The following is a 144,179-nucleotide window of genomic DNA, read 5'->3' as shown; positions in this document are numbered from 1 at the left end:
GAATGTCTGAAAGTTCAAGGTTCACATATTGTTGAAGCCTGGCTTGGAGAATTTTGAGGATTACTTTGCTAGCATGTGAGATGAGTGTAATTGTGCAGTAGTTCAAACATTTTTTGGCATTGCCTTTCTTTGGAATTGGAATGAAAACTGACCTTTTCCAGTCCTGTGGCCACTGCTGAGTTTTCCAAATGTGCTGGCATATTGAGTGCAGCACTTTCACAGCGTCATCTTTCAAGATTTGAAATAGCTCAACTGGAATTCCATCACCTCCACTAGCTTTGTTCATAGTTATGCTTCCTAAGTCCCACTTGACTTTACATTCCAGGATGTCTGGCTCTAGGTGAGTGATCATACCATCGTGATTATCTGGGTCATGAAGATCTTTTTTGTATAGTTCTCCTGTGTGTTCTTGCTACCTTTTCTTAATATCTTCTGCTTCTGTTAGGTCTGTACCATTTCCGTCCTTTATTGTGCCCATCTTTGCATGAAATGTTCCCTTGGTATCACTAATTTTCTTGAAGAGATCTCTAGCGTTTCCCATTCTATTGTTTTCCTCTATTTCTTTACATTGATCAGTGAGGAAGGCTTTCTTATCTCTCTTTGCTATTCTTTGGAACACTGCATTCAAATGGGTGTATCTTTCCTTTTCTCTTTTTGCCCTCATTTCTCTTCTTAACTGTTTGCAAGGCCTCCTTAGACATCCCTTTTGCCTTTTTGCATTTCTTTCTCTTGGGGGTGATCTTGATCACTGCCTCCTGTACAATGTCATTAACCTCTGTCCATAGTTCTTCAGGCACTCTGTCTATCAAATCTAATCCCTTGAATCTATTTGTCACTTCCACTGTATAATTGTAAGGGATTTGATTTAGGTCATACCTGAATGGTCTAGTGCTTTTCCCTACTTTCTTTAATTTAAATCTGAACTTTGTAATAAGGGGTTCATGATCTGAGCTACAGTCAGCTCCCAGTCTTGTTTTTGCTGACTGTATAGAGCTTCTCCATCTTAGGCTGCAAAGAATATAATCAATCTGATTTTGATGTTGACCATCTGGTGATGTCCATGTGTAGAGTCTTCTCTTGTGTTGTTGGAAGAGGGTGTTTACTATGATCAGTGCATTCTGTTGGCAAAACTGTTAGCCTTTGCCTTGCTTCATTTTGTACTCCAAGGCCAAATTTGCCTGTTACTCCAGGTATCTCTTGATTCCTTACTTTTGTATTCCAGTCCCCTATAATGAAAAGGACATCTTTTTTGGGTGTTAGTTCTAGAAGGTCTTGTGGGTCCTCGTAGAACTGTTCAACTTCAGCCTTTTCAGCATTACTGGTTGGGACATATTCCCAATTACTGGTTGGGATTACTGTGATATTAAATGGTTTGCCTTGGAAATGAACAGAGATCATTCTGTCATTTTTGAGATTGCATCCAAGTACTTCATTTCGGACTCTTTTGTTGATTATGATTGCTACTCCATTTCTTCTCAGGGATTCTTGCCCACAGCAGTAGATATAATGGTCATCTGAGTTAAATTCACCCATTCCAGTCCATTTTAGTTCACTGATTCCTAAAATATCGATGTTCACTCTTGCCATCTTCTGTTTGTCCACTTGCCATCTTCTGTTTGATCACTTCCGATTTACCTTGATTCATGAACCTAACATTCCAAGTTCCTATGCAATATTGTTCTTTACAGTATCAAACTTTACTTCCATCACAGTCATGTCTGCAACTGGGTGTTGTTTTTGCTTTGGCTCCATCTCTTCATTCTTTCTGGTGTTATTTCTCCACTTTTCTCCAGTAGCATTTTGGGCACCTACCAACCTGGGGAGTTCATCTTTCAGTGTCATGTTTTTTTGCCTTTTCATGCTGTTCTTGGGGTTCTCAAGGCAAGAATACTGAAGTGGTTTGCCATTGCCTTTTCCAGTGGAGCATGTTTTGTCAGAACTCTCCACCATGACCCGTCTGTCTTGGATGGCCCTACATGGCATGGTTCATAGTTTCATGAGTAATGTAAAGTAATGTCTCTGCTCTTTAATATACTGTCTAGGTTTGTCATAGCTTTTCTTCTAAGGAGCAAATATCTTTTAATTTCATTGCTGCAGTCACCATCTGCAGTGATTTTGGAGCCCCCTAAAATAAAGTTTCTCACTATTTCCATCATTTCTCCATCTCTTTGCCATGAAGTGATGGGGCCAGATGCCACAATCTTAGTTTTTTGAACGTTGAATTTTAAGCCAGCTTTTTCACTCTCTTCTTTCACTTTCATCAAGAGGCTCTTTAGTTCCTCTTCACTTTCTGCCATAAGGGTGGTGTCACTTACATATATGAGGTTATTGATATTTCTCCCAGCAAACTTGATTCCAGCTGCATTCCTAACAAGCCCCCAATTGTTGCCAGGGCTTCCAGGCCTTGAACTTCACTTTGAGTAGCAAAGGAATGTGAACAATTCTAAGGCTGTTGTTTTATGGTTACAAACAATCTGGTGAGAACAGCCACCTAACTGCCTTATGCTGACGATCAGCCCTACAAAGTTAGAGGTGGCTTTTTAGTTAAACTCCATATGTAACAGTTGCAAAGCAAAAGTGTTTATATATATATATATATATATATATATATATATATATATATATATACACACACACACACACACACACACACGTGTGTGTGTGTGTATGTGTGTGTGTTTTCTTTTTTAAGAAATTTATTTTTAATTGAAGGATAATTTACAATATTGTGTTGGTTTCCACCATATATCAACATGTATTAGCCATAGGTATATACGTCCCATCCATCCTCATCCCACCCCTCTAGGTTGTCACAGAGTCTGATTTGAATTCCCTGAGTCACACGGCAAGTTCCCACTGACTGCCTCTATTACATATGGTAGTGTATATGTTTATATATTTTTGAAGTCTAGTCTTCCTCTCCATTCTTTCTTGGTGTTCCAACCTCCTTAACCCTAATCTCACTTTTTTAAAAAAAAATATCATTTCACAACATCTGTGGCAAACAGAAAAAAAGACAATGTTTCCAGAATCAAAGTTGAATGCACGAGAAAACCACAATAAAAACATTTTGAGGAGGGTAAAAATATGTTTTTTGATAAACTTTAAATGATGCTTTTGGAGACTGGGGGTGGGACACTGATGAGTATTTTAGAGAAAACTGGGTAGTTGATGAAACATCTTAATAACACATGACATTAAACACTGAGAACGCGTATCCTGTTATCCAATTCAGAAAGTATGTTCTGACCCAAATATTTGAAATAGTGATTGTCTCAGAAAACCCATGGCAAAAGGTCCCTGCAAGGTTAGTTTTATAGAAGCTGTCACTCCATTTCCCCAGGGATAAGGGGTGGAAATGCACTGTTCTGTATACAGGCTCACAGACACATATATTTACACACATGCACACATACACACTCTACACTACACACATACAGCACACTTATACAAGACACCATATAGTCGCACATTTTAAACTGGCAGAAAACTAAAATACTGACCAAGGAATGTCTTCTAATAGAAGCTTCATTTGCTTCCTCACAAAAGTGTTAAATCTCTCTTTAGCCATTTCTCCTGACACCCCAAGTGACCCGTGTGCTGCCAAGTACCCCAGGCTTCCTTCTGAAAACCTAGCCTTGGCTGATGATCCCTGGCAGACTGAGCGACCAGGGCCAGGTCGCATGCCCACCATCCCCCTGGCCACCCTCCGCAGCAGCACCGCAGTAAAAAGGCCAACAATGCAGCCACACCTCTCCCCCTGCTTTGGGTTTTGTGGGTCGCTGGGCCAGGATTTGGTATGCAAGCTAGTAGGCCCAGGGCATCTTGTGGGGACAAAACCATCCCTAAGATCTAAGCTGCCTCCGGTCACCACCAAGAGAGATCAAAATGTAAGTCATTTGCTCTTTGGCAGTTTTTGTTTAAGTTGCTAAGTCACGTCCAACTCTTTGCAACCACTTGGACTATAGCTCACGAGGCTCCTCTGTCCATGGGGATTCTCCAGGCAAGGACACAGAAGTGGGTTGTGTCATTTCCTTCTCCAGGGGACCTTCCCCGCCCAGGGGTTAAACTTTCGTCTCCTGCACTGGCAGGCAAATTCTTTACCACTCAGCCACTAGGAAAGCCATTATGTAATGATTACTGACACATCCCACTGGTTTTATCAGCTTCTCAATAATAACGTTGGATCTGACCCACAGGGTGAAATGACCTGGGCCCACATTGCTGAAGGTAGTGGCTCTTAGTCTTTTGATGTGATTCTTGACTGGCTTTCTTTGATTCCAGCCCACATGTTGGGGGGAAAAACTCTCCTGGCTTCAGAGACCCTCTTGTCCCCCAAAGGTGACAACTGTACCACAGCAACATGTCAAGAGATATTAGTATCCCAAATCTCCATTTTTGGGAGTGATGTGCAGAGTGTTTGCTGCAGGGGTGAGGTGGGGAGAGGGTGAATAAGTCTCAACTGGAGACTGTTCACCCTGGGGTTCAGACATGCCTAGACATATCCAGGGAACTTAAACAAAATTGCAAGGAATATCTGGCACATTTTCTTCCCTCCTTCCTTTGCATGAGAGACAAGAACAATTAGGGGGGATTCACGTTATTTGGCTTAACTACAATATATCAGGGTCAAGGGTAGGAAAAGAACTATTTTGAACACAGAAGTGTTGCTTTCACTCAGATTGTACCATGAGACTAAAGTCCCTGTGAATTCTGACCCGTGTGCTGTGGGGAAGAGCCCTGGGGCCGAGATGCTTGTAGACTTGTTTTGGAGTCTAGAGCAGCAGTGTTCACAGTGTGGGTAGGAGGCTGGGAGCCTTGTGCTGGCGTTTATTAAATGTGTGATATGGAATATATGTACCTAGATCCTGACACATGGGAAGTGCCCAATTAAATACTGTTTTTCATTATCATTTTTCCCCCTATCTTCACAATCACCCCATGAGATGGATATATTATTCTCATTCTACAGATGGTAGCAAAGTTAGGACTTCCCTGGCTCAGCAGTAAAGAATCCACCTGCAATGCAGGAGAGGTGGGTTTGATTCCTGGGTGGGGAAGATCCTCTAGAGAAGGGAATGGCAACCTACTCCAATATTCTTGCCTGGGAAATCCCATGAACAGAGGAGCCTGGTGGCTACAGTCCATGGGGTTGCAAAAGAATTAGACAAGACCTAGCAACTAAACAACAATAACAGCAAGAGGTTAGGCGATGCTCCCACATGATACACCTGAGTGTGTACAGAAAAAGATGCTAATTTCTGTGCTCCTATCCATCAAGGCAAATTCTGTGGAATTCATAGCAACCTGAATAGTGAACTTTGTTCATCAACGGATTCAAATACCTCAAACGGGCTGAAACTTAGGTTCATGGTCAAGCCTAGCTCCAACCAAGGCTGGGAAATACTATCTTTATTCTGGGTGGTTGTAGTCCAGTGATAAATCCAGGGGAAATGGGAAAGAAGAGAAAGTGGATGATGGGGGAAATAGGCACGTGCCATACAGCGTGAAATAGGATCCTGCCCTCTCTAAGTGCAAAACTAAAGTAACTTTTGGCTTCTCTGTCAGAAGCAAAAGTTGAACAGCTAGAGACAAAAAGTGACCATAAAGAATTCTGTTGGCCTCAAGAAATGTATTTGTATTGTTTAAATATTCCTCTTATTTTCAGTTTTTTCTTTGCAAAAAGTTTAAAATTGATTCTAGAGATAAAACACCAAATGAAATGGCAAATTGTATTTTACAGTAAATCAAGTGGAAACTAAACTCATATCCTAGATCTTTTGTTCTTTTCTTCTCATTTTTCAAGCAAACTATGAGAAATGGATTGTGTAATTTTGCAGGACTCATTTATTGTTAAACCAGGAAATTCTTGCAAAACTACAGTATTTAAAGGAAGAACATATTACACAAATGCTAAAAAATGAGTATGAAAACATTTCTATTGGGAAGGTAAAATTATGGGAAAGAATTTTTGAGATTTGTAGAGATTTAGGTCAACATTTAAATAAACATGTTTGTCATGATATCTTTCCTCTCCAAGTGGAAATCTTTCATCTCTTACCCTAATTTCCCAGTGTCCTAAAATGTTTTACCCAAAATATTAGTAAGTGTGCCATCTATTTTCTGCTATGAGTCAAACTATACAGGAGGTTGTTTATTCTCCCATAAATCTTCCTTGGGGCCTAGAGGCATTGACATTCATAAATGGGAATAACTGACCTTGAGTTACTCCTTTGAGATGTGTGCCACATAGCTGTCCCTTCTATTGCTATCATCTATTAACCTCCTGGTTCACTCCCAGGTTTCACTGACATCTTCAGTACCCAGCGCATTGTCCTTCCAGTACCTGTCTGGTGCTAGTGACTCCATCCTTGTTGATTTCAAGTGACCACATGGGCAACTCATCCTTCACCTTGCCTTCCATTTCCTGGATCTCCTCAAATACAGTGGCTGACACATTTGTTCCACTTAGCCCACCTAATCCCACCACATACTGTGGCTCTTGTCATCTCTTATAATTACTCTAACCCTGTTAACCTACTATCTCACCCTCAGACAGAACTTCTTATATTTTCAGCTATCTCTTCTCTTCACTCCCTGATCACCTGAACTTCAGCCTCGTGCAGATCACTAGTCCCTGGATCTCTTTCATCTTCTTCCAGTCTACTAGCACCTTCCTGGCCTCATACTGTTTAGCCCAAATTCATCCAACACCCTTTTACCCACACTCCAGAGTCCTCAAGCCCTGTCCTTCCACTGCCTTGTGTAGAAAAATCTGAACAGGGTCACAATCCTCCCATGTGAGTGAGATGGGAAGGGAGTAGAAGAAGTACAAATGTGTAAAAGAAACACATCAGGGGGACCAATTCGGAAATGATTGAACTTATTCCTCTGAAGTAGTGTTTGCTACCTCTATTGGATGTTAGCACAGGAAAGGCATGAACACAAGAGACAGTACCCAGGAAGACTATATGGGCCTTGCTTGGGCAATTCAAAAAGTGTGACAAGGGGACTGTTTACAAAGTGTGAGCAGAATACAGGGAAACCACAAGTGATAGTGACGTGCTCTCAGCTAGCTACAAAGGGAACTTACCATCCTTAGGCCTGAATGGGCTAAGGGAGGGTGTCCTATGTAGAGCCCCAGAGAAAAAGCTATGTCATAGCAGGGTCATAGCGAGGATTGCAGCCAGAAGGCCCACAGGAACCCCACAGGGAAGAAGCAGGGAATGAATGCCCTGACCTCACTCTCCTCCCACCCTCCTCCCTTTTTTTTTTTTTTTTTTCCTCCTCCCTCTTTGCTCAGGCTCTGCATCAGCTGAGCTAACCAGAAGTTGGAGGGTGAGGGAACCTCTTGATGTAGCCCATATATCTCAGCCTCCCTGGGAACAGAGCAGGGGGGGAGAGTCTATATGGAGGGACAAAATGGAAATTTCCCACAGTCACCAAAATCCTAATTGTCCACTTCTTCTCCCTCCTCATTCAGGCAATATTCATGGGAACTCAATATTATATTGTTAATTACCACTACGCAGTATAACATAATGAATCCAAATAGCTAACCCTCTTTGAGGACTTTCCATGGGTTGTATACGTAAGTATATTCCTAGATTGACTTATTTAACCTTTGCAACAACTCTGAGGTAAGTAAAATTAATTTCCAGAGGTTTATTCTTAATAAAGAATAAAATCTGAAAGGATAAAGGATAATTTGCCTGAGTTGCTTGTGAGATAAGTCAGTATTAAAAAAAAAAAAGTACTCAGAAAAATGCCTTAGCATATAGTAAGTGCTAGTGGACTTCTCCGATGGTTCAGTGAGTAAAGAATCCACCTGCAGTGTAAGAGACACAGGAGACAGAGGTTCGATCCCTGGGTCAGGAAGATCCTCTGTAGGAGGGCATGGCAACCCAGTCCAGTATTCTTCCCTGGAGAATCCCATGAACAGAGGAGCCTGGTGGGCTACTGTCCAAGGGGTTGCAAAGAGTCACACATGATTGCGCATACACACAGAAAAATTTTAGCTATTATTATTAACAGAAAACTATTCTCCTAATAGGGCTTCTCAGGTGGTGCCAGAGTTAAAGAACCCACCTGCCAATGCAGGAGACATAAGAGACTCGATCCCTGAGTCTGGAAGATTCCCTGGAGGAAGGCATGGAAACTCACTCCAGTATTCCTGTCTGGAGAATCCCACGGACAGAGGAGCCTGGCAGGTTACAGTCCACAGGATCACACAGAATCAGACACTACTGCAGCGACTTAGCATGCCCAAATGCCTTCTCCTAATAACCCTCATCACAGCAGTTCTGTGAGGGGAGTATTGTTACGATCATTTTCATATGAAGAAAACCAAGCTCGAGCAGGCACATCACCTGCCCCATCGAGTCTTCTGACAGCAGTTGAGCTTGTTGTGCTGCATCACAGCTTTTGTTCATTGTTCACACTGCCCATCTGTGAGGCGAAGCTCAATGTCTCTTTTCCAGGCTAGTCTTTACCCCAGTCAGATACTGACAGACGAGCATCCTAGTTACATGTCATTTGTTCTCTCTGGAGTTATTCCCAAACTCTAAATGATGTTTTCAGAAAAAGTAAGATGGGTTTTTAGCCACAGAATGCTGTTGATATTTCCTTAATTTTGATTCTAATAGACCCTTAAATCTGCAACACTTGGAAGATTGTTGGTGGGGGGCAAACTTTGCTCTTTATATTACTGGGGAAATGGTAAATATGCCCGCTTAGCTCTGATCATAGTAGAACTGAAAGAATTTCAACCATGGCCAACCCTCCATAACCTAGCCTCTACTTTCTAAGGTGAAATAAGATATTACAGGCTGTTCACTCAGATTTGGCCCTTCCAACCACAAGAAACTTTCCAGCTGTTGGGATCCAAGACCTCTTGATTTAAAATGCATAGAATTCCTGCTTCTAGAGCCAATTAAATACAGCTGGGATTTTTTTTTAACCCTTAGCTAGCCAAGAGAAAACCAGTGCCAAGTCTGGTTCACAACAAGAGCATTCTTGTTCTTTGTTGGTACCGACAGAAGGCCTGCTGGACTGTATGGAAATAAGTCTGATACATTTTGAACTCTGTCATCTTGGACAAGGTGCTTAACCTTTGCTGGGTCTCAATTCCATTCATTCATCCACTTGTTCAAAGAACTTTTGACATCTAGTTAGATGATAATTATAGAAAGCCAATTTAGAACCAAATGGAGCCTTTGAGCAGGTTGCGACGGACTGCACAGAGGCGCGGCTGAGAGGAGCTACCCTACTCCCGGGGTCAGGGGCGGCAGCTGAGAGGAGCAACCGGATGTCCAAGGAGCAGTGGCTGCGCGGGCGCAGGAGGGCCGAGAGTAGCTCCTCCATGCTCAAGGTCAGGAGGGGCGGCCGTGAGGAGATACCCCTCGTGCAAGGTAAAGAGCAGCGGCTGCACTTTGCTGGAGCAGCCGTGAAGAGATACCCCACGTCCGAGGTAAGAGAAACCCAACTAAGACTGTAGGTGTTGCGAGAGGGCATTAGAGGGCAGACACACTAAAACCATAATCACAGAAAACTAGCCAATCTGATCACAGGACCACAGTCTTGTCTAACTCAGTGAAACTAAGCCATGCCGTGTGGGGCCTCCCAAGATGGTCGGGTCATGGTGGAGAGGTCTGACAGAATGTGGTCCACTGGAGAAGGGAATAGCAAACCACTTCAGTATTCTTGCCTTGAGAACCCCATGAACAGCATGAAAAGGCAAAAGGATAGGATACTGAAAGAGGAACTCCCCAGGTTGGTAGGTGCCCAATATGCTACTGGAGATCAGTGGAGAAATAACTCCAGAAAGAATGAAGGGATGGAACCAAAGCGAAAACAATACCCAGTTGTGGATGTGACTGGTGATAGAAGCAAGTTCTGATACTGTAAAGAGCAATATTGCATAGGAACCTGGAATGTTAGGTCCATGAATCAAGGCAAAACGGAAGTGGTCAAACAGGAGATGGCAAGAGTGAACTAAAATGGACTGGAATGGGTGAATTTAACTCAGATGACCATTATATCTACTACTGTGGGCAGGAATCCCTTAGAAGAAATGGAATAGCCATTATGGTCAACAAAAGAGTCCAAAAAGCAGTACTTGGATGCAATGTCAAAAATGACGGAATGATCTCTGTTCTTTTCCAAGGCAAACCATTCAATATCATGGTAATCCAAGCGTATGCCCCAACGAAAATGCTGAACAAGCTGAAGTTGAATGGTTCTATGAAGATCTACAAGACCTTTTAGAACTAACACCCAAAAAAGATGCCCTTTTCATTATAGGCGACTGGAATGCAAAAGTAGGAAGTCAAGAAACACCTGGAGTAACAGGCAAATTTGGCTTTGGAGTACGGAATGAAGCAGAGCCAAGGCTAATAGAGTTTTGCCAAGAGAATGCACTGGTCATAGCAAACATCCTCTTCCAACAATGCAAGAGAAGACTGTATACATGGACATCACCAGATGGTCAACACCAAAATCAGATTGGTGTTGCAATATTCTTTGCAGCCAAAGATGGAGAAGCTCTATACAGTCAGCAAAAACAAGACCAGGAGGTGACTGTGGCTCAGATCATGAACTCCTTATTGCCAAATTCAGACTTAAATTGAAGAAAGTAGGGAAAACCACTAGACCATTCAGGTATGACCTAAATCAAATCCCTTATGATTATACAGTGGAAGTGAGAAATCAATTTAAGAGACTAGATCTGATAGACAGAGTGCCTGATGAACTATGGAGGTTCGTGACATTGTACAGGAGATAGGGATTAAGACCATCCCCAGGGAAAAGAAATGCAAAAAAGCAAAATGGTTGTCTGAGGAGGCCTTACAAATAGCTGTGAAAAGAAGAGAAGTGAAAGGCAAAGGAGAAAAGGAAAGATATTCCCATTTGAATGCAGAGTTCCGAAGAATAGCAAGGAGAGATAAGAAAGCCTTCCTCAGTGATCAATGCAAAGAAATAGAGGAAAACAACAGAATGGGAAAGACTAGAGATCTTTTCAAGAAAATTAGAGATACCAAGGGAACATTCCATGCAAAGATGGGCTCGATAAAGGACAGAAATGGTATGGATCTAACAGATGCAGAATATTAAGAAGAGGTGGCAAGAATACACATAAGAACTGTACAAAAAAGATCTTAATGACCCAGATAATCACGATGGTGTGATCACTCACCTAAAGTCAGACATCCTAGAAAGTGAAGTCAAGTGGGCCTTAGAAAGCATCACTATGAACAAAGCTAGTGGAGGTGATGGAATTCCAGTTGAGCTATTTCAAATTCTGAAAGATGATGCTGTGAAAGTGCTGCACTCAATATGCCAGCACATTTGGAAAACTCAACAGTGGCCACAGAACTGGAAAAGTTCAGTTTTCCCACCCCCATGGTCTCCTTGGGCTTTGAAACTTAGCCCAACTCTGACCACCCTCCTTGGAAGAAAAGCTATGGCCAACCTAGATAGCATATTAAAAAGCAGAGACATTACTTTGCAACAAAGTTCTGTCTAGTCAAAGCTATGGTTTTTCCACGTATGGATGTGAAAGTCAAAGCTATGGTTTTTTCATTAGTCGTGTATGAATGTGAGAGTTGGACTATAAAGAAAGCTGAGTGTCAAGAATTGATGCTTTTGAACTGTGGTGTTGGAGAAGACTCTTGAGAGTCTCTTGGAATGCAAGGAGTTCCAATCAGTCAATCCTAAAGGAGATCAGTCCTGAATATTCATTGGAGGGACTGATGCTGAAGCTGAAACGCCAATACTTTGGTCACTTTATATGAAGAACTGACTCACTGGAAAAGACCCTGACACTAGGAAAGATTGATGGCGGGAGAAGGGAACGACAGAGGATGAGATGGTTGGATGGCATCACCGACTCTATGGACATGAGTTTGAGTAAGCTCCAGGAGTTGGTGATGGACAGGGAAGCCTGGTGTGCTGCTGTCCATGGGGCCGCAAAGAGTCGGACAAGACTGAGTGACTGAACTGAACTGAACTGAACTGACCACCCTCTGTCCTCTCTTCTACTTGCTTGCTAAACATCTCCACAGCAAAATCCCTCTTCTCAGCAAGGCAAAGGTCAAATGGCAGCTTAGCCAAAGCAGTTTGAAGGAACAAGCAAAACACCATCTCCTTGTTCTTTGAATGGCTCATCCCTCTAAACTAAGATACTTCATAACAGATGGGTTTTCATTAAAGTGTTAACATATTTCTCAAGGGATGTAGAATGTCAGTAGGACATCTGAAATGGGGTTCAGAATTAAGAGCTCTGCATGCAACTGAATCTGCTTCAAATTATGCTCTGCAAAAGACAAAAATATAGCCCTATGTGTCTAAAAATACTCCTTAGTAGTTGGCCAAAAATGCATTTATTCTTGGATTCATAAAAATGCAGGCCATGTGAAATATGTGGGGGGCATGCACTCTCAAAAAAACTGACCAAAGAAAGAGAACAAAAAGTTAAAATAAACTTTGAAAATCCTTTAGTGAAGGGAAAGAGAGAAGGTGGAAATGGTAAGGCATTGGGGTATGACTGGAAAGAGGAATGGTGAAGATTTGCCTTTGGGGAAGATGACACATCCGAGGACCCGACTCCCCCTACTCCTCAACTCTCCTCCACACACTCCAGGAAGGTCCTGAGCAGCTGTGGGCCAGGGTCCCCACTCTCATCACTTAGGGGAGGCTAGAAAAGCCAGAGTGGAGGGCCCATAACAACCCCAAATATCAGCATTGTGATCAGCATAGTACTTTTCAAAGCATCTGGGATTTGGAACCAGCCTTTTTTTTTTTGCCTCCAATCCAGAGTAAGTCTGACTCTAGGTGAGTGATCACACCATCGTGGTTATCTGGGTCATTAAGACCCTTTTTGTACAGTTTTTCAGTGTATTGTTGCCACCTCTTCTGCTTCTGTTAGGTCCTTGCCATTTCTGCTCTTTATTGTGCCCATCTTTGCATGAAATGTTCTGTTGGTATCTCTCATTTTCTTGAAGAGATCTCTAGTCTTTCCCATCCTATTGTTTTCCTCTGTTTCTTTGCATTGTTCACTTAAGGCTTTCTTATCTCTCCTTGCTATTCTCTGGAACATTGCATTCAGTTGGGTATATCTTTCCCTTTCTCCTCTGCCTTTTGCCTCTCTTCTTTTCTCAGTTATTTTTAAGGCCTCCTCATACTGGGGATGATTTTAGGTGTGGTCACTCACCTAGAGCCAGACATCCTGAGCGTGAAATCAAATGGGCCTTAGGAAGCATTACTACAAATAAAGCTAATGGAGGTGATGGAATTCCAGCTGAGCTATTTCAAATCCTAAAAGATGATGCTGTTAAGGTGCTGCACTCAATATACCAGCAAACTTGGAAAACTAAGCAGTGGCCACAGGAGTCAAAAGGGTCAGTTTTCGTTCCAATCTTATAGAAAGGCAATGCCAAATAATGTTCAAATTACCCTACAATTGCACTCATTTCACATGCTAGCAAGATTATACCCAAAATTCTTCAAGCTAGGCTTCAGCAATATGTGAACTGAGAACTTCCAGATGTACAAGCTGGATTTAGAAAAGGCAGAGGAACCAGAAATCAAATTGCCAACATCTGTTGGATTATAGAAAAAGCAGCTGCTGCTGCTGCTAAGTCGCTTCAGTCGTGTCCGACTCTGTGCGACCCCATAGACGGCAGCCTACCAGGCTCCCCAGTCCCTGGGATTTTCCAGGCAAGAGTATTGGAGTGGGTTGCCACTGCCTTCTCCACAGAAAAAGCAAGGGAATTTAAAAAGAGATCTACTTCTGCTTCATTGACTACACTAAAGCCTTTGACTGTGTGGATCACAACAAACTGTGGAATATTCTTAAAGAGATTGCAAATACCAGACCACCTACCTGGCTCCTGAGAAACCTGTATGCAGAACAAGAAGCAACAATTAGAACTGGACGTGGAATAATGGACTGGTTCCAAATTGGTAACCCATTCCAGTATTCTTGCCTAGAAAATCCCATGGAGAGAGGAACCTGTTGGGCTACAGTCCATAGGGTCGCAAAGAGTCAGACACGACTGAGCAAATGAGCAGGCAGGAGTCATCCTAGCAGCATCCTACAACAATTTCCAGGGCCTTCTCTAGTTTATTTTGGGTGTATCCTGGAAGAGTGCTCCCAAATCAATAAACTTTCTCTCATCCACCTTTTTGCAGAAGTAATGGTCCTCATATTTCCATGTAATGCACCAGTCTTCCCCCTGCAGAAACTAGACAGACACTGAAGCAGGCAGTGGACTAGTGCAAACTCAGCTAAGTAGTAGCCCCAGCTGCAGCTACTGTGACAGAGCAGGTGAGCGTGTTTTCAGGCTCATGGGATGCAGTCAGACATTCTTTTTGATCAGAAAAGAAGGTTAGATGCTTCACATTTATTTGGAATATGCAATAATATGTGTCCACTGTCTTTCCCTAGGACTATGTGAACTTTCTCACTCTCTCATAAAATACAGTCTGGAAAGACCTGGATGTCCCCCTGAACTCCATTTGATCTACTCTGTTGATGGCATCATATTAATCAGACTAGAGGGGCACAGTGGCTCCTTTAGGTCATTGGAGGCCTTGGTGAGACACACACACTCTAGGCAATGTGAGATAAATCCTTTGAAGATTCTGGGGAGGGCCACATCAGTAAAACTTCTAGGTTCCCAGTAAAAATGGCAAACCATTCCAACCCATTCCAGTATTCTTGCCTGGGAAATTCCATGGACAGAGGAGCTTGTTGGGCTACAGGCCATGGGGTCACAAGGAGACACGACTGAGCACAGTGCCACCACCAACACCTTTTATAAGTGTGTGATACAAGCAATATGTATCACCTGCTATTGCAAAGAAGAGAGAGAGAGAGAGAAGGGAGGGGGAAAGGAAGAAAGGAAGGGAGGGAGGAAGGGACAAAGGAAAAGTGAGGTAAGGAGTAAACAGATATCATTATGGCAGAGAAGGAAATTACCCTCCATCCTTCTAGGTTCTTCTGACTGGCCTAAGAATTAAATTGACACAACCAGATTAAAAGGAAAACATCAAGTAAAAATTTAATAACACATAGACACAGCAGAAACCCAGAAAAACTGAGTCATTTGCCAAAATGGCTGAAGCCCTCACCTTGAATACAATCTTCAGCTAAGGGCAAAAGAGCATGCTGAGGGTAGGCATTTGGGACTTCAAAGGGGAGCAAGACAATTTATGTGGAGATGAAAAAGCAGATGTTTATAAAACAAATATTTGTCAAGCCAGGCAGAGACAATGGGACACAGAAAGGAGCTTTTACAAACAGACTTTGCTAGGTCCCTCCCTGTCTACACACCTAGTTCATACTATACTTATTTATGGTGATAGTTCCCTCCCAGGAACAGGTCTTCTATCTAAATTTTTTAGGCAGTTAGGGAAAGTCAAAGGTTTTCCCTGAGGCTTTTGAGTCCAAAAAATAATCAGGCTAAATTAATCCTCAAGGAAATGAGACATATTTGAGGACAGCAAATTTTGTTTCCCTACACCAGATATGATGATAAAACATAGAAGAAAAGAAATCATGTTTAAACTAATGTTTAATGTTGAAAAGATGATACAGACCAGAAAGGCTATCCTGAAGATTATCAGTAGAGAAGATAATCCCCCCTCTTTAAAAAAGTCACCAAATGTGGTTTATACATCCTATGGATATTATTCAGCCTTTAAAAAGAAGGAAATTCTGACATATGCTTTAACTTGGATATGTGAAGTGAAATAAGCCTGTCAAAAGGACAAATATTGTATTCCACTTATACGGGATGCCTGAAATAGTCAAATTCAGAGAGACAGAAAGTGGACTGCTAATTACCAGGGCCTGGGGGGTAGGGGGTGGGCAATTTTTGTTTAATGAGTATAGAATTTCCATTTGAAAAGGTGAGAAATTTCTGGAGATGGATGGCAGAGATGGTTACACAATAGTGCAAATGTTCAGCATTAATGTCATTAAAATGTATACTTAAAATGGTTAAAATGGTAGATTTTTTTGTTATGTAAATGTTACCATAATTTTTTTTAAATCTAGAATTTAAACAAAATCTTCTCCAATATTCACATAATTCAACACTCATTATAAGCTCAGAAAGCAGACCCAGTCCTGCTGAATTCTGAAATGGACTGAGTCTCTTCAGTTACCATGTGGATTTAGATGAGAAAATTTTACTTCAGGGAGGAACAGGGCAAAATGTGTCCTCTTTCACTGGCAGCCGCTCTCTGAAAGGAAGTAGAACCTGAGGATGCATTTGGTTCTGTGAACCCCATTCAGCTAGAGAGCTGGGGGCCAACGAACTTCACCTTTTTCCTCTTCCCCAAAGCCTGCCTTTCTCAGACATAACATCTCAATGTCTGTTGTTTTTGTTTTTTCTTTATAGATGAGCCTTGATGCAGGTGTTTTAATGCCCTATCTTAGTCCCTAATCCTGAACCCAGTCTCCTGGCCTCTGTGGCTCTCCTTTAAACTCACTACAGAGAAAAATTTTTTCTCTTTCTGTGAGAAAGAGCGTATCTTAGATATTGCTTTATTTATGATTTCCCCTCTGTGTTTTGAGTTTTCAAAACTGGAGTTGTTGTTTTTTTCATCAGAAGTCTATATAATTTCTAATTTGAAAAAAATAGATAAACAACAAAGGTTTACTGAACAGCCCAGAGAACAGTCAATATCTTGTAATAACCTATTATGGAACATAATCTGAAAAATAATGTATGTGTATATGGAGAACTGAATCACCTTGTTGTGCACCTGAAACATTATAAGTCAACTATTCTCCTTGTGACCCCACGGACTATAGCCTGCCAGGCTCCTCTGTCCATGGAATTCTCCAGGCAAGAATATTGGAGTGGGTTGCTATGCCCTCCTCCAGGGAATCTTCCTGACCCAGGAATCGAACTGGGGTCTCCTCTGTTGTAGGTGGATTCTTTACCAGCTGAGCTACCAGGGAAGACCATTTATATAACAGAATCACCTTGCTGTGTACCTGGAACATTGTAAGTTAACTATACTTCAATAAAATATATATATTAAAGGAAAAAAGTTGTTTTTTTAAATCAGAAGTCTATAAAAATAATTACACACAATAAACCTTGAGAATATTTCTTTCTGTAAAAGAAAAAAAAAAAAAGTAAAACTGAAAAAACCAATCTTCTAGCTTCCAGAGAGTATACTTTCTTTTGCTAATGAGGAATTAGGGTTCTGTTTTCACTTATGCAAATTAACCATGACCTTGAGAAGACAAATGGACAAACTCCTGAACTGCTCAGAGCAAAGCAGGCAGAGGGAAGCTGTGCTGGAAAAGACGTGTTCTTTCTTGAAAGTGATCCCCCATCCCACCCAGAGTGTGGCCTCTTCTTAAACACCACTGTAGAACCTGTTTCTTAAACCAGCTTTCAAACTCAGTCTCCCAAGTTACATAGCAGAACTTTAACTTGTACCCAAAACCTTCTTTGTAACACTTCTGAAATTTTGGTTTTTAAGCTTTACTGAGTTGAGAATCATTGCCTAAGTAATAAATCAGAGAAAGCAGACGTATGTTACCTGGATAGTACTAGACTGCTCATGATGTAGCAAATAGAATTAGTAAAATTAGGATCCTTTTCCATTTGCTGTTTATAATAATGACTCTGGCTTCAACTGGTTATATACATGTATATTTATACACTCATGGGAAATTAACTTATCCTAGGATGATCATACTGAGTGGTGGTATCTATTCATCTTGTCTACCCAGCAACCTTTCACATCTCTTCTTCTTTAGTAACACATCTGCTCCCCTAATCATAATGCCCCAATTGCCAGGCAACAGAGATCAGCTCAATGGACAACTATTTACTTATCAGTCGTATGGTGGTAGTGATTTAGTCACTAAATCATGTCCGACTTTTGCGGCCCCGTGGACCAAAGCCCACCAGGTTCCTCTGTCCATGGAATTCTCCAGGTGAGAATACTGGAGTGAATAGTCATTTCCTTCTCCAGGGGATCTTCCTGATCCCAGGATGAAACCCAGGTCTCCTACATTGCAGGCAGATTCTTTACCAGCTGAACTACCAGGGAAGCCACTATTTACCTTTTGCTGCACAACAATTTTTTAAAACTTTGTGACTTAAAACATAAGTAATGATCTATTATAGCTCATGGGTGATGTGGGTCAGGAATTTGGACAGGGCAGAGCGGGATGGCTCATCTCTGTTACACAGTGTTTGGGGTCACAGCTGGAAGAACTGAAGGCTAGGGCTGAAATCAGGTGCAGACTCACAAACATGTCTGCATGTTGATGCTGATGTTGCATCTCCATGTGGCCTGGGCTTCTTCACAACATGGAGGCTGGGATCAAAAAGTGAGTATCCAAAGAGAGACAGTGTGGATGCCAGCCATAAAGTGTTTATGACATCCTTTTGATATCCTTTTGATGTCCTATCCTGAAGAGTTCCATGTTACCATTTCTAAAGTACTCTGTTGGTTGGAACCATGAAGTCCCCACCCAAATAGAAGAAAGGGAAATATAGGAACCCCCACCAATCCCTGTCCCCTTCTCTCACTTGGTAGAAGGAGTATCAAATACTTTGTAAGATGCTTATCTAGAATGAAGAATGAATGTATTGATGTGATCATCATCTCACCAATGAAAACATCATCTGCCATGGTTGGGCATGTGACACAAGCAGAGCCATTACAAATATTTCCCTCAGAGTGACAGATGCTGAAAGAAAGAAGTTCCCTTTTCTTGGAGCTTCTAAGCTGAAGGGTGTAATTCAAGGGCAGAGGAAGTCAGCTTCTTTACCATGTAGAAAAAGTCTAAATGAAAAGCTAAGATCAAGTAACAATAAGGCAAGAAGAGAAAGGATCAGAGAAAATGAGTTCTGATGGCATTGTCACTGCCCTCCAGAATCTAGCATTGAGTGAGTGACTGGCATATAGCTGTGGTCAATAATATTTAGTGAAAGAATAAAATGAAAGTCTTAATAATGAACTATTAGCCATGAAAAAGAACAAAATAATGCCATTTGCAGCAACATGGATGGACTTAGAGCTTATCATACTAAGTGAAGTAAGTCGGACAAACGCCATATGATATTTCCATTCATTTGCAGAATCTCATTTTAAAATGGATGCCTCTTGAGAAACCTATATGCAGGTCAGGAAGCAACAGTTAGAACTGGACATGGAGCAACAGACTGGTTCCAAACAGGAAAAGTGGTACGTCAAGGCTGTATATTGTCACCCTGCTTATTTAACTTATATGCAGAGTACATCATGAGAAATGCTGGGCTGGAGGAAGCACAAGCTGGAATCAAGGTTGACGGGAGAAATATCAATAATCTCAGATATGCAGATGACACCACCTTATGGCAGAAAGGGAAGACCTAAAGAGCCTCTTGATGAAAGTGAAAGAAGAGAATGAAAAAGTTGGCTTAAAGCTCAACATTCAGAAAACGAAGATCATGGCATCTGGTCCCATCACTTCATGGCAAATAGATGGGGAAACAGTGGATGAGTTTATTTTTCTGGGCTCCAAAATCACTACAGATGGTGACTACAGCCATGAAATTAAAAGACTCTTACTTCTTGGAAGAAAGTATGACCAAACTAGACAGCATATTGAAAAGCACAGACATTACTTTGTCAACAAAGTTCCGTCTAGTCAAGGCTATGGTTTTTCCAGTGGTCATGTATGGATGTGAGAGTTGGACTAAAAGATAGCTGAGCACTGAAGAACTGATGCTTTTGAAGTGTGGTGTTGGAGAAGACTCTTGAGAGTCCCTTGGACTGCAAGGAGTTCCAACCAGTCCATCCTAAAGGAGATCAGTCCTGGGTATTCATTGGAAGGACTGATATTGAAGCTGAAACTCCAATACTTTGGCCACTTGATGTGAAGAGTTGACTCATTTGAAAAGACCCTGATGCCGGGAAAGATTGAGGGCAGGAGGAGAAGGAGATGACAGAGGATGAGATGGTTGGATGGCATCACTGACTCAATGGACATGGGTTTGGGTGGACTCCGGGAGTTGGTGATGGACAGGGATGTCTGATGTGCTGCAGTTCATGGGGTCGCAAAGAGTTGGACACGACTGAGCAACTGAACTGAACTGATACTCATAAATGAACTTATTTACAAAACAGAAACAGACTTACAGATTTTGAAAACAAGCTCATGGTTACCAAAGGGGAAATGTGGAGTGAGGGATAGATTAGGAATTGGGGATTAACATACACACATTACTATTATATAATAGGTAATCAATAAGGACTTACTGTACAGTATAGGGAACTCTACTCACTATTGTGTAAAAACCTATATGAGAAAAGAATCTGAAAAAGAATGAATATATGTATATGTATACCTGAATCACTTTACTGTACATTTGAAACTAACAACATTGTAAATCAATTTAAAAAAAAAAAGCCTTAGCATTACTTGTTAAAAAAAAATGAAAGTCTTGACAAACAAAACATATTCAAGGTATCTAAAACCACTAGAAATGAGAGCTCAAAATTTTGAAGATAACTGACCTATGTTTTTTCCTTGAGGCATGTGGTGATTATCCACATGTATCCCTTCTCCTTGAGGATGGATGGGTCTAATATTACCCAACCTCTGGAGCTTCTCTGGTGGTTCAGTGATATAGAATCCACCTGCCAATGCAGGAGATGTAGTTTCGATCCCTGGGTTGGGAAGATCCGTTGGAAAAAGAAATGTCAACCCACTCCAGTATTCTTGCCTGGGAAATCCCATGGACAGAAGAGCTGAGTGGGCTATAGTCCATGGGCTCTCAGAGTCAGACATGACTTTGTGATTAAACAACTACAAACAAGCCAACCTCCAAGGATGAGACTTTTTATTCTTTCCACCCTTGGCTAGGTACTGCCTCTGCAGCTAGAGCACAATTAATTTTAGTGACTGCTGCTGGCCAAGGTAGTCTTCCTAGAAAAAAGAGCCTTACTCCCTTTGTCTACAAATGCGACATTTATTCCTGTATCCTGTAAATCTTCCTGCTTTTATATCCTCTAGTTGTTTTAAACTGGCTGTCTCCTTACCCATGAGCTACAGATTTCCACTTAGAAGAATTTTTTCCCAGCGACTTTAGAATTCCACCCTTAGGGTGGTTTTGATACACATTTCAGATGAGAAAACTGGCAAATACATGAAACCATCTGCAGGAGAATCATTGTAAAACCTTATAAACTACACAAGGGCTAAGACCCTGCAGTGCCCTTGCTACTGAATTAGAATATTTGGGCTCATTACATGATAATTATATTTCTAGAAAGCTCCAGAGATGACTCCAATACATACCCAAGAACCACTGGGATATGCATTGCACTTGGGATAGAGGTAACAAGACAGCGCCATGTTCCCATTGTCCCCAAACCTCTAAAACAACTTTTTAAAAATTTGACCATCTATTTATTTATTTACTCATTTATCTTCATTTAGTAGTATTTTATTTTCACTTTTTTCTTCTGGTTTTAAGATATAACTGACCTATACCACTGTATAAGTTTGAGGTGTATAGCATAATGATTTGACTTACATGCTTCATAAAATGATGACCACAATAAGATCAGCAAACATCCATTATCTTATACAGATATAAAATTAAAGAAACAGAAAAAAACTTTTTTTCTTGTGATGAGAATTCTTATGATTTACTCTCATAATAACTTTCAATATATATTATGCAGCCGTGTTAATTGTATTTATCACATTGTACATTACATAAATAAAAGCTTATTTATCTTATATCTGGAATTTTGTACATTTCGACCACCTTCATGCAATTATCCAACCCCCACCTCCCTCTAGTAATATAAATTTTCTGTCTTTCTCCATGAGTTTATTGAAGTATATTATGTAAGTTTCAGGTGTACAACATAGTGATTCATAATTTTTAAAGGTTACACTCCATTTATGCTGTGCTGTGCTTAGTCGTTCAGTTGTGTCCAACTCTTTGCGATCCCATGGACTATAGTCCTCCAGGCACCTCTGTCCATGGGGATTCTCCAGGCAAGAATACTGGAGTGGGTTGCCATTCCCTCCTCCAGGGGATCTTCCCAACCTGGGGATCGAATGCAGGTCTCCCACATTGCAGGCAGATTCTTTACCCTCTGAGCCACCAGGAAAGCCCACAGTCCTTTTATAGTTATTATAAAATATTAACTATAATCCCTGTGCTGTATAACATATGCTTATAGCTTATTCATATTTACATAGTTGTTTGTACCTCTTAATTCTAACACCACTTTTGAGGTCAAACTCTTAGAAGTACAGTTTACAGGGATTTGGAAGAGATGTTTTACCCCTTCCCATCTGAGCTTCCATTGAAAGGGACAGATCCCACCATTTATTCCCACAAAGGAAAGTGACCTTCTTCTTCCCCACAGATTGAGGTAGGAGATGGAGCTGGGAAGACTGTGCATTGCAGGACCAGTGGGGACAATGGGCTCTCATAAGACCTGGGGCAAATCAGTAATTTTGTCCCCTCCCCTTCCCTCTACAGGGCCAGCCTTTAGAATCCAATCCTAACGTCCCACATTTTACCAGGGAAGGTAGAATGAAGCCTGAAGCAGATGCATAGTAGACAGAAATGCAGCCCTATAGCCAACTTTCCAGAATGTTCCTTAGGAGACACTGGAAGAAAAGCCCTCAGCTGGCCAGCTTGCCCTAATCAGGCAGAGGAGGAAGAAGCATGGAAACTCCAGAGCATAAACTGGAAGAGCATTTCATTTAAAACACTTCGGGCTTCATTTTAATTTCATCTGATGGAAAAAGGGCCAACTGGTAAATAGACAGGTTTTTTTAATTTCCCTCTGAATACGGCCAATGAAACTGTGGATTTGGAATGGCTGTAGGGGGCAGTGGGCGCGTTGCAGTTCAACAGGAACAGTTTGCACAGCTGTAAAAGGGAGTTTTCTGTGTGTTTGCTCCAGTCTGAGCAGGAGGGAGGTGAGGGTTTGACGTCAGAGGTGCCTCTGAGCATAGTAACCAGGTCCCACACCCTCTCCCAGTATTCACGGAGTCCCCCAGCCCACTCTGGCTTCTCCCCTCTAAATGCGGAGCTTCTGAAAGGTGCCAGAGTTCTGTCTGTGAAATGGTGGGTCCCAGCCTTTGGGCAGGGACGAGAGGCATGTTCTGACACATTGCCAAGCTGACTCTGAGAGAACTGAACAGATTTTGTGGTGGCTGGAGTTTTGGCATAAGACTTTTATTCCCATCTTGTACTGCTATGAGCTGATTTAGAAAGTTTCTCTTTCTTAAATAGGAATGTATTTTAGATGTGCAAAGTCTGGTTACCATATTCCATGGGCCTATTTGCCTCCAACCAACTTTGAAAACCTACTTTGTCCTAATTGTGCCAACTCTTAAGCCATCCACAATGTTGAGTGTTCCACAAATCCACATTTTGAAAAGCAAAGATGATTAGTCTAAAGCATTTTCTTTTGTGTGGAGATTTTCACTTTGACTAGATTGTCAATGATGTTCATGACATCATGGAGATGATTTAGGTCTAACTTGGCAGTGGGCATGGTGGCAAGAAGGGAGCTGTTCCCACTAAATCATGTTAACAACATGAGCATACACTTGTCACACTGGTCTCTTAGCTCCCAGTTCATCACTTTTCTGTTATGGTTCTGCCACTAATATTAGTTGTTATATGTGATCTTACCAAGTTATTTAACCTGCCAGGCACTCAGTTTCCTCATTTGTAAAATGAAGATCATTTCTTCCATTACTTAGTTGTTATGAAATGAAATTGTGGATGTGGAATGTTTTAGTGAGCTCAGAATGCTACATGAATGTTTAAACAAAAAACAGGGATAGAGAAATGGAGATTGTGAGGGAAATTCCAAGAGAAGCCAGGAGTTCAAAACACCATCTGCCAATTTAAGTGCTTACTGAAGGTGATTTCAGATTTCCCAATCCTGTGGAGAAATGGAAGACCCACTTAGACATTTCACAGGAGGGGCAAAGGAAAGATGCTTGGGTAGATATTGCTTTTTTATGGCTTTTAATTTACGGAGCTAACAGACCAGAGAATGGAACATGATGTCCGTGCCTGTGGTCCTGCCTGCTCCAGTTCACTCCATCCCCTGCTGCCAGACCAGAAACAACTCTGATCATAGAAGTCAGGAATGCTAGATGGGAAAGGAACTGTGAAGTCATTTTATGTATAAGTTGGTTGAAACTTGTGTAAGTCTCTTATTCTAGACCTAAGTGGCTAGACACCTAGAATACCTCAGACAGTTACTATTTCTATGATCTGTACCCAGTTTTCTTACTGTTTTCCTTCAGAAGTCCCATGCTCCAGTCAAACTAGAATACAGTTTATTGCCTTAAAATTCTACACTTTTTCAGGGCCAAAAAAGGTGGGGAGAGAAGTTGACATAGCAGGAACAAAATGGGCAAGAACACAAAGGAGGATGATACAAATATATTCAGATGAGGTCAGAGATGTAGACTGGGCTTTGAGTATGATTTAAATAGGGGGAGAAGAAAGGTAAGGAGAGTTATGGACACACAGAATTTCAGAGCAAGGGCTCAGAGCCTATTTATTAGTCCAATGATTTTTAAACTATGTTCTCCAGATTGTTGGGAGCTGTCAGGAGTAGTTCCCTCTTCCAACTCCAGGCATCACAGTGAAAGGGAGTGTGGAGTTGAGGTAAGAACAGTATGTGAGAATCTGAACTCTATATTGTTTGTCAATTAAAGTGACATATATTTCTTAATCTGCTCTACTTCTAAGCTTTTATATGAAAAAAAATGGTTTTGCATCAAAGGCAGACATAGATTATAGAATAAAAGTAATTGAGCTGAAAATGACCTTTGTCATGACTGGAGACATTTTAGTAAACTAGGAAAACTTCATTTGTATCTCAGTTCTTCTTACCCAATGGCTCTTCTTTGAAGCCTCCTTTGCACAAATTTCTGCCTTTCTTCCATTCCTGATTTAATGTTCAAATATAGTGTTTTTAAAAAAGGTTGAAAACGTAGATGTGAAAACAAAATTGGTAAAGTAGGGAAATGAGAGAAGAAAAAGTAGCTTCCAGATAAAATAAAAAAAGATAAAATAGGGTACATTCCACAGCGCAAGAATAATTCAGAGATGCTTCTCAGAATGTAGACAAAGTGGGAAAAGTCCTGAATTATTGGACTAATAACTGAATAGGATGGATGGAGGAATAAAGTATATGACCAAAGAATTTGAAGTAGGTAAAGTTTCTCTGTACCATTGAAAATAAATGAATGAAAACTTAGTTTAAAAACTATCTTTTATGTCAGTTCAGGCAAACAAGCTAATACAGGGGTCTATATAGACACAGACTTAGAGAGGTTATTTGTAAGTAGAACGTATCTATATCTGTAACTATCGATCTATATATATGGAAAATGTGAAGAAGGAGAACCACAATTCTGCAGTGGCTAGAACCAAAACCACATCACAGAAAGTTTATCAGGATGAAAAAGCAGAGGGTTTTGTCCCAGATGAAGGGACAAGATAAAACCCCAGAAAAACAACCAAAATGAAGTAGAGATAAGCAACATTCTAGAAAAAGAATTCAGAATAATGATAGTGAAGATAATCTAGGATCTCAGAAAAAGAATGGAGGCAAAGATTGAAAATATGCAAGAAATGTTTACCAAAGACCTAGAAGAACTAAAGAAGAAACAAACAGAGATGAACAATACACTAGAAGGAATCAATAGCAGAATAATTGATGCAGAAGGATGGAAAAGTGACCTGGAGGACAGAATGGTAGAAATCACTGCCACAAAACAGAATACAGGGGGAAAAAATGAAAAAAAAAAAATGAAGATAGACTAAAAGACATCTGGGACAACATTAAATGCACCAGCATTCACATTTCAGAGGTCTCAGAAGAAGAGAGAGAGAAAGGACCCAAGAAAATATTTGAAGAAATAATAGCTGAAAACTTCCCTAACATGGGAAAGGAAATAGTCAACCAAGTCCAGGAAGCACAGAAAGTCCCAGATAGGATAAACCCAAGGAGGAACACACCAAGACACACAGTAATCAAAATGATGAAGATTAAAGACAAAGATAAAATATTAAAATCAACAAGAGAAAAAATGACAAAACACAAGAGAACTCCCATAAGGTTTTCAGCTGATTTTTCTTCTTCTTTTTTTTTTTTTTAATAGAAACGTTATTTTAATGTATGAAAGTGAAAGTGGAAGAAAGTGAAGTCGCTCAATCGTGTCCGACTCTTTGCGACCCTGTGGACTGTGGTCCACCAGGCTCCTCCGTCCATGGGATTTCCCAGGCAAGAATACTGGAGTGGGTTGCCACTTCCTTCTCCAGTCAGCTGATTTTTCAACAGAAACTCTACAAGCCAGAAGATAATGGCATGATATATTTAAAGTGATGAAAGCGAAGAACCCACAACCAAGAATGCTCTACCCATCAAGACTTTTCTTCAGATTTGATGGGGAAATCAAAAAAGCTTTCTAGACAAGCAAAAGAGAATACAGCACCACCAAACCAGCTTTACAACAAATCTGAAGGAAATTCCCTAGGCAGGAAACATAAGAGAAGGAAAAGACTTACACAAAATATACCCACAACAATTAAGAAAATGGTAATAGGATCATACATATCAATAATAACCTTAACTATAAAAGGATTAAATGCACCAACCAAAAAGCATCAACTGGCTGGGCAGATGAGAACATGTGCATGTATGCACTTCCACTTAACGCATCACTCTACTTAACCCCCAAAATTGTATGTAACTATTTTATACTGTTAAGTTGATCATGTTTCCATATGACTTGAAAGTGCAATTATCTTTTATTTTTTGCCTGACTACTGATTTTGAAAACTGATAAACATCTTTTACTATTGAAAAAATAAAATAAACAATGTTTTTCTAATACTGTGATATTTTCAGTGGAGAGAGGAAAGAAGATGGGACTAAATGCCAAGTTCAACTAAAATAGCATGACACTTTCCCCTCACCCTGAAGAAATTTCCTCCCAACCACACACACACACACACACACACACACACACTAGTGATATAGCAGTTGGCTTCTCCAGTGATCCAAGAGAGAGAGAAGTAACAATGCCTTTTATGACTTAGCCTCAGAAGTCATGCCATTAGAGTAAATGCTTCTTTTCTTTTTGTGTTCTGAATGAGGATGTACACAAGGCAATATTTCCAAAATGGACAAGTTTTATATATAACTAACCTTAGCTGTCCCACCCATGAAGAAGTACCCAGTTTTATATTTAACTCTTTATTCTTTTTAAAGCAAAATGTGGTAGTAGAGAAGAATCTGGGGGAAATTCTTAACAGACACATCACCCTTTCCAAACAATATTTTAAAGTAACTTCTGGACAGAAGGTGGGGGTCATTAAAAAGTACCAGAATTGTCATATTCACAACCAGCAATCCATATTCTTCAAGTAGAAATTTGTCTCTAGTCACCAGGGTTGAACACATGAATGTTGTTGCTGTTATTCAGTAGCTAAGAACAAAGCTAGTGGAGGTGATGGAATTCCAGTTGAGCTATTTCAAATCCTGAAAGATGATGCTGTGAAAGTGCTGCACTCAATATGTCAGCACATTTGGAAAACTCAGCAGTGGCCACAGGACTGGAAAAGGTCAGTTTTCATTCCAATCCCAAAGAAAGGCAATGCCAAAGAATGCTCAAACTACTCATCTCACATGCTAGTAAAGTAATGCTCAAAATTCTCAAAGCCAGGCTTCAGTAATACGTGGACCATGAGCTTCCAGATGTTCAAACTGGTTTTAGAAAAGGCAGAGGAACCAGAGATCAAATTGCCAACATCCAATGGATCACAGAAAAAGCAAGAGAGTTCCAGAAAAACATCTATTTCTGCTTTATTGACTATGCCAAAGCCTTTGACTGTGTGGATCACAATAAACTGCGGAAAATTCTGAAAGAGATGGGAATACCAGACCACCTGACCTGCCTCTTGAGAAACCTATATGCAGGTCAGGAAGCAACAGTTAGAACTGGACATGGAACAACAGACTGGTTCCAAATAGGAAAAGGAGTATGTTAAGGCTGTATATTGTCACCCTGCTTATTTAACTTATATGCAGAGTACATCACGAGAAACGCTGGGTGGATGAAGCACAAACTGGAATCAAGATTGCTGGAAGAAATATCAATAACTCAGATATGCAGATGACACCACCCTTATGGTAGAAAGTGAGGAAGAACTAAAGAGTCTCTTGATGAAAGTGGAAGAGGAGAGTGAAAAAGTTGGCTTAAAGCTCAACATTCAGAAAACTAAGATCATGGCATCCAGTCCCATCACTTCATGGCAAATAGATGGGGAAACAGTGGAAACAGTGGCTGACTTTATTTTCTTGGCCTCCAAAATCACTGCAGATGGTGATTGCAGCCATGAAATTAAAAGACGCTTACTCCTTGGAAGGAAAGTTATGACCAACTTAGACAGCATATTAAAAAGCAGAGACGTTACTTTGCCAACAAAGGTCCATCTAGTCAGGGCTATGGTTTTTCCAGTAGCCATGTATGGATGTGAGAGTTGGACTAAAATAAAGCTGAGTACTGAAGAATTGATGCTTTTGAACTGTGGTGTTGGGGAAGGCTCTTGAGGGTCTCTTGGACTACAAGGAGATCCAACCAGTCCATCCTAAAGGAGATCAATCCTGGGTGTTCATTGGAAGGACTGATGTTAAAGCTGAAACTCCAATACTTTGGCCACCTGATGTGAAGAGCTGACTCATTTGAAAAGACCCTGATGCTAGGAAAGATTGAGGGAGGGAGGAGAAGGGGATGACAGAGGATGAGATGGTTGGATGGCATCACTGACTCAATGGACATGGGTTTGGGTGGACTCCGGCAGTTGGTGATGGACAGGGAGGCCTGGCGTGCTGTGGTTCATGGGGTCAAAAAGAGTCAGACACAACTGAGCAACTGAACTGAACTGAATTGAAGTTGTGTTTGACTCTTTGCAACCCCGTGGACTGCAGTATACCAGGCCTTCCTGTCCCTCACTATCTCCCAGATTTTGCCCAAGTTCACATCCATTAAATCGGTGATGCTATCCAACCATCTTATCCTCTGCCACCCTCTTCTCCTTTTGCCTTCAATCTTTCCCAGCATCAAGGTGTATTAGAATGAGTCAGCTCTTCACATCAGGTGGCCAAAGTATTGGAGCTTCAGCATCAGTCCTTCCAATAAATATTCAGGGTTGATTTCCTTTTGGATTGACTGGTTTGATTTCCTTGCTGTCCAAGAGACTCTCAAAGGTCTTCTACAGCACCACAGTTCGACATCAGTTCTTTGGTGCTCAGCCTTCTTTATGGTCCTACTCTCACATCTGTACACGATTACTGGAAAGACCATAGCTTTCACTATATGGACATTTGTTGGCAAAGTTATTTCTCTGCTTTTTAATATGCTATCCAGGCCTGTCGTAACTTTTCGTCTGAGGAGCAAGCGTCTTCTAATTTCATGGCTGCAGTCACCATCTGCAGTGATTTTGGAGCCCAAAAAGAGACAATCTGTCACTGCTTCCATTTTTCCCCCTATTTGCCTTGAAGTGATGGGACTGGATGCCATGATCTTAGTTTTTTTAACATTGAGCTTTAAGCTAGCTTTTTCACTCTCATTTTTCACCCTCATGAAGAGGCTCTTTAGTTGCTCTTTGCTTTCCATTAGAGTGGTATCATAATTACCCCAGTTACTAAAGATGAAGTCTGATATTACTTACAAAGTTTTAGTTACAATTAGTATCCACAGTGGTACAATTTTGACACCACTGGGTATCAAACAAGATGACCAAAACATACAGACAAGAGATGGAGTATGGTATCTAGACTCCAAAATAGTCTCCAATGAGCCCTGTTTTTAATAATAACATCCTTGTGTAGTCACCTCCCACACTGTATCAGGATTTGTGACCAGTGGATATGTCAGAAGTGATAGCGTATAATTTATGAAGATAGGTCATAAAAGACATTGCTTCTGTCTCTCTTAGATCACTTACTCCAGGAAAAGCCAACTGCCACATCATAAGAATACTCAAGTGGCTTCTAGGGAGAAGCTCAAGGCAAGGAACTGAAGCTCCAGCTAACAGTCATACTCTCCAGCTCCAGTCAAGTCAGTATCTTAATTATAATGTCATGAGGGATCATGATCCAGAACCATCTAGCTAAGACACTCCTGAATTCCTGACTCATAACAGTTGTGAGGGAATAAATGTTTGTTGTCTTAAGCCACTAAAGTTTGGGGGTAATATGTTATATGCATGTTATATGCATGCTAAGTCACTTCAGTCGTGTCTGACTCTTTGCCACCCTATGGACTACAGCTTGCTGGGCTCCACTGTTCATGGGATTCTCCAGGCAAGAATACTGGAATGGGTTGCCGTGCCCTTCTCCAGGGGATCTTCCTGACCCAGAGATCAAACCGAGTCTTATGTCTCCTGCATTGGCAGGCAGGTTCTTTACCACTAGTGCCACCCGGGAAGCCCTAATTTGTTAATATAGAGGGGCTACATGCTCAATAAGAAGTATTCTCACTTTGTTTGTGGGATGTGACCCAGAGTAATATTTAAAATTCATTTTAAAAGGAAAAAGTCATTTGCAAAGCCATCTATGAAGCCAGAATCACATGTATTCTAAACCTGACAAAAATGGCACCTGATAAAGAAAAGTATAGATTAAGTCTCACTTAAAAATATACAGGCAAATATTCTAAATATTCTATGAGAAAATGGAATACAGTAATATATTTTTAAAATATTTCATAATCAATTAACTCATTCCAGGAATTTAAGGATGATTTGATTCATTCATCTATTCATTTAATTCATACTATTCATTTTGGAAAATCAATTAATAGAATTCATTGTATTTTACATTGAATGAAAAAACTATATAATTATCTGGATAAATGTCAAAAGACAGTCAGTGAAATTAAACATCTATTCTTGATAAAATATACATGTGTGGGCTGTGGACTTAGGTCATAGTTAGCTGCTAAGTCATGTCCAACTCTTGTGACCCCACAGACTGCTCCTCTGTCCATGGGATTCTCCAGACAAGAATACTGGCATGGTTGCCATTTCCTTCTCCAGGGGATCTTCCTGACTGAGGAATCAAACCCGGATCTCCTGCATTGCAGGCAGACTCTTTACTGACTGAGCAGTTGCATATACATAAATATACACAAATTTTTAAAACCAGATATAGAAAGAAGTTTCCTTATTTGACAATATTTTGTCAACAGATAACACAAACTTAAATTGAACTACTTCTAGTGTTGTACATTCCATCAGAAATAAGGTAAATATGATCATTTATAATATTATACATTTTTGTGAAGGTTCTAACAAATTCAATAAGACAGGTTGAAATATCAGGAAGGAAGAGACCGATGGTCATTATTTGTAATACAATTATACCTCAAAAACAATTAGAACTAATAACAGAGAGTTTAGGAAGACAATCATATAGCAGGACAATATCTAAATATCAAACAAATCAAAAATTTATTAATATAATCAAAATCAATTAATCAAAAATTATTATAATTAATATAATCAAAAAATTATTAATATAGCAGAAATAATTTAGGAATTACTAAATATTTTTAAAAGTTCCAACAATAGTTTTATGCTATTATAAATGGAATAATTTTAGATTATATTTTCCTAAGACTTCCATAAAAAAAAAAACTTTGCTGAAAAACAGGAACAATTTAAATAAATGGATTTCTATATTGTTTCTGTTTAGGAAGATTCAATCTCATATAAATTTCAATTCCTTTCAAATTAATTTATAAATTTACACAATTCTAATAAAGTTCTAATAGCAGTTTGAAAGAATCAAAATATTGACTCTAACTTTCATTTGAAAGAATAAATGCACAAAAAAATTAATGAGTGGAAATCTGCCCTTCTAAATATCAAGACATACTTTAAAGCCACAGCAATGAAAACACTATGGGTTTGAATTAACTATGGAAAAAGAGATCAGTGAAACAGAATATAGGGTCTAAGTTAAAATCCAAACATGTATAATTTGTTTTTATGTTTAAAACCTACAGATGAATTTTAAAATAACTGGAGTATTTTAATGTTTCACATTTCATTATGTAGCATTGAAAGAATGGTTATATGCTGGGTAAAGAAATATGTTAACTCCATTTTGGAGAAATATTTTTTTATATGATGAGAGAATATTCATAAGTTCTTTTGTTTTTATACTTAGAAGTACTTGAAGGAAATGTAGAAAACTTTTATTCTTTTGAGGTAGAAAGGGCTTTTCTAAGCATGTCACAAAGCCAGAAACATTAAAGCAGAAAATTACCTTTGTGACTTTTGCTTTTACAGAAGTACATAAAACTTTAAATCAAATCTTTCAAAATGAGAAACTAATAAAATGTATTATAAAATATTTTCAATGTATATCACAAAGGTTTAAGATCTATAAAATATATAGAACTTTTATCTATCAGTTATAAAACATAAGCAAAAGAAAAATGGGCAAAAATTAAGCACTCAATTAGGTAAAATACAAATGATTAACACTATCTGAAAAGAAACTGCTTAAATTCAATAGTAAACAGAGAAATGCAAATTTTTTTAAAGCAAGATTGAAGATTTATTTAAACCTTTCAGAGTAATTGGAGTGGTAATAGTGATCCAAAGGTATGGCAAAAATGGGTACTGTCATTCTAGTTTCTAGGAGTATAAACTGTTGCAACATTTCTAGAAAATAATCTGTTAACAATTTGAAAGATTTTCTGCACATGCCTTTGAGCTAATATTTCTAATTCTAGTGGTTTATCCTAAAGAAATTATAGGACAGATGTACAAAGATATACTGTATAAAGATGCTTATTGTAGTATTGGTCATAATAATAAATGAATGGCTATAACCTAGTGTCTATCAATGGAAAGTTAAGTAAATATGTCATGGTCCACCCACATAGTTATACACTGCAGATTTTTTTTTTTTTAATGAGGTAGATCCTACTGACCCAATAACTTAAAATGAAATAAAAATTAAAGTTACAGAGCAATATATATGTGTAGTATGATCCCACTTGGGCTTCCCAGATGGCACTAGTTGTAAAGAACCCTCCTGCCAGTGTAGGAGACATAAGAGACAAAGGTTTGACCCCTGGGTCAGGAAGATTCCCTAGAGTAGGGCATGGCAATCCACTCCAGTATTCTTGCTGGAATTCCATGGACAGAGGAGCCCTGCAGGTGGGCTACAGTCCATAGGGTTGCAAAGAATCAGACACAACTGAAGCAACTTAGCATGTGTGCATGCATGATCCCATTTATATTTTTAAAATATGTGGATTTGTGTGCGTGCATGCATGCTAAGTCACTTCAGTCCTGTATCCGATTCTCTGTGATCATATGAACTATAGCCTGCCAGGCCCTTCAATCCATGGGATTCTCCAGGCAAGAATATTGGAGTGGATTGCCATGCCCTGTGGATATTTTAGCATAAAAACATGGAAGATTATATGTCAAATTGTTCACTTACCTGTTAGAGATTTAGGACTAGAAAATGACCATTTCTTTCTGTTGTATTACTTTAATCTTTACAATTGAAATGGATTTTTCAAAAAGATAAATGTCAGGAAAATAAAGTATTTGTGACAATAACTCCTTGGTTTTTTGCATAAAATGTTGGGCATTTGCTGGATATTCTAATTCTTTATTTGCTAATTATTATATCTACCAGAACCTAGTGAAGACTCTGTCACTATTAATGAAAATGGAAGAGGTCAACCCAGTTACAGGGATTTCTTATATAATCTATATGACCAACAACCAGAGAATCACCATCCAGCTGTATCACATCCTGTTCTCTGAGAAGAGTCTGCATGCAATGAAACCACTATGACTTTAAATAGTAAGTCTTATCAAAAGCTACATGAGGTGAGGATATGAAAATCTGGCCTTGCACCTGCTGACACTGGAATATGTGACTGTGATCATCTATGGGGGAGTCAGTCTGAAACAAAATGCCATCTGTGGAGGGAGAAGGCACAGGCAACCCAGTTCTCCATCAGTGAACTTCACCATGGAGGGTGTGCCAGGCTCAGTGGTAGGACACCCAAAACCACCAAGGCCAGTTGGCCAGAATTCCACACTGGGGCCGGCAATCCATGTTTCAGTTTGAGGTCCTAGAGCCAATGGCCACTCAGTTATCGCTACAGAACCAACTGCCTGGCAGAGAGGGGTTTGTTTGGAAACACAGTTGTGCCCACCAAGGAAAAGGGGTGTGAATTCTCAGTTCAGAGCCAGGTCCTGAGAGGCCCACTGCAGGTGGGGCATGAACTGGGGGTCTGAAGAAGAGGTTTCATAGAGAAGTTTCATTGGCTCAGTTCCTCCTACCAGTTCTGAGGTCACTTGTGAGAGGGGATGCACCTGGGCTTAGGCTTGAAAAGGCAATGTGGCCACAAGCTCACCCTGGTTGTTAAAAGAGAATTGAGGGATAACACCCCAGAGCTGCCTAACAGCCTTGTCTATATCCGTGGAAATTTGATTTCCTAGAGTAGGAAGGTACACTCAAGTAGCAACTGGTCTTCTTTCCTCAACTTTGAAATTCCTGCCTTCTCTCAGGCCTCTGTCTCTGAGTTGAGAAAGAGGTGTCCAAGTGATGGGTACCACATTCCTATTGACTTCTCCCACATGGAGTCCTGCTATTGCCAAATCTTGCTCCTTATATCTTGTTCCAGTAAGCTGGCCCAGAAATAGAAACCTGTTGAGTTGGTAGTGGATACTTGCATCTCAAAGGCAAACTTTTGAAATCTCAGTGGCTTCAGAGAGCTGTGGCTTATTTCATGCTCAGACGAAGTCTCACGTAAGTTGGGAGGCCATCCTCTGCCTTGCAGCTTTGATCTCTGAGTTCTCCTTTGCAGAGCACGTGAAGAATGGAGAAGGGACACTGACCCAAACTCACTAGCCTGGATGAGGCTCCTCCTCCAGTTCTACTCACGGTTCAAGCCGATGGTCTCGTGATTCCAACCTAATTACAGAGGAAGCTGGGAAGTGTTAAAGGGACACATGGAATACGCACTGTACATCAACTGTCTCTGGCACGTTCATCATATTGGAAACACTTTATGAAATCTCAAAATGGAAGAGCAGAGCAGTAGAAAGAGCCCTTGAGTGACAGTCCAGGTGCAGTGTTCCAGAGCCATTTCTGCCACTGGTTAGCTGAGGGAACCCTCTGCTCTTCTATACTTCAGCATCCTCATCTATAGAAGATGAAGTGGGATTACATGTCCAGAGCTATTCCCACATTGAAAGACACAATTCCATAAAGCTTGTGAGGATGGTACATGGATGATCACTAAGCTTTTCACCAAGGATTCCACACAGAGAAAGCCCTGATGGAGAAAGCTGTGGTGGTTTCTAACTTTCTTCCAGGGACTGCCTCCCTTGCTGTCATTTACAAGGCTCAGTTCTCAAGGGCCCAAGAGTCATTGAACTCAAACTTTTAGAAGCTCTTTGAAAAACAGTAGAGGACCTTATTTCTACCAAGGTAGGCAACAGATCTCTATTCATATCATTAAAACATGTGCAGGGCTGGGGGAATGCGTTGGCTAAGAACGTGGCCTGTGGAGCCAGATGGCCCAAGTTCAAACTGTGGCTCTCACACTGTCGTGGTGTGGGTTCTCCAGGAGGCAGACTCTGAGTCAAGGGTTTTAGAATGCTGGAGAGTTATTAGGGAGTGTTCCTGGGATCAACTACTATGGAAGGAAAAGGAAATAAGTAGGACTGGGTTAAGGGAGAAGTTAAGCTGCAGTGTAATCTCAGTGAAGGCCTGAGTCAACTTTTCAGGATTCTGAAACTGAGATGGACCTTCAGCATTTTCCTGAGATGAACCGGGGGTGGGGGTTACCTTTGCATTCCTCTGTTAATCAATCACTGGATACGGGCTGCCCTAAGAAGCAAGTATGGCCCTAGGCTTGATAGTTCTCTTCAGCAAAGGCCTTTCCCAAAAAGGGCTGACAGCTAAGGGCTGTCTGCAGCCACACTCTCAGCAGCTGGAGGTGGAAGTCCTTCACCTCTGAAGAGGGAGACATCTCAACATCTTTATAAGTACTCATTAGTTACATGACCTTGAGCAAGTTAGACTCTTTATGCTTTACAAAGGAGAAAAACAAGATACTATTGGAATATGTGGTTCACCGTGCCAGTGCTCAGTCATGTCTGACTCTTCGTGACTCTATGGACTGTAGCCTGCCAGGCTCCTCTGTCTATGGGATTTTCCAGGCAAGAATACTACCTTGGGTTGCCAATTCCTTCTCCAGGGGACCTTCCTGATCTGGGGATCGAACCCATGCCTCCTGAGTCTCCTGCATTGGCAGGCAGATTCTTTACCACTGAGCCTCCTGGGAAGCACACACGTCATAGAGTATGATAATTAAATAAGTTAAGACATGTAAGACTTTCATTAAGTACTTGCTATATGCCTGGCACTGTTGCAAGGGTTAGTTATCACATGCCTCTCATAAAACTGCACAGTAACAAGAATGTTAACATTTGGGGATTAATTGGAACTGTGGAATCTTATGGGAGACCAGAAAAAGGGGAGATGTCCCCACAAAAATCTCTCTGGACCCAGCCCATTGATTCCTCAGAGGTCCAGGCTCTCAGCCAAAATGGTTAGCATGAAAGACTTCAGACCAGTTCGCATTCATTCCTCAGCTTACAACCGTAAAAGCTCAAGGAAGTAACTTCACCTCAAAGGTCCTTTTTAATGCTTCTGAATGTGATCAACTCTAATCTCAGTACCACAGGGAAAATGTTTTCTTTCTCATAAGGAATGCATGTAAGAGCTCTGCCTCTTGAGCTTAGCCCCCAGATTCTCTGGATTCTTCAAGTAATGGAAGAATGTGTCAGATCTCCTGAAGGAATCCCAGCCTCCACTCTTTCAGGGCTGGAAGAGACACTGCTCAGGGAGGAATTGTTCCATGTGGGCACCTAGCCGGCAAAGACTCCACCCTCATCTGCATTTGGTATGGGCCATTTGCTTAGGAAAAAAATTCTGACTTATGAAAAAAAAAAAAAAAAAGGCTAAGGCCAGAGAATATGGAGTCTGCAGGGAACGAAAGGCAAATGGCATGATGGGATGAATGTTCAACCTTCCTCGTGTCAGACAGATACCTGGAAGGGTAATGGGAATTTTCCTTCTAAGGCTGAGAGGGTGTCCCCTTATCTTCTATAAACTATTAATATCCCCATGGCTGTGTGAACTAGCCTCCCCTTCTCCTTTTTTAAAATGTGGATGGCAATAAAGAAAGGAAGGTTTCTGTGCTGGACTCGCCTTCTTACTGCCTGCCTCTGAGACTGTTACTCTAAAAAGTTCAACCAGCTTCTCTCATCCATAGCCTAGTTTGCCATCAGGGCGGGTCAGACGGAAATTTGTTCTACGTGGAAACCTCCAATTATTTTCCTTTCTTGTCACCAATAAATTTTTTTTTTTTTTTCCTGCCTCAAGCCAGCCACTATCTTCCCCTCCCCTCCTCCAAACCATTCTTCCCCTACCCACTCCTGGACTAGCTGCCAGTGTCGGTTCCAACTCCCTACACATTTCAGTAGAAACGGAACAGTTGTTTTCAATTACATTCCAAAGCACAGGCGAAGGTTTCTGCAAGCAGCTTCCTAGTTCTCAATTGACCGTGGCAATAACAGCCTCAGAGAAGAAAACTCTTTCCAGGAAGAATGCAGACCTCACTTACTCAGAAACAATTTGAGGCTTCTTTTTCCATTGCGCGCGCGCGCGCGCACACACACACACACACACACACACAATTATTGGGGGCTTTCCGGTGCTGTCGTAAGGAAGGGTTTCTCAGCAAAGCATTCCACCTAGAAGTACGTCCATCAGAGAACAGGACGGAAGGGCCATAAGATCGTTTTCTGGCCTCTGGTACTGGGAGGAAATGCAAGAAAAGCAGGCGTGAAGGCCAAGGTCCTTCATGACTGGACTGTGTAAAATGCAGGCCAAAGTGGGGCCCTCACAGTCTGCAAAGCTAAGCTGCTCCTTCATCTGTAACATGAAACAAACCTTGGAGCAGCAGAAAATGAGAAGTCAGAGTGTTTTAAAGAGCTTGATGATGCAAGTCTGGAAACTGGAGTTCTAGGCCCGGTTGGGCCACATACCATCTATCTTGTACCTTCCTTGTGTTTCTGTAGAGCCGTTTCCCTCCCCTCCCCACCCTGCTGTCTGTCCGGTAAGGCTGCTCTCTATGGACTAAATCAAGGGCAACCTGGCCCTCTGGCTTCCCATTGGGTTCAGTGGATGGCAGGAGGTCAGAAGGGAGGAGGAAGGGATAAGTGTGTATCCCCCCCAGCTTTCTCCCTTCCATTCTCTGAGGTTGGTTGCTTCTCACAGCCAGGGAACCTCTCTCTCCAACTCTAGGAACCACTCCTTCCTTTGTCCTTCTGGCCTGAGGGGTTGCGATAGCTCCCTGTGGTGGCAAGTCCTGGGCGTACTGAGCCATACTTCTTTTTTCAGAACCCTGTCCACATCTATGTAGCGTCCATTGTAAACTGCTTCTCGGTGACCCAGTTTGGGTGTGCCTTCTGGGACCTTGAGGGTTTTATTACTAAATTCATTGTTATGATGTTTTTAGAGGCAGGAACTCTGAATTTCCCAGGCCCCCTCAGTATAGTTTCATAGAGGAGAATGATATATGAAAGCAGTGACTTTTCATTCTTCAACATGAAAACTGAGGCCCAGAGAAGTAAGTCATTTATCTGGTCTACATCCCTTAAACCATATTCTGAAGGGGATCTTGGCAGTTACTGGGGAGAGGATGGAGAGGCTGAGAAGGCGACATGAAAGCCCCCACCAAGGCTTCCAGAGCAGCTATATTTTATCTGCTTAAGAAAATTTTAGGTAGATACTCCAAAATATTTGAGAATAAACATGATCACTGAAGAGCACTGTGTGGTAAGCAGAAGAGCCCACATGTAGATTTTGAAACGAATGCAACTCTGGATGTTATTTTAGGTGTTGTTGTTCAGTCGCTAAGTCGTGCCTGACTCTTTGCTACACCATGAACTGCAGCACGCCAGGCCTCCCTGTCCTTTACCATCTCCTGGGGTTTGCTCAAAACTCATGTCCATTGAGTTGATGATGCCATTCAACCATCTCTTCCTCTGTCACCCCCTCCTCCTATTGTCTTCAATCTTTCCCAGCATCAGGGTCTTTCCCATTGAGTCAGCTCTTCACACCATGTGGCCAAAGTATTGGAACTTCAGCTTCAGCATCAGTCCTTCCAATGAATATTCAGGGTTGAATTCTGTTAGGATTGATTGGTGTGATCTCCTTGCTGTCCAAGAGACTCGCAAGAGTCTTCTTCAGCACCACAGTTTGAAAGCATCAATTCTTCAGCGCTCAGCCTTCTTTATGATCCAACTCTCACTTCCATACATGACTATTGGAAAAACCATAGCTTTGCCTATATGGACCTTTGTTGGCAAAGTGATGTCTCTGCTTTTTAATACATTATTTTAGTAGTAGAACCCTTACTCCAAGAAGAGCCAAAGAAAGTGCAGTAGGAGTATTTTGCAATGCTAGCCCGTCATACTGGCATTTTTTGGCCAAGTAATTCTACCCCACTGCTAGTCACAGCTAACTGAATTCAAGTGGATACCTGACTCGGGAAGAATGACTCTATAAGTTAGGCTGAGAAAATTCCTTTCTCTTGAGAATTTGAGCCAGGTGGCCCTGGATTGTAGTCAGATGATATTATGACCTGATGCGGCAGTCATGTAGCCTGGGGATAAAGGAGAGGCTCAGGCTATATGGAGGCTCTGGCTAGTTGAAGCCATGAGGAAATTAAAACTAAGAACCTTGTAGCCCGCACCAGTCCATTGCCAAGGAAATAGAGCAGGTTCATAGAGATCATCTCTCTTGTTTCCTCCATGTGGTCTCTTGTCTCAGTTTATAATATTTCTCTAGACCTTATCATGCTGATTTTTTTCCTGCCATTGGGTTCTAAACTTTCTCTCTGAATTTTTACTAACAAATGCCCTTTTCTTGTGCTAGAATGAGAATTGGATAGATAGATAAATGTCTATAGACATATATACATACATACATAGAGGAGAAAGGACAAACCTTTGAACACAAGCCTTCTTTAGCAGATGGAACTCAACTTCCCCATCTCTAAGTGTGAGCTGGACTTAGGGACTCCCTTCTAACAAAAGTATGAAAAGGGAAAAATAGTAGCTTCACAGTGGAGAAATCTGTCAGCACTTTAGCTGATCAAAGTTAATATACCAGTGATAAGTCATGTGGATATCATGTATGCCCTGATATTCAACACTTGAAGGGAAAAGACACTTTACCTCTGTGCAGTTCTTCCCCTAAATCCATAATTATAGTCAAATAGTGAGAAAACATCAGATAAATTCAACTTGAGAAACATTTTACAAAACAACTGACAACTTCTCTTAGAAAACAAGGGAAGACTATTAAGAAACTGTCACAGATGAAAGGAGACCCAGGAGACATGATAACCAAAAGGAAAGTGGTCTCCTGAACTGGATCCTGTAAGAAAAAAGGAACCTTAGTGGGAAAGTTGGTGAAATAAATGATGTCATTTGGATAATAGTGTTATACCAATGGTCATTCCTTAGTTTTGACAAAAGTATTATAGTTATATAAGATATTAACCTTAGGAGAAGCTGGGTGAGAGTACCTGAGGACACTCTCCACTATGTCTGTAGCTTTTTGTAAATCTATAATTACTTCCAAAAAAATAGAAAAGAAAAAAGATGACTTGAGAAGCTCAGTGAATGTCCAGGAGCACCAGAGAACCAGGCATAGCTACGGAGCCAGGATCTGCTGCCAAGCCCAGATGGCAGAACTGGGCCAACAGACTCCGTGGCCCCCTCGGGGCATCGGCTCTGCAGGCTCTACCACCCACACTATAACACCAGGCCCTTTCCTCGCTCTCTGCTGCCTCTAGAAACAGATGTGGCTTCCGCTACCACCATCTGTCACCACAATGAAGTCCAGACACCCCAACTCCCCCCATTGCTGGGCTACACTTGCACGACCGCCACAGGGAGGGTGGGACTTCAGTACCTGACATTTTGGCTTCTATCCCTCGGTGTGCTTCTACTCCCTAAGATCAGAGATTTCCCAGACATAGGAAGGAGGTTCCAGTGCTCAGTGGCCAGGAAGAAGGACATAGGTCCATTGTGGTGACTGAGTCCATATAAATATCAGACAAGGTCAGACAAGGCCTCTGGAAAGAAATAGTATATAGATAAGGCATTATTAGAGTGAAACCAAATTTGAAATAAAACTCAGCAGCCTCTGGCTCAGCCCTGTGGTCGAGGTGTGATTCTAACAAATAAAAATGCATCCTTCTCATGCAAACACTGTATTGAACAAGCAGTACACAGACTGTCAGCAAAAAAAAAACAGTACACAGACTGTTTCATTTTTGTCTTTCACTGTCCCCTTCAATCAGCTCTGTGAGGCCATGTCTGCTGAGTTTTATGCCAGGAGCAAGGAAAGTCCTCAAGAATTCTCTGGTCACTCTTGAGTAATACATACAATTCTAGGGTCACTTCAAGTCATAACTCATAATTTCATATTTGCTTTAAAATGTGTCTAGTCTTACATAATAGTCAAAATTTCAAATTTGCCTTTAAATTGTGGTTTCTCCCCCTCTGATGGTGTGGGTCTGATGTCAAGGAAGTAAAGGGCCTGTCTGCTCTCTTATCTGTGCTTCCTCTGGCTTTTATGGTTTCAATCCCTGCAGAGCTGAAGCACACTCAGGGTGAATAGGTCAGGGGAAAAGAAAAGTTTCTACTTACCTGGTACTGTCAAATTTATCTACAGATTCAATGAGACATGTATCTAAATCTTTGCTGCCTTCTTTGAAGAAATTAAAAAACTGATTTTAAAGTTCATATGAAAATTAAGGAGCTCAAAATAGGCAAACCAATCTTGAAAAAGAAGTATTAAGTTCGAGAACTCACTTCCTAATTTCAAAACTTACTATAAAGCTATAGTAATCAAGACAGGGTGGAACTGGCATAACGGTAGATATAAAAATCAATAGAATAGTATTAAGAAGACAGAAATAATCTTCTCACAGTCAACTAATTTTTGAAAATGGAGTATAGACTATTCAATGGGGAGCTAATAGTCTCTTCAACACATGGTGCTAAGATAAGTATACATTCAATGTAGAATGAAGTTGGACCTACACTTCACACCATATATACTATGTGTAAAAATGAACTCAAAATGAGTCAAAGATCTAATTTTAAGGCCTAAAACTCTTACAAGAAAGCACAAGCATAAATCCTCATGACTTTGAATTAGGAAATGTTTACTTAGATTCTGCACCATAAGTACAAGCAACAGAAAAAATAATACATTTTTTAGATATCATCAAAATTAAAACATTTTGTGTTTCATAGGACACCATCAAAAAAGTGAAAAGACAGTCCACAGAAAGGGAGAAAAATTCTGTATATCACATATGTGATAAGGATTACTACCATAATACATAAATATCTCTTACAACACAAGAATAAAAAGAAAATGCCATTAACAAAGGATCTGAGTAGATATTTCTCTAAAGAAGAAAGACAAATGGCCAATGAGTAAATGAAAAAATGTTCAGTATCATTAGTCATTAGGGAAATGCAAATCAAAACCACAATGAGATAACCACTTCACACCCAGTGTGATGGCTAAAATCATAAAGGCAAATAATAAGTATTGGGGAGGATGTAGAAAAATTTGAACTCTCACACATTGCTAGCAGGAATGTAAAATGTAGTAGCCACTTTGGAAAAGTATAGCAGTTTCTCAGAAGATTAAACATAGAATTAGCATGTTACCTAGCAGTTCTACTTTCATTTCAAGAGAAATGAAAACATATCAACACAAACAGGTTCATAAATATTCAAAGCATTATTTTTTACAATAGCCAAAAAAGAGGTGGGAACAACCCAAATGTCCATTAACTGATGCATGGATAAATAGCTCAAATGGTAAAGAATCTGCCTGCAATGCAGGAGACCAGGGTGTGATCCCCAGGTGGGGAAGATCCTCTGGAGAAGAGAAACAGCAAACCACTCCAGTATTCTTGCTGGAGAATCCCATGAACAAAGAAGCCTGGCAGGCTACAGTCAATGGGGTCGCAAAGAGTCGGACACAACTGAGTGGCTAACACGCACACATGTTCATATACTGAAACATAGACAGCCACAGAAAGGAACTGGTACATGCTACAACATGATGCACCTTGAAAATATTATGCTAAGTGAAAGAAGCCAACCTCAAAGGCTCAAACACTGTATGATTCTATTTAAATGAAGTGTTTAGAATAGGCAAATCAATATAGACAGAAAATATATTAGGACTGGGGGATTTGGGGATAAATGAAAAGTGATTGCTAATGGGCACAGGGTTTCTTTTTCAAGTGATGAAAACATTCTAAAATTGATTGTATTAATGGCTGCACAGCTCTGTGAATATACTAGGAACTATTGAATTGTATAATTTGAGTGAATTGTATGGTATGCAAATATCTCAATAAAGCTGTAATTTTTGGAAAAGTGCCAGTGTAGTCTTTGCTATGTGAAGACCTGCAATGCTAAAATGAAATGCAGAGTTTTTTTTTCAAATATTACAAAATGCAGCAAATTTTGGTCCTGCTACAAGTTGTGGTGCATAATTTATTGTTTCTGGGATCTAACACAACCAGCAGAGAAACTGTAGTCTAGAGTGAGGGGATTTTCAACTAGAAGGTGGTTTGGGAAAAGCCTGGCTTCTCAGCATGAGGCCAAAACAGCCAAGTCTCCCACCAGCACAAGGCCTCCTGGCCCCCACTTGCAGGCAAACAGCAGTGTCCCAGCAGACCTAGGTCCTCTGGGGAACAGATCCTGGAGGCAAGTAACCCAGAGCATAACTGTGTACCTAAGGGTTGTGCAAGAGTTGAGACCCTGAGAGTCCATGGTCCTGGGGCACACAATACAAGGACAAAGTGAACTATCATCTTAGCCTAGGTTTCCTCCAAAGCAAAGGGTCCTCTGTGAGACAGACAGGGCTAATAAACAGTACTGGAAGTATCCATGCCAGTGTATTTGTGCTCAAACTTTAGGACATTCTGAGAAGCTTCACAATGCATTTTATAGCTGTTTACCCCTGAGATGAATGGAGGAAGTGCTTTTTTGTCAGCTCCACTTAGCCAATGGCCAAGGGCCATTCTGTGGAGAAGTAACTCTCCCTCCTTCTGGGTTGTGCAAGCATCAGTTCCCACAGGCATGCTGTGGAGACCGAGGGACCCAAGGTAGAAGGTACCAGGCGCACCATACACCCATTTTTAGCTGTAAACAAGTTGAGAACAATGCTTACGAGGTGTCTGATGCAACCATCAACTAAGTTCTGTGAGGTCTCAGAATCAGCTACAGAATTTTTAAGGTTCAGCAAAACTTGAAAATGTGGAGTATTTGTTCAAAAATTATTAGAATTTCCAGATGGTGACAGCAGAGCATTAAGCCAAACCCAGGGTTCTTCTGAGAGGGGACCTTGTGTGACTGCACTGGTTGCACATGGCCATGAAGCTGGCCTTGTCCAGACTCTAAAGTAGCAAACTACCCTCACCCCAACTCCCATTCTGGCAATACACACACACACACTCACCTGCTACTCCTGACTAACATCTCCATAAGAAACACCGACATCCAAGAGCTGAATTCCCCTGTCCCTGCCTCTCCCTCAGCTCTGACCACACACCCATAAGCAAGGTCTCTGCAAGGGGTCTCCTGACCCTGGTGTGTGCTAAGATTTTTCCAGGCCCAGGTCAAGTCTGGACAAAGGAGAGAATTTTTCATGAAGCTGCTTATTTTTTCCCATAAGATTCTTTAATATAAGATTTCTTCCTTACTTTAGAAATGAAATTATGGTGATAGTAAGCAGTGTTGGGTTTTTTTTTTTTTTTTGGTCTTTTTTTTGTTTTTGGCTATAAAAGGATATTAGTTTTTTTGAGTGTCAGTCCTTTGCAGTTTTGTACTTCAGAAAATTACTGGCTCATGAATACCTGGAAATACTGGGTTGGAGGAAGAAGAGAAGATAGGTGTTCAAAATCAAGAGGTTGGCTGATGTAAGGATTTGATGCTACTTGGATAGACAGAGAACAGTGCAGGGTATTTTATCAGCAACCCAGCATCCCTTACAAGATAGAGAACCATCAATACCTCCAAACTCGTCTGCCTCTTGTGAGTGTTCCTGATGTGCTTTCTCCTTCATCCATTTTTCTTGCCAAGGTTCTGTAAGGATGAAGGAAAAAGCCCTGTCTCTCAGTCCCTTGGACTGCAAGGAGATCCAACCAGTCCATCCTAAAGGAAATCAGTCCTGAGTATTCATTGGAAGGACTGATGCTGAAACTGAAAGTCCAATACTTTGGCCACCTGATGCAAAGAACTGACTCATTTGAAAAGACCCTGATGCTGGGAAAGATTGAAGGTGAGAGGAGAAGGGGACGTCAGAGGAGGAGATGGTTGGATGGCATCACCGACTCAATGGACATGAGTTTGAGTAAACTCCAGGAGTTGGTGATGGACAAGGAGGCCTGGCGTGCTGCAGTCTATGGAGTCGCAAAGAGTTGGACACAACTGAGCCACTGAACTGAACTGAAATGTCAGGTAAGAGTACGAGCATTCGGGAAGCTCTTCTTAAAAACACCTCATCTATCCTTAGATCACCCATGTGGAATTCCACTGCCAGTACTGCACTACTTTGGGTAGAATATGAGCCTCTGGTTTACTCAAGTGGCTTAATGTGTAAATTCTTTAAATATGCATTAAAACCCTAGGCAAGAAGATTCAGCAGCACTTAGTATAGTGCCTGATGCATGGAAGATACTGCTCACATATGATGATGATGATATTAACATCAGGTGATTATATCACTAAATCCTAAGAAAACCCAGAGAAATAGGTTCTAATATCATCCCCATTTTTTGGCTGAGGAAACTGAAGTTCAGAGAGACTGAACAAGTTACTCAAACCCACACTGCTTGGAAGCAGAGGGCCAGGATCCAAAACAGATCCAAAGTCTATTGTTTAACCCCCCTGCTATGTCACTAGTCCTGTGAGAACATGAGTGGGGCACCCTGAGGGGCAGTGATGCAAGGTTGGAGGTTGATGCCAACCACATTGAGAAGTGTGGAGGTTGGTGCCAGCGAGTTCCATAATTCTTGCTGCATCACTGGGTGTGCAGCACTTACCTAAGAGGGCTTCAGATGAAAGCACAAGGTCCTTTCCTCACCTCTGTCTCTCTTTGTCCTTCTTTTTTCTACCCTTTTTCCTCCTAGCATTCCTTGTGTGATTTTGGCAGAGCCAATAGAGAAAACAGACCAAAAATTTCCTTTTAGGACAAAATCTTTGCATCTTAAATATCTAGAAGCAGTATTTAGCATTTAGCATCTCACATACAGTAGGAGCCTAATAAATGCTTGCAGATCACTCTGAGAAGGCAGCCTCTTCCAGGTCCCCATGAAATATCCAGTGGTGTTCTTGAGCATCCTGGCAAAGTCTCTGTCATCCAGCATGCCACACATTGGGCTCCATGCCTACTTTTATTCCCACATCTCTCCCTACATAGGGTCAAAATGAAAGGTGGTTGCTGAACCACAAAAGACACCAGGATTCTTGACCTCTGGAGGAAAACAATTCAATCTGGGCCAGTGACAAGTCTTGATCGCTCAGAGTTTTTGTGTAATAAAGTTTTATTAAAGTATTAAAGAGATAGAGAAAGCTTCTGACATAGACATCAGAAGAGGGCAGAAAGAGTGCCCCCTGCTAGTTTTTAGCCAGATGTTAAATAGCTACTAGCAGTCTGCAAATTAGAGAAAGGAAATGTCTCAAAACTCAGAGAATGGCACTAGGCCCTTTACCCACAACATGCATTTTGAGATAACATTGGCACCAGGTGAGTCATCCGGGCCATAAAACGATTGACATGAATCTTGAAGAAAGGCAGACTTCCAAGCAAATATATAGTTTCGTTAACATAGATTCGGAGAACAATGTATGAGTTAAACATACTGGTTTGTCAAGTCGGTTCTGAGTCTTAGGCAGAACTGATTTGAAGACCAAGTCTAGGGTAAATACATAGTATATTAACATAGCTTAAGACAAATATTTCCATAAGAAAAATGCCTTGGTTAGCTCAAGGTTTGAGAAAAGTTAAGTTCAGGTGGAGCCAGGTGTCGTCATAGCAACACAGAATTTTAAGAGAAACCTCTTTTTAAATTTGTATAGAGAATGGAAAAAAAATCTAACACTTGTTTGTTTCCTCCTGCTGCTTAAGAGAGAGATAAAAAAATGTCTGACACTTGCAGCCTATTTCCTCTGCTTGGAGACCCCTGGCCTTCCTGCCTGTTACCCTCTCAAAAACAAACCTCATTATTAATTACAATGCCTCTGAAAGTTGCAGGAGGTGTGTAGTGCAGCCCCCATTCCCAAATTCAGGGAATGTTATCTGATATGGTCCATTGCCTCCCATTACCTATCATCCACCCTCCAAATGTGTCTACTTCAGCTTCAGAAATCTAAAGAAACAGCTTCTGTGTCATCTCCACTTAATTAATGCACGACTCTAAGGAAGTACTCCCAAGTGTTTGAACAGGACCTCTTGATGCTGTTTGAGCACGACTGGCTCCCCTGATGACTCAGATGGTAAAGAATCTGCCTACTATGTGGGAGATGTGGCTTCAATCCCTGCGTCAGTAAGATTCCCTGGAGGAAAAATACGGAGCCCATTTCAGTATTCTTGCCTGGAAGGTTCCATGGACAGAGGAGCCTGGTGGGCTACAGACCATGGGGTTGCAAAAAGCTGGACACGATTGAGTGACTAACACTTTCACTTTTCTGAAAGGTTAGAATCTGCCAGAGCCTCCAGATAAGGAACAATATTAGATCCTCCACTCCCAGTCCACCTCAGACAAAATATACCTTCTCTTAAGCACAATTAGCCTATTATCTTCTGATACTAACCCTTAGTATCCACTTATTAAATCACCAGTCACTTGTTAAAATGAAAGTGAAAGTTGCTCAGTCGCTTCTGACTCTTTGCAACCCCAAGGACTGTAGCCTGCCAGGCTCCTCTGTCCGTGGAATTCTCCAGGCCAGAACACTGGAGTGGGTAGCCATTCCTTTCTCCAGGGGATCCTCCCAACCCAGGGATCAGACTTAGGTCTCCTGCATTGCAGGCGGATTATTTACTGTCTGAGCCACCACGGAAGCCCAGTGGCTTGTTAAGAAGCATTGAATTCATCATGACAGAATTGAGACTATGCAGTTACAGTTCTGCATACGGGAGAAACCTTTTCGGACTGATTTAACACTAAACAAAGCTTTGCCAAAATGTTTTATTTCATGTTTTATTTGAGCCAGCACCAAATGATAGGCATTGTTTCCTTTTAATTGAACCCATACGCAAATCGGTAGAATATTCCAGATCCTCTGGAAGAAATCTTTCCAAGCTCTATTTGAATTACTTGATTTATGACTGAGTCTTGACATCTGGATCTCACACTGCTGTTCTTATTCTAGCAGGCACACTCACAAATAATATGAATTATCATTTTAAAGTAGTTGTGTGTGTCTCATTCCAAAATGGACACCAAGTTTGTTTGGAGTTGCAGAGTTAACAGGAAAAAGAGGAGGGAAATCAGGCCTTTTTGTTTGGTTGGGCTGGTAGTCCTAGCTTCAGAGACTTTATGGCTGAAGCAAGGAAGAGGCCAACATAGTCATTGAGCCAAGTATGTCCCGCTCTTCCACAAAGAACAGGCATTCTCCTTCCCAGTCGAAGGAGAGCAAAGGCTCACTTACTGTATGCAAAGATGCTCCTTGGCCTTCTCTTTCTATGTATAAACTCAAGCACACAATGCCATTCTGCTTCTTCTGAGTATCTGACTACTTAGAACAGACCTAAGAACAATCCTGTGTTGTACAGTGATCAAACCAACCTTGGATTGCGACTTTCATTCCTCCTTTTTTCTAAAGGGATCAAGTACAACACTTGGGAGGTCTATATAAAATTCGGGAATCCAGAAACTGCAGGAGAGAATCACTTTTGGGAGAAGAGCAGAGAAGTCTACTTCTACTAGAGGATGAGATGATTAGATAGCATCTCTGACTCAGTGGACATGAATATGAGCAAGCTCTGGGAGACAGTGGAGGAAAGAGGAGCCTGGTGTGCTGCAGTACATGGGGTCGCAAAGAGGTGGATATGACTTGTGACTGAACAACAACAACAAAGAGAAGTCTAGTTCAGCAGCAGTTGTCCATGGCCAGGGATGGTGGCAATAGCTGTCTGTGGCATACATCTAAGGATCTAAGACAGGGTAGTTGTCTCTAGGCCTACATATGCTATGGTGATGGTGGTTTAGTTGCTAAGTCGTGTCCGACTCTTGCGACCCCACGGACCGTAGCCTGCGAGGGTCCTCTGTCCATGGGATTCTCCAGGCAAGAATACTGGAGTGGGTTGCCATTTCCTTCTCCAGGGAATCTTCCCAACCCAGGAATCGAATCCAGTCTCCTGCATTGCAGGCAGATTCTTTACCGACAGGCACAAGGGAAGCCCCTACATATGCTATACTTCCATTTATTTTGTAGATTGTGAAATCTGCTTCCACAAAGAGACAGTAAAATTGGGTTGGGAGAGAAAAGCAACCTAGAAGAGCAGAAAAGGGAGAAGGTGAGGAAAAAGCCTTTTCTATATGGAACAAATTAGGGGCATCAGACTTCTGGGGACGGGGACACTTTGACCTCATCTTTACCTTTGTAAATATCCTCCCCACTCCCCACTTTGCTCTCTTTTTCTCCTGATGTATTCCACCTGTTAGTACAAGGAAACTTTTTTCCTTAGACAAAAGATTATAAAGAAATGAGTCTGGTCAAGTTTTGTTTGGCTTTTAATATTCTCTTTAAAAATGTTCATGTTTGTCATTAGCCAATCACAATTTCAAACACACTATGGAATTTTTACCCTTCCATTCCATTTTTAGAATACAGTTTTTGCCTAGACTTGGTAATGGACCTATTAATCCTTCACTGGATAGAAAGGAAAACTCCACATTTATGACTTTAACCAGGGTTCTCAACTTGGCATTACTGACTTTTGAGGCCAGGAAATTCTTGTACAGTGTTGGATATTTAGCAGCATCCTTGGCCTATGCTTACTAGATGCCATCAGCACCAGCTGTAAAATCCAAAAATGTCTCCTGATATTGCCAAACGTCTCTTAGGAAGAAATTCCTCCCCTCACCCTAGAAACACTGGCTTTAAGAAAATCATTAACATATGAAATGGAGATATTAGATACCAATTTTAAAACTCAAAATCTTCATTTCCCAAGTATTTCAATATTTCATACTTGAAAACTTTTTTAGTAGATCTTATTCATTGCCTATCTAATGGCCATTTCCCAGCCCTCTGTAATTACATGGTGGGCTGATTCATTGATCTCTTTTCTTAAAATTTTTTTGGCCATGCTGAACGGCTTGTGGAATCTCAGTTACCCCAACCAGGGACTGAACCAAAGCCATTGCAGTGAAAGCACTGAATCCTCACCACTAGACTACCAGAGAACTCCTTGATTCATTATCTCTGAGCTGATGGAATCCTGTCCCAGCCCCGGAAGAGATGCCAATCATGCAAATCCCCTTTCCCTTTGCCAGTGGTTGGTCAAGGGATGGGAAGCATGTAGCTCGGTTCTAGACAATGAGAGATAAAAGTGGGGGAATGCTTGGGAAGCCCTCAAGATTTTAAAAAATATCAATAAATAACAATAAATAAGATCCTCTCTAAGAAAAAGTCTTTCAGCCATCTCTCCTTTTCACCCACTAGGATTTTTGCCTTTGAGTGGGGCTATGTTGCTTGGAGCTTCAGCAGCTATCTCACAGTCACAAGGAACTAAACAGAAGGCTAAAATGCCAATAGCTTGAGGAAGGTAAAGTAGAAAGAACAAAAGAGCTTCAGTCCTTGATGATGTCTTTGAACTGTTGACCTGGCCTTGGAATATCCACCTTGGGCTGCTTGTTAGTTGAAATAATTCAACACTTTCATTGCTTAGCTAAACCAACAACTGGTACACTATGGTCTGTGTGTCACATCCAGGAACTAAGAATTGTTCTTACAGTTTTAAAAGGTTGTTAAAAAATAAAAATAAACACCCATATGTGATCCACAAAACCAAAATATTTTTACAATACAGCCCCGCACAGAACAAGTTCACCAGTCCCCAACCTAAATCCCACTCATAGCAGATGTCTGATGATTTGCTACCCAAAGCATTGCTAACTAATAGAAGTACTAATGTATCCATTTTATAGCTATGGAAACTGAAGCTGGGTTGGCCAATTGTAGGCTTGACTAGGCAAGTCAAATACAAATTTGCCATTATTTCAATTCAATGTAAAGTTAAGCCAAATTGAGGCATCACAAAAGCATTAAACCTATTCCTTAGGGCTTTAAATAATGTTTGTACAACAGGTTTGATGTTACAAATCAGAATAGACAAGGCCTCTTGATTAAACACAATGTGTTCAATGAATACCTTCAAAGGGGGCCAGACTGTGCCACTATCTAGAGCACCAAGGCATTTCCTGCATTAGGAAATCAAAGCTGGAGACTCCAAAGAGGAAAAGTCATTACAGAAAAACATCAGAAACAAACTCACAGATATGATCAATTCCCCCTTCTACTTGCTGACACAGTTCCTTCACTTCCTCACTGACTCACTCAGAGAGTGAATCTTTAGGGAAAAGCATTCAAAGCCTTCCTCCACTAACTATAGCCCCTGTGTAAATCTGCAGTCAAGTCAGCACGTTCTGTCATGTAAACAGTGACAAAATCTTAAGTACACTCAGAGCACTGGGTCTAGAAGAAGGCACACAAGACTGTGGACAGCCCCTAAGGTGCGTGTTGTACAGAAGTTACAGTAAACACCTGCCAGCATCTAACCATGGAGCTGAAACTGAGCACCGAGCGGTGGCAGAGCCAGGCTTCTCTCAGTTGATCCAACCAGCATTTCTCTGCCTTGGTATCCCAGGACCTGGCACACAGCAGGTGGTCCGTGAGGAACAAGCGCCCTGAGTCTACACCCAGTACTGGTCGTGCTTCAGTGCTGGGTTGGTTTGTCGGCAGAGCGTGACCATGTCAGGATCCAAATTCACCCATGTCTCCCAAGGAGCACATCTTCCTGCTGGCTCGGAAGCTGGAGACTTCTCCATGCGTTCACACTGTGGGGCCCTGAAAAGACTGACTGGAGGACTGCCAGAGCTTCTTAGGAGAGGCGTCACTGTGACAGCAGGAACCGTTGCACTCCTTTCTGGCCTAGGACCCGCGGTTGGGGGTTCTAGGTTGATCTGGGGCTTAATAAGAGGTTTTGCCCTCTCTGCCTTCTGGCCCAGCAGCCAGACACATGAGGCCACCACGGTTACTATTAGCAGGAAGAGCACCACTGTCAGTGGTATGATGACCATCAGAGGGTGACTGCTCTCCCTGGGGTGGGTGGGGACCCAAGGGCTGGCTCTGGTGGCATCTGGTGACCAAATGACTCTGGTGGGAGAAGCCATGACATCCAGAGTGGGCTCTTCACCACTATGTCGTCCCCAGGGAGCTGCTTCCGGCCATCTGGTCTGGGTCAGCTTCCCCAGAGTTCCTGTCTGTGTTGTGGGTCCCGAGGAAACCACAGGCTTTTCCTGAGAAAGACCTATAGTCACAAGGTTATCAGTGACTAAGAAGGAAACATCGGGGGTGAAAGCCTGCAAAAGAAAGGGGTCAGGTGGCACTATGGTGAAGGGGAGACACGCTGTTGCTGGCTGGACGTGGTCTGCCCTGAACAGAAACGTGAAGGAGTCATTGAGGCTGTTGGGGCCTGTTAGATTGGCATGCGGCTCGAGCATCAGCAGTCCTTGGTCAATATCCCTCTGAGTGAACAGATAGCACCTTCCAAGGCGGTGTCCCGGCCTACTCTCCGTACAAGTCTGCTGTGGACAGGGGGTTCTGTCACTCCAAATTTGGGATCACTGTTAGTCCTGTTAGCAAGCTCAGTAGCATCAAGGTCCTTTCTTGTCAGCTGATGGGCCGCTCTGTTGGCAATTGTCAGGTTTGACACAACCCGCAGTAAAGGCTGCACTCGGATGCACAGTGTTTGTCCTGTCAGCTTGCTTTCTGAGGTAAACAGTGAGAACTGTAGCTGGTCCTCTGAGGCAGTGAGGTTGGTCATGTGCTAAGACAGCTTTCCTAAATTCAGGTCTTTCTGTCCAAAACTGACGACCGCCTGGTCTTCAGTGAGCAGATGGCCATGTCGGAGGGGCCACATTATCTTGTAAGTGATATGGGGGCTCCTCCCGTTGGTCACTGCTGACAGGTGAGCACTGGTGATGGTGACACTTGTCTGGCCTTGTGGAAGAAGAAGGTCAGTGAGGTTCACAAGGGTGATGGAGACGGGGATGGCATCCAGGTGGAAGAGCTTGTAGAGTGGGCGGTGCTGGCCATCGGTGACACTGAAGTAAAACGCTCCGGAGGATGGGCTTCCATCTTGTATGAACCACACCTGAGAGTTATCAATGTCGGCTTGTGTGAAGCGGTGAACAGGTATATGTGGATGGTGAGCCATTGCCAAAACGCCATTATTAGGATCACGGATGATCACATACCTGATCTCTTCTGGAGGACTGTCTAGATCTTCCACTTTTAGGTTTTCAGATCCTAAAACCAACCTACTGCCCTGCAGAACTTGCAGTCAAAGCCCTTTTGTCTTTAATTCTGGTGCTTGGTCGTTTATAGGAGTGATGGTGATGTTAAACATCTCTTCAAGAAAGTCAGCCTCTGGCTTCATGGTGGACTTGCCCTTTTCATTGGGCCAAATGGCAAAGCTAAAGTTATCAGCCAGTGATTCAGAGTCATCGTGAAGGTATGTGACTCCAAATTTATTGATTATATATTGAGAGAAATTGGGTTTTCTTTTGGTAATATTTCTCTCTCCAACCATAAGAGTTCCATGGTGAGGAAGAGATATAACTTGGAACCAGATTTCACATGAAGAACGCTGAGATTTGGGCAATTTAAGGAAGAGATTGGACGCATCTAACTTAGATTGATCAATGAGAACTTTGTCTCCCTCCTTGACAACAGCTCCTGTTAAAAACACACGTAAAGAACAAAGTGGCATTTCATTAGAACTTTCAAATGATCTCACATTTGCCCGTCCCAGTGGATGATTCAAAACACCTTAGTTCCTGAATTAGCATTGCTATCCAAAGCGTACTAAAAAAAAATAAATTTTAAATACACACGCCCACACTATTAAGTCAATATTTCAAGTAAGAGAATTTTGAACCTTGAGATTCACTTATAACAAGTTCATCTCCTAACTTTCCTACTACTGGACTTTCTCTTACCATAGAAACAGGTGTAGCTTTCAATATCTCTTTCTTTTTAAGAATTTACCCTTTCTGTTATGTTCATTTTCCATCAACGGTTTTCAGTCATGGGCATGGTGAAGTCCCCATTTGGAAGTACAAATAGGAATTCTTGAAATTTAATTTTCCATCCTTTTCCCACTGAAACTATTAAGGCTCAGGAGAGGAAAAAGCAGAGGCCCAGAGAAAAAGCACACATAAAGAAGTAACACATTTCATAGCCATATAAGTTTTATTTCAAAGATTGATATCGTGGCATTGATAATTAAAAAGGGAAAGATTTAGTCCCCAAATGTCCCTGTTTTAGTAAGTGGAGATAAGATACTGACCTTATCAGTAGAATAAGGTGGAATTACCTGTATTTGCAAGCAGACGACTCTGCCGACCAGGTTCGTTAATTTCATATGAAATAGTTATATGAAACTCCTCAGGGCCTAGAGCTGCTGGCGGGGAGGACACTGTGAACGTGAAAGAGTCTTCCGCAGTCCAGCCTGTGTTTTCCCAGTCCATATGCTGGTATAATATCAGCTGTTCACTCACCTGGCCAGATAGTAAGAAAAATCAACCCCTGGTTTCAGGGATCATATGAGAATTAACATATATCCCAATTGGAAGAGATACATGTTTTTTCAAGGTTTATTCATCCTCAGAATATTGCACATTTCCATGCAAATTCAGGAACATTAAAAGTGTGGTAACTTATTTGTCAAACCTAGGTGATTCTCTTACCAAAAAAGAAAGAAAAGCACATTGATTTTGAGATGACTGATGCCTATGGTATCTATATTACAGCAAATTTATACTGAACCTTTACTTCCACGTCAGCATAATAACTACCAACTCCCAACCAATCTTGCTTCATATGTATTTCTACTTTTCTGCCCAACAGATTATTTTGAAGCAAAACACAGACATCAAGTCATTTCATCTGTAAATGCTCTAGCAAGTATTAGTAAAAGATGATTTTTTTCAAATATTCAGTTACCACCCATATGGCATCATTTAACGTGGTCTTCTGGCACCTATAGTTTTTATGTATTTGCAGTTACATCTAGAGGTTTAATAAAAATCAGGTTCAATTTTTCAGTAAGAATGTTTTACATGTATATTTCCTCTTGCATTGCATCACAAGGCAAAATAATGTTGGGCTTCTTCTCTTTTGGATATGTTAAGATTGATAGGTGACTTCAAGTGTTGCCAGACTGATCCAACTATCTTTTTTTTTTTTTTTTGAAGGTTTCAAGTATACTTTATTTTTTCAAACATGCCATATTTTAATGGGTACATAGTACTTTTACTTGGCATCAATTATTAGTTGATTTTGAAACAATTCATATTAAACCAGCTGGGATGATTACTGTTCTCTCCATTCCTTTGGGGTGACTCTGCCAACAGGCGATGGGTTCCACTCTATTCCAATTTGTGTTGCTGTATATACCCATACAGCAACACAGAAAGTGGCTCCACTAGCTAATACGGCATTACCATATTTGTCATGGAAATCAGGTGCCCGCTTCTGGTGGATCTGCCTTGCCACTGCTTGCTGAATGGTTTGAACTCTCAGACGACTTAGTGCGTTTTTGGCCAAGGGAAACATCCTGAGGTTGAACACAAAACGGCTGCAACTACAGCTGCTGGCCTCTAGCAATTCGTCGTCTACTACCCTTGCAGACTCCTGATCCAACTATCTTTAAGCTCCCCATTAAGTCTATCAACTAATAGTTTTACGTGCTCATTGATACAATTGCCTCAACTCATTATTTTCATGGGTTTCCCCAGTGGCTCAGACAGTAAAGAATCCGCCTGCAATGCAGGAGACTTGGGTTCGATCCCTAGGTCAGGAAGGACCCCTGGAGAAGGGAATGGCTACCCACTCCAGTATTCTTGTATGGGAAATCTCATGGACAGAGGAACCTGGTAGACTACAATCCATGGGGTCAAAAGAGTCAGACACGATGGAGAAACTAAGCACGGTATTTTCACAGTGACAAAACACTGATATTATTCATCATTCCTTCTTCATTCTTATTTGGAATTCTTCTATATAGAACTTTCTCTTATTAGCAAGTTGGCTGCACTGATATACAGTACATGTAGGACAGACAGGATAAGTATTTTATTCTTTTCCTTATCATATCATTCTTCAGAAGCAGTCCCTTGGCTCCACTCCCCAAACACTGACCATTGGTTTTGTTTTGTTTGCTTGAGAATCATCATTAATTCATGAATTTTAATATAAGGTGTATGTCATTCTCTTGCAAGTATTACTCCTACTGATTGTCAAATTTTCCCATCTTGCTTAAGATATTTTTCAAGATTTACTCAAAGTCCTTAATGTCTGTGGTCTATCAACGTCCTTTTTTTGAAAACCTTTTTATTTTATATTGGAGTATAGCCAATTATCAATGCTGTGATAGTTTCAGGTGGACAGCAAACTCAATCATACACATACATGTATCCGTTCTCTTCCAAACTCCCCTCCTATCCAGGCTGTCATATAACACTATCAAGGTCCTTTTTATATCAATTGATGGAGGTGGTCCCACCCAGCGTTTTGTTGTCCAGATACCATGTGAGCAGCCCTTCCTCCAATAACAGTGATTGAATGCTCTAAAACTATAACCACAGAAGGGAAGGCTAAAGATAAAACATTCAACCCTTAATTGCAATAAGTCACATCTTTTTCTGACCTGCTATCTATCATAATATCTGAACTTACAGGTAGGTTCTGCCAAATTACTTGACTGTCTACGTCAAAAGTGCTGAGGATAAACCGTCATATAATTTAGAGAAATTTTCATCAGTAGGTATTTGGAAATACTGCCTTCCATATCCATGGGTTCCACACCCAAAGATTCAACCAACCATGGATCAAAAACATTTGGAAAAAAAATCCCATAAAGTTCCAAAAGTCAAAATTGTTATGTATAACATACTGGCAATGATTTATATAGCATTTATATTGTATTAGGTATTGTAAGTAATCTGGAAATGATTTAAAGTATACAGAAGAATGTGTGCAGGTTATATGCAAATACTATTCCATTTTATATATGGGACTTGAGCATCCTCAGATTTTAGTATCTGCAGTGGTGGGGGGGATGGTCCTGGAACTAAAATCTTACAGATATGTAAGGATGACTGAAATGTATTAATTAACAGAGGTTTGGCAATGCGTTGCTCTGACTCTCTGCTCATGACAGTGGATGTATCTAGAACCAGAAAGGCTTTTGGCTAGTGAGTTTCATGGAATAAAAGATCTGTGTTCCCAGAGTAGCCACAACTGCTGATGAGGAGTTTTTTGTTTCTTATCCTATTCAAGGATAAAGCAAGGAAGTGCTGTCACTTGGGGATTTTAAGTGGGGAGAAGAAAATATCATCTCTCAACATTTCCTAATTAAAAAAACAAGGTTACTCATGAGAAACTGGACTTTCTCCAAAGATAGTAATTTCTGCTACTAACTAGTAACTGAATACCCCAGAAGTTCCTGGAGAATAAGTCAGTTTTATTTAGTAGATCTACCATTTCTATTCCAAGTTTAAGATTTATGACAAAAGGTTAGTTATAAATATATTCCTCCTCCTAGAAGTAGGTGACTGTGCCATGGATATTAGACCAGAGGATGGTTCCCAAAATGTTTCCATTCTGCTTAAGAAATATAATATTATAAGGCAAACAAGATCCAGTCTCTTAATATGAACAGTAACAGACTATTAACCAGGAGGAAGGTTTTTGTGGATACAGGTCATTCGTGCCCACTGCTTCTTTGGTATGAGTGAAAGTCAGCTTCCCCAAAAAATATATAACAAATTATTATAATAATCTAAGATCTTTTGATGTCTATTGTAAGGAAAATGATTTTCCTATGGAAAGAATGGTTTTCATAGACGGGAAGAGCCGACATGAAGGTCAGAAATCTTCTGAAAGAAGTAACTGCAGAAGAGTCTTAAACATAGTTTTGCATTTCAGGCGCCTAATGTAGGAGAGGTCTGTCCTGAGTTCTGTTTTTGAAAGGCATTTTAAGACTAAGAAATTGTGGATAACAAAGTGACATTTTACATTGGCGAGTGGGAGAGAGAATAGAATTAGATTCATCTTGAGTGTGTGAGCTTTAAGACCAGAGAACAGGTAACTGAAAGGGCTGAGCTAGAAGTCAAAGGAAGTGAGGGTGCCTGTGGAATGTCAACTTGCCAGTCACGCCTTGAAAGAGGATAATAGGGTTGAGGTGATGTTTAGAAAACAACTTTGACTTCACCAGCTTTAAGAGTCAGGTTCTAAGGGGAGTGTGTGTGTGTGTGAGCGTGTGTATTTGTGAGAGTGCATGTGTGTGTGTGTGCATGCTGACAGAGGGCCAGAAAAAGGAGAATAAGATCAAGACCTCATGAGAAAAAGTGTAGGGTCAACCTGAGGAGAGAAGGTTCTCAGAGAAGATTAGGAATTACATGTTACCTCAAATAGAAAGCAGCCTTAGGAGCAACTTCCAACAGCTCTGCATATTTCCACTGTGTTAAATATAGACAGATAAACCACTTAGCAGAATACCTGGGCTCTGGGATTAAGGGGAGGGGAGAGGGGTGTTTTTGTTTCCTATGGATTTAGATTAGCCCAGATATTTTCTCTTTTACAATCTTTCTGTTATGTCATTAGAAACTGAATGGTGTATAATTCCAATATAGAAAGAAAAATAGAAAATCAGAAAAGTCAGGGTTTCCCTGGTAGCTCAGTGGTAAAGAATCTGCTTGCCAGTGCAGGAGACACAGGTTCCATCCCTGATCCCAGAAAATTCCACATGCTACAGAACAACTAAGCCTGTGTGCCACAACTATTGAGCCTGTGCTCTAGAGCCCTTGAATCACAACTACTAAGCCCATGTCCCAGCTACTGAAGCCCGTGAACCTTAGAGCCCATGTGCTGCAACGAGAAGCTACCGCAGTGAAAAGCCCATGCACCACAACTAGAGAATAGCCCCCACTTGCCGCAACTAGAAAGTCCACATGGCAGTGAAGACCCAACACAGCCAAAAATAAATAACAGATACAATTATTTTAAAAAAGGAAAGAAAACTCACCATTTGGCAAACAACTAGTAATAAACGCTTCAGGTAAGAATCCTAAAATGACTGCTAAAACTAGTGAGCTAAATTATGATGAGAAACAGGATACTTAGATAGTTCCAAAGTGTCTCCTCATAGATACTTACTAATTTTCAAAGGGGAAAATAGTACCTTCACAGTTGAGAAACCTGAAAAACAGCACCTGACCAAGTGATGAAAGAAAATATCATCAGGGAGAGGGCAAAGCGAGCGCCAGGCAGGAAGCTCTGGGAAGAATCCAGCCTCTCTTGTGGCTCTCTTGCCCCAAACAAGAGGAAACATCAGAGAAAACCAAACTGAGGGACTTCCTACAAATAACTGGTCTGTTGGCCACAGAAAACGGCAAGGTCACAAAAGTCAACATGACTGTGGAATGGATCCAGATTAAAGGCAGCTAAAGGCTCCTGACACCTATTTGTCATGTTTTGTGCTGTGGGTTTTCCCCTCTGCCATAGAGGACATTCACTGAAACAACTTGTCATATGTGACTAAGGTCTATAGATTATAAAACAGTATTAGTGTTAATTTCATGCTGTTGAAAATTAAACTGTGGTTATATAAGAGAATGGTCTCTTGTTTTTAGGAACTGTACAGAACTAAACATAAATGTACTAAATATAGAGGTAAATAGATACAAATATGTTACTAAATATAGTGGTAAGGGGGCCATCGTGTCTGTAACTGGCTCTCAAAACTCTCAAAATATCAAAAGTGTGTGTGTGTGTGTGTGTGTGTGTGTGTAGGGAGAATGATACAGGCAGTTAAATGCTAACATTTAGTGAATATGGATGAACAATATAAGAATTTTGTATTCTATTGTTATTTTTTTCTGAGTCTGAAATTATTTCAAAATAAAAAGCTAATCTAACAATTTAAAAAAGTGAATCCTGGGGTGTTTTACTATATCAACTTCAAGAAGGGGTCAATAGTCACTTTTCTCTGATGACTCAGTGTATGTAGAATGGGAGAAGTGCCTTGGGCACTGTGAAATCAACAAGAGGCTGTAGACTATCCCAACATGCACCCCACCTCCAAATTGGTCCATTTCTCTAGGACTTTACTGAGGTTGAATTCCTCTCCAAATGGGTGAATATGTAGTTCCAAATCCTAGACCTTCTCAGAGTAGTGCTTTTACAAGTAGGGACACTAGGATAACACCCTTTGGATCTCTGAGATCTAAACATTCTGGATCTCATATCCTTTATTCCTACCAAACCACAAAGAAAAACATTTATCAGAGACTAAAGAGACAGATTTGGCTCTAAGAAGGCTAGGGATTCTATTGGTTTTTGTGTGATGGGTTAAAGTTTACAGCTGAGAGGCTCCTGAGATGCTCAAAGAAGTTGGAATTTCAGTAACTCCTCTCCCTCCTCGCAGTGACAGGGCTAGCTGGAAGCAGAGCAGGGGCCTGAAGCCAGATGTCCAGGCTTATAGATAAGAGCTCTTTCTTTAGAGCCACATTACTGGCAACTTTTTGACCCCAACTACTTGAACCATTAACCTTCTTCCTCCAAGAAGGAAAAGGATGTTCATTAATATAAAAATGGAAGCATAGGAATGTAGTAAAATTTGAACCCTGGATTGATCAGCCGCTGCATGGTGCTTAGTTACTCAGTTGTGTCTGACTCTGCAACCCCATGGACTACAGCCCACCAGGCTCCTCTGTCCATGGGATTTCCCAGGTAAGAATATTGGAGTGAGTTGCCATTCCCTTCCCCAGGGGATCTTCCTGACCCAGGGATCTCCTGTGTCTCCTGCATTGGCAGGCAGATTCTTTACACTGAGCCACCCAGGAAGCCAGATTGATCAGGCCCAAAGTCAAATATAAATATGACCAACTGCCAGCTCTGTGGCTTTCATGCAAGTCATTTAATCACACTGAGCCTCCATTTATGCATTAAAATACAGAATCGTATCTGACTTGCAGATATGCATTTGACCTAATTGGTCTTTTGCCATATCAATGTTCAAAATGGCAGGCTTTGGGCATTTCTAGGGCTTTCAAGAAAGGATCTAAGCCTTAACTAAACAATTCCTTACAGATGGAAGGCTATATTCGTTTTTTATAGTGAATCATGGCATGAGAATATTAAGCAATCAGAAAGTTCTAAAATATGCCTAATAAAATAAATATTTTCCCAAAAAACAAAGGAAATTGTAGGCTGGAATTTTGACACACATTTTGGAAGCTTACTTTCAATTACTTTGTAAATAAGTATTAGCTCACCATTCTATGGGCTGCCCAGGTGGTGTTAGCGGTAAAGACTGAAACAGCTGATGCAGAAAACATAAGGGACACGGGTTCAGTCCTTGAGTCAGGAAGATCCCCTGGAGTAGGAAATGGCAAGCCATTCCAGTATTCTTGCCTGGAGAATCCCATGGACAGAGGATCCTGGTGGACTACAGTCCACAGAGTTGCTAAGAGTTGGACACAATTGAAGAAACTTAGCATGCAAGCATGCACCATTCTACACTTGGTGATTCAGTAAATATTTAACAAACAGATACACTACTTACAAAGTGTTTTACAAAATTTAAATATAAAGTGTACATTTATATCATGAAGCAGTAGAAATAAGGCAATCCAAGACATCTTACCCATTTATTTAATAAAAACACATTGACAGTACCTAACTTTAATTGTGCCCTAAATATATGCCAGGCATTCTGTTTGGCACATACGTAACTCACTTTATTTTTGTTTTAGGAAGGATTGTTATATTCATTTGACAGATTAAAAAAAAACAACTGAGGCTCAGAAAATTTAAATAATTCACTAGCCAACAGGTGTAAGAACTCAGTTTTTAATTTAGTCCTGTGTAACTCCAGAGTTCATTGTACCTGTGTGTGGAAAGCTCAGTGTGTGCTAAGTCACTTCGGTCATGTCCGACTCTTTGCAACCCCATGGACAGAAGCCCGGCGGGCTTCTCTGTATATGGATGTCTCCAGGCAAGAATACTGGAGTGGGTTGCCTTTTCCTCCTCCAGGGGATCTTCCCGACTCAGGGATCACACCTGAACTCTTACCTCCCCTGCATTGGCAGGCGGGTTCTTTACCACTAGTACCACCTGGGAAGCCCAGAAAGCCCAGTGACACTATAGTAAACCAGAAATTCACAACATAGCCTCTCTAACCCTAAGGAATTCAGGAATGTGGAAAGTGAATGGGTAGGTATGATTAGGGCAGACAAGTGCCATTTTGGTCTGGCCTGTCTAGGACACAGTCACTAATCTCACCAAAAAATCTCTATCTTGGGCAGATATTTGTAAGGAAAGGAGACTGCAGGAATCCAAACAGTTAAAAAAGATAAAATCTCCAAGGTTCCACATAGGTTAATAAAAAGTCCTAAAGGCTAAGACTGGGAAAACAACAAGCTCCTGTGCTCCTGAAGGATGATCTCAGAGAAATGACTCCTTTCTATGTGCCCTTTCTTGTTTCCACCAGGACTGCAGGGTCTGCATGGGACCACCATGTCTACAGTCACTACTGGCCAGAGCTTGTAAGGATTCAAAGAAATATCTTTCCCATACTGTATCTATTACAATAGCAAGCTAAGGGAAGGTTGTATTCCTTTTCTTTACTGCTGCCATTGCAGATAAGGTAGATTTTCTCACAGGACACTGAGGGAAAGAGGATGGGGCCGAAAGGAAAGGAGTTCCCACCTGGCTCCAGACTGAGGGCAATTTTTGTCCAAAAGTACATGTGGTCAGGACTGTGTTGGAGAATAAAATTGTCAAACTTGGCCAAAGGGCAGGGCTAGAAAGTTTTGGATTAGGTCTTCATTCTGGGGGTCTTTCTAAATATAGCTCCCCATGACCCTAATAAGAAAATCAGAACAGGAATTCTTTACACCAATCTTTCCCTCTGACTGTGCTTAGTCGTTCAGTCATGTCTGACTCTTTTCAACCCCATGGACTGTAGTCCACCAGGTCCCTCTGTCCATGGGGATTCTCCGGGCGAAAATATTGGAACGGGTTGCCACACCCTCCTCCAGGGGATCCTCTCAGCCCAGGAATCGAACCCAGCTCTCATGCATTGCTGAAGGATTCCTTACCATCTGAGCCATCAGGGAAGCCTGATCTTTCCCACAGTGGGTACTAAAAGTCGACTGTAGCTTTGATATTCCCACTGGAGGAGAGAATAACCAAATTATCTCAGGGTCAGCTGGGTGAAGAGGAAGGGAGAAGGAGGGACATGCAGGCCACTCACTTGATTCTCCATAACATGATGGCTTTGCCAAATGGCATGTTTCTAGATAGGACGATGATTGGCCAGAAGGAGCAAGGGAAAAAGAACTGGCCAAAAAATCTCTATCTTGGACAGATATTTGTAAGGAAAGGAGACTGTAGGAATCCAAACACTTCAAAAAGATAGAATCTCCGAGGTTTCACATGGGTTAATAAAAAGTCCTAAAGGCTAAGAGTGGGAAAACAACAAGATCCTGTGCTCCTGAAGGATGATCTCAGAGAAATGACTCCTTTTTGTGAGCCCTTTCTTGTTTCCACCAGGACTGGGTCCACCATGCCTGCAGAGAACAGCTTGGCATAGAGGGCTCAAAGGTTCCCAGAAGAGGTCAGAAGTCTGGAGCAGCTCAGGATGAATCAGCTTAGAGGGTGCCCAGGTATCAGGCATGCGTAAGTCCCAGGCATGACTCTCCTTAGTGGAAATAGATAGAAGAGGCATTTTAGGAAACTTAAGTTCTTAAATGGTGATATCTGGAAATCTCCAGCTAGAAATGGGCAACTGAAAACCAGGCCCAAACAATTATCCATGCTCCTCCATACTCTACATAAAAATATTACAACAAAAAGCTCTGCATGGGAGCCTAGCAATATATCCATCTACAGCCCTACCTGACAGAGAGGTCCAAATCCACATTTATATGGAAGCAGACTTGCTGCCAGACCAGAGTTCTTTTTTTCTGGAGAAGGGAATGGCTACCCACTCCAGTATTCTTGCCTGGGGAATTCTTTGGACAGAGGAGCCTGATGGGCTACAGTCCATGGGGTCGCAAAGAGTTGGACACAATTGAGTGACTAACTTTCAGACACAGATTTGGGCTTCCCAGATGGCACTAGTGGTAAAGAACCCACTTACCAATGCAGGAGTTGTAAGAGACTCGAGTTCGATCCCTGGGTTGGGAAGATCCCCTGGAGAAGGGAATGGCAACCCACTCCAGTATTCTTGCCTGGGAGATCCCATGGAAAAAGGAGCCTGGTGGGCTACAGTCCATGGGGTTGCAAAGAGTCAGACTCGGCTGAAGTGACTTAGCATGCACACACAAACATAGATTCTCATGGGCCTTACACCATTACAAGCATGGAGCCCTTTAATAAAACTACCAAGTGAGATCATAAGGGACACCTTGCTTTTATTCCATATGAACATACTAGGCTAAAAACACCCACCAAAAATATCAGGTCCAAATCTCTTGAACCTGTAAATGTTACCTTCTATGGCAAAGACTTGGCAGATGTGACTAAGTCAATCTTCCTAAGATGGGAAGAGTATCCTGGATTATTCAGCTGGGCTCTAACTGCAATCACATGAATAAGAGCGATGCAGAGGGCTATAAGATACAGACAGAAGAGGAGAAGGCAATGTGACCACGAAGACAGAAATTAGAGTGATGCAGCCACATGCCAGGAAAGGCTGGCAGCCACTGGAAGCAGCAAGACAAGTGAGGAATAAGTTCTCCCCTAGTGCTTCCAGAGACAGCATAGCCCTGCCAACGCCTTGATTTCAGCCCAGTGGAAAGGAGTTCCAACTTCTGGCCTCCAGAACTATGAGATAGTAAATTTCTGCTGTTTTAAGCAACCAAGTTTGTGGTCATTTATTGCAGCAACTTTAGGAAATTAATAAAAGGAGAAAGGCTCAACCATGCTCACTGAAATGGGAATTAGTTCTCTCTGCTTTTTTGGTTATTCAAAGCCAGCTTCAAGTTTGAACAATGAATAGGTGACTAGATGACAATGCAATACAATAATTTCCATGCATGCAAAAATATGCTAGCACATAATTCAGTGAACTGCAAGGGCCAAATCAAAATTGCTAAAACAAGAAACCGGAAAATGTTCTAAATGTCTACTGAATCTAGTTCCCATTAAGCTTGTCACTGAAGAGACGCCAAGAAAGCAGGGGTCAGGGTGGGGCAAGAGTGATCACTAACACAAAGAAGCTTATCCTACCCTGCTCAGAAAATAAGAGCCAAAGTTTAACCATCCCATTGCACTCTCCATTAAGTTGTAATAAATTAGCTTCTCTCTTATGGGAAATGCATTCACAATTTCTTAAAATGTACATGCTGATTTCAGAGTCTAGAAGGGGTTATTAGATAAAACTCATAACCCAGAATCGATTGTATCACTTTCTAAATGTGGTCCTGAAATCCTGTATCTGTGCTGAAGCAGCAGGCAGAGACGAAGATGGATGATCTACACATAACAGCATAATAGCTAAAACGCAATTACTGGCCTTTAAGGAAAAGAAAAAAGGCCAGGCGTCATAAACCTCAAAACCAGAACACTTTGCTTTTTAATGATTCCAAATTATCTAAACAAGCACTGGAATGAAAATCACTCAATTAGCCTTGTGCTCTACTAGTAAGAGAATTCTTTGGAGAATTCAATTCTTACTTTGCACATTTTTTGAAATGAACAATAATTTCTCTACATTTGTAAAAAGGTTTTATTTCATTTTAAAATTTGATGATTCACCTTTTCTGTGTATTTGGGTGTTTAATTCTACAGGATATAAGATTTTCAGCACAAATTTTTTGTGGTTTAGCTATTGCCTCTTGGGCAGTTGTAAAATTAGGCAGGTGAAAAACAAGAATGTTACCTGTTTATCTTGGTAGGTTGATATGGTATGGTTTGAAAATCATTAATTTATTCCAGGATAGGAAAGTATTTCGAGCTATTATCTAACAAATATTTCCCCCACAATTACTCTTCCAAAGGATGATATTAAGCAAGAAATGTCTTGATTTCTTTCATAAGCTGTAACCATCCAGAGCCATTGATTTAAATGGTCATTTTTGTTTATCCATCAAAAGCAAGACAGAGTATAGGTTTTACATGCAAATGATACAGTGTTTTTGCCTCCCTCAGCTGAGTGGTAGAGAGCTGGAAAGAATTTAGTCCTTTAAGGTAATGGTGGAAAGAAGACTCAACCAGCACCTGTCTGAAGCCCTCTCCCCATTGGACCCTTAGCAGGTTATGGGCTGGAACCAACTCTTAAAATTAGAAAAAACTGATCTAAAAAGTCAAAAGGCAACTGAAGCCATTATATTACATGAACATAGCTGAACAGCTCTGAGCTCCTTTTCAAATGAAAATTGTTGCCTCTGTAATATCTCTTCTCACCAACCAGATTGAAGAGGACTAATCAAAGCACACAATAAGTGTTCAATAAAGGTCCTTGTTCAGTAATTTCAGAGAAAAGGTTTTAACCATTGTCACTACCTCCAAAACCTACCCCACCCTCTTTTTCACTTGTCCTGGAGCTGCTGGGGAGGAAACTGAACCATCATAAAATGGCTGAGAATTTGACCAAGTTTTATGACAGAGGCCATAAAACTGCAGATTTTATGAAAGGATTCATAATCTATTTGCATGTGAAGAAAAAGACCAGATCTGAAAAGAGGAAAGTCAGGGAGGTAAAGAAAAAGTTTCTTTCTCTTCCCAAGGCACAAATTAAAAGGTTCATTTCTGAATACACAAGCTAAACAGAACGCCTTCAGCTAAACACCAATTGCACTGAATTTTTTGATGATGTTCTACTCTTTTTCGGTATTAATTTTCTTTGTTTTGATGTCGGGACCTTTTTTATTTTTATATTTTTTTTTAGCTTTTTATTTCATATTGGAGTATAACTGATTAACAGTGTTGTGATAGCTTCAGGGGGACAGCAAAGGGACTATGCCATACATATCTCAATATTAATGTTCTGCTTTAATGTTTCCTAATTTTATTTTTACAATCAGCATGTGTTATATAAAAACTCAAAAAAACCCACACACACTGAAAGAGCCAGAGTTAGCATTTGGGTTTCTATTCTTGCAGAGTTTCCTCTGCACATTCTCCTCTCCCCCATAGTACTGATGCTCTTTGTGACTAAAGAAGTAAAAGGGGAGTCAGGGTATTTTGATGAAATTTATTCACAGAAGTTTAGAAACTTAGCCAAACACATCCTGCAAAAAAACACCAGCTTTGTTCAGCCGCGCCCAGCTGCTCTGGTGAGGAGCCCTTCCACCGGGTCCTCCTTGCCCTGACCCTCTGGGGTGGGATCCTTGGCGCTGCCCCAGCCTCAGACCTCAGTCTGCCTCCAGCCTGTGCTCTGCCCAAGGACGCAGTGCTGCTGGATCCAGACATGAAGCCCCTGACATGGTCTCTAGCCTCCTCCTCTAGTCATTGCTCAGGGAAATGTGTTCCAGAATACCAGGGACTCTTCCACAAAGGGAAACAGTGAGTGGGTGACAGGATGAAGCAAATGCCACTTTCTTCTAATGGCCTCATTTCCATTCATGGAATCACCACAGCCCATTAGGGGGGATATAGCAGCCAATTCCAGTGTCCCAGAAAATGGTCTGCCCCGTGAAATTAGTCCTTTGGCTATGAGAGAAAAGGAACCTCTCACATTTTCAAGGACAAAAAGATAATCACAACAGCCTTAGCTACTATTTATTTAGCCATCTGCTACATGCGGGGCAGTGTGCTAAACATTTTGTATTTACTTTCTCGTGTTAATTCATTACAAACTCTAAGAGGAAAATATGGACTAGCAAATAGGAGCATGACCTATAGTTAAGACCCTGAGTTCCAATCCGGACTCTGACACTTGTGAACTGTGTTAGCTGTAGGCAAGTGGCTTAATTTCCCTGTGCTTTGGGATCCAAGCCTGCAAAGCGATATAATGAGTAATATAAAAGAAATCTGTTAAAGTGCTGCACTCAGTATGTCAGCAAATCTGGAAAACTCAGCAGTGGCCACAGGATTAGAAAAGTTCAGTTTTCATTCCAATCCCAGAGAAGGGAATGCCAAAGAATGTTCAAACTACCACACAATTGTGCTCATTTCACATGCTAGGAAGTAATGCTCAAAATCCTTCAAGCTAGGCTTCAGCAGTATGTGAACCAAGAATTTCCAGATATACAAGCTGGGTTTAGAAAAGGCACAAGAACCAGAGAGCAAACTGCCAACATCTGTGGGATCATGGAGAAAGAAAGGGAATTCCAGAAAAACATCTACTTCTTCATTGACTATGCTAAAGCCTTTAACTGTGTGGATCACAACAGACTATGGAAAATTCTTAAAGAGATGAGTACCAGACCACCTTACCTGCCTCCTGAGAAACCTGCATGTGGGTCAAGAAGCAACAATTACAAATGGACATGAAACAACTGATTGGTTCAAAATTGGAAACGGAATATGCTAAGGCTGTATGTTGTCACCCTGCTTACTTAACTTTTATGCAAAGCACATCATACAAAATGCCAGGCTGGATAAAACCACAAACTGGAATCAAGATTGCCAGAAGAAATATCAACAACCTCAGATATGCAGGTGATACCACTCTTATGGCAGAAAATGAAGAGGATCTAAAAAGCTTGTTGATGAGGGTGAAAGAAGAAAGTGAAAAACCTGGCTTGAAACGCAACATTCAAAAAACCTAAGTCAAGGCAAACAGTCCCATCACTTCATGGCAAATAGATGGGAGAAAAGGGGAAGCAGTGACAGATTTATTTTCTTGAGCTCCAAAATCACTGCGGACAGTGGCTGCAGTCTCAAAAGATGCTTGTTCCTTGGAAGAATAGCTATGACAAACCAAGATAGCATATTAAAAAGCAGAGACATCACTTTGCAGACAAACATCCATCTACTCAAAGCTATGGTTTTTCCAGTAGTCACATACGGATGTAAGAGCTGGACCATAAAGAAAGCTGAGTGCCAAAGAATTGGTGCTTTCAAATTGTGATGCTGGAGAAGACTCTTGAGAGTCCCTTGGATCACAAGGAGACCAAACCAGACAATCCTAAAGGAAATCGACCCTGAATATTCATTGGAAGGATTGTTGGTGAAGCTGAAGCTCCAATACTTTGTTTGGCCATCTGATGCAAAGAGCTGACTCACTGGAAAACACTCTGATGCTGGGAAAGATTAAAGGCAAAAGAAGGGAGTAGCCAGAGAATGAGATGGTTAGATAGCATCACTGACTCAATGGACACGAATTTAAGCACACTCTGGGAGATAGTGAAGGTCAGAGAGGCCTGTGCTGTAGTCGCAAAGAGGGGTCACAAAGAGTCAGACGAGACTCAGCAACTGAACAACACAACTCAGCAGAAAGCTTAGAATGGCACCTGGGACACAGGGAATGTTCAAAATGGTTTCAACTGTCATTACTACTATTTCCCCCCATCTTACACATGAGGAAACTAAGGATTAAAAGATACATTACAACCACAGAGTTAATCTTCCCACTTCAGAGGCCAAGGCACCGTCCTCAGTCATAAGTGGTCAGTAGTGGCTCAAGGAGCAGCAAGGGGGCACCCGATTCCTATAGGATATGCTCTGTCCACACTCACACACCTAAGACGGGGAGTGTGGGCTGCCGTGCTAAATTCCCACAGACTCTCAATGTATCTTAGATGCTGTTCTGGGGAGACAGGAATCATCCCATCCAGGAATTACCTGCATAAAGGCCTGATGCCTTGTACACAACACAGGGGCTCTCCTTTGTCCTCTGATTCAAAGCACTGGGCCAGGCCACTGGCATGCTGGGCGCGTGCTCTGGAGAGGAAAGGGCTGTGTGGAGAAGAGGGATGTTCTCCTGGTCCATTCAAGAAGAACACACCTTTCTCTCTTACCACATCTGACCTGTGACGTTGCCCAGGTTGTGCTTCCACACTGAAGCCTGCCCCTGCCTCCACGAGGACCAACAGCCGGGTCTCACACGCCTCATCCCTGACACCACACAATGCAGGCGCTTTCCAGCCCTGAGCCCCACGGTACCACATCACCCACAGACGAATACCTGCCATTGATGATACAAACAGCTGCCACTGATGATACGTTTTCCTGATACGCACCTCCTGATTCATAAAGTAGAAGAAATAAAACCTTAAATAATTGATTTTTAATCAATCAAGACTTTTTCTGCCTTACTAGCTGGCCTTCTGGGCTTCCCTGGTGGCTCAGATGGTAAAGAATCTGCCTGCAATGCAGGAGATCCGGGTTTGATCCCTGGGAAGATCCCCAGGAAAAGGGAATGGCAACCCACTCCAGTATTCTTGCCTGGAAAATTCCATGGACAGAGGAGCCTGGTGGGCTACAGTCCATGGGGTCACAAAAATGTTGGCCATGACTGAGCATGCATGCACTCCAATCTAAATGATCATATATTTGCAATGAAAAGTAGTGGAAATTAAAGCTTGAAATGATCACCATAAAAAAATAATTTTTTAAAGAACTAGGGCTAGAGTCAAGACATCTTAATATGACTGTCATCATTCTTGCTAGTATTCAAAATACTAGCAAAAAGAAAAAGAAACTGGGCAAGTTTTGATGCCTTTGGGCACATTAAGCTCGCCCTCACAATGTAGTTTTCATCCTTAATTCCATTTTCCCTTCCTCCAAGTGCATCTGTGAACTAGAGAATTTATACTTCCTCTTTTCAGTGTCCCTTTCAGAACTTCTGCTAACCTTATGATCTGTTCCCTTCAATGCATCCCAGACAAAGCAATCGCAAAGCAAAAGCTAAATTCAATTCTACTACATCACACTGGAGAAAATGGCTCAATGGTTAAAGGCAGACTTGTGGTTCACTCTGGCTATTTCCTCTAAACTTGAAAAGACTTTTTTATTCCTTAGTCATGTAAAGCTATAGCCAGATCAGCCACCATATCCCTGTATCCAATGTTTAAGAATGGAAAAAGAAAGTTGAATGACGAGCAATAGTTATATTCAAGAAGACAATCTGGAAACAAAGATTTTTAGAAAATGAAATCACATATAAGCAGTCAGATTCCTAGGGTACAAAAGTTAAAAAAAAAAAATCAAATGACTTGAAGGCTTATACATTTAAATAAAAAGGTACGTACATAGATGCCAGTGGTGATGAAGTACCAGTGAAGTTGGAAACAGATGGCTCTGGGTGCAGATTAAACACACACACACAGACTTTATACACATACATATTTACATGCATACATACAACTGTAATATATGAAATTATGTATATCACTTCATATATTAAGCATAAATGTACACAGACATATCCTGCAGGATTTACTCTTGCACCTCTGCTTTGGGTAAAAAAATTCATTTTTAGTGATAAAAGGATCCCCTCTTATTTATTAGACACAAGGTTTGAATTTGCTTGGTGTTTTCTGCCAGTGTGTTTTATCCTGTGTTCACCATGAAGTGTCCAGTTTTAAGACCAGCACAGCTGGAATGAGTAACTGCCTGGGCAAAGGGGCACCTCTGCTTGACTTTAACAGGATGAGGATGAGGAGCGAGGGGCCCGCTCTGCACAGACACCGAGCCCTGTCCAGCTGCACAGAAGGACACCAGGACTCACCAGATTCTGCGTAAACACGGAAACGTCCTCTGTGCTGTTGTCAGAACTGACACATAACAGCCTCCCGAGTCTAGGGGAACATATGACAGTAAAGGTTATAGTTCTGTTTCCTGTACTGTCCACGTCATTGGTCACAGCTCGCAGATCATGAGATGAAAGGGGCTTCACGGAACCTATGTGAAGATTAAAACATGCATGTAAAGCATATGAAAGCTATGGTTAATGACCTTTAAAGATCCCTGGGAACTGGAGAACATGTAGTTATGTACAGGAGACTGGCTAACTCTAACTTGAAATTGGGGTGAGGAGCTAATGATCCATGAGGGATCTGTTTGTGGATGTGCTTTGCTACTGGGGCTGGAGATGAAGGAGGAAAATCCCACAAAAAGACCTCCTCAACCCCCACAATCCTGTGTGTCTAACTGAGCCCAAGAGAAAGAAGGCATTGCCAGGTGAGTGGCACCCAGCTCAGTTCCGGGCACAGGAAGGGGGAGTGGACGCTGTGCATGGAGAGAATAGGAGACAGCCCCCTCCCTGGGAGGACAGGCACATCCTGGCCTGATGACGGCTGCAGGTGCTCCATGGAGTGTCCATCTGTGGACACCTGAGGGACAGGCTGGCTCTAGAACAAATATGAGAGGTCTCCAGAGGACCCCCAGAGGTACACGCTGCATGGATAACATGGGGAGGGAAGAGCCTGTGTGGATATCATGGGGAAAAGAGCCAGTGTGAGTGGTCAGTGTGCTAATGTGACCTCACTGATAATCAGTGGCCAGAGAGACGGGGACACGCAGGTTAGAGCAGTGCTTGTCACATACTCTGTACTGAAGGATCAGTGTTTCCCCCCAAATCCACTGTGAGCCAATAATTTTATAAAATACAATAAAACTTTGCAACAATGTCGAATTGCTATAAAAATTTCTAAACACCTCCTTTCACTTTCCATTCTTATCACTTCACAGACCAGAAGGTTCATGGACCACAGTTTGAGGAATATAGGGCTGAAGTAATTATCCCTTCACTTTGCATGGGATTAGGGAATAATTCCAATCTGATAGGATGGCAGATCTGAGAGAGATTTATGCAGTCCACCTGGCCCAGAATTTCACCTTCTCTTTTCTGTTTCAGCCCTTGCTAAAGGGCTTTACCGGAGAAGGCAATGGCACCCCACTCCAGTACTCTTGCCTGGAAAATCCCATGGACGGAGGAGCCTGGTAGGCTGCAGTCCATGGGGTCACGAAGAGTCAGACATCACTGAGGGACTTCACTTTCACTTTTCACTTTTATGCATTGGAGAAGGAAATGGCAACCCACTCCAGTGTTCTTGCCTGGAGAATCCCAGGGATGGGGTCGCACAGAGTTGGACACTACTGAAGTGACTTAGCAGTAGCAAAGGGCTTTATGGAGAAGGCAATGGCAACCCACTCCAGTGCTCTTGCTTGGAGAATCCCAGGGACGGGGGAGCCTGGTGGGCTGCCGTCTGTGGGGTCGCACAGAGTCGGACACAACTGAAGTGATTTAGCAGCAGCAGTAGCAAAGGGCTTTAACATCAGGTCTTGCACAGGGGCCTTGCACTAGCTCTTGGAGTAGGCACTTGAGATAAATTGTTTATAAAGTTGAGTTAATCACCCAATAATAACTAAGACTTCTAAGTGACATCCATTTTGCTTTCATTACTCTACCATTAGAGCCCTGGAGAGTGAGGGCCACCAACTGCAGTATTTAAACCATGTTAGGTGCTTAAAGGCAGGACCTTGACTATAGCTAATACACGGGGAAAACCAGCTTTCAGTAAGGTTTTCAAACATGCAAGGACTGTTCTGAACCTTTAATTAATTAAGGTTCCCTTTAAAATAGCTGACAATAAAACCAAAAATAAACAAAATTTCCTCTGCTCAGCAAAGGAAACCATCACAAGATGAAAAGGCAACCTGTGGAATGGGAGAAAATACTTGCAAACCACATATCTGATAAAGGGCTAATATCCAAAATATACAAGGGTCTCATACAACTTAGTAGCAAAATCCCCAAATAACCCAATTTTAAAATGGGCAAATGACTTAAATAGACATTTTTTCCCAAGAAGACTTACAAATAAGCAACAGGTACATGGAAACGTGTTCATCAATGCTAACCATCAGGGAAATACAAGTCAAAACCACAGTCACCTCACACCTGTCAGGATGCCCATTAACAAAACGACATGAAGTGACAAATGCTAGTGAGGGATGTGGAGAAAAGAGAACAGAACCCTTGTGCACTGTTGGTGAGAATGTAAATTGGTGCAGTCACCATGGAAAACAGTACAGAGTTTCCTCAAGAAATTAAAAGTAGAACTACCATATGATCCAGAAATCCCACCTCTGGGTATATATTCAAAGGAAACAAATTCATTATCTCAAAGGAAAATCTGTACTCCCGTGTTTATTGCAGCATCATTCAAAATAGTCAAGGTATAGAGACATCTTAAATGTCAATCAGTGGATGAATAGATCAAAAAAAATGTTGTAAAATGTGATATATATATATATATATATATATATACACACACACACACATATACATATTAACATATATAATCTAAAATAAAATATTGTAAAATGTGCTACACACACACACACACACACATACACATACATATAGACACACACATACACTGTGCGGTGCTTAGTCGCTCAGTCGTGTCCGACTCTTTGCTACCTTATGGACTGTAGCCCACCAGGCTCCTCTGTCCATGGAGATTCTCCAGGCAAGAATACTGGAGTAGGTTGCCACACTTTCCTCCAGGGGATCTTCCCAACCCAAGGATTAAACCCAGGTCTCCCACATTGCAAGTGGATTCTTTATCATCTGAGTCACCAGGAAGCCCAAGAACACTGGAGTGGGTAGCCTATCCCTTCTGCAGGGGATCTTCCTGACCCAGGAATGAAACCTGGGTCTTTCGCATTGCAGGAGGATTCTTTACCAGCTGAGCTACAGTGAACATACACACACACACACACACACACACACACACACACACACACACACACACTGGAATAGTATTTAGCCTCAAAAAAGGAGGAGATCCTGTCATTTGCAACAACATGGATGAAGCTAGAGGGCATTAGGCTAAGTGAAACAAGCCAGACAAAGACAAATACTGAATGGTATCACTTAAACGTGGAATTTTTTTTTAAGTCAAATTCATAGAAACAGAGATTGCCAGGGTCTGGGGATGAAAGAAATGGGGAGAGTTTTGGTAAAAGAGTACAAACTTTCAGTTATAAGATAAATAAGGTCTGAAGATCTAATGTACAGCATGTACGATTATAGTAAATAACACTTCATTGTATAATTCAAATTTGCTAAGCGAGTAAAAGTGAAAAGAAAAAAGTAAACATAGGAAGAGATGAATGTATTCATTAGTTTGATTTGGGGGAAGATCTTTTCAAAGTGTACACATATATCAAATCATCACATTATATATTTCAGATATCTCGCAATTTTTGTCAATTATACCTTTATAAAGCTACCAAACAAAAGACTAAAATAAGACAAAATAAACAGAATAAAGTAAAATAAAATACCTGCGCTCTGGGGATAGGCACTAGGCCCTGGGGCTCCTGAGAGAAGGCAGAAGTACCTGGAAATATCAGCCTCAGGAACACAATTCTGCCCCAGAGTCAGGTCAGGTCTGCCTTGGTACACACACACAAAAGTATGCTTTAATTGCCTCCTGTATTTCTATAGTTCTTGCTGCTGAAAGTCACTGCCACCTTTTAGCTTCTGGATCTGGGGACCCAGGCAACGAGGTCATCCTGGGGAGGCCAAGAGGAACTATTCTGTACATTCAGTCAATGTTACATGAAGTCATAACTGAGGCCCATTCTCTATTACCTGTCAAGCGAGGGTCCCCCCTCCTGTCAGGATTATATCTGATTATATTATATATATAATTATATCTGATTATATCTCTTTTGTGTGCAGTCTCCGGGCACCCCAACATCCAGCTTCTTCTCATCTTCAGTTTTTCTTTGGAATTTTTAACACTGTGCTTTCTTAATTATTTCCTTAATGAAATCAGACTCTTTATCTTTTCATTTATTCCTTCACTCAAGGATTATCTTTGGCAGGTGAGGGGGGGTTTGGTGGGAGGGCTCTTTAAAAAATCATTTTATTTATCTTTAGTTGAAGCATGTGGCATCTAGTTCCCTGACCAGGGATTGAACCTGAGCCTCCTGCACTGGAAGGGCAGAGTCTTAGCCTCTGGACCATCACAGAGGTCAATTTCAAAAAGTCTTTTTGGGTAGAGGGCCCACCACAGATGTCCCAGGTCATGAGTACTTCTCGCTCAGCCAACGTATATTAATCCCTCATTCCCTTGTCCAGCTTCCTAACCCAGGAGGGTGTCCAGTTCCTAGTCAGCAGTCACCCAGAGCATGCTCAGTCAACAAGACTAGCTGGCTCCTTGCTGCAAATGCCTGATGAGCATCTCTGACCATGCAGCCCAATTCACTAAGAGCCAAACATCACTTCCCCCTAACCCCACCTTCTTCCATCCAAACATTGATATTTTCATCAGTGAGCTTCAAGCACTTAATTTGGGAAAGATTTCACTAAAGTCCCACCTAAATTTATATTCTACAGAAGAACTGCCCTACCAGGAATGTGGTAATAAAAGGGCCCTGTAGCCATATCTGTTTGGCAAACTCCCACTCTACATGTACCTCATGGCAATTTCAAAAGCAAGTTGACATGTTAAAGACTCTAAGTCTTGGAGTAAAGATATCTTTTAACCCTTCTTTTAAGTATAGCAATTCTCAAACATACTCATATCCTATTTGCTTCATGAAAAACAACCACCACCATAACAGCAAGAGTCTTGTGGCCACTGGGCTGGGAGGTCTTGTGCACCCCTTCAACAGACATTATCAGGTGCCTTGTATGCGACAAGCCCTCTAATACAAGGAATGGAGATATACCAGAAAACAGCACAGACCCAGTCCTGCCTTTTCATTTAGATGTCATGATAACTCCTAAGATGTATGTATTTTTTTCCTCATCGCTAAGAAGGGATGATAAGGCTCAGAGAGGTTAAGCAACTTGCCTAATGGTCAAACGTAAATCTCATTGACTCTGAAGTCAGTATTATTAAAAAGTTGGCACTATATTGCCTATATCATACTATTGAGTTGGCCAAAATGTTCATTTCGGTTTTTCCATAAGATGTTACAACCGAAATGAACATTTTGGCCAATCCAATACTTTGAGCTCAGTTAAAATGACCCCTGAGTTAGGAAATGTGATGAATGATTCAGGAAGTCTGATAGATGCAGCTCTCCAACTTCCAGACAGAGCCTGTATCCTCCCTGAGCTTTGCCTCTGCATCATGCTGTCCTCACTGGTACCCTCTTCCCTCTCTGTTCCCACCATCACAATGCTGCTCGCTCTGCAGGGGCAGCTTAAGGCCCATCTGGCCAACAAGATCTCCCTCCCCAGTGTTGCCTATGGGAAATTTTCCTCCCCTAAACTCAAGGAGCTCACCCAGGCTGCACCCTCACTGGACACTTAGGATAATATACTTTGCATGATTACTATATGCCTGTGTATAAGTCTCTTATTTCCCCAGCGAGTAAGTCTTTAATTTTTTCCTTGAGGATTGACAGTCTTTTCTTAAAGCTCTTGGTTATCTCCCGCTAAGTCTTACAATATTCAATTCAGTCAAGACCATTTGACTAAAAGCTTTTATAAATCTCTGCTCCAAACCCTTTAACAACATGCTGTGACTTCCTGCTGCTTTCTTCTCTCCCTCAATTCCCATCATGCAGACAGATGGCCCATTGGTGAGACATGATTCCCTCCACAGCATAACCAAACCCCCAGGGAACTGAAGTCACACAGTTTGCTATGAATATCCTTCACTGATCAGTTACTTAACTCCAGGTCTGTGTAAGCTTATATTCCAGACCAGTTTGACAAAACTCTCAAGGTCAACCCCCCCTCTACACTCTTTGTAAAAGAGTCAGGTACAACTTAGATACACAGAAACACTAGGACCTAAGGCCACAGTATGTTCCAACATGCTATAACTAAATATAAACACATTCAATGGTGGCATTCAAGGTGAAAAATTGGTTACAAAATTCCTTTCTGGGGGATAAATTTTCCTGAAAGAAATAGAATATATGTATAAGCATAAGTGAAATGAAGTCACTCAGTCGTGTCCAACTCTTTGCGACCCCGTGGATTGTAGCCTACCAGGCTCCTCCGTCCATGGGATTCTCCAGGCAAGAATACTGGAGTGGGTTGCCATTTCCTTCTCTGATGTATAAGCATACACACACATATATATGTATGTGGGGGCTGCCATCTATGGGGTCGCACAGAGTCGGACACGACTGAAGTGACCTAGCAGCAGCAGCACTTATAAAAAAATAATAAAATGAAAATATACATTAAGTTTACTTTCTTAGTTGACAACCAAAAAGTCTGTTTAGAACTACAACTCCTCCTATTTTAAAATAATTGAGTTAAAGATTGACTTCAAATTTGGTAGGGCATACAAACTTTAACTGGGCTTCCCAGGTGACTCGGTAGAAAATCCGTCTGCAATGCAGGAGATGGTGGTTTGATCCCTGGGTCAGGAAGATCCTTGGAGAAGGAAATGGCAACCCACTCCAGTATTCTTGCCTGGAGAATCTCATGGACAGAGGAGCCTGACAGGCTACAGTCCATGGGGTCACAAAATAGTTGGATATGACTTAGCAACTAAACAGTAACAACAACACAAATTACAACTAACCTTAAAATATTCACTCAGTAAGTATTTTTATAATTATTTTGGCTTACCCTACAAATTCTCACAAGTCTCAAGCAGGGCTGCTTTTTAAGGCGGTATACAAAGGAGGCAGAACAGCATGGCCCAAGTCTGCTGGGCTGATGGAGAAAAGCCAATTGGTATGGGCTCAGTGGGAGTGATAAAAATTTTTAAAAAATTGACTAATGCTGGGCTATAATATTTTAATAATCCAAGAGAGTAAAACACACATAAAATTTCCACATAAGCATTGCTGCTTATTAAATTGCTCTGCACCTTTTCCTGGTTGTGGATATCAATCCATCAATAACATTAAGAAGGAGACAAACTCAGCAGCCACCATGATGGTCCTATTCTCAGGGAGCTGATATTCTAAAATAGAGGCATGTACAGAAAGAACAGGTACTGTGATCCGAACACAAGGTTTGGGGGTGGTATCGGCAAGTGGTATCGAGGCTTACGATTCCTATTAGTTACCTGACTTTGAACCCGCCCACATCTCAGTTACTTATATGCCAAATAGAGATGATCAAAACTTGCTTTTAAACACATTATTTTGTTTAAATCTTTATAACAACCCAGTTCAGTAGATTAAAAAGATACAAAACACTATAAAAACATAGATATAATAGTATCTATTGATACTATCCTATAATAGAAATAGATTTTCTCCTATTATAGTTCTATGAAGTCCATAGCTCTATAAAAAGGAATAAACTGTCTCCGATATTTCAGAACATATAGATCAACTCGAGTCTAACAAGAGCTACAGTAGCTGACAGCTGACACCTGGATCCACACCAGAGGTGGGACACAGAGAGTCTCCCTATCTCCTTCCCCTGCCAAAGGGCTGGCTAATAGATGAAGGAGGCAGAGGTCACTCAAGGCCTGCTCCCAGCAGGACCTGATATGGTGGAGGGGGGTTCCCAAGGGAAGATGAGTTGGGCATCTGTCATCATCACCCCTGCAGCTTTACACGGCATCAGGGACCAATATCCTCAGGAGGCTGCAGCAGAGGCAGGCTGAGCAAGACTCAACTATGCCTCTGGAGAGAGGATAAGGCCATGTGGTCTACAGAACCACTCCTACTTCCAGGAATTCTGATGCAGAACAGAGGGGACACTGCTACTTGGGGACATTAGGGTAGGAAGAATGCCAAGAACAACTGGACCAAGGGACCCATAATGTCCATCCCATCTCTAAAATCTATGACTCCCTCATTCTCATTTCACACCCACCCAAGCTCAGATAAAATGTAATAAATCAACTGATGGAAACGTACACGAAAATTCATCTTCCTTCCTACTGACCAGGGGCTGGAGTTGGATATAAGTCATGGTCTGGGGATAGAGAATGACAGAGAACCAAGGATAACAGACCTAACAAGCTAGGGGGAGCTGGGAAAAGAAACAGCTCACTTTGGGATCTGAGGATAATGTGCAAGTTGTGGTGGAGGGTTCTTAGATACAGGATGCAGGGAGGCCACAGTAGGGCAGATGCAGTGCATTTTAGAAAGGGAAAGGGGATGGTTACTCAGGGCCGTGTCCTTGGTTACTCTATGTTTTGCAGAGTTGCACAAGGGTGACAAGAGATACTTTAACATGTTTTTCTTGCTAAATTAATATTCAGTAAAACAGGTGCCAAAAACTCGAAACTTTCTAAGCTGTAGTGGCTATAACTCCCCTTGAATCTAATAAAAATGTCTTCAGTCACAAACCAGAGTTTAGCCAGAATAGATGAAAGGTATTTAATCTTTTGCAGCAACCAGATTTACTCTAAGTTTAGACCCTCTTTTTAATAGATGGCTGTATTTTTTTCCAAAATATTAGGGTGTAGTAGTTTGCTTATTTTTTTTTTCCATTTATTTTTATTAGTTGGAGGCTAATTACTTTACAATATTGTAGTAATATGATTTTTGCCATACATTGACATGAATCCGCCATGGATTTACATGTATTCCCCATCCCGATCCCCCCTCCCACCTCCCTCTCTACCTGATCCCTCTGGGTCTTCCCAGTGCACCAGCCATGAGCACTTGACTCATGCATCCAACCTGGGCTGGTGATCTGTTTCACCCTTGATAATATACATTTTTCAATGCTGTTCTCTCAAAACATCCCACTCTCGCCTTCTCCCACAGAGTCCAAAAGTCTGTTCTGTACATCTGTGTCTCTTTTTCTGTTTTGCATATAGGGTTATCATTAACATCTTTCTTAATTCCATGTATATGTGTTAATATACTGTATTGGTCTTTATCTTTCTGGCTTACTTCACTCTGTATAATGGGCTCCAGTTTCATCCATCTCATTAGAACTGATTCAAATGAATTCTTTTTAATGGCTGAGTAATATTCCATGGTGTATATGTACCACAGCTTCCTTATCCATTTGTCTGCTGATGGACATCTAGGTTGCTTCCATGTCCTGGCTATTATAAACAGTGCTGCGATGAACATTGGGGTGCACGTGTCTCTTTCAGATCTGATTTCCTCGGTGTGTATGCCCAGAAGTGGGACTGCTGGGTCATATGGCAGTTCTATTTCCAGTTTTTAAGAAATCTCCACACTGTTCTCCATAGCGGCTGTACTAGTTTGCATTCCCACCAACAGTGTAAGAGGGTTCCCTTTTCTCCACACCCTCTCCAGCATTTATTGCTTGTAGACTTTTGGATAGCAGCCATCCTGACTGGAGTGTAATGGTACCTCATTGTGGTTTTGATTTGCATTTCTCTGATAATGAGTGATGTTGAGCATCTTTTCATGTGTTTGTTAGCCATCTGTATGTCTTCTTTGGAGAAATGTCTGTTTAGTTCATTGGCCCATTTTTTGATTGGGTCATTTATTTTTCTGGAATTGAGCTGCAGGAGTTGCTTGTATATTTTTGAGATTAATCCTTTGTCTGTTGCTTCATTTGCTACTATTTTCTCCCAATCTGAGGGCTGTCTTTTCACCTTGCTTATAGTTTCCTTTGTTGTGCAAAAGCTTTTAAGTTTCATTAGGTCCCATTTGTTTATTTTTGCTTTTATTTCCAATATTCTGGGAGGTGGGTCATAGAGGATCCTGCTGTGATTTATGTCAGAGAGTGTTTTGCCTATGTTCTCCTCTAGGAGTTTTATAGTTTCTGGTCTTACATTTAGATCTTTAATCCATTTTGAGTTTATTTTGTGTATGGTGTTAGAAAGTACTTAGTATATCTACCTAAAGAAACAAAAGACCTATACATAGAAAACTATAAAACACTGATGAAAGAAATCAAAGAGGACACAAACAGATGGAGAAATATACCATGTTCCTGGATTGGAAGAATCAATATTGTCAAAATGACTATACTACCCCAAAGCAATCTATAGATTCAATGCAATCCACATCAAGCTACCAACAGTATTTTTCACAGAACTAGAACAAATAATTTCACAATTTGTATGGAAAAACAAAAAACCTCGAATAGCCAAAGTAATCTTGAGAAAGAAGAATGGAACTGGAGGAATCAAACTGCCTGACTTCAGACTCTACTACAAAGCCACAGTCATCAAGACAGTATGGTACTGGCACAAAGACAGAAATATAGATCAATGGAACAGAAGAGAAAGCCCAGAGATAAATTCACGAACCTATGGACACCTTATCTTCGACAAAGGAGGCAAGGATATACAATGGAAAAAAGACAACCTCTTTAACAAGTGGTGCTGGGAAAACTGGTCAACCACTTGTAAAAGAATTAAACTAGTTTGCTTATTTTTTAAAACACCAAATGGCACTCTAATTGCCTTGAAAAATGATAGAAGCATTGCACTTTTCAGAGAAAAATTACAGAATATAAAAAGGTTTCAGAAGAGAAGAATCCAGGCTAACATATCTTCAGTTAGATTTTGATAAAGATTCTTTTTGTGAGCTCAAATGCTTAAGGCACCTAAAAATTTCAAAATTTTTCCTTAAAATTCTTGTGTTTTGGAAAGTTATGAACAGTGATTTTTCTCTAGGTTTATTTAGAGATATGTAAGCTTTATCTATTTCCTGGTTGCACAATCAAGTTATATCGTCTCTTTAAGCCACAAATTCTGCCAACTTGCTGTGAATATATCACCTATCTCACACAGATATAAGGATTAAAAGACTAGCACACCACTAGTCCCATGATCTCAGTCCTGGTTGTACTTCAGGACCACTTGGAACTTAAAATGGTGGCCAGGACCTAGTCCAAAGACTCCCATTCAATTGGTGAGGCTGAGACACTGGTATTTTTAAAGCTTTGCAGTGGTTGAGAACAACTGGCTAGAGTAACCATGGAGTGACCATATTATTTAAATGATCAGTGTCTATATTTTACTGATAACATTGCTGTTGTTGTTCAGTCGCCAATTCACGTCTGATTCTTTGCAATCCAATGGGCTGCAGCATTACTGATAATGTATATCAGTTAAACAAGTTATAATACACAGGTTTTTTTTTAACTGTAATGTAAAATTTTATTATTTCCTGTGCCATCTACCTCAGTGCCTTTGGAGGGAAATAACAAATTTTACATTTTTTTCCCTCCTCTTTTATTACCCTTGCCATTGGGTAAAACCTTGTTCTATCCTTGCTGTGAGGGTTTTGAGTCAGAGATGCTCACTTGTATCTCTCCATCTCAGCCAGGCTAAAATTCTTGGCCAAAACCAGTTCAAAGGCTGCAGGGCCTCAAAGCAAGAACTGCTGGTCCCCTGATACACAAGGTTTTTATATTCAAAAAAAGAAAACCCCAAGATCTAGACAGTCATAACAGAAGCTCTCCTGCTTCATTAAGGATCCTAAGGCTAGTGCAGGAAAAAAGTGCACATGGACCATAAAGATTCCTTCCCCCATTGCCCTTCACCAGCATGCCCTCTTCTGAGGAACAGGAAAGAGGAAGGACAGGGGTGGGGGATACCCAGCCTTACTTCTGTTAAATTCCTGCAAAGAGACAATCCTTTTTGGGACTTTGTAACTGTTGTTGACAGAGAAGGCAATGGCACCCCACTCCAGTACTCTTGCCTGGAAAATCCCATGGATGGAGGAGCCTGGTGGGCTGCAGTCCATGGGGTCGCTAAGAGTCAGACACGACTGAGAGACTTCACTTTCACTTTTCACTCTAATGCATTGGTGAAGGAAATGGTAACCCACTCCAGTGTTCTTGCCTGGAGAATCCCAGGGACGGGGGAGCCTGGTGGGCTGCCGTCTATGGGATCGCACAGAGTCAGACACTACTGAAGCGACTTAGCAGCAGCAGCAGCAACTGTTGTTGAAGTCACTCTACAGTAAAAGATAATACTTTATACCATGCAGGTAGAATTTTCTACATTTAGAAAGATATTATATTAAATTATATTTCAATTTATTAATTGAAAAACACTTAAACCCAAACACTCAATGAAGTTAAAATCTTACCTGGGAAGATGCTCAGTCCTCTGTTTACTTCCAAGCTAATGATCAGAGCTCGAGCTGTGATGCTAAAAATTTGTCGTGGTGCAAAGTTCAAACCATCAGTAACCTGAAAATTAAAGCCTCCTGACATTGCTCCTTCAAAAGAAGAAATTACACTCTGGTCATTTTGCAAAAGCCACCCACTTTCACCTTCTCTCCCACCTGATCTCCCTGCAAAGCTACTCCTACCAATTTGAGAGTTAGTTAATATGGTCACCAAGCTCACCAAATCAAATACTGCCAAAACACAAAATGAAAAGAATACCAACAAAGGTCTAAAATGAATATTCCTACCTCATCCTCTCCTGAAAGTAATAAAAGAAAGCAAAGATGTCACCTCCAAGAAATTTTTTTAAAAATTTAAGACATGTTCATTACCTGTATTTTATTATCTTGGAGTCAATTTATACCAATAAAAGTAAAACAAGGATGCCACACACACATGCATCCCTTAGCAGTTTCTGAACTATTGATAACACTTATTTGATGATAATGAAAATCAAAACTAGAGGGAATTAAATAACACAGCCCCTCCCCCCAAATACTTTCCCATTATTCATCTATCTCTGTTTCCTGCTAAGAGGGGAAAGAGAAAAGTGGAGAAAGACTCAGCCCCAGTTTTGTTAAATTCCTGCAAGAAGACAATTCTACTCTCATACTTCTGTCAGGGGATCAGTGACATCAACAAAGTTATAAATTAACTTATGTGTGAAACAGAAGTTGGGCTGGGCCCCCTATTGATCCTGTTCCCCGGAGTGCTTTACCAGTCTGACTCCCAAAGCACCAGGCAAGATCATCATGCAGAGAGCATGACGATCACAGTCCCCTCGCCTTTTGAAATTGTTCATCCAGCAGTAAATGTGCAGCCCACAGGTCTCTGCATCATGTAATGGGTAGAAATGCCCTCCTCGTTGCCCTCAGGGACAATGTGGCAAGGAACAAAGGAGGCATGATCAGGATCTGCAATTACCTACAAGTACTCCCTTAATAACATGATTTAATAAAAGGCTGGTGACTTAACCTTCTCTTAAGTCTCTGTTATTTAAGCAAACCCAGAGAGTTCTGACTCCTCAAAATAAAAGGTTACAGCCTTTAAACATTTTTTCCCCAATACACTGGAGTCACCACATTTAAAAAAAAACAGAGGAAGAGAGTTCTGGGTCCGCCTAATTTAGAACAGAGGCGCACAGCCAAATATTATTTTTGTTTGTTTGCTCCTTTTTACTAGAAATAGCACTTTGGAAGTTGTATTTAATTAAATGTGAAACTATGGAGAAAATGTTTTCTGCTATTAGGCACTTTGAACATTTCATGAATTCAGAAACAAAATGGAAATGGAATCCAAAGAAATTATAACAAAACAAATACTAGAATAGTGTACTAGGTACACTAACATACAAATTATGACCAAAAGACAGAGGGAGGAAAACATGAAAGTAGCTGTGACCTGTGGATTTTATTGTACAACCTTAGATTCTCCTGACCTGACAGTACTTTCAGAAGGGCAACCTGAAATCACTTATCCCCCCACTTATTGGCTCTATCGACCTACTTAGGTTGTTATGTGGAATAATGAATTAGATTAATGGCGGAGCACTTTGCAGATATAAATGCTATGAGAGGCTAATTAAACCTAAGCCTTTGTTTGGGGCTGCTGAGGGACAGATGTAGCAGGGAGAACCAGCTGGTTTCAGCAAGAGGCTCATCTGCAGCTGGTCTCCTGCCACTTTGAAGGCTATTACTGCCTCCAGATCCATTTAGAAAATGTGATGGATTGACTCTCAAAAGAGCTTGACTTTAGCTCTCCTTTCTGCTTTTTTAGGAGAAATTATTTTCTCTATTTGCAAAAGCAAATATTGACTTGGTAGTTGACAAAAAAATCAATCCAAAGAGCTAATTTATATTTCAATCCTTCTCTGCAAAGAGTAACTTCAGCTCTTCAAACTATTCTGCCCTTCTATGGGTGGCAGTTATTAGAGAAAGCCCAGCTTTAGAGTCAGACCAAGTTACATCTTTCTGGGCCTCAGTTTCTTCATTTCTATAATGAGATCGTTTACTCCCAATAACTCAGAAAACTTCTGCAGATTAAATGAAATGGGTCCTGTCATTGTATCTCCTGCAGTGCCTAGCCCATGCCAGATAATCAGTAACTCCTTCCCACTGCACATTGCTTAGTCTTAGAAATTCTAAACTTTATCTGTGCAAGTCTCTAAAGCAGTTCTCACTATTTTGAACATATAATAATCCTTTCATAGAGATAAAAAACTTACAGGCCCTTGCCTAATAATACCTGGATTTTCAGTATCTACTTACCAAAACCACACATAATTGGCAGAAACATCCTATCAATTCAATGCCCCTTTAAATGAATTGTATTTTACTAATGAGAACAACTGCATACAATTGAAAAATAAAAACACATGGAAAAGATCATTCAGTCTAGAAACAATGCTTTGGTACATATGTGGGTAGATTTACGATTTTATTGCAATAAAACTAACCCCCAACATGTCCCCAGGCTACAGGTTTGGAACCACTAGATAAGAGCAGTCACATAGTAAATGCTTTTCAGGTTATCTGGGAATTCTTTGTACTTAACTGCAGAGATAATCAGGAAATTACTACCTTTGAATTTACCAGATTTTTATCTTTGTTTTCTTTATTATATTTTCAAAGAAAATATAATAAAAGTGGCTGGAAAGATACAGCTTTTGGCTTTCCCATCATGCACCCCAGGCTCACACTCCTTCTCCCCCCACTTCCTCCTGTGGCTGAGAATGGGCACCTTGCCCTCTCTGACCACTGTCAAGGGCAGCCAGGAAACAGGCCAGCTAGATCACCCCTCCTGCAGATGTACAGTGGTGATGTGGCTTATTGATTTACTGATGGCCTGAGGGAAGAAAACAAAGCCTTTTAATATCAGGGTCTCTTAGATTTACAGTTATATCCATTCATTCATCCTTGTATTCATTCATTTAACAAATGCATTTGTTGTGTTCACTAACACAACATTTGGAACTTTACCTGGCACATAATAGGTATCGATAGGATTTCATTCTTACAACAAATTTACTTAAGCACCTACTAAGTTCCAGTCACTGTTCTTCGGTGCTGAGAATATAAGAGCAAACAAAATAAAGATCCTATTTTTCTAGCCCTTATACTCTAGTGGGGAAGACAGCACACAAATGAACAAATCAATCTATACTGCAACATAAGGTAGCCAGAATAAGGGATAGAGATAAATGGAAGAGATGTGATTTCAGTGGGCGGTCAAGACAAAGATCTCTGAGAAGCTTACATTTATCTATTTTATATACAATGGGTAAACAATAAGGACTTACTATATGGCACAGGGAACTATATTCAATATCTTGTAATAACCCATAATGGAAAAGAATCTGAAATGTACATATTTCACCTCACATGACAATGGGAGTAAGCCAAGTATGAGTTACAAGTACCCTCTGATGTTTGCTATTATTGGCCTTTCTCAAATGTAAACTTAAACGTATTGGCCTTACTAAAAAAGTGTCACTTTTTAAAAACACTATACAGTCTGCAAGGTTTTTAGATGGCTTGTGGTTTTCCGTCAGCAGCTATTAGATTTGACTACATGTTAACCTTTGATTGAAACACATTTTAGTTTCACATTGCTTTTCTCAGTTACCTACCGGTGTGTACAAACACTAGCTGGCCCTCGTTGATCTGAGCCTGGGTGAAGCTCTGGATGCTACGTCCAGGAATGGACTTGAAAGCCAAATGTCCATTGCTGGGTGGAGAGACCAAGTAGGCCAGGTCCTGTAGGGGGGAGTCCCCATCCACTGCACAGAGATCATCACGGGTAATCTCAGTGCCAGAATTCACCCACACCTTAAAAAGAAAGAATCACAGATCTTGTGAGGACAAATTCCAGTCACATAACACCAGTAAACTGAATAGCTATGAGACACCGGCCCCTAGCACAAAGACTTAAAAGAAAAAAAACCTGAGCAACTCACCCAAGTTTTTAAACCATGATGAGTCTTAATTCAAAACAGACATATAATTAAATGCCAGATGAAATGCAGAGCATGTTACAGTGTTTATTGAATTTATGAGGTTTCAATAAAAAGAAAAAACAGGATTCATTGTTATTTATTCAAAACTAATTATTTAAACTGCATATGCATTTATGTAAAGTACAAAAGCAATAAAAGCTGATGGTTACTAAGCACTGTCTGTGTGGCTGATATATGCTAAGCACTCCATATGGAATCTCAAATAATCACAGAAACTACCCCATAGGGTTGACTTAAGGATTTCTATTCATTACTTTAAGAAGCAAATGATTTCATCAGCTTTTAAATATTTGAGGGCAAAACACAAGCAGTACATTTTTTTTTTTTAAATTCTCCTTTATCCTATCCATCTTGCAGGGAAACAAATACCTAGTCCCTATGGCCTTGCAATGTTTCTGCTGGTGTGTGTGTGTGCTCTGGTGCTTGGTTGTGTCCAACTCTATAGGACCCCACAGACTGTAGCCTGCCAGGCTCCCCTGTTCATAGGATTCTCCAGGCAAGAATACTGGAGTGGGTTGCCATTTCCTTCTCCAGGGGATCTTCCCAACCCTGGGATCAAACCCGAGTCTCCTGCCTGCATCTCCTGCATTGGCAGGCAAGTTCTTTACCACTTGAGCCATCTGGGAAGCCCAGGTGAGTGCTTATTACAGTTGTTTCTGAGTAACAGTCTCTATTTTTCCAGTTGTATTTAAAATCTATTTACATTACTCAACAAGTCATCCTTGTTTGAGCATCTGCTATATCCCAGGCAATGTTCTGGTGCTTGAAATACATCAGTATACAAAACAGAGTCTGGTCCTCATGGAACATACATTCCAGCAGCAGAGGATGAAGGGACACAGGGAAGCAATGATAGGAAAAATGAAGAAATAAATTACACCGTCTGTTAGAAAGTCACAGGCACTGTGAAAAAAATTTAAATGAAGCAAAATGAGGTGCTCAGGAGTGGGAGAATGTTAAATAGGAGGCTTATCTGAGGAAAACTGGGAGGAGGAGAGGGGGGAGCCATGAGGACCCGTGGGAAAGAACAACCTAGAAGAGAGCATAGCCCTATAGGGCAAGCGAACCTCGGCCATCTGCGGAGCAGCAAAGAGGTCAGGGCAGTGGGACCAGAATTAGCAAGCTGAAGAGTAGAAGGAGGCATGTCGACACGGCCTCCAAGGTCAAATCCTGCAGGCTCTTGAAGGCCACCTGGGCTTCACTTGAGTGCAACCAGGAATTACCATGGGGCTTTTTAGGTAGTTGTAACCTGGGCGAGCTTAGGTAGTAATAGATCCCCGTGGCCTTGTGTCAAGGACAGAGTGTGGGAGGCCAAGGATAGAAGCAGGACAACAGTTAGGAGACGACTGCTATAATCCTGCAGAGAGAAGAGAGTGGGGGACGTTGGAGAGAAGGGAAGAAGCGGGGAAATTCTGGGTGCTGTCGACAGTTTCTAACGAGCTAGGTGTGGTGAGGTGCAGAAGGAAGACGGTGAAAAGGACCTGGTTTGGGTCTCAGCAACTAGAAGCACCAAATCACCATCAACCGAAATGAGGGTAGCTGCAGGAGAAGTGGATCTGGGCAGTAAGAGAAGGAGTTCAGTTTTGAAACCCCCAAAGCCCCACAAGTCACTTCCATCATGTCCGACTCTTTGCGACCCCATGGACTGTAGCCTGCCAGGCTCCTCTGTCTGTGGGATTCTCCAGGCAAGAATACTGGAGTGGGTTGCCATTTCCTCCTCCAGGGGATCTTCCCGACCCAGGGATGGAATCCGTGTCTCTTATGTCTCCTGCACTGGCGGGTGGGTCCATTACCACCAGGGCCACTGAGTTTAAAGTGCTTGCTGAGACATCACATCACATCTCATGGAATCATGCTGTTTGGGGTTTCTCTAATCCTGTGGTCATGTGATATTTCACCAACACTAAAGGCAGCGGCTTTATCACTAAATAGATTTTCACATTTCTCTCTGTATTTATAAAGTCCTCCCACAAAAACACTGTGCATATTTCCAAGCTTATGTGTCATTCTCTCCTCTCTGACAAGAACCTTATCACTCTTCTACACTTGTTATCAACTCTTTAAAAATTCAATCCTAAGCTATTTAGGAGGTAATCTCTCTGGTCTAATGGACTCTTCTCCTCAGTAGAAAACGCAGTTTGTGAAATTAACTATAACTAAACAGAATTTGAGAAAGGGAGATCAGAAAGTACACAGGATTTCTACATTTTTCTACCAGAAATGATATGCCACTTTAGCTATGAAACTTTGGGCACATTTCTCAATTTCTCTGTGCCTCAATTTCCTCATCAGTGAAGTAGGAATAATAGAATTATTATGTAGAATGAGTGATATAAAGCACTGTAAAGTACTTAGAACAAGTTTTACCTGGCACAGAGTAACCATCCAATAAATGTTAGCATTATGTTACTCATCTTTCTTCATCAGATTTGGCTCTGAGAATAGATTTGATTTTTTAATATTACTTAAAAGTCACCTGGAGTGTAATATCACTCTTGACGCTATTCTTTTTTATTTTTTAAGTTTAAAAAAAAATTGGAGTATAGGGACTTAACTGGTGTTCCAGTGGTTAACCACTTTCCAACACGGGGTTTGATCCCTGGCTGGGGAACTGATCCCACACACCACGGGGCAACTAAGTCTGCATGCTGAAACTACTAAGCCCGTGGGCCACAAGGAAAATCCCCCACCCCTCAAAAAAAAAATTTTTTTTTAAAGAATATTGGAGTGTAGGTGATTTACAATAATGTGTTACTTCCTGGTATATAGCAATGTGATTCAGTTATGTATATAAGTATATATTTTTTCAAATTATTTTCCACTATAGCTTATTACAAGATATTGAATATAGTTCCCTGTGCTATGCAGTAAATCCTTGTTATCTATTTTATGTATAGTGGTTTGTATCTGTTAATCCCATACTCTAATTTACCCCTCCCCCATCTCTTTCCCCTTTGATAACCATGAATTTGCTATTCTACAATATGCACCGCACATTTTGTTTCATCCCACAGCATTCTTCCATAATTTGGGATGCGTAGTTTGTCTGTTTAATGTTTGTGTTGCCAGTGGATGCTCCTATGTCTTGGCATTTGGAATATGCCCACGGAGGATTTTTCATCCCTAAACTCTGAGAACATCAATTTTAATAGCTACCAGAAATACTAATCAACCTAATGTCAAATTGTAAGTTTTGGCTTTCAGTTAATCCATGAAAAGGCTACAGTGTCTATAAAATATACAAGCTGGACTGCCTAACAAAACTCTAAGCCCAATCATCCTAGTTTTGCACTTTTTACGTTTTTATATCCATATAGGAATCTTATCTTCATTTCTTCAGGAACTTGAACTGATTTGGAACTATACTGCTATTTCCCTTCCTGTGACTCGTAGATACTCATTTTTTCCAATGGTGCACACAAAAGCTGGATGAGGCATGTTTTCCACTGTAGTTACTCTTCTATGAAACATTGTTTTGCCCCTCTTGCCTCTAGAATATATCATCTTCCAAAACCAATGTAAAATCTGCCACTCAAAACAAGAGCTAGTAACCTCAGTTCTCCATTTCTACTCAAACAATATTTAGTTCCATTTAAAGTCCCATTGCTTTTGATGAGACCTGATTTAATGCCTAGTCTTTGGTAAGAGAAACTTCAAATGGGAGGGAACAAGAAAACAAAGACTCCAAACTTGAATTCAGATTTCAGTGTGATACAAAGCCCAGTAAATAACGGCTCAGGGAATAAATATCTGAAAAAATTAACACTTGAACTTGGAATGATGTATTTTTTTAATTCACTTTTAATTTAAACAGGACGTTAGATTTAGAAAAATGATCCAATATATCCAAATTATGATCCAAATATTTAAAAACCCAGGCCTCTGTTTTGAGTATCAAGAGGGATGTGAAATATTTGTGAATGGACTACCCCACCCTTTGACCCTTCCAGGCCTTCAGGCCTCCCAGTCACCGTTTTGGACTTCGCTGCCTTCATCGCTCCACTGTCCATAGCTCTCAGAGATCTTCACAGTGATGGCAAGTGCTTATCAGAAACAAGCAAATCGTTCTATTTTTGGTATAAACAACAACAACAAAACAAAATGTACAGTATCATTGAAAGCAAAAGGTGAAAAATAGAAAAACGAAGCCCCCTTGTGGACACCAATACATTTTATCAAGCATGCACGAAAACCACTGGTCATGCCTGAGTACAAAAGTACTCAGGAGAACATACTTCAGAGGAAAATGCAAAGGATTCACCCCACACAGTCTAACTCCAATTCCTAACTCCAGTTTGTCATGCTGAAATGACCTCCTGTACCACCACTGATTGGTCATCATCAGCCAGCCATGTGCTTCAAAGCAATGTTGTTTAAAGTACTTCAGGAGAAAGGGGTGCACTTGGAATGCTTGGACTGAGTGGTTAATGCTCAGATTCCTGCCTCTGAACTCCCATCCAGAGTCTGAGATGCCCTCAGCAGTTCTACCCCCATCCTCCCTCTATCTTCTCCCACACAGACTGTGGATGACTCTCCGTGCCACCTCCTCTAAGCTCCGATGGCAAGTAAGGGGAGTGAGCGGTCATGTGGGGTGGTCTGAAGGTCTTGAGAAAATGCTGCTTGAAAGTCAAAGACAGCAAGAGAATCTGAAAGACTCTGATGGTTCATTTTATATGTCAACTTGCCTAGGCCACAAGGTACTCAGATATTTGGTCAAATATGACTCCGGGTGTTTTTACAAAGATGTTTTTGGAGGAGGTTAACATTTAAATGAGCTGAGTAACACAGATTTCCCTCTCTCAAGGGTGTGTGTGTGTGTGTGTGTGTGTGTTAATCACTCAGTCACCTCCGACTCTGTGCCACACCATGGACTGTAGCCTGCCAGGCTCCTCTGTCCATGGAATTCTCCAGGCACGAATACTGGAGTGGGTAGCCATTCCCTTTTCAGGGGATCTTCCCACCTAGGGATTGAACCAAGGTCTCCTGCATTGCAGGCAGATTCTTTCCTATCTCAATCACCAGGGAAGCCCCCATTTCAGCTGAGAGGGCCTCTCCAATCAGCTGAAGGCCTAAGTGGGACAAACTGGCTGATCCTTCCCTGAGTGAAGAGTATTCCTTCCTGCCTGACTGCCTTTGAACCAGGAAAGCCTTTACATGGGGCTTCCCTTATAGCTCAATTGGTAAAAAATCCACCTGCAATGCAGGAGAGCCCAGTTCGATTTCTGGGTCAGCGAGAGCTGCTGGAGAAGGGATATGCTACCCATTCCAATATTCTTGGGCTTCCCTTGTGGCTCAACTGGTAAAGAATCCACCTGCAATGTGGGAGACCTGGTTTTGATCCCTGGGTTGGGAAGATCCCTTGGAGAAGGGAAAGGCTACCCACTCCAGTATTCTGGCCTGGCGACTTTCACTTCACTTCACACTATTGGCTCTCCTGCATCTGCAGCCTGCCCCCTTGCCCTGTAGATCTTGGGGCTTGCAAGCTGCCTTGATCACGTAAGTCAATTCCTTATGATAAACCAAATAAATACACACGCACACTCACCCTATTGGTTCTCTTTCTCTGAAGAATGTTTTGTAATACAGAGGCCTTATTAATTCATATTTAGGACTGTTTTTGTCCCAGACTCTGCCACTGTCTAACTTGATTATTTTGGGCAACTCACTTCATTTCTGAAGCTTTCTCTCTTTTTGAAAATGGAAAGAACAGTAAAACTCACTTTATCTACTTCCTCAGGTCCTTGATATTTGTTGGAAGGACTGATGCTGAAGCTGAAGCTCCAGTATTTTGGGCTTCTTAACTATAACCATGAGGGAAGACAGAATAGAGGGTCATGGTTACAAGTGAAAACTTACATCCTCACCTCTGTCACTTACTGTCTACCACGGGCTCTTCCATTTTTGATCATGGGCAAATGTCTGAGTCTCTCTGTGCCCCAGATTCCTCATCCTTAAAATAAAAACCATATACCGTAGAGTTGTTGAAGATTCAATGAGTAAATAAATACAAGATGCTTAGAACAATGCTAGAAGCAGAATAAGTGCTATGTAAGCATCAGCGACTGTTGTTGTTGCTCAGTCACTCAGTTGTGTCCAACTCTTTGTGACCCCATGGACTGCAGCACACCAGGCCTCCCTGTCCCTCACCATTTCCCAAAGTTTGCCCAAGTTCATGTCCATTGCATTGGTGATGCCATCCAGCCATCTCATCCCCTGACACCCTCTTCTTCTGCCCTCAATCTTTCGCAGCATCAGGGAATTTTCCAATGAGTCAGCTGTTCGCATCAGATGACCAAAATACTGGAGCTTCAGCTTCAGCATCAGTCCTTCCAACAAATATTCAGGGTTGATTTCCCTTAAGATTAACTAGTTTGATCTCCTTGCTGTCCACAGGATTTTCAGGAGTCTTCTCCAGCACCACAGTTTGAAGGCATCAACTCTTTGGCGCTCTGCCTTCTTTACGGTCCAGCTCTCACAACCATACATGACTACTGGGAAGACCACAGCCTTGACTGTACGGATCTTTATCGGCAATGTCTCTGCTTTTCAACACACTGTCTAGGTGTGTCATAGCTTTCCTGCCAAGAAGCAATAGTCTTCTGATTTCACGGCTGCAGTCAACATCCGCAGTGATTTTGGAGCCCAAGAAGAGGAAATCTGTCACTACTTCCACCTTTTCCCCTTCTATTTGCCATGAAGTAATGGGGCCAGATGCCAAGATCTTAGTTTTTTTTTTAGTATTTAGTTTTCAGCCGACTCTTTCACTCTTCTCCTTCACCCTCATCAAGAGGTTCTTTCGTTCCTCTTCACTTTCTGCCATTAGAGTGGTATCATCCATGTATCTGGGGTTGTTGATGTTTCTCCTGCCTATCTTGATTCCAGCTTGTAACTCATCCAGCCCAGCGTTTCTCATGATGTGCTCAGCGTATAGGTTAAACAAACAGGGTGATAGCAGACAGCCCTTGTTGTACTCCTTTCTCAATCTTGAACCAATCGGTTGTTCCATTCAGGGTCCTAACTGTTGCTTCTTGACCTGCATTCAAGTTTCTCAGGAGACAGGTAAGATGGTCTGGTATTCCCATCTCTCTAAGAGCTTTCCACAGTTTATGATCCACACAGTCATAGGTTTTAGTGTAGTTGATTAAACAGAGGTAGATGTTTTTCTGGAATATTCTTGCTTTCTCTATGATGTGGCAAATGTTGGCAATCCTCTATCTTTTCTAAACCCAGCTTGGACATCTGGAAGTTCTTGGTTTGCATAATGCTGAAGCCTAGCATACAAGATTTTAAGCATGACCTTACTAGCACAGGAGATGAGTACAATTGTCCAATTGTTAGAACATTCTTTAGTACTACCCTTCTTATGATTATGTAAATAATAGTTATTATTACTGTTTCCCATGCTCTGAAATCTAGAAAAAGAAAAATCACCGCCTGAAATAATTCCCTACATTGAAACTTTTCCGTAGAAAGAAGTAACTAGTAACCATAGCTTTGGGGAAAGTATTATTTTTTGGAAAAAGTACTCCCACAGCTTTGCTATTTTGATGAAATGCATACACTTTATATATTAATTTTCAGAAAGTTAACAAGGTTAACATGTGGCACTTCTTTAATTGTATTAAAAGTTGTCAGTTTTGGAGAACACTTTGCAATATGTTCAACACACACAGTTTTTCCAGGAAGTTTTCTGTGTTCATTTGTCATTGCTATTACACATTGTCATGGATATGATAGAGAGATCATACTTCAATTAAAAAAAATATCAGGGGCAAAAAGTAAAGGATATCTTAGGTGTTATAAACTGCCAACATTGGCTCTCGATATTAGCTGCCTCTTGGCTCTTTTTCATCAGGTCTAAATTATACTAAGATTGATAACAGACATTATAATTATATCATAAAATTTTAGGGCTCAAGATTTCCTTCTTCTAAAATCCTTAAACCAATTTCATTCACATTATACTATATACAACAGAAAAGGAAGGTTGTCATTATATATCCTGGTCTACATCCCTTTTTTCCCTAATATTTAAAATTTTATAATTTATGATGCTCTTCCATTTCTGTATATGCCCTCCTCACCATGACTCTGGGCTGTAGAGTGGCACCTAAAGTGAATCAGCCATGTTTGCAGACAATGTACCCAGCCTGACCATCCCCGTCTCTTTTCCTGCTGGACGGAACAGGCAGATGGGCAGCAAATGGGCGGGTAGGGCTGAGCTGGCAGGCAGGCCTATGATGATGGTGTTCACAGGGAGACTTCAAAGCTGATAGTGACAATTTATGCCCCTCCCCTGAACACAGAGACTTCTTGCAAGTGGTAAAGTATCCTGATGAAGGGGTATTTGGTGGTGGGGTGGGGGTGGGGGTTGTTACAGGCTGCATTAACTCTGTTACAACCCTCTAGTATCCACTTCCAGGTCCCTTCTAGATAGAAGTTTCTATAAATGAACTTCCAAGACTTAACTCAACCTGTCAAAGGTCAGATGTTCCTAGGAACAGGAAGAGTAATTTAAAAAAGCGATTTATCTATATTAAAGCATTTAGATTTGCTAGATCAGTGGCATACAATGTTCTTTAACACACAAAGAGAGGGATACTTTTTACACAACAACCTAGAACACATATGTGTATTTGTATGTGTGTGTGTTTAAAATGAAGCAAAAGTTTCATATAACAATCCTGCCCTTGCTACACACAGTGCATTCTGATGCTACCTGTTCTATTTGATTCTATTTAATTTGTTTTTAAAATGTTGGTCCTGTTCCACTCAATTAATTTCACAGACTATGAACAGTTTGCAACCTGGAGTTTTAAAACACTGTACCAGATCATTCACATCGTGGATAGCTGAGTGGACTCTGCTCAGACCACCTGGGCTTAAAACTCACTCTCTTACTAACTGTATGACCCTGCTCAAGGAACTTAACCTTTCTGCACCCAGATCTACTGTAATCCTCATTCTACATCAAGGACTGTGAGAGAAATGAATGAGAAGTCACATGTGAGGCTTTTAGAATGGAGCCTGGCAGGGGCTCAATAAATGCTGGCCCACTTCCCCATCTCCTCTTGGCTAGTGGAATGAAATGGTCTAGCATAGGAGGTCCTTATGCCCAGCAATCAGCTCTCACCATGGAACCTAACGGCTGGCCACGCTTCTCCCTCCATTTGCTCTGGTCACTCTGAGCTTCTCATGTCCTCAAACATGCCAAACCTGCTACAGGTTCACAGCTTTTGCTCTAGCTGAATCCCTTGCTGGGAATGCTTGTGCTCCTCTAACAGTCATATGGTTCCTCTCTCCCCAACCTGAGCCCACTCACCCTGGCCTTTATTCAGAAAAAGTAGGCTTAAGACTGCCTTTCCTTAGGAAGTCCTGTGTGCAAATTGGTACTTCGCTGGCATCTGGGAACTCTATTATTAAAGTTTCCTGTACTGATACAAACCTTTTCCTAAAATAAGAGTGTGTCTCTAAACAGCACAAACAATGTAGTTTGTGCTGGACCCCTGTTTTCCTCCTGGGAATCTGGGACTTGGTACATACTAGGTAGAGGGCGCCTATGTTTATTGGGCTCCAGCCCCCAATAAACATCTTGGTTACTCAGGATCTAATGATCTTCCCTGGTAGACAACACTTCCTGCACATCATCACAATTTGCTGCTAGAAGAATTGATTGCGTCCTGTGTGACTTCACTGGGAGAGGACTCTTACAGCCTGACCTCCTTTCCTCTGGACTTTACCCCACGTGCCTTTTCCCTGAGCAGGCTTTGCTTCATATCTCTCACTGAAATAAATCTTAGCCATGATTTGACTCTATGCTGAGTTCTATGAGTCCTTGCTAACCAACAAATCTGTAGAGGGCTTGTGAACCCCTGACACACAGGGCTCTGCTCAAATGTCCCTTCCTTGATAAGACCTTAGCTCACCATGCTCTCTGCAAGGTCATCATCCTCTGACCCCGTGGCTCTCTGTCCCCTTAAGAGCTCTGCAGAAAAATACCGCAGTTCATCACTCTGTTTATCACATACTTTCAAGGTCTTCTCCAATCAACAGAAGCTCCATGGAGCACTTAGATAGTCAAAATTTATTGCCCTTATTACTTGTCAGGGGCTGTGCCAGACACTGAGGCCACCACAGGAAAGAGAGAGCAAATTCCCTTCCCAATGGAGCTTACGTTTATGGGGGGAGACACACTATATTTGTTTACTACGAAGGAGAATAAAGCAGGGTCAAGGGACAGAGGATGGCACACTGCTCCTTCAGCTGGTGGTCAGGGAAGCATCTATGAGAGGAGCATGTCTAGAAGGCTGGGCGACCAGGGTCCAGCTAGGCTTCCAGAGCAGGCAACACACCCATGCTTAAGGAGTCCTGGCACTATTAATATGTTCTGCACCAGATGACCGGTAATCAGTGAAATCTAGAAAGCCTCTATTCATAATCATCACAACTTAAACAACAACAAAAAAATCATTTTTGGCAAATAAGCCTAAACACCCTGATACGGAAAGATTTTCATTGTTAGAGCACCATGACCACCATCTACAACTGAAGAAACAAATTCTTGAGATGTCTTCCATTTTAAAATAATCAAGCAAATCCTACCAAAACTATCTCTACATGTGTACATGACTAGTTAATATGTCCTACAGTTGTACCTAGTCACCTCCAAATTTTAGACACACTGACTTTAAAACCAAAATTATTCATATGTTTCCCAGTCAAAGAGAAAAGGTTCCCCCAGTCTAACCTGGAATGATTCCATCCAACAGAAAATGGAAGTTCAATAGCCCCTTCATCCATTCCAAGTGCAGCTTCACCCAGAGAGTGTCACACAATGTTTACAGTCATAAAAACCACAAGATGTTAGAACTGGGAGGGACTGCAAGATGATCAAGGAAAACATACACATGCATAGACACTCACATACTCCACCCTGCAGATATGCTTATGGTTTTGCTCTCGAGGAAGGTGAATCCCAGGGATTGTTCAGTCGCTAAGTTGTGTCCAGCTCTTTGCAACCCCATGGACTGCTGCACACCAGGCTCCTCTGTCCTTCTCTGTTTCCCAGAGTTTGCTTAAATTCCTGTCCATTGAGTCGGTGATGCTATCTAACCATCTCATTCTCTGCTGACCCCTTCTTCTTTTGCCTTCTATCTTTCCCAGCATCGGGGTCTTTTCCAATGAGTGGGCTCTTCACATCATGTGGCCAAAGTATTGGAATTTCAGCATCAGTCCTTCCTATGAATATTCAGGGTTGATTTCCTTTAGGATTGACTGGTTTGATCTCCTTGCTGTCCAAGGGACTCTCAAGAGTCTTCTCCAGCACCACAGTTTGAAAGCATCAATTCTTTGAAAGCTCAGCTGAGGCCCAGGGAAATTTTGCTTAAATTAGGCAGTTTACAAGCCTTTAACTCTGGTCTCCTAACTTTAATCCAGAACTTTCACAGAAGAAATGAGTTTCTTACTAGATAAATAAAAAATAACTTCAGAAAGAGCCAGTGTCAAATGACTACACAACTCAAAACTGGGAAGTTGCATCTTTCCTGGCCTGGATCCAGGCTATCAAGGGGGAAAGGCAGGAATAAAGGCAATGGCCCCTGCCCCCAGCTACTATTATTTTTTCCATTAAGAAAAACACTGGAATCAGGGATGGGGCAAGAGGTCTGGGCAAACTACTTGAGCAAGCAAGGTTCCTGGCAGACTATATTTTCCTAATTTTAAGAAAAGACAAAGTCTAGGGCACACTTTTTTCTCCTCACAATTTAATGTTCTGAACATCTTAAATTGACAAGTACATCTAAATATAGTAAAGCTATTATTAAGTTGATAGTGCCTCTTACAAATTGACGGTACCTCAGAACTGAACGCCAAGCCCATAGCGGGGCTTCGGTTCCCTTCCATAAGGAAGCCTGAGAGTTCACTACCTAATTCCTTGGTCCTTCTCTCTCTCAGGCAACTCTAGCTCTTCTCTTTCTAGAGCCTCAGTCCCTCCCCTGGATCTCTCTCACCCCGCAGTTGGCATCACTCAGCAAAGTGCTCAGATCCTCTGCCGAGGTCCCTGAGCACACCGAGGTGTCAATACGCCTGCTTCGGACCTATTCCTGTAAGCCCACTTTAGTAGGAGCAAGAGGAAGAAAAACTCTGGAGACTTTTCTTCACTAATAAAACAGTCCTTGATCACACAGACACACTGGGAGAGCCTGAGTCAGTCATGGGTAAGAGGGGAAGTGGCAAAGCACAGTGGTGAGACAGTCAGGCTTGGGCACACTTGGCTTCAAGTCCACACCTTCCCTTGAGACTGCTCAGGGCCTCAGCACTCCCATCTATAACAAGGGTATTAATCACAGCAGTTCCTTTGTAGGGCTGTGAAAAGGACACCAGCATGGAAGATGTACAGTACTCTGTTCAGTAATAAATGTAAACTTTTATAACTGTGTTTAATAACGATTGACTCCTACCGTTCATCACACTAGCCCACAGCCTACTTCTCAGATCACTTTGCTGAGAGTGGGTCAACAGGTACTAAAATAAGAAGTGTGGAGAGAGGGAGAAAGGAAGCTGAAAACAGAGCAGTGGGGGGGGGTGGGGGGGGAGTGGGGAGGCCCACACGGTTGACCAGTTGGAACACACTATCCCCAGGTACCTGGGCAATGACTGGGAAGTCAACTAAAAGATAAAGGAATGGATTCCAAAGATCTAAAAACACCATCATCAATTTTTCCCTTAAAATGTAGAGGCTGCATAACAAACAAGCTGTAATAGAATTAAAAGCACTAAAAAGCCTATTCCCAGATCCAATTATTGTGAGCAAATAAAAACATAAAAGCTCCAGTGATTTTTAACAATGTAAAATTTTCTATTTAGATTAGCCCCTGGTGGGCTCCTGGGTATGTTGGCATAATCATCCAGCTGGTGCTGGAGTGTCTTTTAAATCAAGGTCAAAGGCTTCTTGTTCCTTATTTCTTTGTTGTTCTCCTTGCTTTCTTCCTGCCCCTCTCTGTCACCTGCCAGGACACCACTCTCCAAAGATCCTTTTTCTCTTTGTGTCAACTACCAGCTGGATAGCAATGGTTATGTCGCACCAAGTTGTAGCTTGGTGGACTAGATCCTTTGTCACTTAGAAAATAACATTTTAGATGACTGGTTTAGAACAGCACAAGCCAAAACCAACATAATGTCTTGGTAATGACTAACATTTATTTAAAACCAGCTGGAATATGTCAACTATACATATATAGTCATATATCTTATTAACATTAGAAAGAATACAAAAGAAAATCAAGTGGGTAGCTCTGCATTATTATGATAAATCCAAAAGCACAGAGCACTTACCTGGAGGATTTTATAGGCTGTTATTACTGGAGCCTCATGGTTTACTGACTCAATGGTCACAAAAAGAGTTTGGGGCAAACTCTGTTTTCCAAGCTCTGAGCTATTTGCAAAGATGGTGAAACTGTCAAGAAGCTCTTCGCTACCATCATGCACATAGGAAATCAATTCATTTTCTACCTGTAACCAACAAAAACAAATCACCAAACTACGGGATATGTAATTTTAAAATATGACAAAAACACTCTAAGAGAAATCCTGATATTTTATATCTCTTTAAAACACAGAAGCATGTGTTCATCCCATAAAATTTGATTCTGACAATCAGAGTGCAAATTCTGATGGATGGCATAATTGTGATGAAGTAGTGCAGTATCCCAAAATTAAGTTTAAGAATGAACAGAGTGATTGAGCAACATGGGGTAATAAAGAAAATGCTAGTCTGGTTATCACAAGGCCTGAGTTCAAAGGCTATTTCAAACACTAAAATGGGTTGTAGGCGACATAATCTTCCCTTTCTTCCAATGGATCAGCCATTAAAATTCAGACTCTGCTTGTGTATTTAGAGAGACTAATTTTTGAAGTTGTAGACAATTCAGAAAGTTGGACAATTCAGAATATTGGGCTTAGGCTCTGAAGTTTCCACCCACTGGTTGGATTTTTGTTCTTTGGGGACACATGGACCAGTGAAACTATTGCGTGCATGCATGCCTGCTCAGTCAGACTCTAAGTTTCCCCAAACTTCTCTTTTCTGAGCTAAGTATGCATTATTCCCTTAACTGCTCTTTGTATGTGAGGTTACACCTGCTTCCTCCTCCTCCTGCAGAATACAATCATTTTTTGGTGCCTCTCTTAACAGCTACCATAAAGCTCCTGAGGACAGAGTATAATGAAATATATTGTAAATAAATTATTTTATCAAGCCAGATTTCTCTCACTGTAATAACCAAAATGCAAATGTTTACTTTTATCCCTGGTTGATTTCATCTTTCTAATTTTCATTCTGAAACGGTTGTCCAGTAAATTAGTTATTCTTCTTGGATTTGTGATACCCACAGATTTCATCAGAATGCTTTTCATGTCTTTAAGACTCTGATGGAAGCATGGATCAAAACCAGACACCAGAAGAATTTTAAAGGTAGAAGGGAACTTGGCTTCACTGAACCTGTGACCCAAAAATACAACAGCAGAGAACTTCCAAAGCCCAACAGGAGTAGTTGAACTTCCAAAAAGTCTCTGGGGTTGTGTTTGTTTTGATAAAATACAGCCAACATTCTTAACAGTTCAACTTTGTCCAGTTCTATGGCGCACTTCCTTTGAGCAAAGACTTTTGATCTCTCAGAGGTGTCTCTGACAAGAGTTGAAAAGTTCACGAACTGTCTCAAGGGAAAGTTGTATCCACTTGAACACAGGTGCATGAAAGTTTCTTTGGAGTTCCCTGGGAAGAGTATTCCAGACCATAGGCCTAACCACATATTTCTGGAACATACTATTTTAAGCTATTTTTTAAAAATGAGGAAGATGGCACTGATCAGAGGGCAGGAGAAATTCTAACCTAATATGCTTTAGGAAGATAGCATTTTAATAGACATCACCTTCTCTGTATCCTTCCTGTAGAAATACATCATTTCCTCAATGGAGTGGTACTCTCTCAAATTACCATTTAAAAATGTCAGTGTGCACGTGCATATGCTAAGTCACCTCAGTCGTGTCCAACTCTTCTTGACCCCTTGGACTATAGCCTGAAGGTTCCTCTGTCCATGGGGATTCTCCAGGCAAGAATACTGCAGTGGGTTGTCATGCTCTCCTCCAGGGGATCTTCCCAACCCAGGGATCGAACTCGCAGCTCTTAGACTTCCTGCATTGGCAGGTGGGTTCTTTACCAGCTGAGCCAGCTGGGAAGCCCAAAATGCCAGTTAGTAGGTATTAATCTAAAGGCAAGGAGGGTTTGGTGGGAATATATCTGTTCCTAGCTCTAACGCTAGAAAAACATCTGCTGACCTTCAGGTACTTAATAAACTTGTAGAAAATCTTAAAAGGTTAAAAAGCGTTTGGTCCCCCGTCACCAGTCATGTTCAGGGAATATTAAGTTCCCCCCTTCTGTTTGCAGCAGGCTTTCCAGGGGGCTCAGTGGTAAATAATCCACCTGCCATTGCAGGAGACATAAGAGACGCGACCCCTGTTTTGATCCCTGGGTTGGGAAGACCCTCTGGAGTAGGAAATGGCAACCCACTCCAGTATTCTTGCCTGGAAAATTCTGTGAACAGAGGAACCTGACAGGCTATAGTCCATGGAGTCACAAAGAATCAGACGTGACTGAGCACACAGAAAAATAACAACAAATAAATAACAAAAATAAATCACATTCTCCCTGCCTCATTGTTCTGAACCTCACTAGGGGTCAAAGGTGAAGTCAAAAGCCCTCCCATACTGGACCTCCCTAACCTCACCTACGGCCCCCCACCCTTGTGGGAAGCTCCACACGCTGAGCTCCTCCTGCTCCCCTCACAGAGCTGTTTGCTTGCTCTTCCCTCTGCCTGAATGCTCTTCCTCCATATCCACCAAGCTCACTCTCTATCACGTCCTCCAGGTGTCTGCTCAAGGCTGCCTTGGGCCCCCAACCACTGTATTTGAAGCTGAGCATCAGCATACCCAGACACACAAACATCACTGATGTTCCCAGCACTTCCTCTCTTTCCTGTTCTATTTTTCTCCATAGCACTAATCTTCATTCATCTATTTTATTTATATAAATTTACTTATTTATTTCATTTATTCTCTCTCTCTGTCTCTTTCTTTCCCCACCAGGAAAAAAAAAATCCATAAGGGCAGGGTTTGTTGCTGGGTTAATTCACTGCTTTACACTCAATACTTAGAACTAGCACACCTGACACATAATGGACACTCAAGAACTATTCATTGAATGAATGAAGGGCAAAAATGGCCAAGACCTCTCCTCTGAGTCACTGAAGGTTATAGCCACAAGTTGTTAGGTGTCACCATAAGTGAAAATGACCATGTGTCAAACCCCAGGGACCTCAGAAGTCATAAAAGAAGAGAAATTGTAAAGGTCTTGAGAAATGGAGGATTTCCAGTCACATCAGTAAACAAAGGATGTCACAGTGATGTTCTGGCTCTCCAAATGTGAATTCCTGAGCCTTATGGGCACTCAGGAAGGAGAAGAATACCCACAACCTGGCAGCCATCAGGCTGTAGCCACTCCCTACAGTGAGCTCTGAGCAGCTCAGGATATGAAAACAGGATACTGGCCCCAGCTAGTTGAGGTGCATGTGAAAGGAATGATTCGAGTGAGCCCAGACTCTTTCATCGTCTCATAAATAGAAAAGTGCTAAATTCTTTGGCTTGGTTAATCTGGTTTTATTTCATTAACAATAATCTTTTGATGTTCAGACTACCTGCTCTTTGTTGCAAACTTCTATATAACCTGATTTCTCCCCCCACCTTCTTGGAGCAGTTCTCTCAGGGTCACTTGAGATGCTGTCTCCTGGGCCTGAAGCCCTAAAAATTTCCACCAAATAAAACACAACTCTCAACTTTTAGATTGTGACTATTTTTTAAGTCAACAGGGTCACCTGAAGATCAGGAACATATAGTCTTGACTGTGAACAAGGCTACACAACAACATGGATACCGTAGGGAACACACACACTTGATGCATATTTCAACCAACCATGCTTAAATACACACTTCTCATAATACAAAGCACAGACAATAATGAATCAGTTAAGACAGAACCAAAATTTAGGGCTCAGTCTCTCACCCAGAGTACATGGGGTGAATAGAATTAAATTCCGTTCACATGAGAGCAGGTGGTTATCTTATGTGGTTTGTCCAGCCTTTGGGAAGGAAGCTATGATTAAGAGATGGCTGCATGGAGTCACGGAAGAATCACCTCCCCTGGATCCCCAGTTGAGAGGCACCGAGCTCCAAGGTCTTCTCCACCCTCAGCACTCTCCACTTCTCCCCGTGGCTCTGAATACCACCTGATAGAGTCTAGCCCTCTTGACATGTGCCTCAGGGCTCTCCAAAGTTGGCCCCTAAGCACCCTCCAGCACACTCTGTCCATCTGGGAACCTCGTGAACTATTCCTTGGCCCCTAGAACACCATTCACTTCAATGCCTTCACACCACTGACATATAGTCCCCTTTTGCTTGCATTTCTTTGCTTTCTCTCTTCACCTCTATTATTTCCCTGCCCTTTCACTCTATCCTAAAAGTCTAGCTTAAACTTTATTCCCTCCGAGAAGCCTTCAATTAGAGTCAAATGTGACCATTCTGCACACCCACAATATCACTGTTAAAGTGCTACATGAAAGACAAGAAGAGTATAGCTTATATTAAAGTTCATGTGCCTAACTCCCCCACAGCAATTCTTGCAGGCAAAAAAATATGTCTACTTGTCATGGAAGCCTTACATAGTAACTTGAACAGAATAAGTTTTTAGTAAATGGATTCAAGTCACTTGATGAGGTGAAATCCTTAGAAGCAAAATGAAGCAGCAACATGCGTTCTTAGCTAACTGGACAAAGATATCCAAAGATGCTACATAGCTGTTCATGGTTTCCATCCTGAAGACAGTGTGTTCCTAGGAGCTTATAAAGGAAATAATGGGGATCTGAAAGATACTTTGCAATATTTTTTTAAAGTATGGAAATCATTCTTTTATTCATTGTAAGGAAGCAAACTATCACAATAATAATACTCTAAAAACTCACTGAGGATATTTAAGCAATGACTAGATGACCTTTTGTACAGGGTTATCATGGAAGGGCTTCTTCATCTGCTGGGAGGTTGGACCAGATATCTACTAAGGCCCCATCACTTCCCAAAGTCCATGAATCCAAGTGATAAATAGCCAATTTTTTTCTTATCCAACATATCCAAATCCAAATATATTAACTGAGAGTTATTACCTGTTTCCTGGTAAATTTCATCAGCTTTACTCTTGGAAAATGAGAATTTTCAACATAACCATGTTTTGGTGGTTTGAGTAGAACAAATTCACAGTCAAGTCCCTCAAAATGCTTGCCTGGAATTCTGAAATAGTCTTCTGGAAGTGCCTTGGAGCCACCTTCCTGGACTGTGAAATTTTGTACTGCTAGAGGAATCTGTTTAGGGACAACATCCACCAGGATTTCAAGTCTGCTCACAGCTTGGAAGCCACTCATCACATCCAGTATAAAACGGTCCTGTTGTTGGTCAGGCATTGTCTGTACATAATGGATATAACCATCATCAACATCCTGCTGCGTAAACATCAAAGGGAACTTCTCTGTACCCGCACTACCCACCTCCGGTAAAGACCTTCGAAGGTATCCATGCACTGGCGGAGTTCTAACAATGAACACCGTCTCTGAAGGAACAAGGTCTTCATGCACAGCCTCGAATGCACATTAACAACACAGAGACACAAAAAGAAAAACATTAATCTACGGAAGAGTCAAGACCCTTGATGAACCAAATTTTTTTTCTATTAATGTTCACAAATGGCTTACGTTACAATCCAGGTTAAGACACAGTTTAAGCCTGGGTCTGTTCTGGTAACCATGCTAATATTTCAAATTTTAGTCCTGATCACAAAGACAAAGCAACATTTGAACAGTTACTAATGTATTATCAAGATATCATTCACAGTGGCAAGAAACCTAGGACTCAGAAAATAGAGCTGAAAGAAATAAAATGGTATCTAGAGAGGAATAAAAGATGGTAGAAGAAGTAGCAGTTAAAGCACTAAAATTGCAAGGCTTTAAAGGAAAGTCTATTTTTAAACTCGCTCAGCATTTTGAATATACTTTTAATTTACTGATTCAGCAAAATTCATCTAAAAACTTTCTGTGATAGATTTATAGTCCATGAACTGTGTACACCCCCTTGTGGTGAAACTTAAATTCTCTAAGGTCCTGAAAAATAATTGAGAAAAAAGCTGGGGGGCTCTATATTCTCTTGGTCAAAACTCATTATTCAGTAAATTTCTCTGACTTGAATTCATTTCTGCTGCTGCTGCTGTTCAGTCGCTCAGTCGTGTCTGACTCTTTGCGACCCCATGGACTGTAGCCACCAGGCTCCTCTGTCCATGGGATTCTCCAGGCAAGAATATTGGAGTGGGTTGCCATGCCCTCCTCCAGGGGATCTTCCCGACCCAGGGATCGAACCCAGGTCTCCTATACTGCAGGCAGATTCTTTACCACTGACCCACCAGAGAAGTCCCAATTCATTTCTACTTGATGTTAGTGGCTGTATTTAGCAAGCAGGCAAACTTGTTTGCAGTCCTGAGGGTAGATTCAGAATAGCTTGCATTTGTGGCCAACTGTCATAAATCAGTTTACGTACCCTGCACAGATTACTCATTCTCCCCTAACTCTGATCAGCAGGGCTGTGCTGCTAGAAGCTCTCAAGTCAGAGCCTCAGGAAACCAGGAGGCTTCTGGTGTGAAGGCTCACCCTTGGCATTCCCCGGGTCTGGGCCAATTTATCCACCAATTTCAAGAAACTACACAAGGCCACATTCAGAGCTAAAGAAATAAACTGTGCAATATAGTATCCTCGTCTGTTTTAGGAATCCTTTTTATGTCTGTTAAATTACACTTTTATACCCTGCATCACCACATTACAAATGTAACTCAGATCAAATAAAATATTGGCAGTGTTGCCATGAAAGATGAAAAAAGTAATGACCTCTTCATTGACTGTAATATGTACATTCCCTCCTCCTTCGCAGGTTATTCTACATTATAAACATATATGCATACTTGTGTGATGTTGTGCACACAGCTTTAAAATGAAGGGATTTTAGGATTCTTTATATTCCATTTCCGACTATAGAACAATTAGCAATATCAAAATCATGGAACCTTCTGGCTTTTCTTCTCAACGGCATCTGCATTTTTAAAAAGTCATTCCAAATACCAGGAGAGAAATGAGCACAAATCAGCTCTCAGAAGCAAACAAAGAGATCACTTGTCCCTGCGGTTCCAGAGGGGGAGAATGCCGGGAGCTGGGACCACCACCTACCTGGGGCCTTTCTCTACTCAGTTTTACTGGTTTTCCTTCTTCAACCACAAGGGTCTTGCTGTGCAGAATCCACGTGTAATGCTGGTGGCTTTCTGAGTCCACCTGCAGGTAGACTCCCACATATAAATGTATATCTTTAACTCGCACTGTTAGGTTGAACATATCGAAGCTGCCACTGCCGTCGTGCCTGTAAATCACACGCCCTTGCTTCAAGTCATGCATGGAAAATGAGCCAGGCGCTGAGCTGTTGACCAGCACGCTGCCACACTTTGCGGGCTGCACGATGTGGAATTGGACCTCATGGTCTTTTCTGACATCTTGGTTTGTGGTGACACTGAGGTTGGCTGTCGTGAGGCTGCTGTCTTTTCCTCTCTGCACGAGCAGCCCCGTGTTGTTGACTACACGGACGTAGGGGTCTGACACGCTGACCTCGAGGAGGGATGACGTGTAGTGGACACCGTCCGTCACGAACAACACAAAACGGGCCGAGTCTGTACCCCGGTGCCTGAAGAGCATGCATCCTTCCTGCAGGTCCTCTTGCCTGAACCAGTAGAATTTCTGAGCTGGGTCACTGGCTTGCACCAAGTCCCCGTTAGGGATGCCCCGCCGGATATAGAGCAATTGCCCGTCGTCAAAATCTGAGTCAGGGTCATGGTAGCAGAGACCTGAGAGGGTCAACAAGCGCTGGCCGTTCCGCACAACCTGAAAGACCTTATCCACCACATGCACTGGTTTCTCATCCTTCTTTAACTCCACAGAAATGGTGACTTTGATTTCTGTAGACAGATGCTCCATGTCAAGATCCCTGAACGCTCCCTCTTGGTCTGGTCCTGCGGTGGAGGCCACAAGGAGGAATTCGTCACTCTGGGTCTCAGAGTCATCGTGCTCATATATCAGCCGCTCACCCAGGATGTCTTGATCTGTGAAGGCAGTGATGTTGTCTTGATTTCCAGGAGAATCTGAAGAGCGAATCAGTTTCAGCTTCCCGTGCTGCGGACTCTTGGTGACTGTTTGGAAAGTCCTCTTGTCCAAGGTTTGAGCAAATAATTCTGACTTTGTGATTAATTTCCCTTCTCCTTCTTTTACAAGTAATCCTCTATTTGTTAAAATAATATGCCTCCTCTCTGCTTTAAAGTTGATTCTGAAAGTATAATCTTTTGATTCTATGTGTTTTGCAACCATCAAGAACCTGAAAATATCTTGTGAATGTTCCCTGGGCCTCTCCTGTGGTTCATAACTTATCTTACCGTCTGTAATGTTTTGTTGGCTGAAGACTGAGTTTGTCTATAGAACTTCTGTGTCAAGTAGCAATTTTCCTTTCTTAGGTGGGGTCAGTAACTTAAAATGCAGTTCCCTCTCAGCTACTTCCACCCCCTCTGTCACGGCCTGTAAGTGATCAGAATTCAATACGTGCCTGTTCATTTTACTGATCTCAAGGGCAACATTTTTCAGAAGGGTAAACTTTAGCCACTGTATCGTAATAGGAAACACCAGCTCTTCGCTGCTTTTTCCTTCTATGTCAACTTTAAATTTAAAGTGATCCGTAACATTTTCTAGTTGCAAATCTCTGAATGTAGTACAGTACCGAATCTGACTCTGATCAACAGAATGCTGAGAAAAGGTACTGATTTGTTTCCACTCGCCACCTGGCCCTTGTTGCTGAATTTGGCCAAAGCAAGGTGGATAAGTGATAACATAATGGGTGTCCACCTCAGGGCGTTCACCATTAACCTCCACCGACAAGTTGCTCTGCGTAATCAGGACCGAGCTACCCTGCTGTATGGCCACACCGGTCCGATTGGCCACTGCCAGATTCCAAGGAATAGCCATGACCCGCAACACCACTGTACTGCTAACCAGCTCTCCATCATTTGCTCTCAGAAGGATCCGGGAGTTTGGATGGCCCCTGTGCACATAGAAAATGTTGCCATCCCTTAAATCCCCATATGAGAAACCATTAATGGCTCTCCCAGGATCATTGATATTTTCTAAAAACCCAGCATCTGAATTAAAGTTGCCAAGCACTGAGACACTAAGACTCAAGGAATCTGTATCTGGGTCTGAAATATGTATGATATTTGGAGTCAGTCATTTCTTAGAATTCTCAAACACAAGAAGCAAGTTTCCTTCAGGGAGCTTAAGGTTTGGGGGATCATTTACTGGAATGACAACAATGTTAGACACATAAGAAACATGTCCTTGCAGATACAGTGGCACTTCCCTCTTGCTGTTGGAAGAGACTGAAAATGTGAAATAATCCCTAGGTTCTTCTGAACCGTCATGGACATACCAAACATTCCCTTGCTCCAAATCCAACAGAGTGAAAACTTTCTCCAGTCCTTGCTCGGGGGAAACATCTAATCGAAGGAACCCATGAACAGGCAGCTCCTTTATTTTAAAGAGTATCTGAGACTAATGGATACCCAAATCCTTTGGCTCCACATCCACCTTCATATGCCTTTGTTCCAGTAAGGCTTGTCCACCTTCTTGGACCTCCAAGTTATTCAGGACCAAGAAATAGCTACTCACATCTTGAAGACTAGGCTTGCCCACCTCAGAGTCAGCAGTGGAAAGGGGAACTTCTGCCAGTAGCAGTTTCTCCATGGTTGTTGCAGAAGGATTTTCATTATCACTGCCCTTCATTTTACACCCAGCAGATATATCTTTGGAAACAAAGGCATCCTTTAATGCTCTCTTTTCTGAGTTGGCTTCCAAGCCTCTTAAGCACCCTTTAAAAGAGATTCCTCCAGCAGGTTTCCCAGGCACAGAGGCAAGTCCTAACCTCTTAACTTCTTCTCTCTTGTGTCTATCAAGACCTCCCATGAAGAGGGGGCCTGCAGATACAAACAGTTTGCTCTGCAGAGGCAGGTTTGTCCTTACTGTTTGTTCATCCACCATCAGGCCCAGGTATCTTTCAGTGAATCTGAGTTGAATATCGTGCCACTGGTTGTCACTAACTAATCTAAAAGAAGAGAGCTGAGGATCACTCCTATTCCTTCCTACCTGAGCCTTCAAAAAACCTTTAACTATTTCCAAAGCGACAAAATCTCCTTCCCTACCTGACTGAAATAAAAGCAAGGCTTGTTGAGTTCCAGTCTGCAAAGCAAATTCCAACAGCCCGTCCCCTTGGACCTTCCACTCTGGGAAGGTGACATAGGATCTGAGCTAAAGAAATTGATGGCTTCATCCTCCCCTGCAAAAAATTCATCACTGCATCCTAGTGACACCTCATAAACTTTCTTAAAACCAGGGTAAGATCTAAGAGAGGAAAGGATCTCCCTCTGGTTAAACACCACATCCTCCATACAGCCACGGAAACTGGGGAGCTGTCCATCGAGACATGAGACATCAAGTCCACCGCGGCCTGCTATGTAGATGCTATACTGAAAGTGCAAATTGTGCATCCCACCAGTGATCCGGCCCGTCATCTCATAATGGTTGTCAATAACCAGAGAGACATGATCCTTAACATAGTACAACTCCACTAAATGCCAAGCCAAGTCATCCACACGAAGTCTTTGCTCAGAAAGAAGCACTAGTTCACCTGTCCCCAGATTCACTCTTACCTGAAAGACAAAGAATCACAATTAAGCAATCTCATCTCCTAATGTTTTATTGAGAAAATATGGCCATTCACAAAGAGAAAGAAAGAGAAACCTGGACATGGAAACCCCTTCCCACACTTATGAACTACATACTGAAATTGAAATTTTCTGAGTTGGAATATTTAAGACATGCTCGTAAAATTGGGGGAGATCTCAACCCTTACATGTGGCATCTGATTTTATTCTAGTGAAATAACAATAGTCAAGTGTTTTGTTCTCTTTCTCTTACTGTTTTTCCCTCCAGTAATTGAATCACTGTACATTTTTAAAGATTTAAAAAAATCTTACCAGTAAGTTTCCTGATAGAAGTTCTATTATACAGTAGTCATTTACCCCAGCTGCAAGAAAAAGTAATCCCTGTGGTTTGCTGGTTTGAAATTTTAACTGAAGAGATAGCTCAGAGGAAACTTCTATGATATTGAGCCCCACGTAGCTTTCACCATAAAAAGATGCTGTAGAAAAAAAAAGAAGTTAGTAAACTTATTACACAGCGACTGTTACACTTATATTGTCATCTCCCTGCAGGAGAGACCCTGCTGAAGACAGCTGCCTTACCCAAGGCCACACCTGCTTCCTGGGGTAGCCCACAGATCTCTCGTGGGGGTATAAATGCTATGTTCTCTTGCTCCAACTCAGGACACTTCTGATGGGTCAGTCCCTCTTCAGAACTCTCAAGAGGGCTGAGGCTTCTACTGAAACTGAATTGCAAATCTGCTTCTCTACCCAATTCTGCTTCTTTCCCTTTAAAGGGGCTGATCCTAAGTCGCTGATGGTGAACTGGTTTTATAGTGAAAGGGAACACATTAGCCAGCTCTGAAATATCAACCTATGAGAAATATAGGGCAAGTAGTAGCAATGAGAACAATGGAATTGGATATCCATCCATAAGTTTGAATGAAACTTTGGAAAAGATAAGGAAAAACTAGGATAGATTAGCTGACAATTACAAGGCAGGTGTGAAAGTCAAAGGACTTCCTTAGTAGCATATAAAGTCTTTCTCATCTCCTACAGCAGGTGGGCAGGGGAAATTGAGACTCTCACCCAGGAAATGGCATTGTCAGCTTCAAACAAAGTTCAAGTTCCAATCATGTCAGGCTGCCTCTGACAAGTCCAAGGTCTTGTTTGGGAAAGAATGGAAACTTGACTTATGGGATGGGGACATCTGGATTGATGCTCAAATACCCTGTGTCCCTAGATCCCTCTGAACACTCTGATCCTGAAGAAAAGACCTATTCCCTGATTAAAGTGATCCTCCCTTTACTGAAAGAGGATGCAGAAACCTCTCCCCACAAATAACATGTAACCCCTGAAGACACGCCCCCATCTCTCCTCCTGACCACTAGACCCAAAACAAAGCCTAAGTCACAACATAACCTATATGGAGACATGGACTAGACCCTACAGGAGCTGCAGGATCTATCCAGAGGGTAGTGCCAGCAGCCGGGAAATGCACATGGGACCAAGGGTACATAATCAAGGGGGCAGGAACATAAAGTTAAATAGGGGGAGTTAATAATACTTTTGGGGGCACATCCCCAGGGATGCAGGATGCAACCTGCTGGCATAGACAACTGTAAATGATGCGAACTCACAGCTAAGGTAGATCCTAGAAGCACAAAAAGTGCAATGACCCAGTCTGAGACACACATGACAGAATTGCCATGACAGATGGATGGTGGAAGCAGAGATTCAAGGGACAGAAGTGGCACATCCAGAATTGAGGACCAGAAGTCATGAGCAAGCTACATGACATGGTGGCCTGGAGCTTCATGTCATCACCGTTCTTGTGTCAGCACCTTTTCCTCAGCTTGTGCGTCTGGTTGCCTAATAAGGGAGAAACCCCTTATTGCCAGCTGATGGAAGGACAAAACACCTAAGCCTGGTTCACGGCTGAGTCAGCATCATCATGTGCATGCAGACTGGAAATGAACTCCAACTACACTACAGCTGCTCTTAGGCATGGCCATGAAACACCAGTGAGGGAAAATTCTTCTCAAGGTAAAACTATGGGTAGTATATCTAATCATTTGATTTATATGGAGCCAGAAGTGGCTTGAGTTTAGAATAAAGATTGATAGGTAGTAGCAACTGGCCTGGCCAGATGGGCTTCCTGAGTAACCCAGGCTGCAATGCCTGCTTCTCCTCTTTGTTCCTACAACATTGTGCATTTCTTTATCCTAGCATTTGCCTGGGGGATTAAAATTACTTGTTTATTCATCTATCTCCTGCACCAGTCCATGAGTTTCCTATGACGAGGGATTACCTCTTTTTTGCCTTCCTCTCTCCAATACCTAGCACAGTACCTGGCACCCAGGTGGTATAATAGATTTTTGGTACCCTATTTAGATCTCTTTTAACAGGTTGGTACATCCATCCCCCAGCTGATGAACTCTGTTATCCAGAAATTTCAGTAAAATCATACCCTCTGTCCTGGAGGGCAACCTCCAGCCAATGACTGATTGAAAGAGGTGTTTTGCTCTCCATATTCCAGAGCTGAGATGAGACCACATCTTTGTTTGGTTTCTTTCCCTGCCCTCTCCTGATTGCATCACTTCCTTAAAGTTCTCCCCTGGTAGCACTCACTCAATTATTCACTCCCACAAGAATCCTTTCCTAGCCTCTCTCTCTAGGGAACCCAATCCAAGCTAGGTAGGTAGCAGGCAATCATTTACTCAACCACACTGAAGTAGCCAATAAACCTTCATTTTATAGTTGAGTCAAGTCAGGCCTAAAGAAGCTTATGGACTTAGGTAAAGTCAAAGTTAATTTGAAGCAGAGCTGACAAAAAAAGTCGGCATCACCGACTCCATGGATGTGAGTTTGAGTAAACTCCGGGAGTTGGTGATGGACAGGGAGGCCTGGCGTGCTGCGGTTCATGGGGTCGCAAAGAGTCGGACACGACTGAGTGACTGAACTGAACTGAACTGACAAAACCTAAGCATAACCAATCACCACGCCAGGGTTTTTTTTTTTTTTTCACCAAGGTACAAAGTTGATACAGAGATGAACACGATCTCTTTCAGACTTCCTCAGATATGCAGAAGCATCCTTTTTCCTCATTAAAAACAGTCATTAATAATTAAATTCAATAAAACTAGAACATAGGGACACAGTCATAAAGTTGAAAGAAGCAATTACAAATCCACTAGCTTATCCTTCTGGCTCTCCCATTACTGAAACCTCCCATTCCAATTTTTGACAGACTTAGAGGGTGTATTGTTAAGTTTTCAAAACCAGGAAATGTTTTCTAAATCATAAAATCTACTGCTGAGAATGACTAAGTAACCTTAATAAACAACATCCCTATATTTTCCCATGTTTCACCTCTGGCACTGAATCAATCCCAGTCTCAGCTGATGGCTAGAAATTTCCATTGCCTCAGGGGAAAAACAAGGAAGCAGGTTTAAAACTTCTGGCCTGACAGCCTGAAGCCACATACTTCCAAGTCGACCCTAACTTTTGTGGTCCCTAGAAAGTGCCTCAAAATCAGAATAAAAAGCAAGTAGAAGCACAAGTAAAACTGGTTTCTAGAGAAAGAAAGGCAATCTCTACCTGCAGTGAAGGGAAGGCTGTACTTGGGTATTTTATAGGAGGGCAGCGAATCAAGTTGAACCAAAAAATCAGAGCAACTTCCTGATTTTGTGTCCTTAAATAAATGGTGAAGAGGGAGGTGGGAGAGGGGATTGGGTTGGGGAATACATGTAACTCCATGGCTTATCCATGTCAATGTATGACAAAACCCACTGCAATGTTGTGAAGTAATTAGCCTCCAACTAATAAAAATAAATGAAAAAAATAAATAAATAAATGGTGAAATGTCTGAATAGAAACCAAAGTTTTGCCATGAGGTAAAGTACTTTGCGTGGAAGGTTTCTGTAATTTTCCCCAGGTAGGTGACTATGTGATTCATTTTACCATTTAGAATTGGCTTCCATTCCTTTTTTCAAACTATATCTTCCTGGATTTTTGTTTGATTTTGGTTTTATGTTCAAGTTTTTTGGCATTTACTGTGTGCCAGGTACTACGAGGAGTTGGTTGGAGAATTAATAAGACAAAGGAACTCCCAATCTATCACAGGAGAAAATTGTTTAGAAAAAAGAGGGTATCCAAGTGATAATAGGAAGGGCTAGAACAGAACTTGGCTTGAGCCCAGTGGGGTATGAGAGAAGGAGCAATCTATTAAGGTCTTTCCCTGGCAGATGTAAATATCCCATCCCATGTGCATATTCTGTCCACACAGACTGCTTGGTCCTAGGAATTCAGTGGTGACTGAGAAAGACTGTATATCAAGCAATTACAGTTGCCTGATTATTAACCAGGACATGCAGACCACAGCAGAAGCACTGGGCCTTGTCAAGGAGGGTAGAAGGAAGAAAGTTGTTTCAGGCAAGGCACTGGCTTCTAGGAAGAGCTGGTGAGGGGTGGAGGAAAAGAAGAGGAAAGAAAAAAAGTGGGGAGAGATAGAAGAGAGGAGACTGCAAGGAACCAGAAGCCCAGTGTGGCTGAGCACAGTATAAGGAGTGGGCAGCCAGGATTGAAGCTGCACAGGCACGAGGGGTTAGGGGGCAAATACCACTGCATCCATTTGAGGCCTTCCCTGAACTTTCAGTTTAAAGTGCATGCGCACAGCCACACACACACACACACATGCACACACATGCATGTTTGCAAAGGTAGATACCCAGTCCCAGTACCTGGCTACTCCCTTCAAGACTCTTACTTGAATCTCTGATTATCTTCTTTATTTGTTTTCTGGGTTATTATTCAGTCCCAACACCACACCACTCCAAACAGAAGGTAAGGCTCTGAGGTCAGGAGCCTTTGTTGATCTTGATCACGGCTTCACCGTGCACACAGCAGTGCGGGGCACATTAGGCACTCTGGAAATGATGACTTCAAAGCCAAGCTGAAGAGTTTAGACTATCCGGAGAGGACCATAAAGCGGTCACACAGGGACATGATATAACCAGACTGCAATTTAGAAGAGGACTCTGGCTGAAATGCAGAGAATGAATTCAAGGGGATGGTAGGGATGGGGGGAAGCAAACAGCGGGGAGAGGTAGGCAGGTTCAAGAGATATTTTAAAAGTAGGACTGTCAGGAGAGGGAAAGGGAGCGGCCAAGGGGGCAATCCAGATTTCTGGTTGAGCAGCCAACTATTAAGTGAGGGAACCTGGGAGGGGAGCTTTAGTTTTCCTTTGTTTTGTTGTGTATATATGACAGGAAATTCTTAATAAACATTTAGGGAGCAAATAACTGACTGATCACCTGGATCCCGACTTACAGGGGTGGGTGACTTACAAGCCATATCAAGAAGGTTGAACCTTATTCTGCAGACAGTAAGGAAGCATTATGGTTTTCAGTTGGAAAAAGGCGTATCTGTTCTGTGTTTTAGAAAGATCAGTCTGGTGACTATGCAAGGGCAAAACAAGAAATAGGACAGAATAGGACAGAAATAGGAAAGTATTTTGAAGAAAGATTTCAGAACTGTTTGCTTTCACTGAAATTAGAATTGTCTTTTCATAATACAGTATTTTTGGTAACTTTATGTCATGCCTTTTTATGTACTGTGTTTCTTCCAAGATGTTCTATAGATGATATGGCATAAGCGTAGAAACTTATTTTTTAAATTAAAATAAAAAACAATGAAAACAAACTTCTCTGCTGGAGTATTTGCATTATACAGGCTCCTAAGATGAAGTCCTAAGAGAAGGGCTGAAGCTATAAAACAGCTCTTATTCATGCTGTATCATTTGAGTGGAATAACTTCACTTGGAAAGGAAAGCCACATTTTACCCCACAATGCATCCATAAGAGCCTTGACAGTGTTTCACCATGGTATTGACAGCCCATACTTTATCAAACTGATGTTGAGCACTTAGTCAAGAGATCACTAACTTTATGCACTAGCTTCCCAGGTGGTGCTAGTGGTAAAGAACCCGCCTGCCAATGCAGGAGACGCAAGAGACGCTGATTCGATTGGTCAGGAAGCTCCCCTAGAGGAGGGCATGGCAACCCACTTCAGTATTCTTCCCTGAAGAATCCCATAGACAGAGGAATCTGGCAGGCTACAGTCCATAGAGTCACACAGAGTCTAATATGACTGAAGCAATTTAGCTCACATGCATACAACTTAATCCACAGCACTCTAAGAAAGAAGAAAACTTATAAATGTGAAAAAAATTAGCACAAATATCTAACATGCCCTAGGAGGCCCGACCTCCTTTATTCACTGAAAGCAAATCCCAACAGGGAAAGTTCTAAGTCTCTCCCACAAGAGTCAGGTCCACTAACATGTAAGTTAAGAAAGAAAATCAATGAGTGAATAGATATTTGCTCCACGGCCATAGGCTGGGCAGCTGACCAGGTGTTCACTAGGCTGGGAGGGTGGGACGGGTCCCTGGCTCCACATCTCTATACTAAATGTGTTGCTGACATAGTTGGGAGGGTGGCGGAGAAGCGAGTAGTAGGCCCAAGGCCACTGTGAGGATGAAAATCTTAGGTTTCCAGGAAGAGTCGGAGCAATCCACAGCTCTGGAACCCTGGCTTTTGCAGAACATGTCCCACCAGCCTCTCAACTTTCATTCATTCCCCAAATACCAGTCTCCATGCCCACTGTTCAGGCTGCAAGAGAAAAGCCGCACTGGCCCTGCCCATACCCCCTCTCAATGGGGCGTTCTCTAGGCCTGCTAAAAATGGTCATAAAGATTGTGTCCTGCACAACTCCAGGGGGAGCTAATCCTGTAGATGTTGTAGATTCCTATAGAAACCCCTAGAATGAGGCAGTGGTCATCCTGGTCCCCAGCCACCTCGGGCTGAGCTGACAGCTCCTTCCTTAGTGACTGCAGAGCTTATGTCCTATCCTGAATGCTCCACATGTGACACTCAGACATTTTTGTGTCTGCTCCCCTGCTGGCTAGGAGCTCTCGAGGCCCAGCCACAGGCTCTAGAGTGAGTGCTAGAGCCAGACTCACTCTGCACATGGACAGAACCTTCTCTAAAGCTCCCAGCTCCCTTGCTCTATGATGGCATGTGCCTTCTCCTGACAATCAGAATCAAATGGCCCTTGGAACTCTGTTCAATGATATGTGGCAGCCTGGATGGGAGGGGAGTTTGGGGGAGAATGGATACACACATATATATGGCTGAGTTCTTTTACTGTCCCTCTGAAATTATCACAACACTGTTAATCAGCTATATTCTAACATAAAGGGCTTCCCAGGTGAGGCTAGTGGTAAAGAACCTGCCTGCCAATTCAGGAGACATAAGAGACATGGGTTCGATCCTTGGGTGGGAAGATCTCCTGGAGGAGGGCATGGCAACTCACTCCAGTATTCTTTCCTGGAGAATCCCATGAACAGAGGAGCCTGGAGGGTTACAGTCCATGGGGTCACAGAGCTGGACACGACTTAAACGACTCGGCACTCATGCATACTCTAATATAAAATAAAAAGCTTAAAAACAAACAGAATTAAATAGCCCTTTATATGATCTCTTACTAGTTCAGACAACCTCTATAAACTTCCTATTGCTGCTGTTAGGGTTTCCCTGGTGGCTCAGCTAGAAGAATCTGCCTGCAATTCGGGAGACCTGGGTTTGATCCCTGGGTTGGGAAGATCCCCTGGAGAAGAAAAGGGCTACCCACTCCAGTACTCTGGCCTGGAGAATTCCATGGACTGTATAGTCCATGGGGTGACAAAGAGTCAGACATGACTGAGCTGCTGTTAACAAACTGCCACTAATTTAATGGCTTAAAATGACACACACTGATTAGACAATAAAGAGTTCTGGAGTTCACTGAGCTAAATCAAAGTGTTTGAAGGCCTGTATTCCTTCTGGAAGTTCTGGCGGAGAATCTCTCTCATTGCCTTTTCCAACTTCTAGAGACCATCACATGTCTTGGCTTGTGGCCCCAGCCAGCAATCATATCACTCTGACCTCTGCTTCCATCACATCATCTCCTTCTTTGATTTTGACCCTCCTTCCCTCCTCTTGTGGCACCCCTATGATCACCTTTAGGGCCCGTTGAGATAATTCAGGGTGGATAATCTCTCTACCCTCAAAATCCCTAATTTGATAACATCTGCAAAGTCCCTTTCACTATGTAAAGTAATACAATCCATGTTGAATGAATTAAGATGTGACTATCTCTGCAAGAGTATCTGTAGCATCCCCAATCTGCTTACCAGACAAAAGTAACTTCCTACTGTGATGAGACTCCATGAGGACATAACCCCCTGTGTCATGTAAAGACCGAGAGCAGCATTTATCTAAGCCTTTGTCAACCATAAACTGGCACTTGCCATCTACCTCTACAAGGACTAAATCAGTTGCTACTGCAGCTGCTGATTTTCAACAAAACACCCTCTGCAAGGAGTTCAGGGTGGAGAGTAGAAGTGAGGCATTCTGTGCTCAAAGAAAAACTTGCAGAACAGGTCCCCAGATAGTTAGATATTTTCAGGAGATGACTTTATAAGCCCATTTCTTGAGTCTCCTCACATCTAGAAAAGCCCTAAAATCCTTCATGGTGACCACTGCTCCTTGTGACTAGCAAAAGCCTTCTGCAGAAAATAGGTGCTTGAGTGCATGCACTCCACCTGCACCAAAATCACACATATACTGATCTTCCCCACTACCTCTTTGGAGCAGTTTCTTAGAGCTATCTGAAATGCTGTCTCCTCATTTTGCCCCAAATATAAAACTTAACTTGCAACTCTCATGTTGTGCGTTTTTTAGTTGGCATCTTCAACAATTAAATTCTTCAAAACAACAGACTGAATCACCCAGGGAGGAAAGATAAACTCACATTACACATCTGGCTAAGCAAGAATATATTCTTCAAAGTGCCCAAAAGCAGCTTTTGGTGAGACGGCAGTATTTGATATTTGTCATACAATTAGAGTCGAGGGTGAAGAACAGTATAGATGCTGAATTATATGCTATGGAATTCTTCATTCAATGTGTGCTCGGTCACTCAGTCGTGTCCAACTCTTTGTGACCCCGTGGACTATAGCCTGCCAGGCTCCTCTCTCCATGGAATTTTCCAGGCAAGAAAACTGGGGTGGGTTTCCATTTCCTTCTCCAGGGCTTCATTCAATAAATCTCCTCTATCCATATTCTGTACCCCTCAATGGATATCTAACCTATTGGGTCTTTCTCATGCCCAAGCTAGTCGCACAGATGAAGAGGACAGGAGAGTCATTAGTAGGAGAGAAGGGAAATGAGCATTTATCCAGTAGTTTCCAGGCTGCCGACTTCCCTGGTGGCTCAGACGGTAAAGCGTATGCCTACAATGCAGGAAACCCGGGTTCAATCCCTGAGTTGGGAAGATCTCCTGGAGAAGGAAATGGCAACCCACTCCAGTATTCTTGCCTGGAAAATCCCATGGATGGAGGAACCTGGTAGGCTACAGCCCATGGGGTCGTAAAGAGTCGGACACGACTGAGCGATTTCACTTTCCAGGCTGCCATGTCTTGCCTGTGTGGAGGTCTTGCCTGCACGCGTGATCAGTCACTTCAGTCATGTCCAACTCTATGTGACCCTATGGACTGTAGCCCACCAAGCTCCTCGGTCTGTTAGGGGAAGCATACTGACTGAAACCGCCACCCTGGCCAGGCACCATAGTAACCATTTGCATGAGTTGTTTTACACAGGAGGTCCTAGTAAGGAACACGGAACTAATAAGCCACCTCCAAATGGAAGAGTTTAGGAAAGGTCAAAAGGAGACACCACATGTCTGACCACCTCCCAGAATCCCCCTCTCTGGCATCCATCTTGGCTGAACAAGACATGCACCACCAGGAAGGACTCTGAGTCAGAATGATTGGCTAAAGACAACCCAGAAACTAATCCTATCACCATAAAACCCAAGACTGCAAGCCATTGGCTGAGCAGTTCTCCTGGGTTCCCTTACCTAGTGCTCTCCACCTGGGTGCCCTCTCCCAATAAAATCTCTGCTTTGTCAGCAGATGTGTCTCCTAGGACAATTCATTTCTGAGTGTTAAACAAGAGTCCAGTTTGGGGTCCTGGAAGGGATCCCCCTTCCTGCAACAGGTCCATGGGATTCTCCAGGCAAGAACACTGGAGTCAGTTGCCCTGCCTTCCTCCAGGTGATTTTTCCAACCCAGGGATTAAAACCCTTCCCCCACCTCCCCCCCGCCCCCCGCCCCCAACCACCACCCCTGTGTCTCCGGCATTACAAGTGGATTCTTTACCTCTTGTAAAGAATTCTGAAGAAGCAATTATCATCCCAGTTTTACAAAAGCAACATCAAGACCAAGATAAGTAATTTTCCCAAAGTCACTCTGAGAATAGGTGATGACACCCAGATTAAAGCCCAAGTCCACCTGATTCCAAAGCCAAAGGCTTCTCATCACCCCACAGGGACCACCTGGATCCCTGGCCCTGACCATCACCACCTCACCTGTCCCCGGGCTCCATTCACTGCTCACTCAGATGCCCCTGGCCTGCAGCCAGCACCTTCCCGCTCAAGGATACACCACAGCCACAGTGGCCTCACACCTGGACTCCGGTACCCTCCGGTTGCTCCCTGCACGCCAGGCAGGAAGAGGCCGGGAAGCGGGCAGAAAAAAGAATCTGGAAGGAGGAAGATGAAGAGGGAGGAGCTCGCAAGTGCCCCAAACAGCAGAATTGACTGCGCAGTGTCAGAAGAATTTGACGCAGGTGCGCACAGGGGTGAGAGCCAGGCGTGCCCGCGCACAGGGCCGGGCGCTGAACATCACTCCAGAGCTCCTTGCGAAATCGGCCAAAGTGAAGTAAAGAACCATTCCGAACTTAATCTGGGGACCACAAAGATTGGCAAGGCCTTTGATTAAGAAAGCGTTCTCAAGTCTCAAAGAATGCCTTTTGTCATAAACTGAATTAAATTTCAAAGAGCCAGAGAGGGCGGGAAGGCCCCCCGTGTCCAGCTCAATGACGTAAAAAAGTCACTGTGCTTTCATTAGTCATCTTTGACTTCTGAAAGCTGCCAAGGAAATGTAAAGCACCTCCAGCGAACGGGGTCCAGAAAACGTCTGCGGACGTGTGCGGGGACTTAGGGAACGAGAGGACAGCCACCCATAAAAGAAACTCGGCGAGCAGTTTAAGGCCTCTTGAGGGTCACGAGCAGTCGAGGAAAGGTCTGTGTAGGGTAGGGCTGGAAAGCCTGAGAAGGGAGGACGGCAGGAAGCCTTCCGTCTACTCCTCCTAGTGCCGCCGAGAGTCCGGCCCCAAAGCCCAGACCCGCGGCGCAGGGCCCGCCCCCGGGGCTCGCGAACTGGCCCGGACCGGAGGGGCCGGGCCGTGCGAGGCGGGGAATCGGAAGTTTTCCGCGAAAGCGACGGAGCCACTGCGCAGGGCCGAGCGTTCTCCTCCCCGGGCAGCCCGGCTCCCAAGGCCCCGCCTGAGAGTCCAAGTCGCGGTTGCCGCGGGACTGGCCAGGCCACGGGGTCTCCCGGGGCCCTCGGATCACCGGGGGCTCCCGCCCGCGCCCTCCGCCCCGCTCCCCGCCGCCTCTAGCGGGCTCCGCGCGCGGCCGGCCAGAGAAGGGACGGGGAAGGGAAGTGGGGAAGTTGGGGCGCGTACCTCCAAGCACCCTGCGCGCCCCGCAGAGCCCCAGGAAGGCGGCGAACAGGAAGAGGCGGCGGGCCCCGAGCCGCCCCATCCCACTGCAACGCCCCGCGCCCCAAGCTCGCTCCTCGGTGGCGGCTGAGCTACCTGCGCCGGCCCCTCCCCGCCCCCCGGCCGGGACCCTGAGCGGGACAAGGGGGTGCCGCCCCCAACCAGCGCGGGGGCTGGGCCGGGGCAGGGAGAGCCGCCGGCAGCCCGCAGCTGTTGCGCCCCATCACGCTCCGTCCGCCGCCGGCGCCGGGGTGCACGGCGCCGACACGCGGCGGGGCCAGAGCACCCTGGCAGACTCGGTACAGACAGAACACGAGTCGCCCTCCCTGCGCGGCTAGTTCTGCGGTGGAGTTTACTGTGCGTGCGGGCGCTGATGAGAAATGGAGAATGGAGGGGGAAGCATTCCTGGTGGAGGTAGGACCTTACCGCACACGACTTTAAGGTGCCAGAGTGAGCTCCAGCTTATTGTTGAATCCCCAATGCTGACCTGGTGCATATACACCGGCAGATAAATGAGTAAGAATTAAATGCAAACTGAGCCTCTGTTACTTCCTTCTGGAAATGGAGATTGCACCAAATCTCTTAGGTCCTTCCAGATTTACCATTCTCACGTTCAAATTCTGAACAAATGGAAAGGCTGTCCAGGAGGAATGTGAGTGTTAGCACAGAGAAGGGTCTCGCCCCAGGCTGGCTGTGTCCTAGGCAAGAGCTGGAGGTGTAGCTGTGCCTGGGTTGGAAGGCCAGGCTGAGCCAGGCATGCAGAGTTTTCTTCTGGCAGGCTCAGGTAACCACAGAAATGTAAATGCACAAGCAGTGCAGAGCGAGATTGCCCAGAGAACCCCAGACTGTCACCAGTGTCCCCAGGGAGCCTCTACTCAAATGTCATCCCTGGTTAAGGACATAAGCTTGGTTCCTTAAGAGACCTGAGGGCAAATCACGGTTCAGATGTTATTAGGTGACCTTGAACAAATCTCTTAATTGTCTCAACTTCTGTCTCCACTCCTGTAAAAGGAAGGTAATGATGCTGATCCCATAGGTGGGTTGTGTGGTTATTCCAGCCCGTGAGGACTGAGTGTTGAGCATGGTGTCTGGCTTGTGGTAAGAACTCACTGGGCAGTCTTGTTATACCCAGGACCCCTGCCAGGCCCATGGGGCTTCTCTGACCAGTTTGGAACAACTCTGGCTAGACACACACTCCTGAGAGTGAGCCATCCTTTCTCTTTCCTTCAGGATGGAGGGCCGTCTCATTTTCCTTCCTTGGGCTTAGCTATATGTACTATTGAAGACAAAAACAAGACTGGGAGCTGACTTGTGGCTCAGATCATGAACTCCTTATTTCAAAATGCAGACTTAAATTGAAGAAAATGGGGGGAAAATTCAGGTATGACCTAAATAAAATCCCTTATGATTATACAGTGGAAGTGACAAATAGATTCAAGGGATTAGATATGATAGAGTGCCTGAAGAACTATGGATGGAGGTTTGTGACACTGTACAGAAGGCAATGATCAAGACTGTTTCCAAGAAAAAGAAATGCAAAAAGGCAAAATGGTTGTCTGAGGAAGCTTTACAAATAGCTGAGAAAAGAAGTGAAAGGCAAAGGAGAAAAGGAAAAATATACCCATTTGAATGCAGAGTTCCAAAGAAGAGCAAGGAGAGATAAGAAAGCCTTCCTCCGTGATCAGTGCAAATAAATAGAGGAAAACAACAGAGTGGGAAAGACTAGAGATCTCTTCAAGAAAATTAGAGATACCAAGGGAACATTTCATGCAAAGATGGGCACAATAAAGTACAGAAATGGTATGGACCTAACAGAAGCAGAAGATGTTAAGAAAAGTGGCAAGAATACACAGAAGAACTATACAAAAAAAGATCTTAATGACCCAGATAATCATGATGTTGTGATCACTCACCTAGAGCCAGACATCCTGGAATGCAAAGTCAAGTGGGCTTTAGGAAGCATCACTATGAATGAAGCTAGAGGAGGTGACAGAAGTCCAGTGGAGCTATTTCAAATCCTAAAAGATGATGCTGTGAAAGTGCTGCACTCAATATGCCAGCAAATTTGGAAAACTCAACAGTGGCCACAGAATTGGAAAATGTCAGTTTTCATTTCAATCCCAAAGAAAGGCAATGTCAAAGAATGTTAAACTACCGCACAATTGAACTCATCTCACATGCTAGTAAAGTAATGCTCAAAATTCTCCAAGTGAGCCTTCAACAGTACATGAACCATGAACTTCCAGATGTTCAAGCTGGATTTAGAAAATGCAGAGCAACCAGAGATCAAATTGCCAACATCTGTTGGATCATAGACAAAGGAAGAGAGTTCTGGAAAAATATCTACTTCTGCTTTATTGTTTATGCCAAAGCCTTCGACTGTGTGGATCACAAAAAACTGTGGAAAATTCTTCAAGAGATGGGAATACCAGACTACCTCACCTGCCTCCTGAGAAATCTGTATGCATGTCAAGAAGCAGCAGTTAGAACCGGACATGAAACAATGGACTGGTTCCAAATAGGGAAAGGAGTATGTCAAGGCTATATATTGTCACCCTGCTTACTTAACTTCTATGCAGAGTATGAGAAATGCCAGGCTGGATGAAGCACAAGCTGGAATCAAGATTGCTGGGAGGAAATATCAATAACCTCAGATATGCAGATGACACCACCCTTATGGCAGAAAGTGAAGAGGAACTAAAGAGCCTCTTGATGAAAGTGAAAGAGAGTGAAAAAGTTGCCTTAAAACTCAACATTCAAAAAACTAAGTTCATGGTATCCAATCCCATCACTTCATGGAAAATAGATAGGGAAACCATGGAAACAGTGACAGACTTTATTTTCTTGGGCTCCAGAACCATTGCAGCTATGAAATTAAAAGACGCTTGCTGCTTGGAAGTGTCAGGCGAGTGTATGTTCCTCGGTTCTTTGTCTCGTCACAACAAAGATTTGGAGTGACGGACATTAAAGCCCCCTTGGCAGGTCACAGCTCTCGAGTCTTGGACAGACCATGTTATAGCTCTCAGGTCTCAAACGGACCGTGTTATAGCTCTTAGAGAAATCAGTGTTACAGCTCAGTGTTACAGCTCTATTTTATTTAGAAGATAGCAGGAAAATCCATCTTCGAGGCATGAGGGCACGTCGATCCAAAGACACAAAGAGAAGAGCACCCATCGTGTGGGAGATAGAGAGAGAGAGTCCTTTGGCTCCTCTTTTTATATGTTTTTTTCCTTCCCCCTGGGCCTGTCCTATGCAAATTGGGCTTAGGCAGGAGCGCTGTTCTACGTGAAGTCCTCACTCTGGTCCTTGGACCTTCCTTTGACCTTCCTCTGTTCTATTTTTGCGGGCTTTTCCTTTCCTGTCTTTTAGCCACTGCCAGTTTGGACTCCTTTTCCCTCTTATAACTACCTAACAGAAGGAAAGCTATGACCAACCTAGGCAGCATATTAAAAAGCAGAGACATTACTTTGCCAACAAACATCCATCTAATCAAAGCTATGGTTTTCCCAGTAGTCATGTATGGATGTGAGAGTTGGACCACAAAGAAAGCTGAAAGAAAGTGAAAGTGTCAGTCGCTCAGTCATGTTTGACTCTGCGACCACATGGACTGTAGCCCACCAGGCTCCTCTGTCCACAGGGTTCTCCAGGCAAGAATACTGGAGTGGGTAGCCATTCCCTTCTCCAGGAGATCTTCCCAAGCCAGGGATTGAACCCAGGTCTCCTCCATTGTAGGCAAATTCTTTACCATCTGAGCCACCAGGGAAGCTTTGATGCTTTTGAACTGTGGTGTTGGAGAAGACCCTTGAGAGTCTCTTGGACTTCAAGGAGTTCAAACCAGTCAATCCTAAGGGAAATCAGTCCTCAATGTTTATTGGAAGGAGTGAAGCTGAAGCTCCAATACTTTGGCCACTTGATGCAAAGAACTGACTCATTGGAAAAGACCCAGATGCTGGGAAAGATTGAAGGCAGGAGGAGAAGGGGATGACAGAGGATGAGGTGGTTGGTTGGCATCACTGACTCAATGGACATGAGTTTGAGCAAATTCCAGGAGATGGTGAAGGACACGGAGAAGCTGATGTTCTGCAATCCATTGGGTCACAAAGAGTCGGACATGACTGAGCAACTGAACTAAACTGATCTGAACTACTGAAGATGCCGTATGTCATCCATGTTCATAATCTCCAGCATCCCCCACTTGCCCATAGTCAAGCTGATTTTCCTGGGGCTGCAGAACCTTGGACCAGGTTGGTGGGAGTGGTAGTTCTACCTCTAGATGTGTCATGGCTTCCATTTTCTCTCCTATAAAATGCAAAGATTGGTTAAGTGATCTGTAAATTCCCTCCAGGTTCAAAATTTTATGATTCTGATTTGTCATCTTTGGCATCGGAATAGCTCTGCCATTTAAATAGAGCCCTTTTAATTAGTGCACAAAGAATCAGGAAATGTTTGAGTTTCTTTACTTCAAGCAGTGATTGCCAATAAACTTTGAGATTTTAATTTAGAAAAATCATTCAAAGTGTCAAAAAGAGACTAGGAATTATCTCCCTATAGAGCATCACTTGCTCCTCTTCTTTAAATTAGTTCTCATCTATCACATAAGTTCTTCAAAGATTGAATGAAGTCTCCAATCAATTTCTGCAGCAGTGATGTTGGCTCTAGAATGATGAGAAATTATCATGCTCAGTTGTTATGGAAAGCCCCATGATAAATATTGTGACTCTAAGGATGTTTATAGTATCTGATCAGGAAACCCACCTATGTAACCCACCTATAGTCACTCAGATCTAGTCATCTAGTCATTTTGACTGGCATTCACCTGCTATGCCTCAGCAACAGAAATTATTCTGTTCAGATGTTAACCTGAACACTGTTCTCTGAGGAATGACGATATGGAGAACAGAGAATGAATATAGAGATGGACATTCGCTCAACAAATATTCATTGAACTCTTCCAAATGGAAAAGGCACAGAAAAGATGTCATTCACAGAAATGAATTAGAGCCCCTGCGTCCAAGGAAGTTACAATAGAGAGGAGCTGGGACTTCCCTGATGGTTCAGTAGTTGACTCTGCACTTCCATTGCAGGGGGCACGGGTTCAGTCCCTGTTTAGGGAACTAAGATCCCATTTGGCAAAGCCAAAAACTGAAATAAAATATAAAAATATTGAGAGGAGTGTAAGACAAGGATAGCAGTAATTTTAATAAGGGTGCTTTAGAAATTGGGCTTCTCTGGAACTGTCCAAGCCATACATCTTTGATGATGTGACTAGCTTGAGCAGCCATGTCTCATTTACATGACCACCCTCCCTTTGACCCCCCACCCCACCATGACTGGGGCAGGGTGGATTTCTCGTCTAAGGAGCATGGACCCCAGAGAAAAGAGTGTCAAAGCTGATTCCTTCTCGAAACTTTCATCCTAGAAGCATTAAGAATGAAATGATTGGTGGTGATCTCAGGCCAGTAAGTCATGTGGAGATGGCACCTTAATGAGCACCAGCCATGTCTGCAAAGGTTTGCAAGGACCATGAGTCAGGAGAGGAAGCTGTTTGCCTCTTTCTAGGTATTTGCAGAGAGAGGATTGGCACCGGGTCCCAGAGAAAATGTGATTATGAGGGACAGTCAGAGTGACAGACCGTAAGTTGCTGCCCATTGGCTTTCTTAGTCCCGTGAAACCCAGATGTACTTCCTGAGTTTTGTTTCCATGAGAGTCTTCTGAGTTCTTTTGATAAATCCACATTTTACTGAGTTAGTATACAACTCTAGCTCCACAAATTCACATGTACATAAATGATATTTTTCTACATTTTTAAAAAACTCAACTTGATTTCTGTTTTGACCTCTCAATTTGCTGTGGATGAAAAAACTATTTCTCAGTGAACTGAAGTTTTTTCTCCTGCATTGCCCTGTGTTGTGTTGTGTGGTGTTGTGTTCTGTCGAAGTGCCATAGACCTTATGTAGTGCCAAAACAGGAATGACTGGGAGAAGGGGGTGTGGCAGCTCTCTGTTTTTGGATGTCTTCACAAGGACACCCATGATGTTTTGCCATTTGCAACACCATGGAGGGACCTGGAGGGCATATGCTTAATAAAACAAGTCAGACAAAGACAAATGCCATATGCTATCATATATGTGGAATCTAAGCAATAAAGCAAATGAATGAGTATAACAAAACAGAGACAAACTCACAGATACAGAGACCAAACTAATGGTTACCAGTGGGGAGACAGAAGGGAGGAAGGACAAGAGAGGGGTAGGGGGTTAAGAGATGCAAACTACAATGTATAAAATAAATAAGCTACAAGGGTATATGGCACAGTGCAGGGAATATAGCTGATATTTTATAATAACTATAGATGAAGGATGGGGCTTCCCTGGTGGGTCAGTGGTAAAGAATCCGCCCATAATGCAGGAGCTGCAGGAGACCTGGGTTGGATCCCTGGGTCAGGAAGATACCCTGGAGAAGGATTTGGCAACCTGTCCTAGTATTCTTGCCTGGAGAATCCCATGGACAGAGGAGCCTGACAGGCTATAATCCATAGGGACACAAAGAGTCAGACACGACTTAGCAACTAAACTATAATAAATGAAGTATAACCTTTAAAAATTATGAATCTCTATCTTTATATACTTGTAACTTACTTGGTAGTCTACCTCAGTTAAGAAAAAGAAAGACCTCCTCAAAATAAATAGTAAAGAAGTTTACTCTGCCACACTAGTTTGTCAGCAAAGAACAGCATTCCATTAGAAGGGCCTTGGGTAGAACAAAAGGCCATATATGATGAACATGAGGGGACCAAGAACCATTTTGGGCACTGGAGCTTGACTTTGAAGCGTGGGTCACTGGAGATGGCCCAAGAGCCCAGGAAGAAGGAGGACATGAAGGCCTCGAGATCTGTCTCTGAAGAGGGTGAGGACTGAAGACAGTGGCAACAAGTTAGTAAAAAGGGGTAGGGGATGCTGGTGGTATAACAAGTTTACCTTTACAAGACCTTCATGTTTCACTTGGTTCTTATTTCATGTTTTGCTGTCAGCAGTGAAGAGCTTAACATTGAAAGAATGTAAAACATTTTGAAATAACATGACTTGATACAATGATGGAGGTCAGGCTCTTTCAAAACTTAAAAAGACTGACATTCTGGGCTGGTGGACCTCTGAGGCCCCTGCCAGCTCTTGTAATCCATGATGCCTTGAACAAATGAACTTTTCCAGAGGGCTTTCAGTAACACAGACCACACAAAGATGACTCTGGTCTGTAGCCATAATGGGAATTCTTGCCACCTTCCCAAAGCTGGTGAATCCTCTGCTTCCAATGGCCAGATCTGCTTACAAGTTATATAAGCAGAGTGACAACATACAACCTTGAAGGACTCCTTTCTCGATTTTGAACCAGTCCATTGTTCCACGTCAGGTGAGGACAGAAGACAGTGGCAACAAGTTCATAAAAAGAGTGGGAGATGCTGGTGGTATAAAGAATTTAGCTTCACTCAGAATCAAGGCTCCATCAGGCCACAGGCTTCAATGTAAAGCCATCCACCAAGAGACAGGGGGTTCATACAGCCAGCTCCGAGCGGTAAGTTGCTCCCCACAAGGCTCCGTGTAGAGTCAGGCCCCACATGGAAGCTCTACACTGAGTCCCAGGGTGGGGGGTATGGCCATTTAATATGTCCGCAGGATGCCTATGGGCTTCGCAACAACTGGAAAATCACCCACTGAACAGCCCCAGGGACTCAGACATAATACCGACAGGCACCAGGGCTCATTAGAGGAAGATGTTTCTGCTAAACTTGCATTTCTGACACAAAGCTGAGTTCTGGTAACCCTAGTGAAAGAAATAGAAGAAGCCACAGGAAACTATTTTTGGCTATCTGAGAACAAAAGTTGATTTTAAATTGTTGAACTCTGCTTCCCAAAAAACAATTTAGTGCTGCGTTTGGCCTCCCTCTTATGCAAGTTACACATGTGGCCCACCCCTACCTTCACCCCACAGTTGGGTGAGACTTGAAAAAAACTAAGTGCCTCAGCCACATGACTCCTCCAGATCCAGAGCACTGAGGGTTTTCAAGTCAGGGACAAAGAGCATCACCAGCTTCTCTGAGCTCCTTCTCTGTCCACTTGCTCTTGACCCTGTGTTTCTGGTGTCATTGCAGGAAGTAGAAATAGCCAGATGTTCTTTATCTTCATATGGTGTTAGTCCAGGTAACGTACTAGTGACAGTTGACTGTGCAGGAGACTGTAAGTGAGCAGTCTCACAGAGGTACCAAAAGAACCAGGAGGTCTTGCTTCATGGAGAATGAGGAAGTCATCAGTGTCCATCAGGAAGGCTCGACAGTGCTAAAGGCATCTAGAGCAGTGAAGAAGGATAAAGGTCATCCAGTGGTTTTGACCACTGGGATAAAGCTAACGTTTTTTTCTTTTGGCCATGCTGCACATGTTGCAGGATCTTAGTTCCCCAACCAAGGATTGAGCCTGGGGCCCGAGCAGCGAGAGCGTCAAGTGCTAACCACTGACCCACCAGGGAATTCTCCATAAAACTGACCTTGATGAGTCTAGCTTTAATAACTCAGAGGGAGACAGAAATTGCTCAACTCTGTATGGATGGGACACAAACAAGAGGAGACATCACATGCAGATAGCACTTCAAAGGGTTTGACTAGAAGAGAAGGAATGAAATTAGATTATAGGATGAGGGGGTCATAATATCAAGAAAGTGAATTTTAGGATTAGAATTTGCTTTTAGGTGGTGAAAAACAGAGGAGAAGAGATTGAAGATTACAGGAAAGAGAGGGGAAGCTGGCGGTAGGTCCTGGAAGGAATGGGGTTGACATGTGAGTGGAGGTTTGTCCTGAATGAGAGGAGATGAGGGGAGGGTGAACTTAGATATATGGCAAGTTTATGGGTCAGAGCACAGGGAAATGAGCTTGGTAGCCCCGATTTTCTCTATGAAATGGGATGAAAGATGCCTACTAAGTACAGATGGGTTCAACACAGGTCTGGAAGGTTTGGAATTATCCTTTTACTAAAAGAAAAAGTTATCCCCTACCCGGTATCCCCTTTGGGAAACATAAGTTTGTTTTCTTTGTCCATGAGTCTACTTCTGTTTTGTAAATAAGTTCATTTGTGTCATTTTTAGATTCCGCATGAAGTGATATCACACAGTATTTGGAATCATTCTTGATCTACTCCTCCTTCCCTTTTCTTTGGTTATGCAAACTTGTTTATAAGTAGGTTGACCATTACCCACTCTGTGTTCAAGAGAGTCCTGGTTTACACCTGTTGTCCCCGTGTGATTTCTCACAGTATCCATTCACTCTCGACAGTGTCCTAGTTGGAACAATAGTTTATACAGACAGATAGGTAGAAGTTCATATTTTTTTGCAATCTGCACAACTGTGTCATTTTCTCCTGTGGTACAGATCCCTGCATCCAGACACAAAGCAAAATGTAGAATTGACTATACTACATTTTAGTATAGGGTTGGGATGTTTCTCTGTTGGTGAAGTGGAAGGCTGGGCATTCAAGAAATTCGAAAGTTCTGGTAATTGGACAACATGGAGATAACGACAGCCATCCGTGCTGTTTCTGTGAGACACAGGTAAGAAGACAGGAAAAGTTTGCAGTTTTAAGCATCTCTTAGAGGAGAAACCCTGCTGTAAAAGGTGCTTTTGACCTGTGCCCACTTCCAACCCTCTATTACTTCCCTCTCATTTATTCATTGTGGGGACAAGACAACAGCCTCAGAGTTTACAGTGAAGACTGCACTGTAGGAAGGAGGGAGGGAAGTGCCTAGAACTTGCATGAACATCACAGCCCATGTCCTTAATACATTAGCATCGGAGACTTTCTTTTGTTGTTGTTGTTGTTGAGTCACTAAGTTATATCCGACTCTTTGGTGATATCATGGACTGTAGCCTGCCAGCCTCCTCTGTCCATGGGATTCCCCAGACAAGAATACTGGAGTGGGTTGCTATTTCCTTCTCCAGGGGATCTTCCCAACCCAGGGATCGAACCTGCATCTCCTGCATTGGCAGGCGGATTTTTTTACCACTGAGCTACCAGGGAAGCTCTGACTTTCTTTTAAGTACTGATATAACCAACAGCCCACCCACCACCACCTAACAATTGCTTTGTGCATCAGGAGAGGTGTGGGAATTTCGTGATGCATAGATGGGACTGGAGGGACTTGTGATAGGCTGGGAAGAGGAAATCTGGGGGTCACCAGAGAAGGGGAAATATTGTCATCCTGAATGGCAAACTCCAAAAGGCCATATATGGAAGGAATGGCAATTGTGTGGTCAACCATTAGCAACCTTCACTTTACCAGACTTTGCTTTCTTTTTCTAAAGAGCAGTTTATGAAATTTGAAACTCGGAGGGACAATAAAACATCAAGGATGTCTGGAGTGGATTCCTAAGGAAAAGTCAGCCCCATAGCAGACAACCACCCTAGGTACATTCCCTGCTCTGGACCTTGACACTCACTGTGTCCTCTGCTAGCGATGCCCCTATGTCCTCCTGGTCCATCCCTCTCTATCCGCTGGTCTCTGCTTAAATGCCCTCTAACTAGGGGGCCTTCTATAGCCACCTGTGGAAAATAGCTCCTCAATCTCACTTCCCCTGCTTTTTCTCCATAGCATTTATCACTGCCTAATATGTATGTGGACTTATTTCTTGTCTGCCTTCACACACTGTAATGTGAACTCTGTGGCAGAGACTTGGTTTGGGCCCCTGCAGTGAGCCCAGTGTTTGGGCCATCATAGGTTTTTAATTACTGTGTGTTGACTAAATGAAAAAAATAATAAGTGAATGAGTGATTACTTAGAGTTTTAATGCAGTGTCTGTTTTAATGGAATTTTGATAAGTCTTCATGGTCAAAGGGGTGAGAGATTCTATGAGAGTGGCTCAATCTTGATTCTTACAATATGAGTAGATGAGTGGCCTCTATCTCCCTTCAGGTAAATCTGTTGGGTAGGTGAGCTATGCTCAGTTTCTTGGGATCAAGGGCAAAAGGCAAATATTAATATTTAATATTTAAAGACCAGCAGCAAAACAAAACTCCATGGAGCAGGCAGTATTGTCAAACCCACGTTGCCAGTGAAGAAACTGACACTTAGATGTGGAACGGTATTTGTTCAAGATCATCCAACTGATGCGTCTCAGTCCTAGGATTCAAGTCTTCTGACTTCAAATTCCATCCCGTTCCTATAGCCCAACATGCTTCTCCTTTTGTAACACAGAAAAGACTCTGGGGGGAGGAGTCATCTCCTTTCACTGCCTCCACTTTCTCACCTCCCAGACTCCTTTTAACCAACCCCAATCTGGCCTCATCTCTGCTCCCCTGCACCTGGTCCTATCCTGATCACTGGTCACCTCATCTAGTGGCATGTCTCCATTCTCATTTTATCTGATTTTCAGAAGCGTTCAAGGTAAGTACTCCCTCCTTGAAACCCTTCCCTTTCTTGGCCTCCATAAAGCACAGGCTCCTGGTCAGCCTCCTACTTCAGTAACCACACCTCCACAGTCTCCTTTGCCAGCTCCAAGCCATCTCTACAGGCTGCAAAACCTTAAGAGCTCAACCTTGCCTCTTTTTTCTTCTCTAGCTACAATCCCATGGTATTAAGAATCGAACTGGGGTCTCCTGCATTGCAAGCAGATTCTTTACCAGCTGAGCTACCAGGGAAGCCCACTACATGGAAATGACTCACAAATTCACATCCCTGGTTATGAACTTTACCCTGGATTTCAGCCTTACTTTCATTTCCAAAAACCTTGTTATGGGTTAAATGTGTCTGCCCCTGTATTCCAAATCCATATGTTGAAATTCTAACCCCAGTGTGATAGTATTTGGAGGTGGGACCTCTAGGAGGTAATTAGGCCAAGAGGCTGGAGCTCTCATGAATGTAATTAGTGCCCTTATAAGACGAGACATGAGGGCTTGTTCTCTTCTCTGCCATGTGAGGAGACAATGAGAAGACAGCTATCTGCAAAGCAGAAGGTAAGCTCTCACCAGACATTGGATCTGTCAGCACCTTCTTCTTAGACTCCTCAGCTTTTGGAACTGTGAGAAATAAATGTTTGATACTTCAGTCATCCAGTTTATGCTATTATAGCAGCCCAAGCTAAGACAAGCCTGCTTGTCATCTTCTCTTAAATACCTAACAGATATCTCAAAATTAACATGACAAAACTAGAACTCTTTATTTCACAATCACCCCAATCCTATCCCTCATCTCTGTAAATAACACTACCATCTATTCAGAGGTTCAAATCCAAACCTTAAGCATCAGTCTTCATTTATCTCTTTCCCTCATATCCAGGATTCTTCAGTTCTACCTCTGAACATGACCTGAATTAACCTGCTTCTCTCCATCCCTACTGCTGCCCTTATCCACCTCACCATTGTCTCTGTCTTATACCCCTAGAGTCTGGAGCAGTGGTTTGTTGATTGGTCCAGACATAGCTGATAGAAAATATAGGGTGAAAAAATGAATATGAACTTTTTTTTCAATTTAGAGTTACCAGTTCACTGGAGAATACTTGCCATCCAGGAGTCATTTCACAGTAGAACTCAGAGACCCCAGGAAAAATTAAGAAGTCAGTACACTCTAATACCCCCAATGCCAATCCTGCCCTTACTCCCATAGGACCCTTCTACTCCTTAGCTGTCTTCATGATGTCTTTTTTTTTTTCATGATGTCTTATAGACAAAACCTACTCAGAAGAAAGTAGATGAAATCCCCCCATACAAAAGTGCAGATCGGTGGTAATCACTTAAGGTAATCACTTAAGGTAATCTCCTAGAGCATTTGGAAGTTCAGTTCAGTCACTCAGTCATGTCTGACTCTTTGCAACCCCATGAACTGCAGCATGCCAGGCCTCCCTGTCTATCACCAACTCCCAGAGTTTATCCAAACTCATGTCCATTGAGTCAGTGATGCCATCCAAGCATCTCATCCTCCGCCATCCGCTTCTCCCACCTTCAATCTTTCCCAGCATCAGGGTCTTTTCAAATGAGTCAGTTCTTTGCATCAGATGGCCAAAGTATTAGAGCTTCAGCTTCAATATCAGTCCTTCCAATGAATATTCAGGACTGATTTCCTTTAGGATGGACTGGTTGGATCTCCTTGCAATCCAAGGGACTCTCAAAAGTCTTCTTCAATATCACAGTTCAAAAGCATCAATTCTTCAGTGCTCAGCTTTCATTATAGTCCAACTCTCACATCCATACATGACTACTGGAAAAACCATAGCCTTGACTAGATGGACCTTTGTTGGCAAAGTAATGTCTCTGCTTTTTAATATGCTATCTAGGTTGGTCATACCTTTCCTTCCAAGGTGTAAGTGTCTTTTAATTTCATGGCTGCAGTCACCATCTGCAGTGATTTTGGAGCCCAAAAAAATAAAGTCTGCCCCTGGAAACAAGGCCTTAAATTGAAGGAAGAAAATAAAGCAGACATGAGCCAGTAGGGATTTTCCTCTATTTCCTCTCAGAGAAAGCTCTGGAGACTCAGGACCATATGACGCACTTCCTTTAGCCAAGATTAGATCCAGGTTTAGTCCATCAGTACAAGTCACACATGAGTCCCCAACAGGCCACAGAGTTACAGGAAGAGTTCCTAAAACCATGGAAGTTGGCATTCTGCATGACGCCATGAAAAATACCTGCTTTTCTATTCCTCTAGTCCTGTAACCCCATCATCTCTCTTCTGAGTCAGCAGTTGGGTGAGAGCTTCTATTTTTATGTCATGGGAGAGAAGGACAGGAATCTAGAGGGAAATCAGACATGAAAACCTATAGGCTGAGTAGTAAATTTATTTTTCTTTTTTTTCTATTCCCCTTCTATTAATACTTGTAAGAGTGTCTGAATTAAAAGCCACAGTCCTCAGGCGCTATGCCCTACTGCCCCCATACCCACAGCTCTGTGTCAGGTATTTTGCTAGAGCATCACGAGGCATCTGCATCTTCAGCTGCTCGGAAAGTGTCATCTGATAAAGCAGAAGCCCAAGACACAGCTTCGACACACCCACAGCATCTGTTCAGGGAGACCACCCCTCTGTGGCTCCTCACTGAAGCTCTCCTAGGCTTCAGGAGCACCTGCTGATGGAGGCTTACTGCATCACTCACTGCACAGATATGAGGGAACCCAGGGTCCCCCTCCTCAGGAAGCCTGTATTCCCATATGAGACTTTTGAACAAAATGTCTTAGCCAACTGCATGTCCCCAGAACTGCCATTGGAGGGCTACTTACCCTGCTGCAAACTGGCCCTAAGTCCATTTGGTCATTCAGCAAACTTCTGGTTCTTTTTGGGTGGATACCAGAAGCTGAGGGCTTCCTTGGTAGCTCAGAAGGTAAAGAATCTGCTTGCAATGCAGGAGACTCAGGTTCAATACCTGTGTCAGGAAGATACCCTGGGGAAGGGAATGGCTACCCACTCCAGCATTCTTGCCTGGAGAATTCCATGGACAGAGAAGCCTGGTGGGCTACAGTCCACAGGATCACAGGATCAGAGTCAGACACGAGCAACTAACACAGCACAACAGAACAACCAGAAGCTGACTCTCCAGTGGTTCAGAGTGGGTGCAGTTAGGCTTTCCCTTCACCAGAACCTCACTACCAGGTAGTAGAACAATGAAAGGGACAAATTCCACTGAGAGTTACAATTCAAACTCCAGTTTCTATGTGGCAGAAACCCCACACTCGGCTCTGGCCATATGATCATGCTCACATAAAAGGCCCATTCCAAGGTGCATGAACGCCCATCTTTGTGGTCAAATCCAGTGACAAAATCCTCCTTGTAGCCAGAAGAAGCAGGGACAAAGGGGTTTTAGGTCTGGAAAACAGGTGTCAAAGTTCTGGGCTTGCCAGATTCTTAAACATCATTCATTCAAGGATAGCGAGTCCCATACAGTCCTCCCAGTCAAACCTTCTCTCACACCATGAATGCCGCTACTTAAAATTATCTGACTGAGTAATATTCCATGGTATATATGTACCACAGCTTCCTTATCCATTCATCTGCTGATGGGCATCTAGGTTGCTTCCATGTCCTGGCTATTATAAACAGTGCTTCGATGAACACTACAATATTGTAAAGTAATTAGCCTCCAACTAATAAAAATAAATGGAAAAAAAAACCTCCAAAGAAAAAAATTATCTGACATTCCTTATGCTAATTCACATGCCCTCTTAGGTCTTACTTCAGTAAGAATACTCTAACAGCCAAGAGATCAACTTGAGATTTAGATTGCTGTTTAGGATTTGCTATAACTAACTAAGAACCCTGTGAGTTTCAAAGATGGTGGTTAATCACCCCTGGGATGAAGACTGGAGTTAACTTGTACATAAAAGTCATACTCTTTATACAAATTATTCTAAAGTAAATTAATCCAAAGACAATATTAAATTGACTCTAAAATAGAAGTAAACCTTAATGCTCTCGCTCAGGGACACCCTGCATCTTCTTTCCAATATAAATCAACTGGCAATCAGTACTTCTCTCTCTCTCTCTCTCTCTCTCTCTCTCTCTCTCTCTCTCTCACACACACACACACACACACACACACACACACACACACAATCTTCAATGCCCTTCTCTGTTTGCACTGGAAGGAGCTGAGAAAACTGGGCAATAGCTATGCCCTTCCTTGAAGGCTCCTATTTCTCAGGCTCAGCACAAGTTGGGGTTTAGACCATTTATTCTCCATGAAGCATTTCTCAGAAACCATCAAGAACCTGAATACAGGGAGCATGACTGGAAGGTTCAGAAAAACTATTTGGTCTTTGTGTGAGTTTAGGGTTGCAGAGTCTGCTGATGTTGCTGTGGAAACGGCCCACGTGAAACTTGCCCTGGGTGAGCCTAGGACTCTGTGTTGGAGGAGCCCCAGCTTCTGGGTAGCGCTGTAATACCTGGGTCCAAAATAAAGGTTCTCGGTCCTCCTCCCTGACTCGGTGGCCAAGTGCACACCCCACCAACCGCTGTGTGGGGCTCACACTCCCTGCTCATCACTCCCGCACCCTTGTGCTCTCCTCTCATTAGCCCTGCTTGGTCCTCGTGAGCTGAGTGCCCTCATATTTATTAATTAGGCAGTTATGTCTAGTATTCTAGATAGCCTCATGGCATCCTGCATAGTGTAGGTGCTTCACAAATACCTGTTTCCATTTTCTCTATAGCTCATACATTCATTTATTCAATGATGTTTAAACTCAGGGGGGAGTATTCTAAGGGAAATTTCAAGGTGGATTAATTTTCACCTTGAAAATTAATTCTGCTTCATGGGCAGGTCTGATCCAGGTTTCTAGACACCACAGAGTCAGATGTTAGAGACAAGGATAGTTTGTGGGTTTTTTTTTTTTTTTATTAAAGTGTAGTTAATTTACAATGTTGTGTTAGTTTCTGGTGTACAGCAAAGCAATTCTGTTATATATATATATATATATATATATATATATATATATATATATATATATATAGTAGGACCTTGTTTATCTATTTTCCCTTCTTCAGGAGATCTTCCCAACCCAGGGTTTGAACCTGGGTCTCCTGCATTGCAGGCATATTCTTTACCATCTGAGCCACCAGGGAAGTCCCTTGGCATGCACAGGACCCTGTTTATCTATTTTATATTTTGTAGTACATGCTAAGTTGCTTCAGTTCTGTCCGACTCTGTGTGACCCCCTGGACTGTAGCCCACCAAGCTCCTCTGTCCATGGGATTCTCCAGGCAAGAATACTGGAGTGGTTTGCCATGCCCTATTCCAGGGGATCTTCCTGACCTAGGGATCAAACCTGTGTCCCTTATATCTCCTGCATTGGCTGGCAGGTTCTTTACCACTAGCACCACCTGGAAAGCCATTATATATAGTAGTGTATGTCTGTTAATCCTGAACTCCTAGCTTATCCCTTTCCCCCTTTCTCATAACTTTGTTTTCTATGGCTGTGAATCTGTTTTATTTGTGCTGTAAATAAGTTCATCTGTATCATGTTTTAAAATTCCGCATTTAAGTGATATGATATTTGTCTTTGTCTGATGTACTTAATTTAACATGGTAATCTCTAAGTCCATCCATGTTGCTACAGATGGCATTATTTCAATCTTTTTTATGGACAAGTAACATTAAGGTGATGTATAGATATATCACATATTCTTTATCCATTTATTGTCAGTGGACATTTAGATTGTTTTCACGTCTTGGCTGTTGTAAATAATAGAATGGGAAAACAACAGAATGGGAAAGACTAGAGATCTCTTCAAGATAATTAGGGATACCAAGGGAACATTTCATGCAAAGATGGGCACAATACAGGACAGAAATTGTAGGGACCTAACAGAAGCAGGAGATATTGAGAAGAGGTGGCAAGAATACACAGAAGAACTACACAAAAAAGATCTTCATGACCCAGATAATCACAATGGCGTGATCACTCACCCAGAGCCAGACATCCTAGAATGTGAAGTCAAGTGGGCCTTAGGAAGGATCCCTATGGACAAAGCTAGTGGAGGTGATGGAATTCCAGTTGAGCTATTGCAAATCCTAAAAGATGATGCTGTGAAAGTGCTGCACTCAATATGTCAGCAATTTGGAAAACTCAGCAGTGGCCACAGGACTGGAAAATGTCAGTTTTCATTCCAATTCCAAAGAAAGGCAATGCCAAAGAATGCTTGAACTACTGCACAATTGCATTCATCTCACACGCTAGTAAAGTAATGCTCAAAATCCTCCAAGTGAGCCTTCAACAGTACATGAACCGTGAACTTCCAGATGTTCAAGCTGGATTTAGAAAAGGCAGAGCAACCAGAGATCAAATTGCCAACATCCTCTGGATCACCAAAAAAGCAAGAGAGTTCCAGAAAAACATCTACTTCTGCTTTATTGACTATTCCAAAACCTTTGACTGTGTGGATCACAAAAAACTGTGGAGAATTCTTCAAGAGCTGGGAATACCAGACCACATGACCTGCCTCCTGAGAAATCTGTATGCATGTCAAGAAGCAACAGTTAAAACTGGACATAGAACAACACACTGGTTCCAAATAGGAAAAGGAGTAATCAAGGCTGTATATTGTCACCCTGCTTGTTTAACTTATATGCAGAGTACATCATGAGAAACGCTGGGCTGGATGAAGCACAGCTGGAATCATGGTTGCTGGGAGAAATATCAATAACCTCAGATATGCAGATGACACCACCATTATGGCAGAAAGCAAAGAAGAACTAAAGAACCTCCTGATGGAAGTGAAAGAGGAGAATGAAAACGTTGGCTTAAAACTCAACATTCAGAAAACTAAGATCATGGCATCTGGTCCCATCTCTTCATGGCAAATAGATGGGGAAACAATGGGAAGAGTGAGAGACTTTATTTTGGGGGCTCCAAAATCACTGCAGATGGTGACTGCAGCCATGAAATTAAAAAACACTTACTCCTTGGAAGGAAAGTTATGACCAATGTAGACAGCATATTGAAAAGCAGAGACATTACTTTGCCAACAAAGGTCCGTCTAGCCAAAGCTATGGTTTTCCCAGTGGTCATGTATGGATATGAGAGTTGGACTATAATGAAAGCTGAGCGCCAAAGAATTGATGCTTTTGAACTATGGTGTTGGAGAAGACTTAAGAGTCCCTTGGACAGCTAGGAGATTCAGCCAGACCATCCTGAATGAAATCAGTCCTGAATATTCATTGGAAGGACTGATATTGAAGCTGAAACTCCAATACTTTGGCCATCTGATGTGAAGAGCTGACTCATTTGAAAAGACCCTGATGCTGGGAAAGATTCAAGACAGGAGGAGAAGGGGAAGACAGAAAACGAGATGGTTGGATGGTATCACTGACTCAAGGGACATGAGTTGGTGATGGACAGGGAGGCCTGGTGTGCTACAGTCCATGGGGTTGCAAAGAGTCCGACATGACTAAGCGACAGAACTGAACTGATGAACACTGGGGTGAATGCATTGTTTTTTTTAGTTAGAGTTTTCATCTTTTCCAGATATATGCTAAGGAGTGGGATTGCTGGATCATATGGTAACTCGTTTTTAGTTTTATGAGGAAACTCTATGCAGTTCTTCATAATGGCTGCACCAATATACATTACCAGCAACAGTGTAGGAGGGTTCCTTTTCTCCACACCCTCTCCAGCATTTGTTTTTTGTAGACCTTTAATGATATCCATTCTGACTAATGTGAGGTGATACTTCATTGTACAATAGCTTTGATTTTCATTTCACTAATAACTAACAATGTTGAGCATTTTTCATAAACCTGTTGGCCATCTGTATGTCTTCTTTGGAGAAATGTTTATTTATCAGATAAAGACAATTTCAACGGAATTTGGTTCAGCCTGGAAGCTAGTCTACCCCTTTCCAAACATGTCTTTGGACAAATAATAAAATAGTAATAATAGCAAAGAACAACTAGTATTATTTAAATTGTTTACTTTTTGTCAGGTACTGTTGTAAGTGCTTTACCTATTTAGACACATTATGACTTTATGAGATAAATACTCTTGATGCCCCCATGCTACAGATCCAGTGGTTCCTAGAATTCTGTTGTTAGAGACTCATTCACTAGATTTAAACCACATCCTCTTTCAGGCAGTTCTCTCATTTTTAATGTACATATCCCTCAGCATGATGATGCCCCAAAGTATACCAGATGAAAAAGGGAAGCTTCATGTAAATTAATGGACAAAATGCCTCACCCACTAGTCGTCTGCTGTCTCTGGTGGAACTGGAGGAAGAGTGTTGAAGAGAGGCAGCTGCAGATAAAGAAGGCAGGATGCACATCTGTAACATATCAGACTGGGAGCCCTGTATCTGGGGTTTAGCTGAGAAATCTCTGCAGATGTTGGCCAGAGAAACTTTAGTGTCTGTGCAGTTGTTTATTGAGCCCAGGCTAAAGAAAGAGTTTAGGGAAAGAGAGTCTGAGCCTTGGAACAATGGTCTGACTAATGTCTAGACCCAACATTCAAGACACAAATGGTTGTCCCTAGGAGGGCGATTTTTGCCCTCCGTGGACATTTGGCAATGTCTGGGGATATTTTTTGTTGTGACTGGGTCTGGGAGGGGGGCAGTGAGGGCTACAGTCCCTTAGTGGTCAGAGATCAGATATGCTGTGACATGCTACAATGCA

The 144,179-nt window shown here is 42.2% G+C and overlaps 2 protein-coding genes across 2 annotated transcripts; both read right to left on the bottom strand.

Annotated features, from left to right (window-relative positions):
- Positions 1 to 52,822: 52,822 nt before the first annotated feature.
- LOC133046594 (chondroitin sulfate proteoglycan 4-like) lies at positions 52,823 to 112,849 on the bottom strand. The gene is made up of 7 exons (XM_061129476.1): positions 112,728 to 112,849; positions 106,738 to 107,205; positions 101,807 to 101,983; positions 88,088 to 88,286; positions 72,178 to 72,350; positions 54,865 to 55,048; positions 52,823 to 54,224 (listed from the first exon to the last, which is right to left on the bottom strand). Exons 2-7 carry the CDS (start codon positions 107,080 to 107,082, stop codon positions 53,830 to 53,832), a joined length of 1,473 nt encoding a protein of 490 aa, XP_060985459.1. The 5' UTR covers positions 107,083 to 107,205; positions 112,728 to 112,849; the 3' UTR covers positions 52,823 to 53,829.
- LOC133046592 (cytochrome c oxidase subunit 7B, mitochondrial) lies at positions 55,743 to 56,195 on the bottom strand. The gene has a single exon (XM_061129475.1). It carries the CDS (start codon positions 56,103 to 56,105, stop codon positions 55,863 to 55,865), a length of 243 nt encoding a protein of 80 aa, XP_060985458.1. The 5' UTR covers positions 56,106 to 56,195; the 3' UTR covers positions 55,743 to 55,862.
- Positions 112,850 to 144,179: the final 31,330 nt, after the last annotated feature.

Source organism: Dama dama, chromosome 25 (assembly GCF_033118175.1).
Source record: "Dama dama isolate Ldn47 chromosome 25, ASM3311817v1, whole genome shotgun sequence".
In the NCBI taxonomy this organism is placed as follows: domain Eukaryota; kingdom Metazoa; phylum Chordata; class Mammalia; order Artiodactyla; family Cervidae; genus Dama; species Dama dama.
This window is presented reverse-complemented; position numbering and strand designations above follow the sequence as displayed.

Bases quoted from the DNA above. Each gene is read 5' to 3' on its own strand.
- LOC133046594 (XM_061129476.1), bottom strand. From the start codon at position 107,082: ATGTTTACGCAGCAGGATGTTGATGATGGTTATATCCATTATGTACAG. The intron at 72,351-88,087 runs GTAGGTAACTGA...ATCTTCACATAG, and splicing joins GCTAGTGTTTGTACACACCG to GTTCCGTGAAGCCCCTTTCA. The intron at 55,049-72,177 runs GTGAGTCCTGGT...CTATCTGGCCAG, and splicing joins CCGTGTTTACGCAGAATCTG to GTGAGTGAACAGCTGATATT.
- LOC133046592 (XM_061129475.1), bottom strand. From the start codon at position 56,105: ATGTTTCCCTTGGCCAAAAACGCACTAAGTCGTCTGAGAGTTCAAACC.